This window comes from Piliocolobus tephrosceles, chromosome 4, assembly GCF_002776525.5.
Source record: "Piliocolobus tephrosceles isolate RC106 chromosome 4, ASM277652v3, whole genome shotgun sequence".
Classification (NCBI taxonomy): domain Eukaryota; kingdom Metazoa; phylum Chordata; class Mammalia; order Primates; family Cercopithecidae; genus Piliocolobus; species Piliocolobus tephrosceles.
In genome coordinates this window covers 127,168,102-127,312,280 of record NC_045437.1, presented here as the reverse complement: position 1 = coordinate 127,312,280, position 144,179 = coordinate 127,168,102, and the positions used below count along the sequence as shown (strand labels likewise).

At 38.6% G+C, this 144,179-nt stretch overlaps 4 protein-coding genes and 1 pseudogene across 10 annotated transcripts; 4 read left to right on the top strand and 1 right to left on the bottom strand.

Moving 5' to 3' along the window:
* Positions 1-46,445: 46,445 nt before the first annotated feature.
* On the top strand, positions 46,446-53,521 carry CCNG1 (cyclin G1). The gene is made up of 8 exons (XM_026454420.1): positions 46,446-46,680; positions 48,104-48,367; positions 49,928-50,181; positions 50,731-50,809; positions 50,889-50,987; positions 51,213-51,337; positions 51,387-51,407; positions 52,178-53,521. Exons 2-8 carry the CDS (start codon positions 48,104-48,106, stop codon positions 52,335-52,337), a joined length of 1,002 nt encoding a protein of 333 aa, XP_026310205.1. The 5' UTR covers positions 46,446-46,680; the 3' UTR covers positions 52,338-53,521.
* An 8,210-nt stretch (positions 53,522-61,731) lies between these two features.
* Positions 61,732-68,350, bottom strand: NUDCD2 (NudC domain containing 2). Its single transcript, XM_023218885.1, has 4 exons — positions 68,063-68,350; positions 65,790-65,838; positions 65,113-65,264; positions 61,732-62,209 (listed from the first exon to the last, which is right to left on the bottom strand). The coding sequence occupies exons 1-4, from the start codon at positions 68,249-68,251 to the stop codon at positions 62,126-62,128; spliced, it is 474 nt and encodes a 157-aa protein (XP_023074653.1). The 5' UTR covers positions 68,252-68,350; the 3' UTR covers positions 61,732-62,125.
* A 372-nt stretch (positions 68,351-68,722) lies between these two features.
* HMMR (hyaluronan mediated motility receptor) lies at positions 68,723-102,309 on the top strand. 3 transcript variants are annotated; one of them, XM_023218883.1, is made up of 18 exons: positions 68,723-68,948; positions 73,400-73,498; positions 74,245-74,324; positions 77,216-77,260; positions 79,453-79,641; positions 80,952-81,038; positions 81,130-81,230; positions 82,925-82,999; positions 83,126-83,304; positions 83,799-83,947; positions 85,201-85,415; positions 88,695-88,811; positions 92,967-93,113; positions 93,349-93,501; positions 93,595-93,694; positions 94,400-94,576; positions 100,743-100,905; positions 101,478-102,309. In XM_023218883.1, the coding sequence occupies exons 1-18, from the start codon at positions 68,903-68,905 to the stop codon at positions 101,495-101,497; spliced, it is 2,142 nt and encodes a 713-aa protein (XP_023074651.1). In that variant the 5' UTR covers positions 68,723-68,902; the 3' UTR covers positions 101,498-102,309. The 3 variants fall into 3 exon arrangements, with proteins under 3 accessions (XP_023074651.1, XP_023074650.1, XP_023074652.1); XM_023218882.1 differs by having other exon boundaries at positions 77,213-77,260; XM_023218884.1 differs by lacking the exon at positions 94,400-94,576 and having other exon boundaries at positions 77,213-77,260.
* A 13,808-nt stretch (positions 102,310-116,117) lies between these two features.
* On the top strand, positions 116,118-132,672 carry MAT2B (methionine adenosyltransferase 2B). 4 transcript variants are annotated; one of them, XM_023218888.1, is made up of 8 exons: positions 116,334-116,470; positions 124,207-124,335; positions 125,349-125,543; positions 126,909-127,023; positions 127,197-127,349; positions 129,858-130,051; positions 130,896-131,009; positions 131,529-132,047. In XM_023218888.1, exons 2-8 carry the CDS (start codon positions 124,276-124,278, stop codon positions 131,697-131,699), a joined length of 1,002 nt encoding a protein of 333 aa, XP_023074656.1. In that variant the 5' UTR covers positions 116,334-116,470; positions 124,207-124,275; the 3' UTR covers positions 131,700-132,047. The 4 variants fall into 4 exon arrangements, with proteins under 4 accessions (XP_023074657.1, XP_023074656.1, XP_023074654.1 ...); XM_023218887.2 differs by lacking the exon at positions 116,334-116,470 and adding an exon at positions 118,662-118,811; XM_023218889.1 differs by lacking the exon at positions 124,207-124,335 and having other exon boundaries at positions 116,118-116,470; positions 131,529-132,672.
* Positions 132,673-135,645: 2,973 nt separating this feature from the next.
* Positions 135,646-137,056, top strand: LOC111547197 (annotated as a pseudogene). The gene has a single exon (XR_002733053.2). The product of XR_002733053.2 is annotated as a WD repeat domain phosphoinositide-interacting protein 4 pseudogene (transcript).
* The last annotated feature ends 7,123 nt before the right edge of the window (positions 137,057-144,179 follow it).

The following is a 144,179-nucleotide window of genomic DNA, read 5'->3' as shown; positions in this document are numbered from 1 at the left end:
TAGATTTATTGTCTGCCCTAATCCTCCTGCTCAGTTCTATGTAGGTTCATGTTGCTTCTTACACAAGTGGTGGGGTGTAGGGAAGGGAAGATGGTGTTGGAAGTGCAAGAGTAGCAATCCTTACTATCTGTAGTAGTAATATATCAGGTAGGGTTGGGATCCAGTATCTGCCTAGGAGACTAAAGTTTTTCAACTTTTCTGTTTCAGATGCATTAGCCTCCCACCTAGTCAAGAAAATAAATCAGAACTTTAGTGAAGAGTTATAACTGTGATATCCCTGACACTGATTCCAATCAGTTTTTTCCATAGGTCAGTGTACAGTTTTGACAGAATTATAAGGTCCCTAGCTACTTATTCATTGGCCAATCTGATCATGAAATTCACTTGTTTCTCCAACAGGTAGCAAGAAAGTAGGATGCAGTGAAGGCAGTTATCAATTGGCCCTCAGCCTGGAAAGTCTGGACTTTGTTGCCATTCCAACCTCCTTTGGAGTCACTAACAGGCACAGAAATAAAACTGGGTTCAGGATAATTGCATCATTCAAAAAACAAGGGCTCTAGGAGAAGCCTATGGTCCTGTTCTTGTCTCTGTTATCTTTTTGTTACAAAATGTGGCTGTTTGTCAATTGCAGAAGCTCCCTGAAGAATGTAAAGAACATGGTAGATGTGCCAACCTATGCATTCAAAATGGCAAATGCCAAATTGTACTGTATAGGTAGATGGTATGGAGAGCATTTGGAAAAGGCATTGAGGTGCATGTGTTCTCAGCAGAAACAAAAGTTCAAAGCTTCCAGGAATCTTTTAAATTTCAGCCCCTCTACTCTCCCAAATTTGCCCAATCCATCTGGCTGACATTCCTTTCACTTCAGGTTTCACTATTGACTCTCTGCATGCCTCATTCCTTTGGGATTTGACCCTCCACACATTGACTTTTTTTTTTTTGGTTTGGTTTGTTCTTGGGTCCAATACTTTTATTTTATATGTAGAAGCTGAGACCAAAAACAAACTGTGGGTACTCTGCTCCAGGTCAAACATCCATGTCAGGAATTCTGATTCCCATGACAATGACCCATCAACAACATTATACCTCCGAGCCACTGGAATTTTATTTAACTCATTGTGCTGCATTTAATCATGTTTGCTACTTAAGGCATTCATAGTTGTATTAGTTTAGATGTCAGTTTGAACTCAACAATTGTAGACACACTTTAATACTCTATATATGCTAAAACAAATGAACACTTGAGCTAACAGCAAAATAGTGTCCAGTGGAAATTATATGAACTTTAAGGAGTCAAGTATCCTCCTTGCATTAAGGAGTAAAGTTTCATTTATAACTAAAAATATATTGGATCAAATGATATTACATTTAAACATCACAGGAGAGCCAAGCACCGTGGCATGCACGGTGAGCTACTCAGGAGGGTGAGGCAGGAGTATCAGTGGAGCCCAGGAGTACAAGTACAGCTTGGGCAACAAAGGGAGACCCTGTCTCAAAGAAAAATGGCAGTCATCCAACATTTTTAATTTTTTTATTTTCCTTTATATTCCTGAGAATAACATTAAAGTAATACATTCTGAAATAATTTGCTTTATAGTGCTGAGTGTCACATAGAAGTAACACATTCTTACCTATTGATTTTGAAATCACTTCCACTAAATTTCTCTACTAATACTACCTGCCCACTCCTACCTCAGCTCTACTCCTGAAGCTGAGAATCTTCTGTCTCATTCCTACAGCACAACACCAGGTCACCAGCCAGGTCAGTCAAAGCCTTGATTTATTGTTTTTGAGGAGTAGGGGTGGGGGGACTTAAAACAACAGGAATTTATTCTCTCACAATTCTGGAGGCTAGAAATCCAAATTCAAGGTCAACAGGGACCATAAGCTCTAGGAAAGAACGTTTCCATGATTTGTTCAGCTTTTAAATCCCCAAGTTTTCCTTGGCTTACAGTATCTTAACTCCAATTTCTGCCTTTATCTTCACATGGTGTATTAGTCCATTCTCATGCTGCTAATAAAGACATACCCAAGACTGGGCAATTTATGAAGGAAGGCAGTTTAATTGGCTCACAGTTCAGCATGGCTGGGGGAGGCCTCGGGAGACTTAAGGAGACTTACAATCATGGTGGAAGGGGAAGCAAACATATCCTTCTTCACTTGGTGGCAGCAAGGAGAAGTACCCAGCAAAAAAGGGGAAAAGCTACTTACGAAACCATCAGATCTTGTAAGAATTCACTCACTGTCACCAGCACAGCATGAAGGTAACCACCCCTATGATTCAATTACCTTGCACTGGGTCTCTCCCACAACATGTGGAGATTATGGGAACTACTATTCAAGATGGGATTTGAGTGGGGACACAGCCAAACCATATCTTTCTACCCTTGACCCCTCCCAAATCTCATGTCCTCACATTTCAAAACATAACCATGCCTTTCCAACAGTCCCCCAAAGCCTTAACTCATTCCAGAATTAACTCAAAAGTCCAAGTCCAAAGGCTCATCTGAGACAAGGCAAGTCTCTTCTGCCTATGAGCCTGCAAAATCGAAAGCAAGTTACTTACTTTCTACATACAATGGGGGTACAGGCATTGGCTAAATGCTCCCATTCCAAATGGGAGAAATTGGCCAAAACAAAGGGGTTACAGGCCCCATGCAAGTCCAAAATACCATAGGGCAGTCATTAAACCTTAAAGTTCTTCTTTGACGCCATGTCTCACATCCAGGTCATGCTCGCTGATGCCAGAAGTGGGTTTCTACAGCCTTGACCACAAAGCCTTTTCCCTCCTTATGTGTCTGTGTCCTCTACCTCATTGTCTTCTTTTTTTTCTAATTATTACATAATGAGTGTAAATAATTCTGCTACTCGTGATATTTTGATAAGTATATAAAATGTTTAATAATCACAGGATATTTAGGATATCCTTCAACTCCAACATTTATCATTTATTTGTGTTGGTAACATTTCAAATCTTTTCTCGCTATTTTGAAATTCAAAAAACTATTGTTAAAACTATAGTCATCCTACTGAGCTATTAAATACTAGATTCCTTCTAGTATTTAATACTAGATTCCTTCTAGTATTTAATACTAGATTCCTTCTAGTATTTAATAATAGATACTAGTATTCCTTCTATCTAACTGTAAATTTATACCTATTAACCAACCTCTCTGTGTCTTTCCACCATGCTTTTCAGCCTCTGGTAATTACGATTCTATTCTCTGCTCCACGAGAGTCACTTTTATAGCTTCCACACATGAGTGAGAACATAAAATATTTGTCTTCCTGTGCCTGGCTTATTTCACTTAGCATAATGACCTCTAGTTCCATCCATGTGACTGCAAATGAGATGACTTTATTACTTTTGATGACCAAATAGTATTACATTTTGTATATATAACACATTTTCTTTATCTATTGAATTGCTGATGGAACTGTTGAATCCATATCTTGGCTACTATGAATACTGCTGAAATAAATATAGGAATACATGGGTCCCTTTAATATACTGACTTCTTCTCCTTTGAATAAATTCTCAATAGTGGGATTGCTAGATCCTGTGGTGGTTCCATTTTTAGTTTTTTAAGAAATCACCATACTGTTTTCCATAATTACTGTACTAATTTACATTCCTACCAACAGTGTGTAAGCATTTCCTTTTCTTTACATCTTGGCCAGCATTTGGTAATTTTTGTCTTTTTGATAATAGCCAATCTGACTGGGGTAAGATGGTTTCTCCGTGTGGTTTTGATTTGCATGTCTCTGATAATTAGTGATGCTGAGCAATATTTTTATATATTGTTGGTCATTTATATGTCTTCTTTGGAGAAGTGTCTATTTAGATTTTTTGCCCACTTTGTAATGGGATTATCTGTATTTTTGCTGTTTAGTTGTTTGAGTTCCTCATACATTCTGGATATGATTCTTTTGTTGATAAATAGTTTGCAAGTATTTCATCTCATTCTGTAAGTTGTCTCTTTACTCTGTTGATTGATTCCTTTGCTATGTAGAAGCTTTATAATTTAATATAGTCCCATTTGTCTATTTTTTGTTTTGCTGTCTGTGCTTCTGAGGTCTTAGCCTCAAAATCTTTATCTAGACCAACATCCTGGAGTGTTTTCCTGTTTTCTTCTAGTAATTTTGTAAATTTAGGTTTTATGTTTAGTTCTTTCATACATTTTGAGGATTTTTTAATACCGTGAGATATAGAAGTCTAGTTTTTTTATACTCTACATATTTTTACATATATACTATATATACACATATACTTTATATATACTTTTAAATATATATAATATAAAAGTATTTTATACTTTTACTTTAAATTCAGGTGTACATGTGCAGATTTGTTACTTAAGTAGGCATGTTTCACGGGGGTTTATTGTATAGATTATTTCATCACCCAGGTATTAAACCTAGTACTCATTAGTTATTTTTCCTGATCCTCTCCCTCCTCATACCCTCCACACTGATAGGAAGTTATTTCATTCTTCTGTAAATGGATACCCAATTTTCCTGGCACTACTTAAAGAAGAGAGTGTCCTTTTCCTGTAGTATGCCCTTGGTGCCTTTGTTGAAAATCATTTGGCTGTAAATATTGTGGATTTATTTCTGGGTTCTCTGTTTTTGTTCCATTGGCCTATGTGTCTGTTTTTACATCAATACCATGCAGTTTTGGTTATGACACCTTTGTAGTATATTTTGAAGTCAGATAGGGTGATGCCTTCAGCTTTGTTCTTTTTTCTCAGTATTTTTTTGGGGGGGGGTTTTAACATATACACATTTTATTGTAGTTTTCTTTTAAAATTCAAAAATAAGAACATCATTTTTTCAAAACCAACTAACAGAAGAGTATATGAAAAAGTCAGTTTTGTGCATATATTTTTACATTTCTTTCTATGCTCATATAAAACACACATGGCAGCTGGGCACGGTGGCTCATGCCTGTAATCCCAGCACTTTGGGAGGCCGACGCGGGTGGATCACAAGGTCAGGAGATCGAGACCACAGTGAAACCCCGTCTCTACTAAAAATACAAAAAATTAGCCGGGTGCGGTGGCGGGCGCCTGTAGTCCCAGCTACTTGGGAGGCTGAGGCAGGAGAATGGCAGGAACCCAGGAGGCGGAGCTTGCAGTGAGCCAAGATCACACCACTGCACTCCAGCCAGGGGGACAGAGCGAGACTCCATCTCAAAAAAAAAAAAAAAAAAAGTTAAAAAAAAAAATAAAAAACACACATGGCTTATGTAATTATACACATATGCTCCTGATCTCATCTGTATCAATTTTTTTATTGTACTTTAAGTTCTAGGACACATGAAAAACATACAGGTTTATTACATAGGTATACACGTGCCATGGTGGTTTGCTGCAACCATCAACATTTACATTAGATATTTCTCCTAATGCTATTCCTCCCTAGTCCCCTACCCTTCGACAGGCCCCAGTGTGTGATGTTCCCCTCCCTGTGTCCTTGTGTTCTTATTGTTCAGCTCCGACTTATGAGTGAGAGCATGTAATGTTTGGTTTTCTGTTCCTGTGTTAGTTTGCTGAGAATGATGGTTTCCAGCTTCATCCATGTCCCTGCAAAGGACATGAACTCATCCTTTTGTATGGCTGCATAGTATTCCATTGTGCATATGTGCCACATTTTCTTTATCCAGTCTATCATTGGTGGACATTTGGGTTGGTTCCAAGACTTTGCTATTGTGAACAGTGCTGCAATAAACATACATGTGCATGTGTCTTTATTTATTCATTTTTCATTTATTTTATTTGGTGAGACAGATTTACTCTTGTTGCCCAGGCTGAAGTGCAATGGCACAATCTCGGCTCACTGCATCCTCTGCCTCCCAAGTTCAAGCGATTCTCCTGCCTCAGCCTCCCGACTAGATGGGATTACAAGCATGTGCCACCATGACCAGCTAATTTTGTATTTTTAGTAGAGACGGGGTTTCACCATGTTGCCCAGGCTAATCTCGAACTCCTGACTTCAGGTGATCCGCCCGCCTCAGCCTTCCAAAGTGCTAGGATTACAGATGTGAGCCACTGCACCCGGCCATGCATGTGTCTTTACAGTAGAATGATTTATAACCCTTTGGGTATATACCCAGTAATGTGATTGCTGGGTCAAATTGTATTTCTAGTTCTAGATCCTTGAGGAATCACCACATTGTCTTCCACAATGGTTGAACTAATTTACACTCCAACCCACAGTGTAAAAGCATTTCTGTTTCTCCACATCCTCTCCAGCATCTGTTGTTTCCTGACTTTTTAATGATATCCATTCTAAGTGGCATGAGATAGTATCTCATTCCTTTGATAAACCTGACAAAAACAAGCAATGGGGAAAAGATTCCCTATTTAATAAATGGTATTGAGAAAACTGGCTAGCCATATGCAGAAAACTGAAACTGGACCCCTTCCTTACACCTTATACAAAAATTAATTCAAGATGGATTAAAGACTTAATGTAAGACCTAAAACCATAAAAACCCTAGAAGAAAACCTAGGCAATACCATTCAGGACAAAGGCATGGGTAAAGACTTCATTACTAAAACACCAAAAGCAACGGCAACAAAAGCCAAAATTGACAAATGGGATCTAATTAAACTAAAGAACTTCCGCATAGCAAAGGAAACTATCATCAGAGTGAACAGGCAAGCTACAGAATGGGAGAAAATATTTGCAATCTATCTATCTGACAAAGGGATAATATCGAGAATCTACAAAGAACTTGAACAAATTTACAAGAAAAAAAACAACAACTCCATCAAAAAGTGAGCAAAGGATATGAACAGATACTTCTCAAAAGAAGACATTTATGTTGCCAACAAACATATGAAAAAGTCCTCATCATCACTGGTCATTAGAGAAATGCAAATCACTCAGTATTGTTTTGGCTATTCGTTTTTTTTCTGTGATTTCATAAAAATTGAAGGACTTTTTTCTATTTCTGTATTTTAAAAAGGGCATTGGTATTCTGACAGGAACTGCATTGAATCTATAGATGGTGTTGGGTAGTGTGGTCATTTTAACTATATTAATTCTGATCCAAAAGCATGAGAGGTTTTTCCATTTGTGTCCTCAATTTCTTTCATCAGCGTTTTGTAAGTTTTCCTTGTAGAAGTCTTTCACCTCCTTAGTTAAATTTATTCCTAGGTTTATTTTGTTTTCTTTTGTTTTGTTGTTTGTTTGTTTGTTTTGGTATCAATTGTCAATGGGATTGCTTTCTTGGTTTCTTTTTCAGCTAATTCATTATCGATGCATAGACATGCTACTGATCATTTCTATATACCAATAACATTGCAGGTGAAAGCCAAATCAAGAACACTATCCCATGTACAATAGCCACAGACACACATGAAAAAAGTACCTAGGAAATACATCTAATCAAAGAGATGAAATATCTCTACAAGGAGAGTTACAAAACACTGCTAAAAGAAATCAGACATGACCCAATCAAATGGAAAAATATTCCATGCCCATAGATTAGAAGAATTAATATTGTAAAAATGACCATCCTGCCCAAACCAATCTATAGATTCAGTGCTATTCCTATCAAACTGCCAACATCATCTTTTACAGAATTAGAAAAAAGTCTTCTAAAATTCATATGGAACCAAAAATGGACCTGAGTAGCCAAAGCAATCATAAACAAAACACACACACACACACACACACACACAAAGATGGAGACATCACATTACCCAATTTAAAAACTATACTCTACGGCTACAATAACCAAAACAGCATTGCACTTGTACAAAAACAGACACATAGACAGAAGAGAGAACCCAGAAATGAAGCTGCACACCTGCAACCATCTAATCTTTGACAAAGTTGACAAGAATAAAGAATGGAAAAAGGACTTCCTACTAAATAAAAGGAAAAACTGAATATCTATATGCAGAAGAATAAAACTAAACCTCTACCTTTCACTGCATACCAAAATTAACTCAAGATGGATTAAAGATTTAAATGTAAGACCTCAAACTATAAAAATCCTAGAATAAAATCTAGAAAATGCCATTCTAGACATTGGCCTCAGCAAATAATTAATTACTAAGTCCTGAAAAACAATTGCAGCAAAAACAAAAATTGCCAAGTGGGATCTAATTAAATAATAGAGCTTTTGAAAATAAAATACTTAGGAATATACTTAAGCAAGGAGGTGAAAGACCACCACAAGAAAAACTGCAAAACACTACTGAAATAACTCATAGGCAACACAAACAAATGGAAACACATCCCATGCTCATGGATAGGTAGAATCAATATTGTCAAAATGGCCATACCACCAAGAGTCATCTACAAATTTAATGCAATTCCCATAAAAATACCATCATCATTTTTCACAGAACTAGAAAAAACAATCCTAAAATTCATATGAAACCAAAAAAGACCCTGCATAGCCAAAGCAAGACTAAGCAAAAAGAACAAATTTGGAGGCATCACCTTATCTGACTTCAAACTATAGTATAAGGCTATAGTTACTAAAACAGCATGGTATTGGTATAAAAAATAGGCACATAAACAAATGGAACAGAATAGAGAACCCAGAAATAAAGCCAAATACTTACAGCCAACTGATCTTCAACAAAGCAAACAAAAAGATACAAAAGGAAAAGGACACCCTATTCAACAAATGCTGGTGGGATAATTGGCAAGCCACGTGTAGAAGAATGAAACTGGATGCTCATCTCTCACCTTACACAAAAATCAACTCAAGATGGATCAAAGACTTAAATCTCAGACCTGAAGCCGTAAAAAATCTAGAAGATAACATCAGGAAAACCCTCTAGACATTGGCTTAGGCAAAGACTTCATGACCAAGAACCCAAAAGCAAATGTAACCAAGACAAAGATAAATAGATGGGACTTAATTATACTAAAAGGCTTCTGCACTGCAAAAGAAATAATCAGCAGAGTTAACAGACAACCCACATAGTGGGAAAAATTTTTTGCAAACTATGCATCCAACAAAGAACTAATATCCAGAATCTATGAGGAACTCAAACAAATCAGCAAGAAAAAAACAAATAATCCTATTAAAAAGTGGGCTAAGGACATGAATAGACAATTCTCAAAAGATATATAAATGTCCAAGAAACATATGAAAAATGCTCAACATCACTAATTATCAGGGAAATGCAAATCAAAACCACAATGTGAAACCACCTTACTCCTGCAAGAATAGCCATAATTTAACAATAAAAAAAAATAGATGTTGGTGTGGATGTGGTGAAAAGGGAACACTTTTACACTGTTGGTGGGAATGTAAACTAGTGCAACAACTATGGAAAACAGTATGGAGATTCCTTAAAAAAATACAAGTAGATCTACCATATGATGCAGCAATCCCATTACTGTGGATCTACCCAAAGGAAAATAAGTCACAGTATGAAAAAGACACTTGACCTACATGTTCATAGCAGCACAATTCACAATGGCAAAATATAGAAACAGCCCAAATGCCCATCCAGCAACGAGTGGATAAAGAAAATGTGATTGATATATATACATATATATGCACACACACACACACACACACACACACACACACACACCATGGAATACTACTTAGCCATAAAAAGAAACAAAATAATGGCATTTGCAGCAACCTGGATGGAGTTGCAGGCCATTTTTCTAAGTTAAGTAATCCAGGAATGGGAAAACCAAACATCGTATTTCTCACTTTTAAGTGGGAGCTAAGCTATGAAGACACAAAGGAATAAGAATGATACAATGAACTTTGGGAACTGGAGGGAAGGAGTGGGAGGAGGGTAAAGGATAAACGATTACACAGTGGGTACAGTGTACACTGCTCAGGTGATGAGTGCACCAACATCTCCGAAATCACCACTAAGGAACTTATCCATGTAACCAGACACCACCTGTTCCCAAAAACCTATTGAAGTAAAAAATAAACAAATAAAGGACTTTTGTACAGCAAAAAAAACTATCAAGAGAGTAAACAGACAACCTACAGAATGAAAGAAAATACTTGCAAACTATGCATCTTACAAAGGTCTAATATCTAGAAACTTTAAGGAACTTAAACAACTGAATGAACAAAAAACAAGTAACCCCATCAAAAGTGGGCAAAATACATGAACAGATGCCTGTCAAAAGAAAACATACAAGCAGTCAACAAACATATGAAAAAATACTCAACATTACTAATAATCAGAGAAATACAAATGAAAACCACAATGCCATACCATCTCACACCAGTCAGAATGACTATTATGAAAAAGACAAAAAATAGCAGATCCTGACAAGACTACAGAGAAAAGGGAACACTGAAATGTTGTTGGTGGGAATATAAATTAGTTCAGCACTGTGGAAAGCAGTTTGGAAACCTCTCAAAGAACTAAATACAGAGCTACCACTCAACCCAGCAATCCCATTACTAGGTATATATGTGAAGGAAAAGTAAATCATTCTACCAAAAAGAACATGCACACGTATGTACAGCGCAGCAGTATTTGCAATAGAAAACACATGAAATCAGCCCAGGTGCCCATAAATAGTGGATTCAATAAAGAAAATGTGGTACACATACACTATGGAATAGCATGCAGCCATAACAAAGAATAAAATTAAGACTTTTGCAGAAACATTGATGGAGCCAAAGGACATCATTCTAAGCAAATTAATGCAGGAACAGAAAATCAAATGCTGCATGTTCTCACTTATAAGTGGGAGTTAAGCACTGGGCCCTTGTAGATGTAAAGGTGGGAACTATGGAAAATGGGGGCTACTAGAGGGTAGACAAGGGGCAAACGGCAAGGGTTAAAAAAGTACCTTTTGGGTACTGTGCTCACTACCTGGGTGACAAGAGCATTCATAACCCAAATCACAGCATCATACAATATGCCCATATAACAAATCTGCACATGTACCCCCCAAATCTAAAATAAAAATTGAAACTATTTCTTTAAAAAGAAGAAAAAAATGCTACTAATTACTCCCAGTCCAACTAATTTCTCCCGAGGAAGCTACTGATGCTTTTGTATGTTGATTTTATATGCTACGACTTTACTGAATTTGTTTATCAGTTCTAAGAGTTTTTTGGTGAAGTCTTTGGTAGAAATCTTTTATTTTGTTCCTTTCTTTTTGTTTTGTTTTGTTTGTTTGTTGTTTTTGAGATGGAGTCTCAATCTGTTGCCCAGGCTGGAGTGCAGTGGCGCGATCTTGGCTCACCACAACTTCCGCCTCCCTCTAATTTTTGTATTTTTAGTAGGGACGGGGTTTCACTATGTTGGCCAGGCTGGTCTGAAACGCTTGACCTCTGATCCGCCCGCCTCGGACTCCCAAAGCGCTGGGATTACAGCCGTGAGCCACCGTGCCCAGCTGGTAGAAATCTTTAGGTTTTTCTATATATTAAGATCATGTCATCTGAAAAGAGGAACAATTGGACTTCCTTTTTTCCAGTTTGTATGCCTTTTATTTCTTCCTTTTGCCTGATTGATCTTGCTATGGCTAGGACTTCCAATACTATGTTGAATAAGAGTGGCGAAAGTAAGCATCCTTGTTTTATTCCAGTGTTGTTGTTGTTTTAAGCTTGTTCTATATTAAGAAGAATATGTGATTTTGTCCCCATTGCCATTCATTATTAACTGATAGATGCTGCTCAGGTCCTATGTTAGTAAGTATTCTGAGATGTTAGTGGAAAAGGGTATACAGCAATCTCAGCCATAGTCACTGAAAAGACGAATGGAAAAACAACTGATATATATTTGCCAACCCTCCTCTATATTACTAAACCCTATGCTTTGTTTTAATTATTTCCTCAAATACACACATACACCTCCTTTTAAAAGAGTTATTACAGTCATGTGTTCCTATATCTGATAGTTGCCATGTGATCCAGGCAATTCTATCCAGGTGGTAGCCACCTGGTGTTGCAAGCTCAGACATTCGAAAATGGGGTTTGCAAATGTAACTTGTAAAAAGAAAATGGTAACCTGAAAAATTATAAATATTAACATACACACACATACACACACTTGTTTATTAATCATATTGCTTCAAAAGATTCTGAATAAAGACAGCGCCAACTAAATCATCTTGATAAACCAGAAGTGGGGAGAGATAAGGTCTAAAACATGAGGGTAGGGTCTGGAACTTTAAGAATGGAAGGTCTTTGACAGACCAGGCTTTAGAACATGGAAGAGACACTGAAAACAATAGAAAAGGAAAAAACACCAAAATCAAGCCTCTTTATTTCAGAATTTCTGAAGGTAGAAGCTGACTCTAAGGAACATCTTGTGAATGAGATGGTGTTAGACTCTGTCCCAAAATGGATAACCCTGAAACTGAAATCCACAAAGAGAAAAATCACATGAATTAGAGCTTCCGTAGTCTATCTTTAAACAGAATTTTTGGGGGAAAATCTATTTAAAACAAGCATTTAGAAAAACATCCTTTTCCTGGCATGATTATTATGTGCTTCATGTTGGCAGGAAGACTTCATTTCCAGTGATATTTTCCAATTGTTAAAATAAAAAAGTCCCTGCTGCTTTCTTTGCAATCCATAATTTTGTATTTTTAATTTAGATAACTCAAGTGTCTCAAAGCAGAAATAAGCTGCATATTCATGAGCCGTGATTTGCTGTAATCATTATGTCTGAAGCTCTGCATCAGTGAAGACTCCAAGTATTTGAGTCCTTGTTCTTAAGCAATTATAACAGATTGGCCTGGAACTGAGGGAGTTGGGAGACCCCACTTTTTCGTTTTTCTCTTCGATGGGCTCTATTGGTCTATCTGAGGTCAACTTTCTCTGCTCCCAAACAGGGCTGATTAATTAGTTGCTTCAACGTTGGCAGAAGGGATAAAAGTCTATTAAATATGTTAATTAGAGAATTGTTAACCTTTCATCAATCAGCCTTTGGTCATAAACAGCAAAGGGAAAAATCAGAGGAAAAGACGGGTGTATTAAAATGATCTAAGCAAAAAGTAAGGGAAATTTGGAAATATTCACCGATATGCAGATAGGCAAACAATGTATGATCTCAGTTAAAAACCGAGAGTAGAATGTTGGTCATCAGAGTCTGCTGGAAAAAGGCAGAAATGGGGAAAGGGAAGATGTTGATCAAAGAGGACAAAGTTTCAGCTAGACAGGAGGAATACGTTTTAGTGATCTATTGCACTGCGCAGCTTAAAATGATGTATTGTGTATTTCAAAATTGCTAAAAAATAGATTTTTAACATTCTCACCAACAAGTGATAAGTTGGTAGGTTGATGGATATGTTAACTAACTTGATTGAACATTTGCATAATGTATACATAGATCAAAGCATCACATTATATCCCATAAACATACACAGTTATTATTTGTCAATTAAAAATAAAAGAGGCCAGGTGCGGTGGCTCATGCCTGTAATCCCAGTACTTTGGGAGGCCAAGGCAGGTGGATCACCTGAGGTCAGGAGTTCAAGACCAGACTGGCCAACATGGCGAAACTCTGTCTCTACTAAAAAATACAAAAATGAGCCAGGCATGGTGATGCACACCTGTAATCCCAGCTACTTGGGAGGCTTCGGCAGGGAGAATTGCTTGAACCCAGAAGGCAGAGGTTGCAGTGAGCCAAGATCATGCCACTGCACTACAGCCTGGGTGACAGAGTGAGACTCCATCTCAAAAAATAAGAAGAAGAAGAACAAATAAAAATAAATGAAAAAATTAAAAGGATTTTTAACTTCAAAAGAAGGAAACACACCAATAACACTTTGTATATGTGAAAAATGTGGATGTAGGAATCAAAAAATTATAACATGGCCAAAGAGTAAAGCCAAAAATAGTAGGAATTACAAAAACATCTAGAAATCATCTATCTTCCCATCTAAAACTTGGTTTCTCTTCATGGAAATAGCCCACATTTGTGCTTCTAAGAAATGGGAGTTTCAATGTCACCTGTGCTATTTACCAGCTATCTGCCTAAGGACAAGTTCCTTAACCTCCTTATGTTTTGCTTTCTTTATCAGAACTGATACCTTCATCTGCGAAAGGAAATGATCACACTTTCCTCTTAAAGCTTGTTGGGAAAATTGAATGAGATGTAAGTAAAGAATACAGTATTGGGTCAGGCACAGTGGCTCACACCTGTAATTCCAGCAATTTGGGAGGCTAAGGCAGGCAGATTACTTGAGCCCAGGAGTTCAAGACCAGCCTGGGCAACATGGCAAAACTCCATTTCTACAAAAAATACAAAAATTAGCTGGGCATGGTGGTGTGCGCCTGTAGTCCCAGCTACGTGGGAGGCTGAGGCACAAGAATCGCTTGAACCCGGGAGGCGGAGGTTGCAGTGAGCCGAGATCATGCCACTGCACTCCAGCCTGAGGGACAGAGCAAGACGTTACCTCAAAAACTAAAACAAAAACAAAAACAAAGAATATAGTGTTGAATCAGCACAAAGTACACACTCAATAAATGTTAGTATCTTGCCTTGCTTGATTTCTCCTTTTTACCCTCTGGCTAAATAGCTTTTGTGTTTTAAAGGTCTCAGAGCTCCCCTTAGCAACAATTCCAGACTACAAGTATCCCGCTTAAGTTTTTCTTTGAAAAGATAGTACCAGAAGAAATCTCTAGTAAATCGTATAAAGCACTTACCCCAGTAGCTGGACAAAGTAGCAGATCAACAAATTTTTATTATTGTATGTCTATTCTAACCTTTCCATTTTCCCCAAGAAAATGTCAGCAAGAAGAAACAAAGTACATTTGGAAACTACCTTTTTTTTTTTTGTAATTATTTGGCAACAGTTTTGTGGACATATCATTCAGTCCCCAAATCAGTCTGAATCAACAGCTAGGTTCCACACAAAACCTTCATTTTTCAGATGATGTATTTGAAACACAGAAAGGTAAATCTGAGATTTTTAAGACCATGAGATCAAAAATAATTATGGATTTTGGGGCAACGGCTCAGCTTCTTCCTATGGCTATATCTTTATATTTAAAAATCTATATCTTTAAAAATCTAATCATTTCTGTATTTAAAAAAAGATTTTTTTTTTCTGTTTGTTAGGCAAATTTAATTTGAGATATATGGCCAGGCACAGTGGCTCACACCTGTAATCCTACCACTTTGGGAAGCCAAGATGGGTGGATCACCTGAGGTCAAAAGTTCCAGACTAGCCTGGCCAACATGGCAAAACCCCGTCTCTACTAAAAATACAATAATTAGCCAGGCCTTGTTGCTCATGCCTGTAATCCCAGCTACTTGGGAAGCTGAGGCAGGAGAATCGCATGAACCCAGGAGGCAGAGGTTGCATGAGCTGAGATCCCACCACTGCACTCCAGCCTGGGTGACTCCATCTCAAAAAAAAAAAATTGAGATATATATTATCCGCATACATAAAGTTACAGTATATCCATTGATTTATAGAATTAATCTATACTAATGAAATAATAATATTTTTCTATTGTTGAGGTTAAGGATTACATCTTAATCTTTCTTTCTATCCCTAAAAGTGCTTAGTAAAATGCCTCGTAACAAGTATTTACAAAATAAATAAATAGAGAATTGTCTTTTTTGTTTGTTTCCCTACTCTTACTGACTCTTTCCTTACTGTGCCATTCACCAAAGACAGAGCTGCTCTTTCCTACTTCTGAATCTTTGCACCTGCTGTTCCCCTCCCTGGAACGCTCTTCCTCATCTCTTCAATTGACTGGCTTATTCTCATCCTTCAGTTATTAGCTTATGAGTCACTTCCTCAGCAGGGGCATCCTGGATCACGCATCATGAACCCAAGCAACTTATTATCTTACACCCTGGTGGCTCGTTTACTTGTGCCCATCACAGTGTGAATGACCAGTGCTGTGTTCTACATAAGCTAAATAAGACAAGGAAGCTTAACTGGTTCACTGCTATATGCCAAGCATTGTGCCAGCAATTTAAAAAGGCTCACCAGATATTTATTGAAAAAATGAGCAAAAGAAGCTAAAGCAGAGACCCAGGATGATTTTTTTTTTTACCTAGTATTAGGAATAAAAGAGCTGACTCCTACTTGTCTTATGTTAGAATTAGAAAATATGGACTCAGTGCACTTGATTTGCTTTCTTCATTAATACAAAACTATTATCAATTAATTAAATTCACTGCAGTGTGCAAGTTTAGTACATTGGTGGTTCTAAAATCTTCACTCCCCAATCTGAAGCACTGGCTTGATTCTAGGCAACTATTACACCCTCTATAATTAAAACTGGTTATTACATTGGGGATTTTATGTTTCTTTTGATAATTGAACTCTACTGGCTATTCAAGAAATCAGCACTTATGCTTCAGTTTTTTCTGGTTTGGTTACAGAGAAACAGCATGTCGATTCTCAGGACAATGATTAAAACGGCACTTCCCCCTTACCTCTACTTTCTTTCTATGTAAGTGGATCAGAGCTGACAGGCCAATATAGCAGTACAGTACCCAGCTGACATTATTGACTGAAAAGCAACTACCTTCCTTATTTTCTGTTGACGTAATGATGGGACAGGCACAAATAGAGCTTGCTGTCTTTGCTTTTAGCCCTTAATCCCGTCATGGTGCTCAACTACCACCATATTGATCATGTAGAGAGAAATATCCAGCTAAACTAAAAACCAGGCCACGGATCTTTTGAGATGATCACAATCACTCTTACATCTACAATTTTTCCCCTTACATCATATCAATCATAGGAAAATGCATCTCAAATCCCTCATTAAAAATAATTCTTGCTGGAATAACATCCTTAAACACTTCATAAATTTTATTTGTTAAATTGTCGGACTCTAAGTAACATATTATACTTTGCTTATACAAGCAATCATCCCAAATACTTAGAAATGCTTACAAGGACAGAAACTTAATCTAAAAAAAAGATTTTAAATTGAACAGAATTCTTATGACTAATATATTAAAGAATCGTTAAAATTGACAAAATATGTTTTACAAGTATTTGATTTAATATTCATTCTTTTTTCTTGTATTTTTGAGCCACTTAAAACAATTTTTTTTCAGGTCTCACACACAATTCTTACAAAGCTTCTAAAACCCTAATCCTGTCTGCCAGTAGTGCCTAAGCAGAAAAATCAGCCTTATACTTGACTAATTCCTGCAAAAGTCAGAGTTAGACCTGATCACTGTCAATAGATAATCATTCTCTATATGAAAACTGCTGGTGGATTATCTTGAAACTGTGCAGTAAAGTAAAATAAATAAATAACTTTCATCAAATAGAGAAATGAATAGGCTCTTGATCTCTTTCAGAAATATTTTTGACCGCTGTAAATACAAGGTTTATCAAATAGTAAGCCCTCAAATATTTTTACTCATATGAGTTTCTTTAGAATGGGCTCAGAAATATCCAGCTTTTTTATCATCAGTGTTTTCCCCCTAAATCTAATACCCATGCGTCTTTACCTGGTGGTAGAAGTGATTACATTGAAATATTTTACCCTGAACTTGTATTTCTTTGTGTTTAACTGTTTGGAAACTTCTGATACGCTTGAATCTCTTTGCAAAAATTGTTGCAATCAGTTTCAAAGAGACAGTTTACATACAAAACATTCTTTCCCATATCACGGCAAGAACTTCTAGTCACCAATATTTTTTAAGAAAGTGTATGTGGGGTGCAAATGAGAAGATAAAATAATCCAGACCATGACATATTCATATTCTTATTCCCTAACCATTCAGTTTAGCATTTGGTGTAATTTGAAGCAATCTTTTCAAATTGCATTGTTGATTAGGATTTTCCTTTGCAGCTATCCAGTTTTTCTGAAGCTCATCTAGAATTGAGTGCATTAATATTAAAGTTTGCAAAATAGCAACCTTGGAAAAAACGTGCACTCTGACTTTTCCCCTTACAGAAGTGACTTCATCAGTGGCTCCAGCTCTCTGATGCCCAATCAGCTGCCTAATGATGATGATAATTATTATTTATTAAGCATTTGCACTATGCCAATGCTGCCAAGGACTCTACATGCATTACTTCATTTAATTGCTACAACAACAATATGAGACAGATATTATTATCTCCATTCTATAGAGGAGGGAGCTGAGGCTCAGAAAATTTAAATAGACTACAAAATCTCACCAATGAGAGACCGTATAATCGGAATTCAAAGCCATGCAGTGTGACCCAGAAGTTCACACTCCTAACTAGTTTTTTCTTAAGTGGATGGTTTAATCCAACTAGCTGTTTAATAAGGACAAGCAAAATGCTAAAAGATGATCATATTTTTTTAAAGTCTGACAATTTTGATATTGTGGTGACAAAAACACTACGGCCTGGTCTCCCCAAAACTGAGCTGATTATTTCTTATTGTCAATTATTCAAAACAATTTAACTGGCAGTAAATACAGATAAAAGATTTCTGAATGTGGGGTGGAGGGCTCAGATATTCTCACTTCAGCGACATCAGCTTAAAATATGTGCTCTAAGAAAGTTAGAGCTTTTTGTCTTCAAAGTAAATATTGATTGACCTGTTGTTGTTTTTTTTTTTTTTTTTTTCTTGAACTTTTGAGAAAGATGTGGAAAGAGAATTAAAGGATAAGCTCAGCTAAGAACATGATCAAGGAGAGGATCAAAAAATATAACTCCAATGTTCTGTGCTCATTGGCTTTAAATTTTTCCAATGAACTAATAATCTATTCTGATATCTATTTGAATAACTCCACCGGACTTGGGTGATTTGTCGGAGAAATTGATAGCCATAGAACTGAGAATATTCTTTTCCACTTGTGAAAATCTGCATTATCTCTTTGAAGCTTCCTTCTGTGTGATCTTTATTAAACATAAGAAAGGGAAGCCCAAAAACACCAGAATTCAATGGAGCTTCTCATTTACTTTCTTATATGTTATCCCTCTTTCTCTCCCACCCTACTCTCTCCCTCCTCCTTCCCTCCCCTACTTACACACAGACACACACGCACACACACACACAATGAAAATGACCTTTATTTACTTCACCGCTGCATGCACACCTCAGCTACTTATGGGCTTTTATGACTCTAACATTATTTATTTCTATATGCTTTCATCAAAGATTTCTTGAGTACTGTTATGTCCCAGGCACTATGAACAACATCAAGTACAGAAGATGAATGATCTATAACTGCCATTGAATTTTGAAGGATCTTTAGTTAAAAAGAGTCATTTTTTAAGAAAAGAGCTAACATTTTTCCAAGCATTTATATGCCAAGCCTAGTGATCCTCATTTATTCTCTGCATTAGTCATCACAAGAGCCTCAGGACGTAGATACAATTATTTCCTTTCATTTGTCAATTGAGATAACTGAAGCTTACATAAGCCAAGTAATTTACAGGGGATCACAGAGTTAGTGACAGAACTACTGCTGCTGTTACTACAATAGTAGAAGCTCACTTACATTAGGCATCTACTATGTACCATGAATTGTTCTAAGCACCTGATATAGTTTAGCTTACTACTCTTATTACCCACCATTTACTGATGAAACAGTAGCAGAGATATTAAATAAGTTTTTTTTGACAGAGTCTTCCTCTGTCACCCAGGCTGGAGTGCAGTGCAGTGGCACGATCTCGGCTCACTGCAACCTCCGCCCCCCAGGTTCAAGGGATTCTCCTGCCTCAGCCTCCCAAGTAGCTGGGATTACAGGCACATGCCACCATGCTCAGCTAATTATTTTTGGATTTTTAGTAGAGACAGGGTTTCACTGTTAGCCAGGATAGTCTTGATCTCCTGACCTCATGATCCACCTGCCTTGGCCTCCCAAAGTGCTGGGATTACAGGCATGAGCCACCATGCCTGGCCCCAGTTGTTCTTAATAAGTCACAGAATCAAGTCTGGCTGTGCCAAAACTCATGCTTGTAATCACTATGAAGTTGAAAAATAATGTATGGTCTCCATGATTAGGACAATATTCCAATCTGCCTGGTCAGAGAATACTAATGAAAGAGGAGATACTGCAGAACATGGTTTATTCAACAGATCAAACATAATACTTTGTGATCTCAACCTACAAATTGTTTTCTGAAGTTACAAAATTCAGCAGAGACCATAGGGGCCATGAAAGTCAAATTCCGTGGTTCAAGTTTGCCAAATTTTCCTTACCTACAACAAAGGAGTAAGTGACTAAGTCATCTATCACCTAATAACACTTTCCAGCTAAGAGTCATCTATTATATACTAATACTTTCCAGCTTTGAGCAGGGTGTTCCACAAGTATAAGGAAAGCAGAAATCAGGTACACTTTAACTTAATGTTTTCTTTCAAAACCCAGTCATAGTGACTGGTGCACAGTAGCCACTCAATAAATTGTTACTAGATAAATGTTGGAAAAAAGCTTTCTGAAGAGGCACTTTGTAGTATTTGCAGTGCTGGGCCTGAAGCAAATGAGGCTCCTGTCTTGGCACAGAATTTAAGGGACATCAAAAAACTCCTTTGGCTTCGGGCTCCACTGTTCTTACGAAAAATGTAGATGTTTCACTCATCATAAATTATTTTGCACCAATTTTGCCCCAGCCCTGATTACATACACTCTTCCTGATAACTTCCTGCCACTTACTAGCTGCTTTATCACATGTAAGTTACTGAAAGTTTTCTGAGACTCAGTTTCCTCATCAGTAAAATGGGAATAAGCATTTTTAATTTATCATACTGTTGTAAGGAGCTAATCAGGTAACATGTGTGTGCAGTCTCTGACTCAGTGCAGAGCATAAAATTGGTGCTAAATAAACATTACTTCCCTTGCCTGACAAGAGAAGTGTCTGTTAAGTCTTTTCTTTATATGGTTAATTATTTTACTTAATTTTTCTTCCCAAGAAGATCAACCAATCCTTATAGGATCTATCATTCAAACTAGTTATTTCTCCCAACAAGTTGCCTCTCGGGCAGATTGTCTGAGCTCAGGGGTTCGAGACCAGCCTGGGCAATGTGGCAAAACCCTGTCTCTACTAAAAACACAAAAAATTAGCCGGGCGTGGTGACACACTCCTGTAATCCCAGCTACTCCGGAGGCTGAGGCAGGAGAATCACTTAAGCCTGGGAGGCAGAGGTTGCAGTGAGTCGAGTTTGTGCTACTGCACTCCAGCCTGGGCAACAGAGCAAAACTCTGTCTCAAAATCAAACAAACAAACAAACAAAAACGAAGCTGCCTCTGTATGATGCTGAGATAGTAGTTGACACAGAAAAGTCAGACAGACAAAATGGCAGCCAAATGTTGCTTTATTATTGAGATGGACTAATACCATTCATGGTTTCCACCTTGTGGTTTTGTCAGCCTATCTGATAGACACAATTCAGATACAGTAGAAACTCTCTAACCAAACTCAGTAGATTAACAGAAATTCTTGATCTCCTCTGCAAAACCTACTGACTAGTGGCCAGGGCAAACTGAATGTTTGAGGCTTGTACATGACCTCCTGGAATGCCCACACAATTCTGCTGCCTCCACCTGTGCTGCATGCTTACTAAGAATGTGTAATTAGATACATAAATTTTAAAATTTAATACATAAGGCAAATTTAATACATAAGGCAAAGAAAAATTAGTGCAAAAAGGGAGAAAGGTTGCTATTTCTATGAGAACTAAGTTGAATGCTTTCAAAACAATCGATAAAGGCAACGTAAGCCAAGAATATTAAAAAATGACTCAGGCAAGGAGCCTGTCTTCCTGGATTCACCAGGAAGTAGAGGATTTTAGGTACAGATGCAATTTTAATACAAAGTAGAAAGTGGTGCCTGCTATAAGAAAATCACACCTAAATTTCTAGGCAAATAGATTACAGTTTGGAGCTCAGGGGTTACAATTCTAACACTCAGTTAGAATCAGAGATTTAATTTCTAAATCCTAATCAAAACTGATTTATTTCCAGCCAGGCACTGTGGCTCACACCTGTAATCCCACCACTCTGGGAGACCAAGGCAGGAGGATCACTTGAGGTCAGGAGTTCAAGACCTGCCTAGCTAACATGACAAAACCCTGTCTCTACTAAACATACAAAAATTAGCCGGGCGTGATGGTGGGCGCCTGTAATCCCAGCTATTCAGGAGGCTGAGGCAGGAGAAAAGTTTGAATCCGGAGGCGGAAGTTGCTGTGAGCCGAGATCGCGCCTCTGCACCACTCCAGCCTGGGCAACATAGCAAGACTCTGTCTCAAAAAACATAAAAATAAACTGATTTATATTCTATAATAAATCTAGAAAAGGCTAACATGCCATCCTGCAAATAAAACCTGTGGAACTTATAATGTTGCAATACTGATAATATATTTTTTAAAAACTTGTGTATGATTCTTATTTCATCATAAAACCTGGGGTTGAATCTAGCTGTACTTTCCTAAGATGCAATAAATCTACTAATCGCAATGACTATTCCTCAAGAATTTAATGAGCATGGTTTACTGGCAAATTCATTTCCACCTTTCAGCTGGGTGGTCTTGGGCTCTTGCTGAGCCTCTCTGACCGTCAGTTTTCTCCTATGTAAAACTGTGGATAACAACACTTATTTCATGAGGATGCTGTGAGAATGAAATGAAACAATTTATGTAAGCGCTGCCACATGGTAGTTACCCTTCTCTGCCTCAAGGCAGTGCCCCCACGGGTTTAATTAAAGCTTTGGCTCTTTGCCTCTCAGTGAACAAAAAACTTTGTCATAATTAATGGATGAAGTCCAAAAAAATAGAATGTCAAAACCACGCGCAGGATAAAAACGAATGAGCTGGCATTCTTTTCAAAGTCAGGCTCATTTCCCCCCCTAAATTTAGACAGGGCTGGCTGCTTGAAAAATGGCGTGAGACTGCCATCTAGTGGCTACCTGGAGGAAAACCAAATCCCTTGTGTTCAGGAACCAGGGCTAGAGAATCTTTCCAAAAGGCACCTCTAATTTTAAAAACACCCCCTCAACACAAGACTTGATTGGCAGCAACGTGCCAACTTCCTTAATCACAGCAATGAAACTACTAACACATTCTTCGAGTTCTCCTCCACCGTGTGCCCCACATTCCCAGCCAAGGCCCTGCTGTTCTGTGGTCTCACAGGCTTCCACCCTGTCAAAACCAGCTGTCAGCCAGCTGTTACGTTAAAAAGAATCTGACTCATTTACATTGTAATCTTATTAAAAATAATTCCTACTGCAAAGTAACCCCATGGGGATTTGCATTTTAATTTGATTACATTTAGATACTATTTGACTTTGTTTTGGGTTTTACTATGTAATTCCTACTATGTAATTCTTGGCTATGCAATTATTTAAGGCAGTGTCTCTCCAACTGCATCAAAGTGCATCCGAATATTCTGGAGGGCTTTTTAAAGCTCAGAATATGGGGCCCCATCACTACGCTTTCTGAAAATGTGACTTTCTAATGAGTTCCCAGATACGATTGAAGGAAATAAAAATATTTTACCCCAAAGTATATTTACTTGACATATTTTGAGATGGTTGTCAAAGAGCCAGCAAACAGAAGTAGCCCTGCAAGGCTGTCTTTTGTGGGGAAGATTTGCATCTGTAGAGAATCTGCATTAATGCAGCTAGGTCCTCCCTTGTCCAGATCTAGGAAAGATTACCTGAGAATCTGACACCTTTAAACATCTGAAACATTTACCAGCTATCCTCTCTGAAGGCTACACTTTGTTACCTAACAAGACCACCTTTGCTAATCAAGCCGCTTCTTCTCCCCCTCCCATAACCTGTTTTGCCACTAGAACCCGATTGACCACCATAACCTGGTTTCAGCCATGCAGTGGGCCTTCATTATTTCTGTAAGCTCGAGATGCACACTCCATTACGGGGCTGGGCAGTCAGGCTGTAGTCCTTCCCATGTACACGTTAATAAATTTTGTATACCTTTTCTCTAATTAATCTGCCTTTTGTGAGTTCATTTTTCAGCAAACCTTCAGAAGGCAAAGGGGAAGTTTTTTCCTTGACCCCTAGAATATGATATTGTTTATCTAGGGACCATGATTTGGGAATGATGGACCAACTTCTAATGACAGAATTTCATAATGAGACAAAGCTGATGAGCAAGACCATTTTTAAAAGGCATTTCTGCAGACTGAGACAAGAAAATAACAGGTGAACAATACAAATTATTTTAAATTACCAGGCCCAAAGAGACACTAAAATGAGACCAGAATCATGCCCTTTGAACTATGTATTCATGTCTTGAAACTGATTACTGTTGCTATAAGTAAGTATAAATTAACTAACAATGCAACAATGGACAACATAATCCACACTCTATAACTTAACAATGTGTAGCCAATCATTAATCAATGTTATTTCTATAAACCAATGAGAATTCCTGACAATTTTATATCAGCCGCTCCCTGTCCCCCTTTTTTTGCCTTTAAAAACCTCCCTGCAGCCGGATGTGGTGGGTTATGCCTATAATCCCAGCACTTTGAGAGGCTGAGGCAGTGGATCACCTGAGGTCAGGAGTTCAAGACCAGCCTGATCAACATGATGAAACCCTGCTTCTACTAAAAATGCAAAAATTAGCCGGGCGTGATGGCACACGCCTATAGTCCCAACTACTTGGGAGGCTGAGGCAGGAGGATTGCTTGAACCCAGGAGGCAGATGGTGCAGTGAGCCAAGATCATACCACTGCACTCCAGCCTGGGTAAAGAGCAAGACTCTGTCTCAAACCAAAAAAAAAAAAAAAAAAGGTCGGTGCGGTGGCTCACACCTGTAATCCCAGCACTTTGGGAGGCTGAGGTGGGCGGATCACGAGGTCAGGAGATCGAGACCATCCTGGCTAACGCAGTGAAATCCCGTCTGTATTAAAAATACAAAAATTTAGCCAGGCGTGGTGGCGGGCACCTGTAGTCCCAGCTACTAGGGAGGCTGAGGCAGGAGAATGGTGTAAACCCGGGAAGCGGAGTTTGCAGTGAGCCAAGATCACGCCACTGCACTCCAGCCTGGGCAATAGAGCAAGACTGTATCAAAAAAAAAAAAAAAAAAAAAAAACCTTTCCTATGTTACCACCTACATTTCTTAAATTCTCCACTGCCACCACAGCACTTGAGGTGACCACCATCTCTCTCCAAGTCCCAGCATTTATGTCACTTCCTCCAGGATAATCTCCCTGACCACCAGTCTAGGTTCAGGGCCTGTCTGAGGACTTTCACAGCACCTACACTTCCTTCCACACTCAGACCATGACCACAATAAATGTAAATTGAGGGTTCACTTGTTCCAATCCCAGGCCAGATGCTGAGGGTTATACCACAAACACATTGTATCTCAAATGCCTGGGGCAGGGCCTGGCTCAGAATAGGTGTTCAGTGTTTCTTAAATGGATGAACAAACGAATGAATAAAAATGAGCACATGAGTAGCTGCCCTCTCCACTTGGCCCCTCCTATAAGACATAAAAAAGATGAGTAACTCTGAGTAAACTGTTTTCCAGTTCAGAGATGTCTGGACTTGGTAGGAGCGTGCTGTCTTCCCAGAGCATCGTGAGTGGCCGTGATCCGAGTAACATCACTGCTGTGAGTCAGGCTGACACTCAGGACGTGATGCAAGCGATGCTTTGCTTACGTTCAACAGACACATTGAAGCCTTATGGTACATCAGGCATTGTGCTAGAGACACCACGTATCAAGATCTCCTAATCGCTCCTGTGATCACACAAACAGAACAGTACTGCAGGACCCCAGAGGAGGGAGAAGCAGTGTGGGCCAATCATGAAAAATGAATTAGGCCTTTGTAATGAGTTGCACAGTGGCCCCTGAAAGATGTATCCAGGCCCCAGCATCAGTATCTGCGAACATGATGTTATTTGGAGAAAAGGGCTTTGCAGATGTAATTAAGTAAAGAATCTTGTGATGAGATTATCTGGATTGAGGAAGGTCCTGTGTTCAATGGCTCGCATCCTTCTAAGAGAAAAGAGAGGGAGATTTGAGAAAAGGAGAAATACGGAGATGGCTATGGAAAGCTGGAGGTAAAGATTGGAGTGACAGGCCAAGGAATGCCAAGGATTGTCTCATAGGTATTTATTATTTCCCACTCACTACAGGATTTTTTTCCTTTATTTTTCCCTTTTACCTAAACTCAGCCACTTTATAACTAGAACATACTGTGTATCCATATGGTTGAATTCCAGGCGCTGGAACGCCTTTTGTTGTTGGTAAGAGACTCCCTGCCTTCTTCCACAGATCCTGTAAACTACCTAACTGTGCAACGCTGTTTGCTCATAGCAATTTTGTTTTTTTTTTTTTAAAGGAGTTTCACTCTTGTCACCCAGTCTGGAGTGCAATGGCGCGATCTTGGCTCACTGCAACCTCCGCCTCCCAGATTCAAGCAATTCTCCTGCCTTAGCCTCCTGAGTAGCTGGGATTACAGGCATGCACCACCACACCCAGCTAATTTTTATATTTTTAGTAGACAGGGATTCACCATGTTGGTCAGGCTGCTCTCAAACTCCTGACCTCAGGCAATCCACCCGCCTCGGCCTCCCAAAGTGCTGGGATTACGGGCAGGAGCCACCACACCTGGCAATTCATAACATCTCTTAATAGAGAACCCTGTAAAATAAGATTTTGAAAATAAAAATAAGATAAATACGTATTTTTAACCCAAACAAGATCTTGTCAGGCTACTTACTTTGAAACACATGATCTTCTTCAGTACTTGCCCCTAATGGCAGTAGTCTTTAATTTTGTAGGAAAAATGTTCCTTCTCAGCCCCCAAGTCAAATGTCCTCATCATCTTACCCTCAGAAACTCTACTCACACTTTGCCCAAGCCCCCAGAACTCACCAGTCTGGATCTGATCCATCTCCAAGACCAAGCGGGGTGGTGCTCACACACCCCTGATCCTTTACCTGTGAGAGCAGCCAGCGGACCAGAGAAGCACTTGATCTGCCTAAGATGTCAGAGGCGAGTTCAGTGGGCGCTTTCTGAGCCAGCTCCTAAAAGTAGAGCCTGGGCTTCCGGTCCAATCTAGGGAGACAGCACATGGTCCTCCAGACTTTGCTGACCTTATACTGGTCTATATGATCTAGGTTCATCAAAGTGTTGCTTTTGCGCCCTCTTCAAATTGTGCTGTTTAAACTTGTATTTCTCCATCTTCATCACTATCATGTCTCCTTCGGGTTGGAATCTCAAGGAGCCAACACAATGAAATGTTCATAGCAATAAATGGTCTCCATAATCTTTGCAGTGAATAAATCAACTCCATGTTGCTGTCCCAATAAGCTTTTAAATTTCCTAGTTTCATATGAATTTACATCAGGCCATAATGAGGCAATGGGACAACATTTAAACCACACATAGACTACGTGGCGTTTAACTCACCAACTCAAGTGTGTAAGAAATTCCACATTTATTTATTTCCTTTAAACCTACTTTTCTCATGATGTCCTTCTGTAGAGTTCCGTGGGAATCTGGGGAGCTTATAAATACTTGAAAAAATCAACAAAAGTGATTTAATCTTCAGCCCATTGTGATTGCTGCCGCTGTCCTCACTGTCTGATTCTGCAGGGCCCCTTGAAGTGGGTGGCTCCCCCGCAGCCATGACACTGGGGTGCAAGGCACTTTGCCAGGCCACCCTAGGTTTCAGGCTCCTGGAGTTGAGCACTCCATTGGCAGTTTCTTCTGCAGCTTTGTCATTCTCTAGGTAAGGGCTAGGGCTGCTGCCAAGATTCCATCACGTCATATTGCTATTGTATCATGGCCTCTTACCACTCTAGGAGAGGGGCCGGAGTGTCCCTAATTATGCAGCTGAAAGTCCCTCTCGGGCAATCTGAAGTCTGGCTTTGCTAGAACTCTGCACTGGCCTAGAATAAACAGGCCAAAGGTGCCCACGTGCCTGCTACCCCTACAGTCTGAATTTTCTCCAGTCAAGACTGCTGTTTCAGGCCTGATAATGTGTGCCCCCTGGTCATTTGCCCTTATTTGCACATCAGATGCCCTATCCCAGAAAAGGAGATGATGAATCTCTGTAATATGAATCACTTCATTATTTTATATCATTTTTAAAAATTATCTGATACTCTAAAGCCACGCAAAAAGATTAAGGGCATATTTGAACTGCCTTTTAACAAGGCATGCTGAATATATGGTTGATTGTCACTCCAGTTCAATAAAAACTCACTAAAGCAATGAGAAATAAATGTAAAAAGTCTAAATTCAACATGTAAAGAGAATGGGAGAGGAGACAATGAAGAAGAAATTAACATTTTTTTTGAGATTGAGAGTTGATAAAGGAATGGTAACTGATTTACCAGAGCTGAGAAAGCTTAAAACATGACTTCAGGAAAGAGGTTTCCAAAAAAGAAATCCTATTCAGGAAAGAAAGGAAAAAAGGAAGGGAGGAAGGAAGGCAGGAAGGGAGGGAGGGAGGGCGGGCTTTGGGTTTCCCTAACCTTTAACCTACAACTCATGGGAGTAAACAGGGAGTGAAGACAACAGACCACTGTAACAGCTGTCAAAACCCCACCTCTACTAAATATACAAAACTTAGCTGGGCGTTGTGGTGCCTGCCTGTAATCCCAGCTACTTGGGAGGCTGAGGCAGGAGAATCACTTGAACCAGGGAGTCGGAGGTTGCAGTGAGCCAAGATCCTGCCACTGCACTCCAGCCTGGAGACAGAAGGAGACTCTGTCTTAAAACAAACAAAAAAAAGAGTATGAAGCAACAATCTCTTTCTTCTCAAATCAGAATCATAACTAACTCTCACAACCCAATATTCACTTAATGTTCTATCCAGTAATTTTCAGCATTTGGTGCCAGTAATCAGACTGGTATTTGCATAAAAGTGTAAAACGTGTCCATTTCTAGAACTTTCTGATTGGCAAAGGGACAAACAAAAAAATTTTGGAGTAGTTCTTTTCCCTGCCATCTGTGGAACTTTCTCAATGGGCACATATTGACCATGGAAATTATCAGGCCTGGTTATAGAAATGTCAATCACTTTTAGCTTTTAAGTTCAAAAACAACATGAAGAAGGCACTGTTGATATTCTTGGCACTCAGTTGCAACAGAATCATTCTTTCTTTATAGAATTTTATATGACTTCCAAGTCCATTTCCTTTTCTGACTTTCCTTGATATATTCCCTTTTTTGACATTCATCTTACAAACTGTCTAATCTTTACTAATTTTATAATTAGGTGGTTTCAGAGTTTTAAAAGAGAACCCACACTGATAATATTTTGATCATTTTGGATGGCAATATTTCTGTACAAGTTGAAGCAGCAGTGACAACAGGCTTCTTAGAACACTCTCTTCATATTTTGAGATTAGTAAATTTACAAAAATAAATTCTACTTTGCAAGGAAAGCGGAACTCACTTGGTCCTTAGAAAAGTTGATTGTTTCGGCCCGGTGTGGTGGCTCACGCCTATAATCCCAGCACTTTGTGAGGCCAAGGTGGGCGGATCATGAGGTCAGGAGATCAAGACCATCCTGGCCAACACGGTGAAACACTGTCTCTACTAAAACTACAAAAAACTAGCCGGGCATGGTGGCGGGCACCTGTAGTCCCAGTTACTTGGGAGGCTGAGGCAGGAGAATGGCATGAACCCGGGAGGCGGAACTTGCAGTGAGCCGAGATCGTGCCACTGCACTCCAGCCTGGGCGACAGAGCAAGATTCTGTCTCAAAAAAAAAAAAAGAAAAGAAAAAGAAAACAAAAGAAAAGTTGATTGTTTCTTTACAGAACTGGCCCATGTATTGTAGAATATGTGGTTGCCTCCATAGTATTTGAAAGTTATTGAACATGCTGCCTAAATATCTCCCTGAGAGGTATGCTTTATTATCTAAAATTTCCACTTTGACATTCATTCCTTTAGATCCCAATGTTGCCTAATTAAAATTTGTATACTACCATTGGGAAATGTGGCAGATTGTATTTTCCAAAAATAGCCACAGCAATATTTCTGCTTTCACACACTCCATCAGATCGTTACCACTCCCCATCAGGACTCAGAGCCTCTTTTCATTTTCCTTGAATTGAGGTAGGCTGTTTGGACTGCCTTGACCAGTGAGAAAACAGAAGAGATGCTGCATGACTTTTGTGACTAGTTCATAAAAGACAATAAAGCTTCTGCATGGCATGCACTCTCTCTCTGTCTCTCTTTCTCTGTCTCTATCTCTCTATCTCTGTGATCATCCTTGGAACCCGGACACCATGCAAGGAAGCCAAGTACCCACATTGAAAGGCCACATGTAAGTATTCTGGCCATACCAAAGTTGAAGCTCCAGCTCACAGCCAGCATTAAAGCCACATATGTAAGCAAGTGAAGCCTTCAGAAGATTCCAGTTACCAGCCTCCAAGCCACTTGAGCTGCCTCTAGCCAAGTGTAGTAGAAATGAGCTGTCCGCATGTCTGCCCAAATTACAGAATTGTTGGTAAAGCAAATGACATCGTATCCTTAAGTCACTTCATTTTGGGGCTTTTTTCTTTTTCTATTTTTGGTGTTTTGTTTTGTTTTTATGTAGCCATAGATAATCAAAACAGGACTAACACATTAATATTGGTACAAGTTAGTTTTTTAGATTAGCAATTTCATCGCAGATATAAGAACCACGGGGATGACAGCATGGTAAAGATAAGATTTAATGAAGAGAAAAGGGAAGAAGGGAACTACTGTATCTAAAGCAAGACTTTTTCTACTTATGGTGAGTGGACCTGTCAGGGATGGGAAGGGGAGGAGAGAAGAGAGATGGTAGGATGGCAGGAGAAGAATATAAGTAAGAATTTCCAAAAACAAATTCTTTGGATGGGGAGTATAGATTAGCATTCCATATTTTAGAGCAATAAGACTTTTAAAAAATAAACATGCAATGCCTAGTTTTACTTACCATTATCAGTAATTTTCAAGACCAATTTTTCATTCCATGTTTTATGAGGTAGCCAAGACTCCAAACTATCAACAGCAGAGTTTTCCATACCACTTCCACATATAACAAGCATTTCAGAGGAAAACAACCTTCTACAACCCCTTTCCTCTAGACCAGGGAAGCTCAAGCTATCCACAGACTTTGATGCATATGACTTACTGTTCTCAGGAAACTGTTGTGACTTCTTTCTATGTAATATACACACACACACACACCCCTAGGTGTATATAACTATATATATAAAAAGAATCCCAAACACACATATTTTTAACCTCAATGATGACAGAATACAACAAAGTGTCGCAAAATAATAAACCAATGGATATAGCAAATGATTTACCTTACTAATTGCTATTTAGTTTAATATTGTCATTATGGCATAATTTCCCTGGAGAGAAATCAATTATAAAATGCAGGAGTTTCTAAATCCATCCAAAAAAATCATAACAAGAAAAAAAACTGCATGAAAAGTTACTATAGAGAAACTTAAAATGATCTAAAAAGTACGTGAAGCAAAAACTCACAGAATTGAAAGGTAAAATAGACAATTCCAAAATAAAAGTTGGATACTTTATACTCTGCTTTCAATGATGAATAAAACAATTATGCAAAAGATTTAATAGGAAACCAAAGACTTGAACAACACTATAAGTTAACTAGACCTAACATACATCTATAGAATACTCCACCCAACAACAGTAAAATACACATTCTTCTTCTTATTATTATATTTTTTTAATAGAGATGTGGTCTTGCTATGCTGCCCAGGCTGGTCTCGAACTCTTGAGTTCAAGTGATTCTCTGCCATGGCCTCCCAAAATGCTGGGATTATAAGTGTGACCCACTGTACCCGGCCAGTACACATTCTTCTAAGGCACAAATAGAACATTTTTCAGAATAAACCATAGACTAGATCATAAGCCAGGTCTCAATAAATGTAAAGGAATTAAAATCATATAAAATATATTCTCCAACTACAATGAAACAAAATTAGAAAATAACAATGAAAGTTTGAGATATCTACAGAATAATTGAAAATTAAACAAGAGACTCTCAAACAACCAATGGGACAGAGAAAAAATTTAAATTTGAAAATACCATGTGATGAATGAAAATAAAAACAACATACCAAAGCTTATAGATGCAACTAAAGAAGTACTCAGAGGAAAATTTATAGCTTTAAATGCTTTTTTAAAAAAAAATCTCCACTCAACAATGTCACCTTCCACCTTAAAAAACTAGAAAAAGAAGGGCAAACTAAAATCAAAGCGAGACCAAGGATGGAAATAATAAGATTAAAATGAAAATAAATAAAATAGAGAAGAGAAAAACACAGAGAAAATTTTTTTAAATCAAAAAAATTTGTTTGCAAAGATGAACTAAAATGACAACCTTAGCTGGGAACAGTGGCTCACACCTGTAATCCTAGCACTTTGGGAAGCCAAGGCGGTTGGATCACCTGAGGTCAGGAGTTTGAGGCCAGTCTGCCCAACACGGTGAAACCCCATCTCTACTAAAAAATACAAAAATTAGCCTGTCATAGTGGTGCGCACCTATAATCCCAGCTACTCGGGAGGCTGAGGCACAAGAATCGCTTGAATCTGGGAGGTGGAGGTTGGAATGAGCCGAGATCATGCCACTGCACTCCAGCATGGGCAACAGAGTGAGACTCCATTAAAAAAGAAGAAAAAGAAAACAACCTGGGGCGCAGTGGCTCACGCCTATGATCCCAGCACTTTGGGAGGCCGAGGCGGGCGGATCACTTGAGGTTAGGAGTTTGAGACCACCCTCAACATGGAGAAACTCCGTCTCTACTAAAAATAAAAAATTAGCCAGGCGTGGTGGTTCATGCCTGTAATCCCAGCTACTGGGGAGGCTGAGGCAGGACAATTGCTTGAACCTGAGAGGCGGAGGTGGCGGTGAGCCGAGATCGCGCCACTGCACTCCAGCCTGGGCAACAAGAGCAAAACTCCGTCTCAAAAAACAACCCCACAAACTTTTAACTAAATTGACCAGAAAAAAATAAAATTCAAATTACAAAAATCAGGAATGAAAGAGGGATATCACAACCAACCTCAATAAAATAAAAAGAATTACAAAGAAATAATATTCATAACTATATGCTAACAAGTTAGATAACTTGGATGAAACAGAAAAATTTCTAGAAACATACAAACTTTCAAAACTAACTCAAAAAGAAATATAAAATCTGAATGACCTTACAATAATTAAATATAATCAGTTTAGTAATTTTAAAACTTTTCACAAGAAAAGTCCATGTCAAGATGGTATCACTGGTGAATTCTATCAAGCATTTAAAAAAGAATCAATACCAAGTTGGTTCATTATGTAAAAATCAATGTAATACACCATATTAACAGAATGAACAGGAAAAAATTGTATGATGGCAGAAAGAGCATTTGACAAAACTCAACACTAATGATAAAATCACTCAACAAACTAGGAATTAAAAAAATTACTTTCCCAGAACAAACCATAAATGAAAAGCCTACAACTGATATCATATTCAGTGGTTGAAAGACTAAAAGTTTATCCTCTAATATCAAGAAAAATTGCCTGCTTTCAATATTCCACATAGTCCCAGCAAGAACGATTAGACAAGAAAAATAAATAAAAAGCACTTGTGATGGTCAATTTAATGTGTCAACTTGACTGAGCTAAGGAATACAAAGATAGCTGATAAAATATTATTTCTGGTGTGTCTGTGAGGGTGTTTCTGGAAGAGATTAGCATTTGAATCAGCAGACTGAGTAAAGAAGATCTGCCCTTACCAGTGTAGGTAGGCATCATCTAATCTGTTGAGGGACTGAAGAGAACAACAAGGCAGAAGGGACAATTCTCTCTTTCTTCCTGAGGTGGGACATCCATTTTTCTCTTGCCCTCAAATATCAAAGTTCCTGGTTCTCAGGTCTTTGGACTGTAGCCTTACACCAGTTTTCCTCCCATCTTTGTTTCTCAGGCCTTCAGACTCAGATTGGGAGATACATCATCAGCTTTCCTGTTTCTCAGACCTTCAGATATGAAGTGAATAACAACACTGGCTTTCTTGGCTCTCCAGCTTGCAGACAGCAGATCATGGAACTTTTCAGCCTCCATAATCATATGAACCAATTCTCATTTTATATATATATATATATATATAAATTAGTACTGTTTCTCTAAAGAACCCTGATTAATACAGCATTCAAATTAGAAATAAAGGCCAGGCGCAGTGGCTCATGCCTACAGTCCCAGCACTTTGGGAGGCCAAGGTGGGCGGGTCACCTGAGGTCGGGAGTTTGAGACCAGCCTGGCCAACATGGCAAAACCCCATCTCTACTGAAAATACAAAAATTAGTCAGGCGTGGTGGTGCACGTTGGTAATCCCAGCTACTCAGGAGGCTGAGGCAGAGGTTGCAGTGAGTCGAAATCGCACCACTGCACTCCAGCCTGGGTAATACTGTGTCTCAAAAACAAACAAACAACAACAACAAAAAAAAAAACTGGAAATTAAAAAGTAAAAGTATCTTAGTTTTATGATTTTATATGTGGAAAACTCTAAAGATGCCATGAAAATATTATAATTAAGGGGCTTGGCACGCTGGCTCACGCCTGTAATCCCAGCAGTTTGGGTGAGGCAGGCAGATCACTTGAGGACAGGAATTAAGATCAGCCTGGCCAACATGGTGAAACCCCATCTCTACTAAAAATACAAAAAAATAGGTGGGCATGGTGGCACATACCTGTAGTCCCAGCTACTTGGGAGGCTGAGGCAGGAGAATCACTTGAGCCCAAGAGGCAGAGGTTGCAGTGAGCCGATATTACATCACTGTACTCCAGCCTGGGTGACAGAGTGAGACCCTATCTCAAATAAATAAATAAATAAATAAATAAATAAATAAATAAATAAGATAAAAAGAACATATGCATGCCAATAAATGTGATACACCACATAAACAGTATTAAAAACAAAAAGTACATGATCATCTCAATAGATGCAGAAAAAGCATTTGACAAAATCCAGCATCCCTTTATGATTAAAACTCTCAGCAAAATCAGCATACAAGGGACATACTTTAACATAATAAAAGCCATTTGTGACAAACCCATAGCTAACATAATACTGAATGGGGAGAAGTTGAAAGCATTCCCTGTGAGACTGGAAACAAGACAAGGATGCACACTCTCACCACTCCTCTTCAACATAGTCCTGGAAATCCTAGCTAGGACATTCAGACAATAGAAAGAAATAAAGGGCATCCAAATCAGTAAAGAGGAAGTCAAACTCTCACTGTTTACTGACGATATGGCCGTTTACTTTGAAAACCCTAAAGACTACTCCAGAAAGCTCCTAGAACTGATAAAAGAATTCAGCAAAGTTTCCAGATACAAGATTAATGTACACAAATTAGCAGCTCTTCTATACACCAACAGCGACCAAGCAGAAAAACACATCAAGAACTCAACCCCTTTTATAATAGCTGCCAAAAAAAAAAAAAAAAAAAAGGAATATACCTAACCAAGGAGTCAAAAAACCTCTACATGGAAAACTACACAACACTGCTGAAAGAAATCATAGATGACACAAACAAATGGAAATACATCCCATGCTCATGGATTGGTAGAATCAATATTATAAAAATGACCATACTGCCAAAAGCAATCTACAATGAAATCCCCATCAAAATACCATCATCATTCTTCACAGAATTAGAAAAAACAATTCTAAAATTCATATGGAACCAAAAAAGAATATGCATAGCCAAAGCAAGACTGAGTAAAAAGAACAAATCTGTAGGCATCACACTACCTGATTTCAAACTACATCATAAGGCTGAACTCACCAAAACAGCATGCTACTGTTATAAAATAGGCACATATACCAATGGAACAGAATAGAGAACCCAGAAACCCAAATACAGCCAACCGATCTTTGACAAAGCAAACAAAAACATAAAGTGGGGAAAGGACACCCTTTTCAACAAATGGTGCTGGGATAATTGGCAAGCCACATGTAAGAGAATGAAACTGGATCCTCATCGCTCACCTTATACAAAAATCAACTCAAGATGGATCAAAGACTTAAACCTAAGACCTGAAGCTATAAAAATTCTAGAAGATAACATTGGAAAAATTCTTCTAGACTTTGGCTTAGGCACAGATTTCATGACCAAGAACCCAAAAGCAAATGCAATAAAAACACAGAGAAATAGCTGGGACCTAATTAAACTAAAGAGCTTTTGCGGCCGGACACAGTGGCTCATGCCTGTAATCCCAGCACTTTGGGAGGCCAAGGTGGGCTGATCATGAGGTCAGGAGATCGAGACCATCCTGGCTAACAGGGTGAAATCCCGTCTCCAGTAAAAATACAAAAAACTAGCCAGGCGTGGTGGCGGGTTCCTGTTGTCCCAGCTACTCGGGAGGCTGAGGCAGAAGAATGGCGTGAACCTGGGAGGTGGAGCTTGCAGTGAGCCGAGATGGTGCCACTGCACACCAGCCTGGACAAAGAGTGAAACTGCGTCTCAAAAAAAAAAAAAAAAAGAGCTGTTGCATGGCAAAAGGAATAGTGAGCAGAATAAACACACAACCCACAGAGTAGGAGAAAATCTTCACAATCCATACATCTGACAAAGGACTAATATCCAAAATCTACAACTAACTCAAACAAATCAGTAAGAAAAAAAAAATCTCATCAAAAAGTGGGCTAAGGACATGAATAGACAATTCTCAAAAGAAGATATACAAATGGCCAACAAACATATGAAAAAATGCTTAACATCACTAATGATCAGGGAAATGCAAATCAGAACCACAATGTGATACCACCTTACTCCTGCAAGAATGACCATAATCAAAAAATCAAAATACAGTAGATGTTGGCATGGATGCGGTGATCAGGGAACACTTCTACACCGCTGGTGGGAATGTGAACTAGTACAGTCACTATGGAAAACAGTGTGGAGATTCCTTAAAGAACTAAAGGTAGAACTACCATTTGATCCAGCAATCCCACTACTGGGTATCTGCCCAGAGGAAAAGAAGTCAATATTCGAAAAAGATACTTGCACACACATGTTTATAGCAGCACAACTCACAACTGCAAAACCATGGAACCAACCCAAATGCCCAATAATCATTGAGTGGATAAAGAAACTGTGATTTTATACATATATATACACACACATATATATGCACACACTCTATATATACACACACATATATATACACTATATATATACACATATATGTATGTATATGTATTTACACAATGGAATACTACTCAGCCATAAAAAGGAATGAATTAACAGCATTTGCAGTGACCTGGATGAGACTAGAGATTATATTCTAAGTGAAGTAACTCAGAAATGGAAAACCAAATATTGTATGTTCTCACTGATATGTGGGAGCTAAGCTATGAGGACACAAAGGCATAAGAATGATACAATGTATTTTGGGGACCTGGGGGGAAGAGTTTGAGGCGGGTGAGGGATAAAAGACTACAAATATGGTGCAGTGTATACTGCTCATGTGATGGGCGCACCAAAATCTCGCAAATTACCACAAAAGAACGAAAGAACTTACTCATGTAACCAAATACCACCTGTACCCCAATAACTTATGGAAAAATGAAAAAAAATAAAATAAAATTTTGATTTTGTTTTTGGACAAAGAAAAAAATTTTGCATGAGTTTTACTGACAGAGACTTCATATTATCTGCTCATTTTAACTGTCACTACCATGCTGTATATTAGATCCCCTGAATAGTAGAAAGGTGATTGTTAGGTGGGAGTGGGGGAAATGGAGAGATATTAATCAAAGCATACAAACTTTCAGTGATAAGATGAATAATGCAACATTTTTGAACCTTGTGGGAGAGAGATGAATTAGAGGGCTGTTCCTTACAAAGTGAGGGTTGGTGGAGGGCAGAGGAACTGAGACTTTCTATTCCACAGTGGACATTTTATTTGTTTTGATATTCACAAGATGTCCTTAGGAGTTCACCTGTTTTGTTTTTGTTTTTTTTTTTTTAAAGAAAGAACATTTGAAACTGCAGCAATAATTAATTATTGGCCCAAGAGGGCTTTTTAATATCTTATCCTTCACCAGCAACTTCATAATAGGCCCTTTTCCTTTCTAAAATGCTTACTGTTAAGGGACTTATGCGCTAGTGAGTATTTGAACAAGTTAGCCCTTAATTACTCAAGATAGTTCAAAATTTATTGTGAAATGTTTGTCTAAAAAGTAATAGTTGTCAGGCACAATGGCTCATACCTGTAATCCCAGTGCTTTGAGAGGCCGAAGTAGGAGGATCGCTTGAGCCCAGGAGTTCAAGACCAGCCTGGGTAACGTATTGAGATCCCGCATCTACAAAATAAAATAAAACAAAAATTAGCCAGGCATGACAGTGCATGCCTGTAGTACTAGCTACTGGGGAGGCTGAGGCAGAAGGATCACAAGGAGTTTGAGGTTATAGTGAGTTATGATTGTTTCACTGCACTCCAGCCTGGATGACAGAGCAAGACCCTGTCTCAAAAAGAATATATATATATATATAATACATATACTATATATATAAATACATGTATATATTATATATACATATATATCAATAGTGAAGTCTAAGACAGTGAATTCAGTTGAACAAAGTATAACTAAGCAATAAAATTCTGAGCTTAGTTTTCACAGGTACATAAGATAGCATTTCTTTGTTCATGAACTTCAAATCATTTCATAAACACACACCATTAAGAAAACATTTCTGGAGATGTAATTCCAGAAGGGAAAGTGAGATGTGCAATGGGAAACAACAGGAGAATGAAAAGTCTTGAGCTGAGTCCTAACTCATGAACCACAAGCCAAGTGACTTTGAGTAAATTATTGAACCTCTCTGGCTTTATTGTTCTCTCCCAAAAAAATATGGATCACAATCTATTATAGACTGAATTCTATCTCCCTAAAATTCATGTTGAAGCCCTGACCTCCAGTGTGACTCTATTCGAAACTAGCACCTTTAAACACATAACTGAGATAAATCCCATATGATTGGCATCCTTATAAGAAGAGACACCCACAGACCATGTGAAGACAAAGTAAGAAGGTGGCCACCTGCAAGCCAAGAAGAGACCTCAGAAGACATCACACTTAATGACACCTTGGTCTCGGTCTTCCCAGCTCCAGATCTGCAACAAAATAAATGTCTGTTGTTTAAGCCACTCAGTCTATGGAATTTTGTTTGGCATCCCTAGCAAACTAATACATAATCGCTGTCCTGAAAATCTGGCAAGGATTCTGGAAAGAGTGTATGGTAAAATAAACGTGAAAGTCCTTCGTAAACTATGAAATTTACAAAAAAGAGAAGGTACCATTATATCTCATGGGATCATCATTTGCCTTCACGTATAAGGGACAATCCACTTAAGGAAAACAGAAGACCAAAGAAAAAACAAAAATATTGGTTTATGTTTATTAGCTGATTTGTCTTAGGTCAACTTCTCCCAGTTTATGTGGTCTTAGGAGATGAATCCACTTTATGGTCAGAACAACGGGAAGACTAATGTTACTGTAAGGACAAAGACCCTGATAAGATTGCCCAGTTATTGATGTCAGCAGTGTCATGGGTTGTAATTTATTCCTCTCTCAGAAGGTGATTTGTTTCTACAGATAATAATAATATCTAACATTTATTGAACACTTACATGTACTATTTTCCATCTATTAGCTCAATTAATCCTCACAACAACTTTTTGGGTAGTACTGTTATTCAAAATATGAACATCTTGAGGCTGAAAGCTGGTAAGTAGAGAAACTGGGACCCAAACTGTAGTCGGTCCCTTAGTGCCTCAGCCAAATCACTGCTATTAGTTATTAAAAGTTCTTCTGTAAGGCCAGGAATTACAGAAAATTTCATACAAAAATCTGCACCAATGTGATTTGGCACTATTATTTATCATCTCCAAGTATTTTCACACCCACACGTACTGTGTTTACCATTACATGACGTAAATATATATTTCCATTAAAAATAGAAACATCCATAATATACCTAAAGATTTTATTCTATTTGACCTAAATCTATGCATGGGTAACTTCCAACAAAAGCTGGGTATTTTAAGAAGGCTTGAACAAACTGATGTGCTGTTCTATCATATTTTCACTACATAAGGGTACATAAAATCCATGTTTTTAGTTATTACTCTTACTTCAACACTGATGTAAAGCTCCTAAATTTGACAACTGAGACTATTTTAAACAGGAAGAGACCTTTGAATAATTTGAAATGAAAAATCAGGCATATAAAATAGCTACAGAAAACACAAACATTTATAAAATATTTTGTGATCATTCTTAACATCTACCCAGAGAATTGTAAGCATGCTAAATACATAGAATTTCTACTCTTTTGTGTTGTTTGCTTCCATTGTAGTCTGTATTTGAATAGAAGCTTCTATAACAATACAGCTGACTGAGTGTAAATTGACTAGTGTCAATTAAATTGACCAGTGTCATATGAGGCTTCAGACTGTTCCAGCAGTCAGATACATCTTTACCCTGCTGGTTCCTTCCTCATATCATTTAAACAGGCACATATCTATCTAATGTTTGAAAAGCAAACTCTCTTTCTCATCATCACGTCCACCCTCTGGCCATTGCCTCTACCCCTTACAGTCAAGTTCCTTGTAAGAATGGTTTATATACTCATTGGTTTCATATTCTCTCTTTCTTGTTCATACTATGTTTTATCCTCTCTGCAGCATCAGATACTGGTGCTCACTCTCTTCTTGAAACACTTTCTCCTGATTCCTGTAACATCCTCTCTTCTTATTTCCCTCTTCCCTCTCTCTCTTCTCCTAGATTCCCGTTGGAGACTCCTTTTCCCTAGATTCTTCAACTCTCCTGAACTGATCTATTTCCATGACTCAAATCACCCCCTATTTCTGATGAGTCCCACAGCTATCTGCAGCAATAAATGTTTCTCTAGCTGCCTTTTCAACACCTCCACCTGGAAGTCCCTCAGACATCTTGAACTTAAAGGTTTTCCTCCAGCAAACCTGGTCTTTTTTCTGTATTCCCTGATGAACACATAAATAGAATCCCAATTCAAACTTTTGCTAAAGCTCAGTGCAACCTTCTGTTTTTTCCTAGGTTAAGACAATGACCTTTAAACTGTTCTTCCTGCCTCCAGTCTTGGCCCATCTCTCCAGTCTTCACCCTGATGCCAAGTGGTCATCCCAAATCACATACCCAGTTGTGGTGTTCTTTTTTAAGTCCATGGTTGGTTCCCCAAAGTCTGCAAAGTCCTACATTCGAGAATGGTATACATGGTGTACATGGCCCCTCAACATGAACAACTGCTTCTCTCCCCAGTGTCACTGCTAAAGCACCTCCCTCAACAGCCTCTGTACTTTAGCCAGAGTCATCTCTATTTCATTTGTAGAAATCAGTTTATTCTCTCTTTCTATTGTGCCTTTGCACATACCATTGATTTTGTTTGCAGTGTCCTTTGTACCAGCCTCTTCACTTGGCTAAATCCCTAAAAAACTCACATCAGGAGTCACAGTATCTTGGAAGACTTCTACAAAGACCCCCTTCCCTTCACTCCTTTCCTGACCCCCCTAATTTTGTTTAAGTCTTCTTGTGTGTTCCCCTGGTACCCTACACATGGCTCTGTCATAGCACTTATTTTATGGTTACTCATCCATTTCCCTGGAAAGTTTTTCATTTGTTTTGTTTTGTTTTGTTTTGAAGACAAACTATAATGTGGAATACATTACCCTAACTTGGGTGTTTTTCCTCCACACTCACCCACCAACCCTTGGAATGACAAGGGAGGACTCCTCACTGCCCTCTACCAGCCACAGAACCTGACAGCCACAGAGAGGCTTCGACCCTACCAACAGTAGAGGCAGTGAAAAACAACCTTGGGATGTACTAACTATTAGAAAACTGAGGTTTGGGGAGAGAAAAGAGAAAAGGGTTGGTGAAATCATAGAGGGGGATAAAAGAGTTAAAAGGCTAGAAAGATAAGGTAAGTAGTAACCTGAAACAAGGAAGGCCTTAAGTGCAGTATTTCATTTTCCAATTCTCAACTCTGCCAAAACGTTTTGTGTACATGGGGTGTGTGGGTGTCTGTGTGCGTGCACGTGCGTGTGTGTGTGTGCGCGCGCGTGTGTGTTTGCTTCTGGGGGAGGAAGGTTAGCAACCTAGGCAGAAACCTGGATAAGAAAGGAAATTGTTCTCCCATTCCTATCCCTTCTCCTTCCAAAGCAGGAGACAACAGAGATATCTGTAGTACTGGCTTCTGACTGGAGGACATTGACCCAGCTGATCCTTCTGACCTCTTACCTTCACAGAGAACAGTAGCCAACATACCCTGTGGCTCAAAAGCTGTAGCAGCAATTTTTTAAATCTAGGATTACAAAATACAATGGTCTGGCACTTACAAAGTTCTCAAGAAATACTTGTTGATGGACACACAAAGTAAACAGTCAACATGGGCAAAATGTTGATTATTGAAGCTGGGTAATGAGTCTGAAATGTTCTGAAATAGAAACTTTTTTTAAAAACTGCAGAAAAATCCAAATTCAAGTTTTGTATAAAGTATATTTAGTAAATAGTAAACAGTTACTAAACAGAAGATATATAAAATATCCCACATTTCTGAAGATAATAATATCAGAGTTGTCAAAAGCATGTGTGTTTAAGTTCAGCACAATGACGTGGCACATGGGAAATACATAACAAAAGCAAACCCTATATATTACATTTTTGGCTGGTCTTGGCTTTGAGCTTTGTACTCAACAGAGTCTAAAGTCATTAGAGAACAGAGGCTCCCCCTCTAATGTGACCCAGTGCCTTTATATAGCAGTGGTTACTTGATGAGTCAAAAATTTAGTTTTTCACAAAATATAAAGTAAAACCTCAAATAATTGGAAGGGTTAACTTTTTCTGAGTATAGAAGTGGTAACTAGAACCTCTGAGTAGAAGCATATACATGAAATTGTTAATCTATGTTTTTTATGTATCCTTTCTCTCTCTCCTCCCAACCATATTTAATTTCACTGGTGTCCCAGGAACTAATAAAGAATGAAAGAAGCCACTGCCAAGCATGTTATCTTCAAATGAGTAAGATAGACTAGATGCACTAGAGAACAGCTAGAGAAGTGGAGGAGGCTGTAATGCATAGTTACAGGAAGGACCAGAAAGCAGAAGGGGACTCAGCTGAGATCTTTTTGACCCTTACTTCCTTGGCCCTTATAGCTGGACAAGGCTACACACAAAAGTACTGGACATTTCCCAGGGAGCCTGAAAAGAGGGTAAGGTGATTGGACATTGTGTGCAGGAGGGAAGGCACAGACTGCCACATCTCCAAGATGGGAACAAACAAAGCCAACTGGGAATTTCCCTGTGAGGGCAGTATTTGACACACCGCCACTGTTTTATATCTGCTTGTTATAATCTTTGTTGTTCAAAGGCACGTCTACAGCCTACCATGCGGAGAATATGATTAAATCTTCCAGTTACTGCCTGGATTCTTGCCCAGCCTCAAGGCCATTATTCTGACCATTAGTTCTTGTTGTACTTAACTGTTAATGGAGAAGAAAGTATGAGGATAGGAATTGAATACATCATTGAGCCTAGAATATACCCCCAGAAGTCAGTCATTTAACAAATTTTTAATAGGAAGTCATGATTAAATCCACACTTCTTTAAAAATAAATTCATAGTTAATGAAGGGCTCATTATCTTTATTTTACAAGAGTGGATAATTGAGTATTACATTTCCACATTTTGCTAATTAGGTCTTTTCAATTATTTAAATGATGCTATATATTCTAACATTTTGAAATGAAAATGGCAGAGGGGGTTAAGGGAGGAAGAAAAGTAAAGAATATCAATTTGACTTGATTTGTATTTAATTAATGTCTCTCCAATACTAGTGAAATAATTTTTTATGTTAGAGATTTTAATAAAAAGTAAAAATATTCTAATGTAAGAGAAAATATTTTATTACATAAAAAAATATTACCTAAAAGCCCTCAAGTGAAAATTTCAAGTATAAAAATGTATAGAAATTAATACATGCAATTTAGATACTTTTACCTGTGTTAAATAAACAATTCTAACACACTGATTATCCTTCTAGGCTGAAAACAGATGACTAAGTCTGACAACAGAGAAAACACAACCAAAGTGTGTTTGAGCAAGATATTTAAAAAGAAATAGTAATTTAATAATAAGGGCTACCACTTATCAAGAAATCCACTGTGATCTGGGAATAGTGACTACCTCTTTATGCACTTTCTATTATTTAATCCTCTTCATAATCCCATGAATAATGTATTTTTTACTTCCTATTGTTGAGAAAAGAAAATGTGATTAACTTGTTGAAAGTCACATGACTAGTTATGAGCTATTCCTGGATATGAATATAAGTTCATTTTATTCTAAAGTCCATGTGTTTATATTACCCACAGGTTACATGTTCTACAAGGACAGGTAACAGTCTAATTTGTTCTCCACTGGCCTATGCTATGTGTTCAATAAATATTAGTTAATTTATTCATGCTTTCCATTGCTATAAAGAATTTTTTTTTTCTTTTATTTAGACCAAGTCTTGCTCTGTTTCCCAGGTTGGAGTACAGTGGCACAATCTCAGCTCATTGCAACCTCGGCCTCCCAGGTTCAAGTGATTCTCCTGCCTCAGCCTCCCAAGTAGCTGGGATTATAGGCACGTGCCACCATGCCCAGCTAATTTTTATATTTTCAGTAGAGACAGGGTTTCACCATCTCGGCCAGGTTGGTCTCAAACTCCTGACCTCAGGTGATCCACCCGCCTCGGCCTCCCAAAGTGCTGGGATTATAGGTGTGCGCCACCGTGCCCAGTCTGCCATAAAGATTTTATGATGCTTTAGCCATTTTTTTTTTTTTTTTTTTTGAGACAGAGTCTGGCTCTGTCGCCCAGGCTGGAGTGCAGTGGCCAGATCTCAGCTCACTGCAAGCTCCGCCTCCCGGGCTTACGCCATTCTCCTGCCTCAGCCTCCGGAGTAGCTGGGACTACAGGCGCCCGCCACCTCGCCCGGCTAGTTTTTTGTATTTTTTAGTAGAGACGGGGTTTCACCGTGTTAGCCAGGATGGTCTCGATCTCCTGACCTCGTGATCCGCCCGTCTCGGCCTCCCAAAGTGCTGGGATTACAGGCTTGAGCCACCGCGCCCGGCCTAGCCATTTTTTAAAAATTGTGCATACACATTCCTAATTTTAGGAATTAATACTAGGAACTAAAAGGCAAAAGGAAAAACCACATTTATAAACTTACACATTAGAGCAAAAAGTATTTTTAAATAAAATTACTTGTTAAAGGTTATAAATTGCCAATTCATATTCACTAGGTAAGCTTTTATTTCCAAGAGGAAGAAAGGCCTCTTCCCCATTTGAGTCCCAGTTTTTTAAACTGACCTGATTACGTGGCTAAGGTATTATTGTGAGGTATTAATGTTTTCTTTTGTTTTTCCTTCCCCTTCCTCCCCACCCCTTTTCCCCCTTTCCAGAGTTTTGTTCTGTGGCATTGCCTTAGGTAAGTACACGGCAGGGCAAACAGCAGAGGTGACAGCCAATCTTCCAGATTTTCACTTTGTCACAGTAAGAGAGACTGAACTGGGGCCATGAGAATAGAGACATCCAACTACTGTGTAATTCATAAGAGTTTAGAACTGACTCCTTGTGCGCCCTTTTTCAGGCCCTTTTACTAATGGACTTTTCTCACTTGTGATGATCTGGGAAAGCAAGAGTGAGGAGAGTCTAAGAAGAGTTCAGGCTAATTATTTTCCCACTAATCTGGCATAGAAGAGGCTCATAGAGATTAAGTTATTTACAGTAAATAAAAAGAGTAATATTGCTTTACATTCTGCTCTGTAGACTGGGATTCACACTCACCACAATTATTCCTGATAACAGTCTGCCACACACCTTTCATTTTAAGCAATTGAAAAATTGTACCAACTTTTCTCTTTAAATTTGCTTTAAAAGCAAATTCAGAAAATTGCTAGCGGGTCAAGAAATTACACAGTCCAACTCCATTATTTGATAAATTGTACAAAAAGCAAACTAAGGCAAGAATCAACTGACTTTCAAAGTTCACGAAGAGGGCACTCTGGAAGTTGATAAACCACCACACCATATAAATTCCACCACCTCTTTATCTGTAATGAAAAAATCAAAGGTTGACTTTTTTTTTTTTAAACTACTCACTGTATTTTTAGAAAGATGGGGCAGAACCACTGTAGAACTCCTAAACCCCACAGAACAAACAGTACATTCTGGAATGATACGCTGGCCAATCCGGCTGGCAGCCGATTGACCTGACCCATGCAAGGGTTGGTGCATAGTGTATTTAGTTCGGCCCCCTACTGAATGAAGACACTTTGTTAAATTCTCCAATGAGAGACGCTTAGAGGTAGGGGCGTGGAAGAGGGCTGGGGAATTTGACGCCAGATAACGGGAAGTGTGAGCTGATTGGCCGGGCTTCTCACTCCACGGCCCAGCCATTTACGGATAGCGGAGGCCATCCATCAAAAGAATTACACCAATCAGAGGCGAAAATGCCCCCTTCTCTCGAGAAAGCCCCACCCTCCAATATATTCCTCCGCAGGGCAGGCGCGGCCCCTTCGGCTCCGAGCTGACCCTGATCAGGGCCAAGTCGTCTCGGCTGCGCTGCCGAGACCTCCACCCAGGACAGCGCCCCCTCCCCGGGTCTCTCTCCTCTTGCCTACGAGTCCCCTCTCCTCGTAGGCCTCTTGGATCTAATATCGTGGGGTGAGGGGAGCAGGCCCGGGGAGGGTGGTTACCGCTGAGGAGCTGCAGTCGCTGTCAAGGTGAGTGGGACTGCGCGGGGCTTGACCGCCCGGTGCGGGTGGGGAGCGGGGTTGGGGGCGTGGAGCGAGGAGTAGGTCTGGCCCGCGCCCTTTGCCGCAGTTAACTCTACCGCTGCTGTGAGCACAAGCCCAGGCTAGTCCCGGGCTGGAGGGGCGGAGCCGGATCCGGCCTCCTGGGGTGCCTTAGTGTCTGCCGGCCCAGTCCCAGGGACTAGCCAGGGGAGGAAGAATGGAACCCCTGCAGTTAGAGGTTCCTCACATGACCAGCTCTGAAGATCTCCGCCTTCCTGTCTTTAGGTTGGTGTGGGGAGGGACCTTCCGTTTATCTAGGGCTTAGCTTGTGCCCGGGACACGGTTGTGCTATGCACACTTAAATCAATGGAATTCCCAGGTTCATCTTTCAGACTAGGTTAGCAACACCCACCCACCCCCCCGCCCCAATGCGTGCTCCTAATGTCACCTTTTAAGTTTCCTTTCCTAACAACAATAAAAGTTGACTAATATTGAGTATTGTGTGCCAAGAACTGTGCTATACTCTATAAGTGGTGAATCTTGTTCAGTCTTCACATTCAGCGACAGATATTGTTACCCTCATTTTATAAATCTAGAAATAAGCTCAAGCTCATTATTGTTCAGTGTTTTTTAGGCACCTACTATATGTGCTAAGCTCTTTACGTGATTTCATTTAACTCACACAAATCTGTGAGGTAGGTCATAAACCTTATCCCTACTTTATAAATGAGGAACTAAGTACAATTAAGTAACTTGAACCGTTCATGTTGTTAAAATGTGGCAGAATACTTAACTACCATCTGCTTTTCACTTTCGGTATCCTGTCTTACGGTGTTTATTCGTGGTTATCTATTGACAAGGTATAAGTTGAACAAGTATTTCTTGAAGATTTGCATTTTGTTTTTCTAAAAAGCATGGTTCCGGCCGGGCGCGGTGGCTCACGCCTGTAATCCCAGCACTTTGGAAGGCCGAGGCGGGCGGATCACGAGGCCAGGAGATCCAGACCATCCTGGCCAACATGATGAAACCCCATCTCTACTAAAAATATAAAAATTAGCTGGGCGTGGTGGCGCACCCCTGTAATCCCAGCTACTTGGGAGGCTGAGGCAGGAGAATTGCTTGAACCGGGGAGTCGGAGGTTGCAGTGAGCCAAGATCGTGCCACTGCACTCCAGCCTGGCAACAGAGCAAGACTCCGTCTCAAAAAAAAAACAAAACAAAACACATTTAGGATGTGACCAACTTGTAGAAGGGAAATAAATAACAGATGGCACTTTGCAATGACTTAGATGCACTAGCCGCATTGGGGGATGGGAGACTTATAAATCATTTCTTGGCCCAGTGCAAAGATGGCCAAGGAAAGCAGGAAAGACTACTTACACTCCTTTCTGGTCTTTTTTTTCTATATATAGATGATAGAGGTACTGACAACAACTGACTCTCAGAAACTGCTACACCAGCTGAATGCCCTGTTGGAACAGGAGTCTAGATGTCAGCCAAAGGTCTGTGGCTTGAGACTAATTGAGTCTGCACATGATAATGGCCTCAGAATGACTGCAAGACTAAGGGACTTTGAAGTAAAAGATCTTCTAAGTCTAACTCAGTTCTTTGGCTTCGACACAGAGACATTTTCTCTAGCTGTGAATTTACTGGACAGATTCCTGTCTAAAATGAAGGTATGTTTGAAGCAACACTTTTGTGATTTTGCTCAGTGTGTTTTGGAGATGGAATTGTTACCTTTTGGCTGATACTCATAAACTTGACCTTTTTTATTTTCAGCACGTAGCCAAAACATTAATTTTGTCTACTAGAGCATTAATATGATTTCTTATCATAAGAGTACATCAGATATTAGACTTAAATTCTGAAATGAAAAATAGTCTAATATCAAGTAACTAATTGTAGTTTCCTAGTAAGAAAATTGGCTGTTTTTAAAAAACCCTTCTTGATAGGTTGGATTGGTCCATTTATTTACTATTTTTAGATATAAACAAATGTATTGTCAGAAAGTTATTAGAGGCTACATTGTGGCTAAGATTATAAGATATATTTCTTAATCACTACCCATATATAAAATTGTAAATGTTATGGCCTTAGACCTAGTCAAGACTTGCTTATGCTTGGCATTTCCAGCTTCAGTGTACACGCAGTAGGGAGGAGAGTGTATCTGAAGGAGGAGCAACTATTTTCCTATACTAGATAAACAAGACTATGTCACTTTCAGAGCTTAACTGTTACAAATGCATCTGCCTTTCCCGTACACCCATGGTCACTGGAGGAAAATAAGATGATGTGGCAATTAGAGGGAAACTCATTTTAGTCCTTGGTATCTAATACAGTGTATCATAAGAAAGGACTTCAATATTTGTTGAAGATTCAAGAAATTTGCTTCAACAGACTAATTAACCTCTTTTGACATTTCACATGTGTAGTCACTACCTTTGAATCTATAAATGTTACATAAATGAATAATATACAGCTGTCCCTCAGGTATAATTCAGTCTAATGTGAGAATAAGATCATTGCTCTTATGTACAAGTCAAGGTAAGAAGAGTAACTACCTTATTCTTTTAAAGAGGTATAAGTGCACTGCTGAAGAGGTTACAAGAAGAAAGAGAGCACAGAGATATTAATACTGGTAACAGCTTAGTTTCATGTGAGCTGGAAGTAAACAACTGGATAAAGTTTTGACTGTGCCTCATACTGCAGACATTCAGAAAATTAAATGATAAAGATTACTAGTGGATAGAACCCTTAGAGGCAGAGTAAACAGTATATGCCATAGTATTTTAAAACTGTTTTATATGTGTTCCCACAAAGACAAGAGCCTGGAAAAAATACAACATCCTGGAAAGAAATGGCTTATTTTGTAAATAAGCCATTAAGTATTTCAGTCGTCGTATATCTTTGACTAGTTAACTTACTTGATCAAACTAGAACAATGTTTACGTATACTTCTACAGTGATTAAAAAAAAAAACACAATTTTTCTATGCTGAGCCAAACGTTATACTGAAACTCAGTCCAGTTACTCAAAAATTGGTTCTAAGTGGGGTCCATAGTGTTGATAGGCTATAGTTTAGGTATGAGTGGATTGTGTTAAGTCCATCACAGCTGAGAAATAAACCTCAGATATACATTTTCAAAATATTGGGTCTGAGTTCTAGATTATCCTTTATGTTTTAATTGAAATAAGGTAGAGTCATGGGCTTACTGGTTTTGTTTTTGTTTTTTTAGGTACAGCCAAAGCACCTTGGTTGTGTTGGACTGAGCTGCTTCTATCTGGCTGTAAAATCAATAGAAGAGGAAAGGAATGTCCCATTGGCAACTGACTTGATCCGAATAAGTCAATATAGGTTTACGGTTTCAGACTTGATGAGAATGGAAAAGATTGTATTGGAGAAGGTGTGTTGGAAAGTCAAAGGTACTACTGCCTTTCAATTTCTTCAACTGTATTATTCACTCCTTCAAGAGAACTTGCCACTTGAAAGGTAAGTGACCTTTGTTTTGAACAAGAGAGATCTGGAAATCAGAATGGTATTGTACGGATATTGCATAAAATCAGTATCCTCATAGAATTCTAATAAAAATAAGTAAAATGACAGCTGTGGCTCCTTGAACTTTAATGTCCATCATAAGTGAGAAAATGTTCCATCGTCAATAGCTTCATTAAAGCGAATTATTGGGATTAAAGTATATTTCGACGTTTATAGAACCTAGTAGGAAAGCATCTAGCACAAATTTATGGAAAAAAGGACCTTCAGTAGATGTTGAAATATTTATTAAAACTAAAAGATAATAAATCTTGATATCTGTGGCATAGCACTATTCATTTTAATTTTTTGGCCCAAATCATTTAAAACTCCCATGTGGTGCCTTAAGAAGTTAGTATCCCTGATGGAAGGGGAATTCCTTTAAATAGTTCACTTGCTATGATAAATGTGCGTAAGCTTCACTTTAAAACCTGACTTCAGTGTTTTTCTAAAAACATCTTTTGACTAGATGTAATATTACCTAATAAAAGTATTTTCTTTTTAAAGGAGAAATAGCATTAATTTTGAAAGACTAGAAGCTCAACTTAAGGCATGTCATTGCAGGATCATATTTTCTAAAGCAAAGGTAAATATTTTATAAAGATTACGCCTATTTTATGACCTGTTTTTATATTTGGCATTTACTTTAAATTTCTCTCTTTTAGCCTTCTGTGTTGGCACTGTCTATCATTGCATTAGAGATCCAAGCACAGAAGTGTATAGAGTTAACAGAAGGAGTAGAATGTCTTCAGAAACATTCCAAGGTATGTCGAGGACGTAGCCTAAATCCTATTAACAGCTGTAAAAGAAACTAAACCCCTTGTATCTCCTGAAGTAAAATGAGATGTCATATGTTTATTTGAAACTTAAGAAGCTATCCTTAAATTTTTTTAATGAGCAAAGACACATGTTCATAGGATTCCTTTTATTAATGTAGTTAAATAAGGTGGGACTGACTTTGAGTAATAATTTTTTAAATTTATGTACAGATAAATGGCAGAGATTTGACCTTCTGGCAAGAGCTTGTATCCAAGTGTTTAACTGAATATTCATCAAACAAGTGTTCCAAACCAAATGTTCAGAAGTTGAAATGGATTGTTTCTGGGCGTACTGCACGACAATTGAAGCATAGTTACTACAGAATAACTCACCTTCCAACAATTCCTGAAATGGTCCCTTAACTGGTAAATTTGGTCCATTATTATTCTCCATATACAGAAAATTTTCAATGCCATAATTTTCAACTGAAAAAGAGTATCTTCAAAATAAACAAAACAGAGTTGGAATAGTAAAGGGGGAGATGACATCACTGATCTAGTCAACTAATATTTGAACGCCTTTACTATATACAAGGTACAACACCTTAGGAGTAAGGAATTATCCAACCTCTGATACATACGTTAGCCATTTCATTAAATCTTCAGCTTAGAGAACAGCATCCTCCTTGTAGCACTAAAATCATGCCTTTTTTTAATTACACATGATCTTGCTGTATGTAGACCCAAACTCTGACTTATTTAAAATTACATAAGCTGAGCACCAGAAATCTGAACCATGTATAAACTAATTTGAGACTGTTCACTTATAAGCAAAATCAATATGAACTTGGATATTGTACTTAAAAGAAAAAGTAGGATATGATAGTCAGTCTCTACATTGGGTATCTGGAAACTGTCAGAGTGTGTCAACACTATAGTAACCTGTCATTGCTGGACTACTAAAAAGTAGTTATATGCATAAAAAATGTAAACTTGCTTTCTGCATATGTGATATACATTCTTGCCATCTAAATTTCCTAACTCAGTGGTGATTTCTTTACTCTAAACTAAATGTTAACATTTAATACATCTACATATGATTATGACTATTAGATATGAAAATCTCATATCTAATATTTAGTATTTAGGCAGACTGGCTTCTGTTAAGTTGGATTTTGTTTTCTTTATTTAAATAGGATTATTACAGCACCAAAAAACTTCGCTGAAGCCTTTCTCCACAACCTTGTTCTATGGATTCCATATGTTACAATGGATTTAAGCTATGAAGCCTCAAAACATCACGAGATAAGCATGATGGTCTCAGACTTGGGAAAACTGCCTAATATTACGCTGTAGTAGAATTATGTTTAGATTTGAATTCATCTGTGAAGCATTCAAATCAAAGCTAAAAGCCTAAATGTGAAATGCTAATGACAAGCCTGAGAAGGTAAACTGTGAATCTTCATTTCTATCATTGATCTAACTTTAGATATTGGATCAGTATATTTAGGTGGTATTAAAAATGGTATTGGAGGAGTCACACTAATACTATCAACTATCAGTCTTCCCACAGCTTCAATCACTCTCATTATTCTAATCCTACTCCTACTTAATTTAAATATTAAATTTTAAGTTATGAGGTTTATGTCAAAAGGAACATTTCACAAATGCACTTTTAAGGCATAATAAGGGTTAACATTGTAGGCAGTATAAACACACCCCATAATGCAAGTAATAGATAATCTAGAGATGTGGACTTTATTGCTATATGGGAATTACATTTAAATTTGAGGGCATTTTATATAAAGAAAAATACAGACCTATAAAGTTTGGCATATTCATTAAGTTATCTTTTAATATTTTTTTCTAGAAAACAGGTGACATTTGTATCTACAATAAAAAATTTTTATACAGATCGTACTGTCGCAAACTGAATCCCATCAAGCAAATCAGTTTCTATTGTATTAGTAACTCAAATTACCACTTCGAAAACTTGCTTTCCCACACTAAGGTAAGTTCAGGCTAGATTCTACACTCCAGAAGTTTTTTTACTAAAGACTTTTTTAAGTTAGAAGTGATGGCAGTTTTATAAAAAGAGAATATACTTCCACTGATGCCCTTACTGTGCAAAAAAAAAGTCTTAAGAAAAGCAAGTAGACATCTTCATAACTATGAATGAAGCTGCTGAGGTAGTGTTTAGGATTCTCCATGTCAGTGAGTGTAAGAAGTACTGTGTTAAAGTGTTGTAAACAGTTACTCAGTGCAATGTATAGCCTGAGTCTATCCAGAATGGCTGTAACCAATTTGACATCATGTTATGGATCAATACACAATGAAAAACCAAAGAACCACGTATATCTTATTCTTAACTTTTGTAAACCATGTTTTATGGGTAACTTTTCAGTTTTCTCAAAAGGCTGATAAATTTCAGTATTTTGAATACATCATTGTTAATTTTGAGTTGGCAGAGGTAAACTAACCAACTACCATTATGTTTTAGTACTAAGGGATATACCTTTCAATAAAGTTACTGAAATTCAGTCCTTTGCTGGGTGGCTTTTTTCTCCTCTGATTTAATTAACTGTTTTAGCAATGTGGTAACAGAACTTTAAAGCTATCTCTACTCAGTATATTTAAATTTAGTACTAAATTTAGATGCATAGTACCAGAAACAATAAAATCCCTATTAATAGTATGACTATTAGCTGACACTTTACTTTTTGTTTTTTCTGAGACAGGGTCACTCTTGTCATGCAGGCTGGATTTTAGTGGCGCGATCTCAGCTCATTGCAGCCTCGGCAGCCCAAGCTCAGGAGATCCTCCCACCTTAGCTTCCGAAATAGCTAGTATTACAGGCACGTGCCACCGCACTCAGCTAAAATTTTTTTTTTTTTTTTTTCTGTAGAGACGGTGTTGTCACTGTGTTGCCCAGGCTGATCTCAAACTCAAACTCTTGGGCTCAAGTGATCTGCCCACCTCGTTCTTCCATAGTGCTGAGATTACAGGCATGAGCCACTGTGCCTAGCCTCTAATGTTTTTTTAATAGACATAGAATGATGATAAATAATTGTTTAATGTGCATTAAAAGTTGGTGTTTATGCATTATTAATCCCGTTTATCACTCAGATTCATCACTGCTATGGATGCTATCCTTAATACATATTTACTCTTAGTTTCAGCCCACTTGAAGTTTTGTGCAAGCCCTCTTACCTAATTAAACAGCATTTCAGCAGCGTGGTTGCTAATGCCAGGTAACCACCATGTGTTATGTTAGCCTGCTTGGATCAATTGTAATTATTATTCGAATTGAAGCAATTAATATGATTTTGAACTGTTCATGTTCAAACTAACATCCTGTAAAGTCGACACTACAAGGAGTTACTGATGAAAGAAAAATTGTTCATAAAAGAAGCCTCCTTTTATAACTGACTTGCCTTAGACTTATTTAATTTTTCATAGTATTTTTTAAAAAGGTATCTGAACCTTGTACGTAACAATTATGAGACACCTTATCTAAAAATATATATTTTCAATTTAACATTTGTGGCTGGCAGTGATAATTTTTACTGTCTGGTACTATGAATCATCTCATTAAAATCCTCTCAACTGAATGAGGTTATCCCAATTTGCAAATGAAATAGACAGACCCTAATGATTTGCCCCTAGTCTATACCTGGTACTTGGAGGTAGGATTCAAAGCCAGGCAGTTCTGACTTCAGAGGCTGTGCTCTTAACCACTGTGTACATTACCTCTCAAAATAGAAGATTAATTGGACTCAAGTGAAATTGCTTGTATAATTTTTAATCAAAACTATATTCTGGCCACATTAACTTCTCTGCTGTCATCATGATCATAGAATAATAACACTCAGAATTTCTCTATACTAATAGAATAACTTTGATAAAATATGTTATTATTTATTAAACCTTTTTTTCAGAAACCAAAAAACAGTAAACATGAGTCAAATAAGATGAATTAAAAGATAAGCCAATTTTTAAGGCCAAGTGCAGTGGCTCATGCCTGTAATCCCAGCACTTTGGGAGGCCGAGGTGGACGGATCACTTGAGGCCAGGAGTTCAAGACCAGCCTGGCCAACATGGTGAAACCCCATCTCTACTAAAAATACAAAAAGCAGCTAGGTTAGGTGGCACATACCTGTAGTTCCAGTTACTCTGAAGGCTGAGGCAGAAGAATTGCTTGAACCTGTGAGGCAGATGTTGCAGTGAGACAAGATCACACCACTGCACCCCAGCCTGGGCAACAGAGTAAGGCTCTTGTCTCAAAAAATAAATAAAAAAGCCATTTTTATATTCATCAAAGTAGAGTTAGGAACAACCAAAATTGCCAAAGATAATTAGGGACATTATGTAATGGTAAAATTCACCAAGACAGTGCTAAAAGTAAGCATGTATTATCAGATCTTAAAAATACACGAAGAGACTAGGTGCAGAGGCTCATTCATGCCTGTAATTCCAATGCTTTGGGAAACCAAGGTAGGAGGATTGCTTGAGGCCAAGAGTTAAAGACCAGCCTGCTTAACTTAGGGAGACCCTATCTCTCCAAAAAAAAAATTAAAAATTAGCTGGACATAGTGATGAACATCTGTAGTCCTAGGTACTGAGGAGCCTGAGGTGGGAAGACTGTCTGAGCCCAGGAGTTTGAGGCTGCAGTGAAGCATGACAGAGCCACTATGTTCCAGCCTGAGTTATAAGGTAAGACTCAAAAAAAAAAAAAAAAAAAAAAGAAGCAAAAATTGGTAGCATTAAAAGGAGGACTGGACAAATTTTCATTTACAGTTGGAGACTTAAACATTCCTCTCTCAGTAATCTATAGAATTAATAGGAAATTAGCAAAGATATAGAAAAATAGAATAATCCTAATAACCAGCTAGATTTAATTGACATAAAACCCTTCTACCTAAAACAACAGAGTAAGCATTCTTTTCAAGTACACATGTAACACTAACCAAGATAAACCACATCATGGGTCTTAAACCTTAACAATTTAAAAGAGATGAAATCATACAAAGTATGTTTTTTCACCATAATCTGGAAATCAGTAACAGCAAGAAAATCTCCAAACACTTGGAAATTAAACAATACACTTCTAAATAATTCATGATTCTACAGAGAAGTCTCAAAAAATATTTTAAAATATATGAAAATATCATTGTGCTTGGAATGCAGCCATGCTGGTGCTGCAATTTATAACAATCAACTGCTTTTTACTAAACAAGAAAAAGGTCTTGATTTAATACTCTAAGCTCCCACTTTAAGAAACTAGGAAACTCTAACTGGGTATGGTGGCATACCACTATAGTCCCAACCATTCAGAAGGCTGAGGTAGGAGGATCATGACCTTACGAGTTTGAGGCTGCAGTGAGCTATGATCATAACACTACTCCAGCCTAGGTGATGAAGTGAGACCAGTCTATTAAAAAAAAGAAAAAAGTCCAAACTAAACCTAAAGCAAGCAGAAGGAAGAAAAAAAAAAAGAAGAAAATCAATGCAATTGTAAACAAGTTAATAGAGAACAATCAAAACAAAAAACTAATTTTTGAAAAAAGTAGTAAAATTGATAAACTTCTGGCAAGATTGACAAAAAAAGAGAAGCTGCCAATCTTAGGAATCCAAGAAAACAGTATAGATCCTCATTAGAACGACACAAAGAAAATACCATGAACAACTCTATGCACATAGGATTAGATGAACCAATTCCTTGAAAGGCATACAGTACTAAAACTTAACTAAAGTAAACCTCAATAAATTCTCTATTTTTAAAAATTGAACTATTGTTTAAAACCTTACTAGTAAATTCATAAAACATTTAAAGAAGACTTAACACAAATTCTACAAATCTCTTCCGGAAAGAATAATCACTTTTCAATTCATTTTACAATTCATTTTGTAAGACCAGAATTAACATGATACCATGCCAAGATAAAGCTAAAATACAAGAAAAAAAAAAACAATTGCACAATATCCAAAATGAACACAGACATAAAAATCCTCAAAAAATAAAAATCTAGATACATAAGCTGAATAATGTACCAGACCAAGTTTGGGGTTGGAAGGAAATATAAGCTGTCTCAAAATTCTGAAATCAATCAATAAAATCCATGATTTTACCAGTCTAAAGAAAAAATGACCAAACTGATACAGAAAGAGCATAGAAAATTCAACATCCACTCATGAAACTCTGCTAACAACAAATTAATAGATGGGAACTTGCTCACCATGACAAAAGGGAATTTATGAAAGGCCTACAGGTTGCATACATAATGGTCAAAGACAATGCTTTCAAAATCCTAAGATCCAGAACAAGACTGGGATGGCCACTTTCTCCACTGTATTGTTCTGGCCACTGCAATCAGGCAAGAAAAAAGGCCCATAGAATAAAAAAGGATAAAATAAAATTGTTCCTATTCGTAGTTTATGTGAAACCTTAACAAGTTAACAACAAAATAACTCCCAAAACTAATAAAGTTTAAGCAAGGTCACAGGATACAAAGTCGACAAAAATCAAACACATCTGTATATACTAGCAATGTGCAATTGGAAACCCATGTTTCAAAAATAATACAACTTAACAATAGTTCCCCCAAAATGAACACTGGAATATAGGCTGAAAAATGACATAAAATGCTGATAACTGAAATCAAAGAGGTCCTAAGTAGATATACCTCATGTTCATGGATTGGAAGACAAAATCGTATTCAAAACCCCAGTAGGATTTTTTGTAGATACAGAGTAGCTAATTCTAAACTTCATATGAAAGGCAAAGAAACTAAATTAGCCAAAACAATTTTGAAAAAGAATAAAGTTGAAGGAATCATGATGCGTAGTTTTAAGACTTACTATAAAGATATGATAATCAAGGCAATGCAGTATTTATGAAAGGATAAACACATAGATCAATGGAATAAAGTCCAAAGCCAGACTCATAAATAGCAATTGATTTTTGACAAAGGTGAAATGACAACTCAATGGGGAATAGACAATTTTTCAACAGATGATTTTAAAACAACTGAACATCCATATGCCAAAAAATAAACCTAAATTTCACAGCTTATACAAAAATTAACCTAAAATGGGTCACAGATCTAAATGTAAAACTTAAAATTAGAAGAAAACATCCGTAGGCTGGGCACGGTGGCTCATGCCTGTAATCCCAGTGCTCTGGAGGCCGAGGTGGGCAGATCACTTGAGGTCAGAAGTTCAAGACCAACCTAGCCTATATGGTGAAATCCCATCTCTACTAAAAATACATTAAAAAAAAAAAAAAAAAAAAGGAGGGGGGCTGGGAGTGGTGGTGCACACCTGTAGTCCCAGATACTTGGGAGGCTGAGGCACAAGAATCACTTGAACCCAGCAGATAGAGGTTGCAATGAGTGGAGATTGTGCCACTGCACTCCAGCCTGGGCGACAGCGAGAGTCTGTCTCAAAAAAAGAAAAGAAAAGAAAAAAAGAAAAATTCCTCATGACCTGGGGTTAAGGTTCCTAAACATGACACCAAAAACATGATCCACCAACAGCATGATGGATAAGACTTCATCAAAATTAAGTCTGTGCTTCAAAAGACACTATCAACAAAGTAAAAGGAGAACAGGAGAAATTATAAATCATATACCCGATAAGGGACTTGTACCCAGAATATATAAAGACTCTTACTACTCAATAAGACAACAACCAAAAAATGGGTAAAGAATTTGAATAAACACTGCTTTAAGGAAGATACCCAAATAGCAAATAAGCACAAGAAAGAACGCTCAACATAGTCATCGAGATACCATTTCATATCCACTAGAATGACTAAAATCAAAATGTCAAGTAAACAACTGTTGGCAAGGATGCAGAAAAATTGAAACCTGTGTACACTGCTGGTGGGAAAGTAAAAAGATGTAGCTGCTTTGGGAAAAAATGACACCTCCTCAAATGATTAACATAGTTATCATATAACCTAAAAATTCTACTCCTAGGTAAGAAATGAAAACACATATGCACATAAAAACTTGTACACGTTTATAGCAGCTTTAGTCAGGACAGCCAAAAGGTGGAATTACCCAAAATGTCCAACTTACAAATGTATAAACAAAGTGATACAGCCATACAATGAAGTATTATTCAGACATACTAATGAATGTGCTGATACATGCTAGAATATAGATGAACCTCTTAAGACATGTTAAGTGAAAGAAGCCAGTAACCAAAGACCACATACTATGATTCCATGTACATGAAATGTCCAGAATAGGGAAATCCATGAGATGAAAAGTGGTGGACGGCAGGGGATGACGGGAGGATAAAAGCTAAACTATACGAGGTTTCTATCTGAGATGATGAAAACATTCTGAAATTGATTTTGGAATGGTTGCATTTATCTGTGTATATACTAAAAGCTACTGAATTATACACTTCAAATGGGTGAAATGTATGTTGTTACAATAAAGCTGTTTTTCTTAATTACATATGATCCCACTTATGACGCTTGAAGACAAAAATATGGAGACAGGGATTAGATCAGTGGTTTCCAAGGTTTAGGGGCTGGGAGTAGGGTGTGACTCCAAAGAGAGCATAAGAGTTCTTATGGTGATTGAATGCTTCAGTATCCTGATTGTGGAGGTGTTTACACATATCCGTACTTAAAATTCATCAAACTATACACCAAAAATGTTAATTTTACTTTGTTTACTCAAAATAAAAAATTTTGTTAGATATCAAAGAGAATAAAATTAAAAGAAAAATAGCCTCTTCCCTGACAATTCATTCTTAAAATGAGCAAGACAGGAATCATAGGGTGAATGGACTGCCACGGCCTGGAGTGAAGTGTTAGGGTCCAGGCAGGGTGAGGAGGAGGATATCCCTGCTCAGCACAGGATGCGAAGCCTAAGCAGGGTGAGGAAGACATTCATGTGGGGAGATGACCTACAACAGAGAATCAAGCCAGGCGCAGCGGCTCATACCTGTAATCCCAGCAATTTGGGAGGCCGAGGCAGGCGGATCACCTGATGTCGGCAGTTCAAGACCAGCCTGACCAACATGGAGAAATCCCGTCTCTACAAAAAATTAAAAATTAGCCAAATGTGGCGGCGCATGCTTGTAATCCCAGCTACTCAGGAGACTGAGGCAGGAGAATTGCTTGAACCCAGGAGGCAGAGGTTGCAGTGAGCTGAGATCATGCCACTGCACTCCAGTCTGGGCGACAAGAGTGAAACTCCAACTCAAAAAAGAAAAAAAAGAAAACACAAATAGAGAATCAAATAGGAATCAGGTTTCTCACTGGTACTGAAAGGGGTTATAAATATGGAAAGGGAAAAAATGAAAATGAAGCCCATGGAATTAGACTTTACATGTGAACTCATGGTTTTCAATATACACAGATGCAGAAATATAGACGTAAAGACATGCATTATATATACACACCAATAGCAATTGCACACTAGCACAGATCTTGGCTTTTAAATATTACCCACTAAAGAGAACGCAGGCTCTACGGAAAAATGGCTGATTCTTGGGTTAGGTCAAGGAGAGTATGAGAAGCCTGGTATATCTTATGCCAGAGAGTAACAAATTGATTGAATTATCATGGGAACATGTCAGAAGGACACAGAGGCCACCCAAAATGGACTTCTACTAGCCAAATGTACAATAATTTTGAGCATCAATGTAATGAGAATAGGTTTTTAACCCACTGAATAAAATAGAAAATAATGAGATTATAGAGATATGATAAATTTAAAGTCTGATGAGAAACAAGATAGTATTTTGCAACTATCTTCTCAAAAAATAATTATAAAAATAACTACAGTGGAGAAGTCTGGCAGACACTACCTTAATCAGTCATCTAAGAAACACCATCAGAAATGAGACAAATTGAAATTAGTAAACTATGACAAGATATACTTCTATCACATTCCTGCCAAAGATGAATAACCTCAATCTAATCATGAAGTATCAGACAGAACGCAAAATAAGGGATGTTCTACAAAACTAGCCCATAATTGTCAAAAGGAACGAGTTGTAAAAGGAACGAAATGAGAACTTGTTCCAGAATGAAGTAAACTAAAGACAGCTGACATTTAAATGGAAGGCATGATTCTGACTGGATCCTCTTGCTATAAGGACATTACTAGGACAATCGGTTCAATGTGAATGAAGTGAAGGTCTGAGGATTAGAGGGTGGTAATGTGTTAACGTAAATTTCCTGATTTTAATGGTTGCATTCTAGTCATGTAAGATAATTTGAAGCAAACAGTAATCAGTAATGAGGAATCATGTATTCAAGTAATTCACAAATGGTTCAGAAAGAAAAGAATTATCTGTAACTTTTCTATGCATGAGATTTAAATTTTTTTCAAGAGTTAAAAAGGGCAAAAAATAAATAAAAAGGACATAAATAGGATATTGAATGTCTATAGACAATTCCTACCTATATGCCTAAATCACTTAAGATCAAAACAATGCCACTGATATAAATTAGTGACCTTACTTCACTTTCTGCCACAAAGGACTCACCTAATTACCATGTTCACACTTCTCTTTTGTGTTAATCCACTTCTACTGTTAGGCTTTTAACTATTTTTAAACTTCTTGACATAAAGTAATCCCTCAAGTAATAATATTCTAATTAAGAAATTTTCATTAACTCTTAATTACTTAAAATACATTTATGGACTTTTTCCTTTCTTAACACTGTTTTCAGCACTATAATTTTGTGTGAATTATTATACTTAGACAAAGGGGTACACAATTCCTATTTAGAAAACTTTATTGAATATCATACTTATCAAAAGAAAAAGTTAATTTTCCCCAAAGGCACCCTTCATTTCACATGATCTATACTCTAATGTTCTTTTGTATTAAAAATACGGTTAAATATGGAATTAGCAAAATGCAGCATATAAAACTTCATGCTGAGCAAAAACAAGTCCAAAACAACTTTACCATATATCCATAGAATAGTTCCCACAGTACATTTCCTACGTAAATCATGTTTGAATGCAATTTTTAGAACCATTTTAAAATATATTTTGCAATCTGTTAACTGTAGGCATCCACATTTTTCTTCCATTACATAATCTGTTTCTCTGATTAAGTTGGCAATATCTGCTAGGATCCACAGAATGTAGGAAAAAAAAAAGCAGTTATTTCTCAAGGTTTGAGAAATCTGGTCCACCTTTAGTGTAGTTTCCTGAGATTTCTGCTCCACTGAAGTCAAAACCAGGATTCTAAAAGATAAAAAAATATATAATGAAATAAAACTTAAAAGGAAAAATACAAGTACAAACTGGCAATTGATAAAAAAGATATATAAATGACCAATAAATACATGAAAATAGAACAGACTTCACTGTTGTCACCAAAATAATATTTAAAACTATGAGGCATTTTTCAATTCTCCTAGTTACAAATATTTAGAGATCATATGTATACTACAATGTTGGCAAGTGTATGGGGAAACATATACTTCAATAAAAGTCCGTAGATAGATTTAATAGCTAGCATTTTAATTTTTTAAATTTTTTTATTTTTTTGAGACAGAGTTTCGCTCTTGTTGCCTAGGTGGGAGTGCAATGGTGCAATCCCAGCTCACCGTAACCTCCGCCTCCCAGGTTCAAGAGATTCTCCTGCCTCAGCCTCCCGAGTAGCTGGGATTACAGGCATGCACCACCACACCCAGCTAATTTTATATTTTTAGTAGAGACGGGGTTTCTCCATGTTGGTCAGGCTGGTCTTGAATTCCCAACCTCAGGTGATCCACCTGCCTCAGCCTCCCAAAGTGCTGGGATTACAGGCATGAGCCACAGCACCCAGCCTATAGCTAGAATTTTTTGAGAGCTTTCTATGTGCCACACAAAATTTCTAAGAGCTATACATATGTAAGATATTTAACCCTCACAACAATCCTGTAAAGTAGTATGTCAGGCCTTAGTCTTTTTGGTAGGCTATTTCATTTATCCAACAAACATTTGTTGAGCTCCTACTGTTTGGAAGACCATTACAGGTATGTAGAATTCAAGAGTGAAAAAAAAAAACAAAAATCCCTGCTCTAGCGGAACTTAACAGGAGAGACAAACCATAAATCAACCAGTACAGGGGCTGGCAGGCTTTTTAAAGAACTAGGTAGTAAATATTTCAGGTTTTGCAGGCCACATAGTCTCTATCACAAATACTCAACTGTCTGAAAGATAATATACAAACAAATGACCATATATGTGCTCTAGAAAAGCTATAAAACAGGTAGTGGGCCAAATTTGGCCCAAGGGCTGTAGTTTGCCAACCCCTGATCTAGTGTTAAAAGCTGGTAAGTGATAATAGAAAAAAACAGGATAAGGAAAATAAAATTATAATATTTAAATGGGATAATCAAAGTATGCTTCATTGAGCAATGATATGAAAACATAAAAGCCAAACTGTGGGAGAAGAGCATTGCAGTCAGAAGGATAGCAAAGGGATGGGATGACATGTTCTTTAAGGAATAGCAAACAGGCCAGTATGGCAAAAGCAGAATCACTAAGAGGGATAGCAGTAGGGGAGGAGGTAGTCAAGGAGCTAATGGAATAACTGAACAGATATGGCCTTGTAAGAGATAGAGAAATGACTTGCAGAGTTCTGAGAAGTGGCATGATATGACTTGGATTTGAAAAGAACAGCTCTAACTGGCCGGGCACGGTGGCTCACGCCTGTAATCCCAGCACTTTGGGAGGCTGAGGTGGGCGGATCACGAGGTCAGGAGATTGAGACCATCGTGGCCACCGCAGTGAAACCCCGTCTTTACTAAAAATACAAAAAAATTAGCTGTGCCTGGTGGCGGGAGCCTATAGTCCCAGCTACACGTGAGGCTGACGCAGGAGAATGGCGGGAACCCGGGAAGCGGAGCTTGCAGTGAGCAGAGATCACACCACTGCACTCCAGCCTGGGTGACAGAGCGAGACTCCATCTCAAAAAACAAAAAACAAACAAAAAAAAAACCCTGCTATTTTGAGAAGACTACGGCAAGAGTAAAATGAGAAGACCAATTAGAACGTTATTAGAGTAATCCGGGCAAGACATTAGAGGTGGTACAGATCTGAATGGTAGTAGAGCTGGTGGTGAGAAGTGGTCAAATTCTAAATATATTTGGAAGATAGCATCAATAAGATTTCCTAATACATTGGATAGAGTATGAGAATGATGTAAGAATCAAAGATGAGTCCCAAATTTTTTTTGACCTGAACTACTAGTTTTCATCAACTGAGATGAGAAGGCTACGGGTAAAAACAAATATAGAAGGACGTTAGGGTATTCAACTTGGACATGTTGAGCTTAATACACATTAGATAGCCAGGTGGAGATGATGAATAGGCAACTGGGTATGCAGGTCCTAAATTCAGGAAAAAAGTCTAGGCTAGAGATATACATTTGTTAATTATTATCATAAAGACATACATTATCAAGTGCTATGATCTAGTAATTCCTCTCCCAGATATTTATCTTAAACATATCTTAGAACACTTGAGTAGTTTCACAGAGATGAAAGCACAGCTTTGTTTAAAATACAGAAAAATGAAGAAATCTAAATCATATCAAAGGCAAACAGCTAAATAATGATGACACATCCAAACTACAGAATACTCTGAAGCAGTTAAAAAGAATGAGTTTTATACCTATGTACGAGTAGGGAAAGAGACCCACAGCATATTATTAAATAAAAAAGCAACAAGAAGAACAATACACACAGTGTGATCCTCCATTTATGCTAAAAAACAAAACAAACAATAGCCAACATATGAGATGAAAATGAGATAGATGCATGGAATGGGGAGAATGGTGGTGAAGGGGCCTTTCACTTTTTACACTATGTAAGTCTATATTGATTCAACTATAGTAAGAGTTTATTCATGCATTACTGATGTACATAAAAGTAAGCTTAAACTCACAAATCACAGCAATACAAATAAATTCCTCTCAAGAAAATCTTTTGAAAAATCAAAGCCATACAAAGCCATTATTCTAACCATTCACTTAAAAATTCTTCTAGAAAATGTTTGTAACTCTTCATAATGACATTTGAGTTTTAACTGCAAATAGTATTTATTCGATGATTTTTATATATTTAATTACACATACTCATATACTTCATCTGACTTACTTCTTTTTGGAATCTCTCTAATGTAAGCTTTCTCTGCATTTGGTCTTGCACCCAAGGATCCGCTGCATATTCAGATTCTAGTAGAGAAGTCCAACAATTTGCTGCATCTCTCTTTGTCTTTGTGAGAACAATACGAACCATTTTTCTATCCTCTAAAAAAAACACACACACACACACACAAAGAAATCACAGACACACACAAAGAAATCAGAGTTCTTCATCAAGTTGGGTTCTTTTTTGTTTTTTTTTTTTTGAGACAGTCTCACTCTGTCGCCCAGGCTGGAGTGCAGTGGCGCGATCTTGGCTCACTGCAACCTCCGCCCCCACCCCAGGGTTCAAGTGATTCTCCTGCCTCAGTCTCCCTTAGTAGCTGGGATTACAGGCATGCGCCACCATGACCGGCTAACTTTTGTATTTTTAGTAGAAACAGGCTTTCACCATGTTGGCCAGGCTGGTCTCAAGAAGTTCTTCATTAAATTTTATATTTTCAAAAACCACTAAGTAATCTTTTCTCCCCCCACTAGGTAATTTTGACATACAACGGTTTTCAACACATTTCTATTGCTTTATCTTTCAAAGCTGCAAAGACAAAAAAGACCTAATACAAAAGGGGAAAAGATACCAACACAAAATTAATTTTAAAAAAAGATTTGATGAATTATAGTAATTACCCTTACCCAAAGTCCATGTTCCCTCATCAGCTATTGTAGAATCAAAGAGTTTGCCCTGAAAAACAAACATACAAGGTGCTAAAAATACAGAATTTAATTTTTATAAAGTTTTCATGATTAAGATTTACCTACTTTCCTACCTAATCCACATCTTATACCACCACTTCACCATGACATTTATAGGTGCACAACCCTAAATTTTCTTCCAGCAGGTAAAATGGAAACTAGTTTACACTGCAAGGGATATTTACTATGTATGGCAAAGAACACAGAGCTCTCAAAAGAAAGATCAGGGCTCCTTAATTTTTAGAAGATACAGTAATACCACTAGCCAGTATTAATGTGAAATTAGTATCTGAAATGCTTTAATTCTACCAATTAAAATTAACCACAAGAAGGGATCTCCTGCTAAAACTAAAAAATGTCTTTTTTTTTGAGACAGAGTTTCGCTCTGTCACTCAGGCTGGAGTGCAGTGGCGCGATCTAGCTCACTGCAACCTCCACCTCCAGGGTTCAAGCGATTCTCCTGCCTCAGCCTCCCAAGTAGCTAGGACTACAGGCGCCTGTGACCACGCCCGGCTAATTTTTGTATTTTTAGTAGAGATGGGGTTTCACCATGTTAGCCAGCTAGTCTGGAACTCCTGACCTCATGATCCACCCGCCTAGGCCTCCCAAAGTGCCAGGATTACAGACATGAGCTACCGCACCCAGCAAAATGTTGTTTCTAAAGTAAATTTTTAAAACCGTTTTAATCTTTTTGTTGGGCAATCGGCATTAAAAAAAAACTTTACATATTCCAGATTTGAAAGATTAGTTGTGACTGACTGTTCACAAACTCAGGTTTAAAAAAAATAAACAAAATATAAATGTAAAAGAGACATTCTCAGCACCAGGCCCGGTGGCTCAGGCCTGTAATCCCAGCACTTTGGAGGCCAATGTGGACTGCTTGACCCCAAGGGTTCAAAGCTGCTGTGAGCTACAATCTCAGCCCTGCACTCCAGCATGGGAGACAGGGACCCTGTCTCTATAAATAAATAAATAAATATATTTTAAAAAAGAGAGAGAATGCATAAGCTCAAATCCATTTTAATTTGTTGCCAAATTTAAGTTACAGAAAGTGAAATTAAAATGTCACTCGAAAAAGCCCACATTTTAAAATATGTCAAAATTAGTGGGAAAAAAATCCCACTAGTCTATATATGTACATCAAAAATCCCAGAGTTACTGCTAAATTCCGAAAGTTACTGGATTTACTAAATTTAAATCATAATCTAAAACCATTGTTGAGGAAACTATGAATTGTACAATTCAGAAAAGTCACTGCGATCCAAGCTGACATAAATTAACGTCTTTCACAGGAATCTTGAGGCACTCAAAGCACCTCCATAGCTAACATATAGAATGAACTTATTACATACCAGTGAATACTCCAAGCTCTTCATACACATGAATACCATGTTATGCTCAAAACAATCCTATGAGAAGGGTACTATAACTACCGTATCTTGTGGATAAGGAAGGTACACAGACACTGAACAATCTCTTGCCCAAGTTTACAAAACTAGGAAACAAGTAGTCTCCCTTCACCACATTACACTGCCATCAAACATCTTGGGCATCTAATCTGAGAACAAAATCTAATTTCAACCTGTTCATTTATACGCTTAACAAAGAAAAAGCGAGTCCAGATCCAACGAGTATTGGTGAAAAGAAATAAAAGGGGCACTACTTATTTTATACACACACCTCTTCACCACGTGCGTGACCACTCCACAAACATGCAGGATTTTTAAACTTTTAGATGACAAAACTGATCACCTGACATCATCTCTAAATTCTCTGCCCGTTATTCTATCGCTATTTTCTTTGTCGTCCTTTCCTATATTTATCTGTTTATTAATTACGCTCCACTGCAGGGATGTTATCTGTCTGGCTGTCTTCCTGCCACCTTCCTGTCTTCAGTGCAAGGAAGAAATATTTGTTCCTTTAGCAACCTAGTTAATCTGTTCCCAGCTGAAGCCCTTCAGAGAAGCAGAAGCAGCAGTCTGACTTGGTTTGAAAACTAAATAGGAAAATGGGCTCCTCAAATTTCCACAACTCAGCATCTGCCCTGAGGAGGGGGCCTCTGACCAGACCCAAACCTGGTCAGTGTTATCCTCTTTCTCTTTCTGCCAGCCATGGGAGCCGTGGGGACACCCAACAGTCGTTCAGGGAAACCATGAACTTTTAGGGGGCAGCTGGGAAGAGGAAACTGAACAGAAGCCCCAAGTTGCTGCTACCTTGAGGATCTCACGGCCGCCCACCGACAGCGCCACATGCCGGCTCTGCAGGCCGCACTGGATATCCTGGGCGCGCGTGCCTGGAGGCACCTGAACTTCAATGAACACCTCCTCCAAGGTCTGGTACCACTGGCCCCACGGGGTCCCGCACGGAACCACCCCACTCCGCTCCTCAAATGGGGCCGACATAGTCCAGTCGCTTCCCGGCCGCAGCCGCACCAGGCGGACCCGAGCGCACGCGCGGAATCCCACGCTCAGGCTACGCCTCGGCCCCTCTGCTCCGGTCACTGCACATGCGCAGGAACGCAAGCTGGAGTCTCCGTGTTCGTTTTCCCTTTTGAATGGCCATTTACGGCACCAGCAGAACCCGGATGAAAGAACTGAAACCCAGAAAAGTTCACAAGCAACGAACAATGGGACAGAACTGGAACCAGTGAAGCCGGAACTCACTACACAGTCACCTAAGTGACGCCAAAATGCACTTTCAAACGCCTCCGGAGTGAAGTGCGCTTGCGCAAATGCTAGCGGTGCGTAGGTTACAATTGAGTAACGCCGGGAATGACTGGGTAGGTGGGTGGGGCGGGGAACAGTAACGGTTTCCTATTGGCTGGCAGCCAGAACTCACAGACCAGCTAATTGGACGCAGTCAGAACCCAGCAGTCTTTCTTTGTATTTCTCTGCGGGATTGGTGTGCCCAGGGGTTTGACTTTCCAATTGGCTAACACCCGTGTGGGAGGGGAATGTGTGGAGTTTTGAATTTGAAGCCGGTAGGCAGTGATAATCCGCATTCAGTTGCCGAGGAGTGCCAATGACCTTCAGTTTCTGGAGCTGGCCGTCAACATGTCCTTTCCTAAGGCGCCCCTGAAAAGATTCAATGACCCTTCTGGTGCGTAAGGGGAAAGGAGCTGGGGGACGGGAGACGCCCTAACGCCCGTTGCCTCTTTCGGCTCCCTTCTTGGGAGGCAAGCAGAAGGCGATTTTAGGATCGGGTTGGGGCTCATTCAATTGATTGATTTTTCTCAGATATGCTCTAAGCATCTGTTACATGCCAAGCACTAATCAGGATGCTAAAGATACCGCAGGGAGTGAAACAGTCCCCGCCCCTTGGGGCTTACATTCAGGCGGGGAATACTGTCAATAAACAGCGGTAATGGAGAAACTACAGCAGAGCGAAGGGAATGGAGGCGAGGCGTTGGTAGCTATTTGATTTTCAAGTCCGAGAGGGCCTCACTGATAAGAACATTGGAGTATTACTTTTAGTCTGAACTTGTGGATTTCTTTTGTATATTCCATTTGGGCATAAAAGTAGGAAGATCCGTAAAGGCAGTTTCTGGGTGTAAAATTACAGCAGTAGCACTTACTGAAAATATAAACAATGAAGTTATCATGGCTGATATTGACCACTTATACCTCAAGCACCATACTAAGGCTATACATCGATTATTGTTAATTTCCCACCAACTCTAAGGGGTAATCCTATTATTCATTGTTTTATTGATAAAAAGACTGAGACTTAAATTTGCTCAGTGCTACACTACCAAAGTGGCCGGACTGGAATATGAACCCAGCCTCCATCATGTGCTCTTAACACCGCAATGCATAAGCACAGTAACCAGGAAGCCTTAGATGTGTTTGATAGGCACTCATCATTTAAGATGCTGTATGCTGGGACTGTGCTACTAGATCTTGTTTATTCCTTCCAAAAGCCAAGTGAGGAAGGTACTGATATTGACCCCGTTTTACAGATGAGAAAACAGAGGTTTTGTGACTTGCACAACCAGTGAGTGGTAGAGCTAAATATCAAAGCTCGTGATTTATCCACTATCATACGCTATTTCGTGGTTACTCATTACATCTCTAATTTCTGTCAGCCAACGTATGGATGAAAATGTTCACAACTACTCACCAAGGAAGGCCAAATGAGCAAGTGAATCAACACAAACTTATTTTCTTAGTTAAACGACTCAAGGACCATATGATTTCCCAAGTAATCAAAGGACCTACTCTTAAGTTTTGTCAACAGTGTGGCTTTAAGGTTTTTGGTTTTTGTTGTTGTTGTTTGCATTATAGTAGGTTAAACTGGCTTTACCAAAGATACAGTATTTCAGGCTCACAGTTACAGGAATAATACCAATTATTCATTTGATGTTAATGTGTATGAGGCAGTGTGGTGATTTTTCTTATTCGAGTAACCCTCACAACCACACTGTAAGGTAGGTCCTGTTCTTTATCCTTGGTTTGTGAATGAAGAATCTGAGCTTCTTGAAGTCACTTTCCAGGGGCTTAAAGCTACACCGGAAAAAGAGAGAGTTTTTATTCACCCTCTTCTCCATACATCTACAAAGCATCTGGCCCATAGTAATGTCTGATTGGCAGGCCCAGCTGGATTTGAACCCTGATCTGGCTGATTACAAAAGCCTATTCCATTCCCACATCCCCAACATACTTTCTGTCTTCTTTTCCATGCTGCTGAACTCAACCCTGAGTTAAATACTGGGGATACAAACATGTTTAAGATACCCCCTAACTTCAAGCAGGCTTTTGGCTAATGTGGAAAATGGATAGTACATAAGCCATAAGAAAACCAAGAAGTTCTATGATAAGAACAATACGCACAGGTTTCTATGAAGGGAGTTTTCTATCCTGATTTGGGCATTCAGAAAAAACTAGAAGAGGCAACATCCAGGCTCTTCTGGCAAAACGGAAGGTGGGCTGTTCATTCTAGGTGGAAGAAATAGAAAACACAGAGGTCTGGAAGTTTGAAGAATTTGTTTAATGTAACACATAAAATGTTTTGTTTGCATACAAGTATGGACTGCCTGGCTTAGCTTTTGTTCATTGTTGATGAAGATGTAAGCTGTTCCAGACAGCTTATGATCTCTCCCAAGATATCCCATTCCTCTTGTCTGATGTTCCCTCTCCCCAGATTTCTAACAAGTCATACCTATGTTCTAATGCATTTAAGAGTTGTTAAGAAAAATATATAGAACATGAAAATGGCGTGTGCCACAGTCTCACAAAGTATTGGTAAGTGTACAGGCTCCGTTTCAGCCTAGTTGCTCTTGAAGCCAAATCCCTTTAACTATCAAACCTGACTCTGTAGAGTCTCTAGGGAAGAAGTTTTGTTAAATATGGCCTTAATTGTTCGCAACTTGCACATGCTGCTTAGTCACATCCACTGTCCCATGTTTTGCTGGCCCTTATCTCCTTGAGAGTGGACCCAGTGAGGGATTAGAATACTAGAACTCATCCTAGGTACATTGTTGAGTTTTTTCAGTGTACCTAGGATGAATTCAGCCTGATTTAATTTTTGTTTTCCGTTTCTCTTCTGGCTGCTTGCCAAATCTAGAACAGTGCTTCTCATGCTTTTCCACAGCAGCATTTCTAAGAGCAGAGAGCAAAAGAGAAAAACCACCAGCTCTGAATCCCTCCCAACTTACCCCCAAAGGGCATAGCTACCAGTAGTGGTGGCAGTTTTCTCTGAAGTCTTCTGTTTGCTTCAAAATACACTATATTCTTCATTACTTCCCCACCCCTACCCCAAATGAATAAAATAGATGCTCTAAGATGTACCACACTCTGTAATCCCAGCACTTTGGGAGGCCGGTACTGGCGGATCGCGAGGTCAGGAGATCGAGACCATCCTGGCTAACACGGTGAAACCCCGTCTCTACTAAAAAATACAAAAAAACTAGCCGGGCGAGGTGGCGGGCACCTGTGGTCCCAGCTACTCGGGAGGCTGAGGCAGGAGAATCACTCAGACCTGGGAGGCAGAGATTGCAGTGAGTGGAGATTGTGCCACTGCACTCACTCCAGCCTGGGCAACAGAGTGAGACTCTGTCTCAAAAAAAAAAAGCAAAAAAAAACCCAAAATTTATTTCAACCTAAGATGTATTTTTATATCTCTACACATATATATGAAAGGAAAGTTTCACAAAATAGTGTTTAACTTTGCAGCGTATGAGTCATGCTGACTTTTTCTATTGTTTTTACTTTTTAAAAAATGCTAATCAAAATCTCCTCATGGGGCTGGGTATGGTGGTTCACACTTGTAATCCCAGCACTTTGGGAGGCTGAGGCAGACAGATCAACTGACGTCAGGAGTTTGAGACCAGCCTGGCCAACATGGTGAAACCCTGTCTCTACTAAAAATAAAAAAAAAATAGCTGGGCATGGTGGCGGGAGCTTGTAATCCCAGCTACGCGGGAGGCTGAGGCAGGAGAATCACTTGAACCCAGGAGGCAAAGGTTGCAGTGAGCCAAGATGGTGCCACTACACTCCAACCTAGGCAACAGAGCAAGACAACATCTCAAAAGAATAATAATAATAATAATGAGTTTCTGTCTACCATTTGACAAACATTTAGGGGACCGCCTAATTGCCTGAGAATGGTCCAAGCTCCTTGCTCTTCCTATTTATTTGGTTGAGACTCTAGACTGAAGTAAATAGCTTTTCAGAGAATAGTATTAATCTATTTGTTCCCAATCAGCTAAAGCTTTAGGCTAATAGTATTTTAATTATTTCAAGTCCTAAGGGCCCCATCTCAAATCTGCTATGTTTATTTACTCAGAAATGCCTTCAAATCTGGGACTTTAGTTAAGTGAAATTATGCAGTATAAACTTCTGGGACATACAAATATAGTCTAGTACAATTTTTACTTTGAATAACATTGGCTTTTTGAATTTCCTAAGCCTCACATTCTTTATCTATAAATTATCACATAGGGTTCTTGTGAGGATTAAATAAAATAACATCTATAAAATGCTTAGCATAACGTCTGGCATTTAGTAAGTGCTCAAAAAATTCTAGTTGCTCTAGTGTGGCTGCTTTTCTTCCGTGCGTTTGAATTGCAGTTGACATCTTCAATAGGTCTGATGTATTGACATTAGCCAGAGATGGATTATCACTATAAATTTTTATTCTAGGCTAAACATTGAGGGATAGACAGTTTTAATTACTTTATTTCTAGAAACCAACAGTTACCTTTGTGATTCTCTTTGAGTAGAGTTGACACCAAGTATTTTATTTGCTATATTCAGTCCTTAGTAAGAAAGCCATATATTGCCTGTAATACATATGTTCATCTCAAAACTGTCGTTTGCTCAGTTGCCTGTGTTCCTTTGACCCAGTTGATTGATATAAAGGGCAAGATGATATTGTTCTTCATAGAGAGGACTTCTTTATAATATCAAATGGATGCAATTTTTTACATTTAAAATAATAGAAGCAGTTTGTTAATGACATTTTTACATTTATATTCGCTTTATTATGACATGTTTTAACTTAAGATCATAAATAACATTAGATGATATATTAATGTTTTCTATTTCCTCTAGGTTGCGCACCATCTCCTGGTGCTTATGATGTTAAAACTTCAGAAGTATTGAAAGGACCAGTATCGTTTCAGAAATCACAAAGATTTAAACAACAGAAAGGTAATAGATCACCAGAGAACAGTGGTTATGTGATCTTGTAAGTTTAAAGTTATGAATAACAATATTTAAAGATGTTATAGCATTTTTTAAAATGTGAAGCTAGAACTATATTTAAATTGTATTTGATGGATTTATGAAAGGGTCAAGTACGGAATAATGCTGTCATGATTACGTTGTCATATAACCAGGAAAATTAAGCAAGACACTCATATTGATATGTAGCTTGCCCTTTAGTAATTACCTTGACCTGTCAGGGAATATTAGGAAAATCAGAAGCATGTTTGATGTGTAAAAATATTGTGTAATTATTTGAAAATGTGCAACTAAGAGAAGAATATATTGTTTCATCAAAAGTTGCAATTAGAAATCTGGGGCCGGAAAGGTGGCTCATGCTTGTAATCCCGGCACTCTGTGACGCCAAGGTGGGTGGATCACTTGAGTTCAGGTGTTCGAGACCAGCCTGGCCAACATGGCGAAACCTCATCTCTACTAATAATACAGAAATTAGCTGGGAGTGGTGGGGTGCACCTGTGGTCCCAGCTACTAGGGAGAGAAGTGGGAGAATTGCTCGAATCTGGGAGGCAGAGGTTGCCGTGGGCCGAGATCACACCATTGCAGTCCAGGATGGGTGACAGTGACACTGTCTCAAAAAACAAAAAGAAAAAAAAAAAACTGGAAACTGTGTTTTGTGTGTAGTTAAAACATGTTAACACCAACCATGATCTGTACAATTCATTTTTCTGCAGAATCTAAACAAAATCTTAATGTTGACAAAGATACTACTTTGCCTGCTTCAGCTAGAAAAGTTAAGTCTTCGGAATCAAAGGTGACGAGCTTTTATATGCCAACTGGTTTATCAACTGTATCATCAAAAACATCTGAAAGTATTGTATTTGATTAGAATGGGTTAAGTGTCTGAATCAAGGTTATAACTAAATCTATGAATTAATGAAATGAGTTATCATTAGAACTCTAGCAAGTGTTACATTTCTGCCTAGGTCATTATGTTTAAATGTGCCCTTAGTTCACAATTACAATGACCTTCAATTCTCAGTCACTTCCATGCTTAAATTTTTATTACCTAGTAAAGATTTCAAAATTATGTGATGCTTTAATTTATTGAGTACCACCATTTGAGTTTTTTTGTTTTTGTGTATTTGTTTGTAGGGAAGGGTGGGTATTTTTGAAGAGAAGGGGGAAAAAATGCCAATATCTAAGAAAGGTTTGCTACTGAGAAACTGTTAAGGAGTGGTGAGAAATTAAATTCTTAATAGTCTTGTGGCTTGTGCAAGAGCTACTATTACTATTTTCCTAAGTTTATAATCAGGCAAGCTACATAATACTTTTTTTTTTTTTTGAAATGGAGTCTTACTCTGTCACCCAGGCTGGAGTGCAGTGGTACCATCTCAGCTTACTGCAGCCTCTGTCCCCACAGGCTCAAGCGATTCTCCTGCCTCAGCCTCCCCAGTAGCTGGGATTACAGACACATCCCACTACGCCTGGCTAATTTTTGTATTTTTACTAAAGACGAGGTTTAATCATGTTGGCCTGTTAGCCAGGCTGGTCTCGAATTCCTGACCTCGGATGATCCATCCACCTTGGCCTCCCAAAGAGCTGGGATTACAGGCGTGGCCCACCATACCCGGCCGCCCTATAATACTTTTTAAAAGACAGCTGGAGGGGTGTGGTGGTTCACACCTGTAATCCCAGCACTTTGGGAGGCGAGGCGGGTGGATAACTTGAGGTCAGAGGTTCAAGAACAGCCTGGCCAACATATAGTGAAACCCTGTCTCTACTAAAAAATACAAAAATTAGCTGGACGTGGTAGCACACGCCTGTAGTCCCAGCTACTTGGGAAGCTGAGGCAGGAGAATTGCTTGAACCCGGGAGGCAGAGGTTGTAATGAGCTGAGATGGCACCACTGTACTCCAGCCTGGGCAACAGAACAAGACTCAGTCTCTCCAAAAATAAGAAAAAAAAAAAAAAAGACAGCCGGGCACAGTAGCTCACGCCTGTAATCCCAGCACTTTGGGAGGCCGAAGCAGGTGGATTGTTTGAGGTCAGGAGTTTGACACCAGCCTGACCCACATGGTGAAACCCCGTCTCTACTAAAAATACAAGAAAATTAGCCCTGTGTGGTGGCACGTGCCTTAATCCCAGCTACTCGGGAAGCTGAGGCAGGAGAATCGCTTGAACCTAGGGAGGCAGAGGTTGCAGTGACCCAAGATGGTGCCACTGCACTCCAACCTGGGCAGCAGAGCGAGACCTATCTCAAAAATAAAAATAAAGTTAGAAAGTTGTACAAATTACCAGGTTTTTTGATGTGAAAAATATTCAGAGTTGGGAAAAGTTAGGCTTAGGTTCTTCATTCATTTGGCAGTTGTCTAAGCTTCATATTCTGTAATATAGAGCTGTGTTGTTCAGCCTGGAAGCATAGCCACATGTGTCTGTTGAGCAATTGAAATGTGGCTAGTGCTATTAAAGAACTAAATTTTTAATATTATTTAATTTTAATTAATGTATATTTAAAGATATACTCAATTTTGTTAGTGGAACACTTTTAAATATTTTTGGAACAACTTGAGTATGTGAATTTACTTTCTCCTCCCTGTGTTTTATGAAACTAAACATACATAAATGTTTCTGATGAAAATTTAGCATTGAATTGAAATGTGCTGTAAGTGTAGAATACAAAGAAAACTTTAAAGACTTAGTACAAAAATATAAAACATCTCATTGATAATTTTATACTAGTGACATGCTGAAATAATATATTTGATATATTGGCTTAAGTAAAATATATTAAGATTTTTACTTTTTAAACACACTACTAGAAAAATTTAGATTTATACGTGGTTTGCATTATTTTTATTGGGCAGGACTATTATAGACACTCTTCTTAGAAATTGATGTAAGTGGTTTGACTTAAATTTCTTGAAGAAATTGTCCTGAAATTTTGTAATTCATAAAGCCCCTTAGAAAACTAAATTACATACAAGTTTGTATGGAGCCCCAAAATAATAGTCCTTCCCCATAAAAAATTTCATGGAGTGTAAAATTAATAAACATGACACTGATGTCACTCCCACCTCCTGCCCCACTTAGAAACATCTAAAACAGATTTCATTCAAGATGTTGATGACTTTCTTCCATTTTTAGATGGAAAAGATAGTCTTTTTCTAGCCATTGTGTCAGAAAGTCTGTTGGATATAAAAAGATACAGTGTGAAAATTATATGTCTTATTTAGAATAAAGCCAATGAGAAAATTAGAATCAGAGCTTATGCTATTTCAGTTTTTATTTCTTTGCATCTGTATATTTTCCTCTTTGGGTATCAAACTTTGAGTTGATTTCTCTTTGTAAGATTCTTTCTGAGATAGCATAATGAAATATTCAAGATGTGTTGCTGTTTAACATTAGAGGGAGGCAGTCAGTAGCTTTATTCATAAAGTTCCACCTGTTCTTTTCACTGGGCTGATTAGGAAAATCCTGATTTATTGGGTTGAAAACTTTTAAACCTAAAATATCTTGAGATTTTTAGAATCTTTTATTTATCAGATGAGTGACCCGCAAAATTTTTACCAGACTCAGTGTAATGTTTGAAATAGAAACTGTTTGGATCCCTTAGTCTTTTCTGGTAACTAAGAAACAAATTTGGCTGTGATAGTTGTGACATCTAAATTTGCTTATAAGTTTTCTTTGGCTTTTAAACAGAAGGAATCTCAAAAGAATGATAAAGATTTGAAGATATTAGAGAAAGAGGTAAGCAGTGCTTTCAACTTATTGAAAAGTACATATGATAGAAACAGAGTTACATAGATTTAAGAGATAAGGATTCTGCTGCAGTGTGAGGAGTCCTGCAGTGAGGCAAACATGCCATCCAGAACAGTGCGTACGGGAAAACAGTTCTTACAATATTTCGCTATCTATCCAGGCTATGTTAATGTGGTATGCTGGCAAGGCCAAGATTCAAGATAGCCCACTTAATGAAAAACTGATAACTGAAAATCATTATGTCAGTTGATTACAATTAGATATGTGGATCAGATATTTATATCTATCCATCGTTCACACTCTTCCTGTATGCTAACTTACGTTAAGACAACATAGCTAGAGGATTTCTTAGTGAGCATGCAATCCTAGCTGGTCAGACTGTGATGAAGGTAGGCTAACTCCATGCATTGCTCTGCACAATAGATATAGGCCTTTCTCATGGGTGAAATAACACAGAGCTATACTGTTCAATGTGGTAGCTACTCACCACATGTGACTTATCTAAATTAAATAAGATAAAATTAAGAAGTCAGTTCGGCCGGGCACGGTGGCTCAAGCCTGTAATCCCAGCACTTTGGGAGGCCGAGATGGGTGGATCATGAGGTCAGGAGATCCGGACCATCCTGGCTAACATGGTGAAACCCCGTCTTTACTAAAAAATACAAAAAACTAGCCGGGCGAGGTGGTGGGCGCCTGGGTCCCAGCTACTCGGGAGGCTGAGGCAGGAGAATGGCCTAAACCCGGGAGGCGGAGCTTGCAGTGAGCTGGGATCTGGCCACTGCACTCCAGCCTGGGAGACAGAGCGAAGACTCCGTCTCAAAAAAAAAAAAAAAAAAAAAAAAGAACTCAATTCCTCAGTTGCACTAATCACATTTCAAGTGCTCAATAGCCACATGTGATTAGCAGCTACCATACTGGACAGGGCATTTCCACCATGACAGAAATTTCTATTGAACAGTACTGATCTAAAGAACCGATTTACTTTCCTAGCAATGCTAAACAGCTCACTGTGAACTTTGCTTCTCTGCCATCTTTTTTTTCTGTTTCTGTTGCTAACCAACTCTTTTTCTCATGGATATATTCTTTCGATATATTAAAATCTTTCATTTGATTACAGTCGAATGTTGGCTTTTGACCAAGAGTATGTCAGAGTAACTGTAGACGTCTGCTCAGTTGCTCTGATTCTTTTGTATTTATTCTAATAATGTTAGCTATCATTTTATTGAGGATACATGTCGGGGTTGATATTTAATCACTGAGGAGTAATCACTGAGTCTCAGTGAGATAGCTGGTAAGTGAGTGGTAGAGCCAGGATTAGAACTAATAATTTCTATCAGTGACTTCATTGAGTATAGAATTTTAGGGTGGCAGGTTTCCCCCCATTACATTAAAAATATCGTTTCATTTCATTGTCTTTTGGCTTCCACATTTTCTGTGGACAAATACTGGTTTGGGGGGAGTTTTGTTGTTTGGTTTTGCTTTTTAAATCTGGTAATAGCAGCAGGAATGATGCCTTGCCAGTGCCTAGTACATTCTCCTCAGAAGCCCAGCTCTGCCTTCTTGAAATAAAAAAAATTTAGCATTTTAAGCTAATTTGAATTTATGTAATTTAAGCTAAAGAAAATTACTATTATAGGTGGAAATACCTTAAACGTGAATAAATAGCGGCCAGGTGTGGTGGCTGACACCTGTAATCCCAGCACTTTGGGAGGCCAAGGCCTGTGGATCACGAGGTCAGGAGATCGAGGCCATCCCAGTTAACACAGTGAAACCCCATCTCTACTAAAAATACAAAAAATTAGCTGGGCGTGGTGGGGGGTGCCTGTAGTCCTAGCTACTTGGGAGGCTGAGGCAGGAGAATCGCTTGAACCCAGGAGGCGGAGTTTGCAGTGAGCCGAGATCACGCCACTGCACTCCAGCCTGGGCAACAGAGCAAGACTCCATCTCAAAAAAAAAAAAAGGAATAAATAGCTTAATTGTACTTGGAATTTATGGCAGCTAAAGTTCTTCTGTTCTTAAAATGCATTAAGACTTCTAAGATGTATCATAGGTAAATATGATTATTCAGATAGCTAGTAACATTAGAATATCTACAAGCATAATGTCAAAATCAGAGATTTTTCCAGAAACTTTAGGGGTGATTATTCATAATCATTTATTATTACCTTGTTTTTGTCCAGATTCGTGTTCTTCTACAGGAACGTGGTGCCCAGGACAGGCGGATCCAGGATCTGGAAACTGAGTTGGAAAAGATGGAAGCAAGGCTAAATGCTGCACTCAGGGAAAAAACGTCTCTCTCTGCAAATAATGCTACACTGGAGAAACAACTTATTGAATTGACCAGGACTAATGAACTACTAAAATCTAAGGTATCTGAGCCTCATGATAACATTTACAGTTGAATAAATATAAACATGTTTTTCGGGCCGGGCGCAGTGGCTCATGCCTGTAATCCCAGCATTTTGGGAGGCCAAGGCAGGTAGATCACCTGAGGTTGGGAGTTCGAGATCACCCTGACCAACATGGAGAAACCCCATCTCCACTAAAAATACAAAAATTAGCGAGGCACATTGGCAGGCACCTGTAATCTCAGCTACTCTGGAGGCTGAGGCAGAAGATCACTTGAACCCAGGAGGTGGAGGTTGCAGTGAGCTGAGATGGCGCCATTGCACTCCAGCCTAGGCAAGAGAGTGAGACTCCGTCTCAAAAAAACAAAACAAAACAAAGTATACCAGGCAATTCAGATTCATTTTGTTAAGCAAGCATGTTTCAAGAAATCCTGTCTCAGGGACTTGCTTTAGAATCTTGCAATGTACTCTCCAGCACATAGAGGTAAGTGACCACCCAAACAACCTTTCAAAACTAAACCAGCAGGCCAGGCTTAATGGCTCACACCTGTAATCCCAGCACTTTGGGAAGCTGAGACGGATGGATCACTTGAGGTCAGGAGTTCGAGACTAGCCTAGCCTAACATGGCGAAACCCCATCTTTACCAAAAATACAAAAATTAGCCAGGTATGGTGGCACACACCTGTAATTCCAGCTACTCAGGAGGCTGAGGCATGAGAATCACTTGAACCCGGGAGGTGGAAGTTGCAGTGAGCAACACGGCACTCCAGCCTGGGTGACAGAGTGAGACTCTGTCTCATAAAAATAAAATCAAAATAAACCAGCAAGTCACATTAAGGAAAAGAGGGATAAGAACAGTAGATCGGTGCAGTGGCTCATGCCTGTATTTCCAGCATTTTGGAAGGCTGAGGGCTGGAGAATTGCTTGAGGCCAGGAATTTGAGACCAGCCTGGGCAAAATATCAAGACCCCATCTCTATAAACAACTTGAAAAATTAGCTAGGGCTGGTGGTGGTGCACACCAGTAATCCCAGCTACTCAGGAAGTTGAGGCAGGAGGATTGAGCCCAGGAGTTTGAGATTATAGTGAGTTATCATCATGCCACTCCACTCTAACCTGGACAGCGAAGTGAGACTTGATCTCTTAAAAAGAAAAGAAAAAAATGAAATCAATCAGTAATTATGGTGTAGGTCAAAGACTGTTCTCTCTACCAAAGCATATTACAGTCAAAAACATAACCCCAGTGATAGGTAGACAAATCATTATTTGTGTATTTCAAATATATCTTAGCAGAAAATATTTCTGAATTTTTTACTGTTTGTTGTACTTAGTTTTCTGAAAATGGTAACCAGAAGAATTTGAGAATTCTAAGCTTGGAGTTGATGAAACTTAGAAACAAAAGAGAAACAAAGATGAAGGTGAGTGCTGCCTTTGGCAGGTTTGCTGTGTCTGGATCTGGGGATCGGTACAATTTTCTCATTTCCTAAAACATGTATCTTTGTTGTATAGAGTATGATGGCCAAGCAAGAAGGCATGGAGATGAAGCTGCAGGTCACCCAAAGGAGTCTCGAAGAGTCTCAGGGGAAAATAGCCCAACTGGAGGGAAAACTGTAAGTGACTGAATGTGAAGAGAACTTGTTAAGTGGAAGCAATTCTTGATTTGACTCTCTTCACAAATTATTGTTTACTGAGACTTCAGCCTTCTCTTAGTACTTATCTCATTGCCTCCCTCCAGTTGCCCTATTTCTCTTTTTGAACGAGAATGAGCCCTAATCATCCTCAAACATGTTGTGCCAGAAAGTTGTATGAGTGCATTACTTTTGTACATCTTCTGTATTAATGCTGAGGAAAGGTTTCATGATCTTATGAAAGTGGTCATTAGATTGAAATGGAAAAACACTGGTATAGCAAGTTGTGATCTATGCACAATCGTAGCCTTTGATTTTTGAGCTTTAATTTACATATAATAAAATGTGTGGATAGTAAGTGTTCAGTTTGGTGACTTTAGCAGTTGTATACACCTATGTAACCATTACCAAACAAGATAGAGAACATTTTCATCCCTTCAGAAAGTTCCTTCACACCTCTTGTCTCCCTGCTACTGCCTGTGCATGTCCCCATCCCCACAACTACTTTCTCACTTACATCATCATAAATTAGCTTTGCCTTTTTTTATTTATTATCATTATTATTATTATTTTAGAGATGGGGCATTGCTGTGTTACTCAGGCTGGTCTCAAACTCCTGGACTCAAGTGATACCACCCTGACCTTCCAGAGTGCTGGAGTTAGAGACATGGCTGCTATACCTGTCCAGTTTTGCCTTTTTTTAGGACATGCAAGAGAGAAAGAGCATGTGTGTGTGTGTAGCTTCTTTTGTTTGATGTAATTTTTCAAGATTCATCCAATCTGTTCTGTGTACTATAATTTTTCACATTTTATTTCTGGGTAGTGGTTCACCCTATGAATATACCTCCATCTCTTTACTCTTCTCCTTTTGATCATTATTTGGGCTGTTGCCAGTTTCTGCCATTAAAAAGACTGCTGTGAACATGTTTTATGTTTTTTTATGGACATGTTTTTATTTCTCAGAGAAATTTCTAGGAGTAGAATTCTTGGGTAATAGGGTAGTGTATATATAATGTTTTTTAAAACTCAAAAGTGGTTTTGCCATTTTTATATACCCCCTGGCAATGTATGACAGTTTCAGTTGTTCCAGATTCTCACCAACATTTAATGTTGTCAGTCTGTTTGATTTTAGCCTTTCTACGAGGTAGGAAGTGGTATCTCCTTTGTGATTTTAATTTGTTGCTATGAATGTTGACCATATTTTTATGTGCTTATTGCCCATTTTATGTGCATATCACCTTTTGCAAGGTGTCTGTTGAAGTCTTTTGTCCATTTCTTGCATTGGACGATTTCATGGAGGTAAATAGATAAGTAATCGAATACCAGGTAGTCTGGGACAAAAGCACACAAAATGCTATTAAGTATGTTGGGTGGGTGGGAAAACCAGGAAGACCACAAAAAAAATTATTTCTAACACTTGGGATACTGTAATGATGGTTCTTGTCATCATAGGTTTTTTGTCAGTGTATATGCCAAAAACTGGATCACTTAAATAAAAATTTTAGTCTTCTATTTGGATATAAATTGTGAATTTGAGAAATCACATAAAATAATTGTTAAGAGTTAGGACTCTGGAGTCAGCCTGCCTGATACAGCAGTATCTGGTACATAAGCATTATGTATGATTATTAAATAATGAAACTAGAATGTATTAACATATGCAATTTTTGTTTTAGTGTTTCAATAGAGAAAGAAAAGATTGATGAAAAATCTGAAACAGAAAAACTCTTAGAATACATCGAAGAAATTAGGTAATATGAGCAGTAGCTTTAAATTGAACCTTATTTTTTTAATACTGAATCATTTTTATCATTTATCTGTTATTTTTCCCTGTGCCTAAATAGATGTGCTTTTTAAGATAATTTGTTTTAATGCAGTTGTGCTTCAGATCAAGTGGAAAAATACAAGCTAGATGTTGCCCAGTTAGAAGAAAATTTGAAAGAGAAGAATGATGAAATTTTAAGCCTTAAGCAGTCTCTTGAGGAGAATATTGTTATATTATCTAAACAAGTAGAAGATCTAAATGCAAAATGTCAGCTGCTTGAAAAAGAAAAAGGTATTACAGTGTTTTATAGTTACTTTCTTTAGATAAGTGTTACATACAACATTTAGGAAAAATGCTGCTATGCTAAAACAGCTTTTTAAATATAATTAGCTATACTAACATTTTAAATATAATTAACTATATAGCTATACAACAGCAAAAACCTGTACTGCATTTTAGAATATTTTACTCTTATAATGTTTGTTTTCTGTTTGTTTCAATGCAGCATATTACCTGTCTTGATTGAAATATATACAGTTGTATAATTCTTGACTTTTCCACTAGGTGGCTATTTAAAAATCAGTAGATACATAGAACAAGATTTGTGGGTTTTATTATGTAGCACATAATATATATTATATGTAATGATACAAAGTTCACAGTTTTGTTTTTTTCTTTGGAAATACCATGCTAAAAGCAGTATAAAGGAATATTATGGGAGTCCAGTTTCTCAATGTTAATGTTCCCATCTAATTCCAGTATTTTTCATGTTTTGCACTTTCTAGAAGAACATGTCAACAGGAATAGAGAACACAATGAAAATCTAAATGCTGAGATGCAAAACTTAAAACAGAAGCTTATTCTTGAACAACAGGAACGTGAAAAGCTTCAACAAAAACAATTGCAAGTTGATTCACTTCTGCAACAAGAGAAAGTAATTTACTACCATATTTTTTTAAACTGTTTATTTTGTGTCATACACTTCCCTATGTCTCTGAACACCTTTACATTGTGTATATTCTTTGATCTAATAGTTCAGTCTTTAGAGTCTTATCCTGAGGACATAATCATGGATATGCTGAGGATTTAGCTACATATTTTCACTACATGTTTACCACAGGGTTATGAATAATGTGGGAAAATGACAACAGATACAGCAAAACAGGGAAATAATTTTTTTAAAAATTTTCTGGTTCATGCTTGTGTGATTTAGGCTATATAAACATTTACACTTACCTTGTAAAAGAGTGTCTAATTACAGAAGAAACAAAGCAATTTTTAAAATCCAGATTATTTATAGAACATTTTACATATCAGTGAGAAGAAAGAAAGTCCACTGAAAAATTATGGGCATAGGATAGAAAAAAAGAAGGTGAAGTTCTGATGGCCTATAAATGTAGAAAGATGCTCCACCTTAGTAGTAACCAAGGAAATAGAAATAATTTTTTTTTCACTTACAAAATTGGCACAAATTAAAACATTTGATAATGTAAAATACTGGTGAGAATTAAGCCAACAGGTTCTTACATGCACTGATGTGAAATATTATAGTGTTAGACAACCTACAACAGCTAAAGGAATTGAGGAATATACACTGACCTGGAAAGATTTCAACAACAGAGTATATATCATTTATATCCCTCCCCAAATGTGTATGTATAGAAAAGTGTATAGAAAAATACCAGAAGGCATATATATTCCAAACTCGTAGCTATCTCTGCAATGGGAAAAGTAAAATTAGGGGAGGAAGTCGTCAAAGATAATATTAACATCATTTGTAATATTTGAATTATTTCACAATGGTGATTTATTTGTATATTGTATAGCTTAAAAAATAATTATATAATATGGAAATCACCACATACTTTTTATATAATATGTGAAACATTATATTAATATCAAAGCCAGTTGGAAAGCAGATATATATATATATAATGTAATTTTAGTTTAAGAAGTTTCTGCATGTGCGTTGCATAGAAAAAAGCCTAAGATGATATTTGCTGCAATGTTAACAAGGTATAGGAAATAATCTATGAAAACAAATATGCTATTTCTATATTGTTTTAAGTTTCCTTGAATCTCTTGCATTTAGGTTTCATCCTTCTTTATCTGTACTTTTTTTTGTCTTCTAGTACAACCTCACAATGCCATTCCAATTTATTTTGGTGATTTTCTGTTTGGATATAGGAATTATCTTCTAGTCTTCATCAGAAGCTCTGTTCTTTTCAAGAGGAAATGGTTAAAGAGAAGAATCTCTTTGAGGAAGAATTAAAGCAAGCACTGGATGAGCTTGATAAATTACAGCAAAAGGAGGAACAGGCTGAAAGGCTAGTCAAGCAATTGGAAGAGGAAGCAAAATCTAGAGCTGAAGAATTAAAACTCCTAGAAGGAAAGCTGAAAGGGTTTGTATTAATAGGATCTCATGTTTATATATGACTACATATGTCACAAATTATTTTGAGTACTTTTTTTTAGTATTCTCTTATCAATCATGTGAGCGTGTGAGGTTGGAATTATTTTACAATTAAGTAGTAATTATTATTTTACAATTAAGTAGTAGACACAGAATGTGTACACAAAACGTACATGCAAACGTGTAAGACAGCCCCCTTTTTTAAGTTAAAAGTTAAACGTGGCCGGGCACGGTGGCTCAAGCCTGTAATCCCAAGCACTTTGGGAGGCCGAGACGGGCGGATCACTAGGTCAGGAGATCGAGACCATCCTGGCTAACACGGTGAAACCCCGTCTTTACTAAAAATACAAAAACTAGCTGGGCGAGGTGGCGGGCGCCTCTCAGCTACTCCGGAGGCTGAGGCAGGAGAATGGCGTAAACCCGGGAGGCGGAGCTTGCAGTGAGCTGAGATCCGGCCACTGCACTCCAGTCCGGGCGACAGAGCAAGACTCAGCCTCAAAAAAAAAAAAAAAAAAAAAAAAAGTTAAACGTATTGCCCCCTTTTTTTTTAAGTCCAAAGAGAGTTTTAATAAACAAATGACAAAAGTTTTGCACTTCTTTACTACTCTGATAATTTCTGAAATTTATTGGACATCAGCATTAGAACAATAATGGACTCAGGGCTGCAATTCCTGTACTTTGGGATGCCAAGGTGGGAGGATTGCTTGAGCTCAGGAGTTTGAGACCAGCCTGTGCAATATACTGAGACCTCATCTCTACTAAAAATTAAAAAAAAAAACTAGCTGAGCACGTTGGCGTGTGCCTGTAGTCCCAGCTACTTAGAAAGTTGTGGGAGGAGAGTCACTTGAGCCCAGGAGATCAAGGCTGCAGTGAGCCATGATCATGTCACTGCACTCCAGCCTGAGCAACAGAGCGAGACTCTGTCTCAAAAACAAAAAACAATAGTGAACTTGGGGGAAAAAAATAAAGAATCCCTCCCGTTAATAAATAGCATTCCCATTTTTTGTCTATGCATTTACATAGTATAAGTTACACCTTTAATTATATTTTTCAGGGAGCACAAACATTTCAGAAATGCAAAGCAGGCTGGCACAATGGCACATGCCTAAAGTCCCAGCTACTCAGGAGGCTGAGATGGGAGGATCTTTAGATCAGGAGTTTGAGGCTGTAGTGCTCAATGATTGTGCCTGTTAATAGCCATGGCACTCTTGCCTGGGCAACATAGCAAGATGCCCTCTGAATCAATAACTGATAAAAAGCAAATGAGAAAAATAATTAGAACTAGGAGACATTCAAAAATAAGAAATCTATTATTTATAGTAGAAAGACTTTAAAATCTCAGCCAGACACGGTGGCGCACACCTGTAATCCCACCACTTTGGAAGGCTGAGACAGGCGGATCACAAGGTCAGGAGTTTGAGACCAGCCTGGCCAATACGGTGAAACCCTGTCTCTACTAAAAATACAAAATAAATTAGCCCTGTGTGGTGGCGCATGCCTGTAATCCCAGCTACTCAGGAGGCTAAGGCAGGAGAATTGCTTTAATCCAGGAGGCAAAGGTTGTGGTGAGCTGACGTTGCACTACTGCACTCCAGCCTAGGCGACAGAGGGAGACTCTGTCTCAAAAAAAAAAAAAAAAGACTGAAATCTCACTTTTTTCCCTAATTCTAGTTCCTTATAATTTCTGCCACATTATGTTTCCTTTTCCCACACACTTATTTATTTCATTTTGTTTTGTCCATAGTATTTGCTAATTTTTTATTTATTAAGAGAAACTATTCCTTAGCCTACATATTCCTATTTCATAGTTCAGGAACACAGGTCAGTGACAAACTACTACATTTAAGTTACAAAGTCTGGTTTGATTCTTGAGTTCAAATTGCAAATATTATTTAAATCCTTGGGATCTCATCATTAAAACATTTTTTGGCCAACGACTATGGGCTAGATAGGAGTTTGTGTTATTGTAATATATCTCACACCTGTGAATCTGTCTTGGTAGATACTTTTGTTATCAATCTTTTCTGTTTTCTTGTGATTAGTAATGAGAATGAACAGCAAGGTTTTTCATATCCCTGCTTTTGGGGAAACAATACAAAATTATAATTAGGGGTGTTCTATATTACAACCAATCTCAGGGAACAGGAATCTTGAGAAAATAAGATAATGTCATTTTCAGAGAGGAAAGTTGAGATAATTATTTATTCTAACCCAAAAAACTGTGGTCCAATAGTCAAGAGATAACGATTTTTATTACTAATTCTGTTAGCTAGCTGGTTGATTCTGAGCAAGACAATCTTAGTTTCTTTCATTTTCTACTTCATTAGATATAAAAAAGTTTTATGAGGTGATCTCTAAGATCCCTTCTAGCCTGGAAATTTCAAGCTTAAGAGAAAAACCAACTAAGTATTGAAAATAATTCTTCTAGGGGACAGGGAAGAAAATATTTTTATTATATACTCTTTAGTAATATTCGATTGCTATTGCTGTGGTGTGTATATTTTTGAAATCCCACACTTGTTACAGAATGAATTTGATCAGCTGTTTTTCTTATCTCACTGTCCAACTTAGTCTATAAGTACACAATGCTTATTTACAATGTTTAGTTCTATATGTTTTTTAAAAGATGTCTCATAAAGCTCATATGCATATCTAAAGATTTTATCACCACTTTGGAAATATGTTATTTCCAAAATATCTCTGAGATTTAATAGCATATGTTTATAAAGATGACTTAAAACCCATTCTGTCTATGCAAAATAATCCATTAAAGAAGTTATTGAATCTTTCAGTAATAGTGTATTATGTGGGTAATTCATATAATCAGAATAAATCCACAGAGTCTTATAACTGTTTCTGTAATTTAAAATGAAATGTCTTTAATTGTTCATAGTCTTTCTCAAGTATCTAAATGGAGAGAATGAAACTTCATTCAATCTAGATGTTTTTTAACTGCTAATCTTTTGCAGTCTTTAGTCCTGGCTAATATCTTAAGATTTTGTTTTATAGTCTTTTATCTTCTACTACCTTCTTCCCCCAAATTTTTAAAGCAAAAAAGCAGAAAAGATAAGTTGAAGCTAGTAGAAAAATGTGTAAAAAACATGTCTTTCGAGGTAAGTCATAAATTAGGATCTGAGCTATTTAGCAGGTAATGCAATGGTGAAGATATGAGCTGTATGATTCACAGTTTCAAAGGTAAATACCATTTTCTTTCTTAGGGTAATAATTGTAGGTGGCATTTTATCTTTTAATTATTTCTTTTTCTTAGGAAGGAGGCTGAACTGGAGAAAAGTAGTGCTGCGCATACCCAGGCCACCCTGCTTTTTCAGGAAAAGTATAACAGTACAGTGCAAAGCCTTGAAGATGTTACTGCTCAATTTGAAAGGTATTTTTCTTTTGAGACTGCACTCTTAAATATAACATAAGCAGAAAGGGGCGTTTACCCAGGGAAATCTGTGAACTGTGAACAAAGCAGTCACACAAAGGACGATTCGTATTAGTTTAAATTCCATAATCACCAACCATAAGTGGGCATTTAGCATTATCTGGTAAGCTTATTATATTTATATAATTCCCCTTTATAATTTATAGAAATTCCCCTTTCTCACTATCCACTTTAACTTTTATGCACTGAGCCAGGTGCAGTGGCACATGCCTGTAGTCCTAGCCACTCCATACGCTGAGGTGGGAGGATCAAGTCATGCACTTAGAAGCATTTGGTGCTTCTGCCTTACTCTTTTGATGTTATCATTTTCATAAAGAAATCAGAAATTGCTATCTCCTCATTAGACCTATACAGAGACCCACATTTGTACTCATCCTATCTTCCCACCTATTACAGATGAAATGTCCTAGTCTTTTCATCTTCAGTGACCTCACTCTATCATTTTTTTCTCTCATAATTTGAAATCTTTTTACTGGATTTTTTCCAATCAATATTAAAACCTGATAATATAAATCTATCTTTAAAATATGTTAATTAGCTGGGTGCTGTGGCTCATACCAGTAATCCCTGTGCTTTGGGAGGCCAAGGCAGGAAGATTGCTTGAGGCCAGGAGTTTGAGACCAGCCTGGGCAATAGAGTAAGACCTTGTTTCTACAGAAAAATATTAAGAATTAGCCAGGCGCCGGGCGCGGTGGCTCAAGTCTGTAATCCCAGCACTTTAGGAGGCCGAGACTGGTGGATCATGAGGTCAGGAGATCGAGACCATCCTGGCTAACACGGTGAAACCCTGTCTCTACTAAAAAATACAAAAAATTAGCCGGGCATGGTGGCGGGCGCCTATAGTCCCAGCTACTCGGGAGGCTGAGGCAGGAGAATGGTGTGAACCCAAGAGGCGGAACTTGCAGTGAGCTGAGATCCGGCCACTGCACTCCAGCCTGGGTGACAGCAAAAAAAAAAAAAAAAAGAATTAGCCAGGCATTGTGGCACACGCTACTTGGGAGACTGAGGGCGGGAGGATCACCTGAGCCCAGGAGTTCCAGGCTGCACTGAGCTAAGATCACACCACTGCACTCCAGCCTGGGTGACAGAGCAAGACTGTCTCAAAACAAACAAAAAATAAATAAAATACACAAATTGTTTTAAAAACTCCTCTGACCTTAACTTCCTTTTGCAGCTGTCTAACACCACCAGTCATTCCCTTCTTAACCCAGAATTCTACTCCTTTTCAGTCCTTTTCCTTCTCCTTTTCCTTCTCTTGACAGAGAAGATTGTCTCTATATCCACTTCCTCACCTCTCATGCCTTCTACTTATTTTCTCCTTAAATAAAAAGTTTATTTTGGGTGGAACTACAAATTACAAAGGCCAATATAATGAATACTTATATGTTAATGTTAACATTTTTATTTATCACATTTGCTTTATTTATCATTTTGGCAGAGAGGTTCCTTTCTTTTATTTAGTAAATACAAAAGAATGCATAACGTACATAAACTATAGAGCTTGAAGATAAAACTGACATGCATGAACCTATAAAAGACAACCAGTAAGCCAAAAGATTTTCAACAACTTAGTATCCATGTATAAGTTCCTCTACCATCCCATTTTCATGCCTTCCCTGAACAGATAACACTGTGCCAAAGTCTACATTATTTCCTTGCTTTTTCTCCCCTGTGTTTTATAATTTTATGACACATATATCCATATAAATAATGCATTATGTAATTTTCCTTCTCCCTGAACTTTACCAGAAAATGTCATCATAGTATATACTGTTTCCTGGGACTTATTTTTCCATTCTGCATTATGTGTGTTTTCAGGATTGAATGATGTTGTCTGAGGCTATGGTTTGTTGATAGTCACTGCTATTAGTATTTTATTGTATGAATATACCACAACTTATTTATTCATTCTTTGGACTTTGGGTTGTTTCCCATTTGTTTGGTTATTATTAGTTATTTAGTGACTATAAGTATACACGTAGGTAAGAATTTCTCTAAAGCCAAAGGTATATGAATGTTCAACTCTAAAACTTAATACCAAATCACTTTCCAATGTGGGAGTAAGAATCTGCACTGCCACTAGTGTTATATAAGTCCATTTATCTTCTTTGCCAAAGCTTATTAGACTTCTTAAATTTTGCCAGTGTACTTAGTGTAAAATGGCTTCTTATTGTGGATAATTCATCTTTCTTTTTCCATAAAAAGCTTGTTTATGACTTTTGTTTATTTGTCTATAGGGTTATCATCTTTTCCTCATTGATTTGTAGAGGTTTTCTTTATCAGCCATATGGGTTACAGGTATCTTCAGCCACTTTAGCTTATTTTTTAATTTTCTTTTTGGTTTCTTCTGATGAGTGGAAATTCTCGATTTCAATATGGTTAAAATATTTGTCTGTGTGTGGGCACTTTGGCTTCTCATTTAAGACCTTTCTATCCCAAGGTGTAAAGATATTCAACTAGTTTTCTTCTAAAAGTTTTAAAATTTCATTTTCCATTTTTCCACCTAGAACTGATTTCTATGTGTGTAGCAATATAGAGATCGAATTCATTTTTTGTTTTCCCTGTGGACAGCCAATTGCCTAGTTTAATTGTACCTTAAATTCATTAAACGGTACCTTGTTTCCCCAGTGATCTGTTCCCATATGTGATACATTATGACAGATAGATAAATAAGTTATATGTGTATATGTTTTATTTATAATTTTTATTGTATCAGAACATATAGATTGTATAAATATATACATATAAATTATACATATGTATTTATTGCTAATATCAATCCTGTAAAGGAATTTCCCTTCTCGTTAGTTTGAAGAATAGTGCTTCAGGAGGTTTTTATCTATTCTGTTATTTCACTCATCATCCATATACTCATAGTATTAAAATTTATTTCATCAAACCACACCTTTTTTTACGGCTCCATATTCACATATCCAGTTACCCACTTGACATCTTCAAGCAGATATCGTACTGTCTTTTAATATTATCCAAATTTAATAAACTATCCAAAGCAACTCTTGATCTTTCCATTGCTTTCTATCCCTAGTCTCTCATTGTTTTTTATTGTAATCAGGGACATCATCTTCCCAGCTTTTCATTCTATAAATCTTAGAGTCATCCTTCATTCTCCCTTCCTAACCCCCAATATTCAATCTATCTCTTGAATTTTTCTACTCTGCTTCCAAAAGAGATCTTGTGTCTTTCCATTGCCAGCTCTTTAGTCTGAGCCTCCTTTATCACTCACCTGAGCTGATAAATAATTGTTTGAGTTAATCCTTTAGTTTTCTATTCTTTCCCCTGCCTTAATCCATTCTTCATAGCTCTAGAGTGAGCTACACATTTAATTAAACACCTTTTTATTTTATTTATTTATTTATTTATTTTGAGATGGAGTTTTGCTCTTGTTGCCCAGGCTGGAGTGCAATGGCACTATCTCAGCTCACTGCAACCTCCACCTCACGGGTTCAAGTGATTCTCCTGCCTCAGCCTCCCGAGTAGCTGAGATTACAGGCGTCCGCCACCACGCTTGGCTAATTTTTTGTGTTTTTAGTAGTGAAGAGGTTTCACCATGTTGGTCATGCTAGTCTCGAACTCCTGACCTCAGGTGATCCACCCATCTCGGCCTCCCAGAGTGCTGGGATTACAGGCATGAGCCACTACAGCTGACCCTACTTGGACACCTTTAATGGTTCCTCTCTATCCCCCAGGTAAGCCCACTGTGTCCTGCTCTGATGACCCTCATGCCACCAGCTTCTGCTCCAGCCTTTCTTACTCATTAGGCTCTAGTCTCACTTCTTATTTTTTGATTGTGAGTAATTTTCATGTTTGGTAGTTGATTTCTTTTCCATTTCTTGTATGCATACTTCCTGCACCTAGTAGACACTTGATTTTTTTTTCTTTGAATACACAGCAGATGCCATGTAAACTCATTAGTACTTAGCTCAGAACACTGAATTCTTACCTGTGTTAAATGCATGAATACATTAAAAACTTTTTAGTTTTACCTAAAAGTATATAAAATGTAAACTGATCAGTTATGATTGTCATATGTAATAGTTAGAAAACTACTTTGGCTTTTTTTTTCTTTTTAATAAGCTATAAAGCATTAACAGCCAGTGAGATAGAAGATCTTAAGCTGGAGAACTCATCATTACAGGAAACAGTGGCCAAGGCTGGAAAAAATGCAGAGGATGTTCAGCATCAGATATTGGCAACTGAGAGCTCAAATCAAGAATATGCACGGTATATACAGCAAATAATGGCCTTAGAACCATTAAGACAATTTAATGTTGAAAGCCAGCTGGTAACTGTCCCTTGGCTTGCTCTTGTCCATCTTATATTTGCAAATTAAGAATTTACTCAGTTAAAAAATGATGCTTCTTGAAGAGTTCCTTGGGTTTTTTTTTTTTAAAAAAAGGGAAAAATTAATGAAAATGGCTATAAAATGTTTAGTGAACTCTTCTCTCTCAAACTAAAGGATGCTTCTAGATCTGCAGACCAAGTCAGCATTAAAAGAAACAGAAATTAAAGAAATCACAGTTTCTTTTCTTCAAACAATAACTGATTTGCAGAACCAACTCAAGCAACAAGAGGAAGACTCTAGAAAACAGCTGGAAGATGAAGAAGGAAGGTATTCTGTGATTAGAGCCTGAGTGCCTTGTAACTCAGTTACGATGTTACTTTTTAAATAACTATGTTTTCTCAATTTAATTTTTCCATGCAGAAAAGCTGGAAAAGAAAATACAACAGCAGAATTAACTGAAGAAATTAACAAGTGGCGTCTCCTCTATGAAGAACTATATAATAAAACAAAACCTTTTCAGGTTTGTCAGTTAGGAGTAAACTTACTTGTGTTTATTTTAGGAATTCACTTTGTTCCCTATTATATAGTGAGGACAGTGACTTGGGTTTTTTGCCAGATCATTTTGCTGTGCAGTTACAGTGCCAATTTAACTCACTATTAAAGGTTTATTGTTAAAGTACTATGCATAATTTTTTCCCACATTTTTGAAGTATAATTAACACATTTAATTGACATAATTTTTTCAATGGAACCTTTGTGGTTTAAAAAAAAAAAACTGTAATGAGGAACTTAAAAGTTTGGCTCAGAGGGCTTGCCTGGTATGAGCTTTTGATAATTAACTTATTTTAATTGGTGATATGACTTACCTTATTGGAAATATTCATTGTTTCTCAATACACTGATCTTTTAAAAGAAAAAAGAATAAATGCTGATTTTGGAACTTAGATAGAAGTACAGTATTGGTTATAATGTGGTGATCTAACTGATACAGATAAAACTGGCCAGCTGGCTTTTTTATCTTGTGTGTTTTCCTCTGTTTTAATGATCTTTAAAATGAAAAATACAAAATTTAAAAGATTTTTGTAGAGAATCTGTGGAGAGCCCTGAGAATATGTAAACATACCCTGTTTTTATTTGTGTTTTTAATATTCTTTAGTGTTTATGGTTTACATGAAACTAGTATGATCAAACTGTTTTAAGTCTTTATTTAAAAAATCTTTTTCAGCTACAACTAGATGCTTTTGAGGCAGAAAAACAGGCATTGTTGAATGAACATGGTGCAGCTCAGGAACAGCTAAATAAAATAAGAGATTCATATGCTAAATTATTGGGTCATCAGAATTTGAAACAAAAAATCAAGCATGTTGTGAAGTTGAAAGATGAAAATAGCCAACTCAAATCGGTTTGTAAAGTGACATTTCATTTTATTAAAGATATTGGAGGGAATGGGGGTTATTCTAACTATAATACTTAAATAAAATGAAAATCTTTGGTATCAGAAAAAAAACAGTTTATAGAGGAAAATTGGGCTGCGATTTAGTGGATTTATTTTAGAGTGTTGACCAGATGGGCCTTCAATGTTCTACAGTTTTCTAGCTACCTTCTTAATATATTGAAAATTAGTAGAGTAATTGGATGAATGCATTAAGCTTTACATATCTATTTCCATTTGCAAAACTGCAAACTCCTTGATGTAAAGCTATAAAGAGAAGCAGTGTTCAAAAATAGTTGAGCATTTAAATTTTTTAACATGTATCGAGATATAATTGACATCCCATACATTTGTGTTGTACCATGGAGAGTACTTTATTTTTTTTTTATAGCCTAATAATTCATTATGTGGTTAAACCACATTTTATTTATTCATTTGTCAGTTGATAAACACTTGTTTGCACATTTTGGCTATTATGAATAATAGCCATAAACATTCATATACAAGTTTTTGTATGGACATTTGTTTTTATTTCCCTGGGAAATAATGGGAGGGAAATTGCCAGATCATTTGATAACTCTACGTGTAATCATTTCAGGAAGTATCAGACTATATTCTGATGAGATCGGGTATGTTCAGGGTGGTATGGCCATAGAAAGGTCAGACTGTATTCAAAAATGGCTCATACCAGTCTATATTCTATAGGCAGTATACGAGGGTCCCAATTTCTCCACATACTTACCAACATTTGTTATTATCTCACTTCTTTATCCTAGCCATTGTATTGGGTATGAAGTGGTATCCCATTGTGGCTTAACTTGCACTTTCTTAATTGGTAATAATGTTGGTCATCTTTTCATGTGCTTGCTGGCCATTTGTATATCTTCATAAAAGAAATGTCTATTCAGACTCTGCTCATTTTTAAACTGGATTATTTGTCTTTTTATTATTGTGAGAATTCTTCATCTATTCTGGACACAAGTCTCTTATGTATTATTTGCAAATATCTTCTCCCATTCTGTGCATTGTCTTTTCACTTTCTTGATGATGTCTTTTGACCCAAAAAACTTTTATGAAGTCCAGTGTGTCTATTTTTTTGTTTGTTCCTTGGTATCTATCTCCTCTGCCAAATTCCAGGTCAGGAAGATTTACCCCTGTGTTTTCTTCTAAGAGATCTATGGTTTTAGCTCTTACATTTAGATTATTGATTGATTTTGAGTTAATTTTTGTATGTGGTGTGAGGTAAGGGTCCAGCTTCATTCTTTAGCATGTGGACATGCAATAGTCCCCACACTATTTTTTAAAGAGAATATTCTTGCCTCCAGTTAATGGAGTTAGCATCCAATTAAAAAATCATTTGGACTGTACATGTATGGGTTTATTTCTAGACTCTCAACTGTCTTCCATTGATCTATACATCTGTGTGCCACCACACTGTCTTGATTACCGTTGTTTTGTACTAAGTTTTGAAATCAGGAAGCGTGAGTCCTCTTTGTAGTTTTCAATATGGTTTTGTCTATTCTGGACCTCTTGCAATTCTATAGTGATTTTGGAATCAGTTTTTCTTTTTTCTTTTTTTCTTTTTTTGAGATGGCATTTCACTCTGTCACTCAGGCTGGAGTACAGTGGTGCGATCTCAGCTCACCACCAGCTCCGCCTCCTGAGTTCACGCCATTCTCCTGCCTCAGCCTCCCAAGCAGCTGGGACTAGAGGTGCCCACCACCATGCCCGGCTAATTTTTTGTATTTTTAGTAGAGACAGGTTTTCACTGTGTTAGCCAGGATGGTCTCGATCTCCTGACCTCGTGATCCGCCCACCTCGGCCTCCCAAAGTGCTGGGATTACAGGCGTGAGCCACTGTGCCCAGCCTGGAATCAGTTTTTCTACAAAGAAACCAGCTAGGATTCTGATGGGAACGGCATTGAATCTATAGATCAGTTTGGGACATATTATTATCTTTACTAGGTTAAGTCTTCTAATATATGAATATGGGATTTTTTCCAAGTATTTAGATCTCATTTAATTTCTTTCAACAATGTTTTGTAGTTTTCAGAGTATAAGTTTTCCACTTCTTTTGTTAAATTTATTACTATTTTATTCTTTTTGATGCTATTGTAAATGAAATTGTTAATTTCATTTTTGGATTGTTCATTGCAAGTGTATAGAAATACAATTGATTTTAATATATTTATCTTGTACCCTGCATACTTGCTAAACTCATTTTAGTTCTAATAGTTTTTTAGTGGATTCCTTAGGATGTTCTTGTGGAAGATCATGTCTTTTGCAAATAGAGATAGTTTTACTTATTTTCCAATCTGGATGCCTTTTATTTCTTTTTCTTGTCTAATATCTCTGGCTAAAACCTGTAGTATAATACAATGTTGAATTTAGAAGTAATGAAAATGGATGGACAGCCTTGCTTTGTTCCTGATCTAGGGGGAAAGCATTCAGTCTTTCTCCATGATATATGATGTTAGCTATATGATGTATGTAGAGTGACATTATTAGATGTTGATTTGTCAGCCAGGCGCAGTGGCTGACGCCTGTAATCCCAGCACTCTGGGAGGCTAAGGCAGGTGGATCACCTCAGGTCAGGAGTTTGAGACAAGCCTGGCCAATAAGGTGAAACCTCACCTCTACTAAAAATACAAAAATTAGCTAGGTGTGGTGGCAGGCACCTGTAATCCCAGCTACTTGGGTAGGAGAATCTCTTGAACTCAGAAGACAGAGGTTGCAGTGAACCGAGATGGAGCCATTGAGCCTGGGAGACAACAGCGAAACTCCATCTCTAAAAAACAAAGATGTTGATTTGTCACAGATGCTCTTTATCAAGTTGAGGAAGTTCCCTTCTGTTTCCTAGTTTGTTGAGCATTTTTATATGAAAGGGTGATGAATTCTATCAAGTGCTGCTTCTATTTCTATTGAGATTATCATGTAATTTGTTTTTTATTCTGTTGATATGATATGTTTTATTAATTGATTTTTAGATGTTAATCTAACCTTCTGTGATAAATCCCACTTGGTTATGGCATATAATTATTTTTATATGTTGCTGAGGGGTTTTTTTGGTCCATATTCCTAGGAGATACTGGTCTGTGGGTTTTCTTTGTTTTGTTTTTGTTTTTTTAATGTCTGTCTCATTTTGGTATCAGGGTAATGGTGACATCATAAAATGAATTGAGAAATGTTCCTTCTTTTCTATGTGGAATGGTTTTTGAATAATTGGTATTAATTCTTCATTGAATATGTGGTAGAATTTATTGGTGAAGCCATCTGGACCTGGGCTTTTCTTGTGAATATTTTTTTATTACTAATTCAATATCGTTACTTGATACAGGCTTATTCAGATTATCTCTTTCTTCTTGAGTCGGTTTTCTTCTTGAGTAGTTTATGTCTTTCTATAAATGTGTCTAATTGGTTGGTATATAATTGTTCACAGTATTCCTTTATAGTATCTTTTATTTCTGTAAGGTCAGTAGTAATGGCTCCTCTTTATTTCTGATTCTAGTAATTTGAGTCTTTTTTTATTTAAGTTTCTTTCTTTTTTAAAATTTTTAGTAGAGAAAGAACTTTATTTTTGTTTGTTTGGTTGGTTTTGGGGTTTTTTTTGAGACAGGATCTCACTCTGTCACCAGGCTGGAGTGCAGTGATGCAATCACAGATCACTGCAGCCTCGACCTCCCTGGACTCAGGTGATCCTCCCACCTCAGTTTCCCAAGTAGCTGGGACTACAGGTGTGCACCACCACACCTGGCTAATTTTTCTACTTTTTGTAGAGACAGAGTTTTGCCATGTGGCCCAGGCTGGTCTGGAACTCCTGGGCTCAAGCAATCTACCTGCTTTGGCCTCTCAGAGTGCTGGGATTATAGGCTTGAGCCACTGCACCTGGCCAAGAACTTTTCTTTTTTATAATTTCATCTTTTATTTTAGATGTGGGGGTACATATGCAGATTTGTTACATAGGTGCATTGCATGATACTGAGGTTTAGGGTATGACTGGTCCCATCACCCAGGTAGTCAGGATAGTGCTCAGTAGGCGGTTTTTCAGCCCTTGTTTAATGGCTGAAAAATCCAACATCCAATTACTCTCAAAGACATTTTTTCTCCTTTAGTCCAAATGTATAGGTTATACTTTTCTGTTTACTGGCATGCCTTGTAATTTTTCAATGGAGAGTAAATTTTTAGATCATATATTGTAGCATTTCTGGATACAGCTCCCCCTCCTTTTGGGGCTTTTTATTTGCTTATTTGCTTAATGATGAGCAGCTCAATGATTTTAGTGAAGCCTATCCTACTACTTCCCCAGACCCCAACAGTGTTGTGCCTCTGATGTTGCTGTGCAGGGAGGTACAGTTTTAGGTATGTCCACAGTTACCCTGGGATGACACTTGCTTTGGTAGGGTTGCCTTCCTCTCTTTCTGTGAACATAGTGGGCTGTAAACTCCAGTAGATCCTGGCTCCTTGCTTTATTATTTTCAACAGTGCCCTAGGGCATAAATTGCTCTGTCAACTAATCCAACCAAATTCTGGCCCCTCTGTAGGGATTGCATCTGAGAGCAGTGCTGGATATTTATTCTGACTACAGAAGGGCTTGTCCCAGCTGTCTTATTCCCTAGTTTTCTCCTGCAAACTAACTAGTCTGCTGTTGAGCCTATATCTTAAATCTCCTCCCAATTCTCTATCACTATAACCACCACTGTTCTTTCATGGTCCCCAACCTTTTTGGCACCAGGGACCATTTTTGTGGAAGGCAATTTTTACACAGAACGGGTCACCCAGCTCGTGATTGGTTGGTGTGGATGGTTTTGCGATTAAACTATTCCACCTCAGATCATCAGGCATTAGATTCTCATAAGGCACATGCAACCTAGATCCCTCACACGTGCAGTTCACAATAGGGTTCACACTCCTATGAGAATCTAATGCTGAAGCTGATCTGACAGGAGGAGGAGCTCAGGGGGTAATGCTTATGCTTCCTGGCTCACCATTCACCTCCTGCTCTGCAGCCTGATTCCTAGCAGGTCATGGACGGGTATCCATCTGTAGCCCAGAGGTTGGGGACCCCTGCTTTAGAGCACCATTAGGCTTCAGCTTCTCCAAGCTCTGTTGCAGGCGAAGTCAGTTCCTTTGAAAAGAAATGAGGAGCTACCTGTTTTATGGCCTACTTGTCTTTTCCGCCCTCCTTTCCCCCTCCCCTGACGATATCTCTGAGCCAGAACTAGAATTGAAATTGGGGACAATGGCAGTTTTCTCTCTGAGAGACATCTCTGCCCTAGGAGCTGAGTTTTCAGTGGACTTGTGGGGAAGAGATGAGGAATCGCCTCAGGCCCTCTTGACTCACCTCTCCTGGTGTAGAACCATCCCCCTCATGAGCCAGAGAAAGGGTGATCAGGGGCCCAGCATTTTCAACACGCTGTGCCCAAGGTGAGCCCCTGTTCCATGAATGGGGCTGAGTGGAGGAAGGGATCCCCCACCTCACAACTGCATTTGTCCAAGATATAACCACAGCCACAGGGAGCTGGGGACAAGATGAGAAACTCTGATGTCCTGGTCCTCTTGGGAGGGAAGCTTCTGACTCATAGTTGGGGGAAAAGAGGGCCCTGTGCTTTTGACCGTAGCCGTCTGGCATGGACTTTGCCTTGCTAAGCTGGGAGTGGGAAGAGGGGAAGGAGTTTTGGCTTAAATACTGCAGACTTTCATCTTTCTCACCAAATTTTTGCAGATTTTCTTGAATAGACGTTTCTTCATTTGCTGTTTTTCCCTTAAAGGTCAATTTTCAGAGGCTTTAACTGGTTAACATTTTATAACTTTTAGTTTCACTAGGGAGCAGGTCAGCAGAACTTTCATGCTGTCATGCCAGAAGTCCATCTCAGCAATTACTTTTGAGTTGAACTTTTATCAGAAAAATAGCTTTGTAGCAAGGAGATTTGGCAAGGAGATTTAAAAGACTGTATCTCCTTTGTCACAGCTGTTTCAAGTCATTTTGTAATTCAGTCTTAAAGCGTCTGTCTAGCAGTGATTGTGATAGTACATAAACAACTTTGGAATTTGCCCACAACATTGGTAACACATTTCACTGACATAATCTTTAATAATTGTTTATTACCTATTATTATTATTATTTTTTTTTTACCTAGGAAGTATCAAAACTTCGCTGTCAGCTTGCTAAAAAAAAACAAAGTGAGACAAAACTTCAAGAGGAATTGAATAAAGTCCTAGGTATCAAACACTTTGATCCTTCAAAGGCTTTTCATCATGAAAGTAAAGAAAATTTTGCCCTGAAAACCCCATTAAAAGAAGGTAAGACATGAATAAATATATAAAAGTGTCCTCTTCCTTTGGATTTGCTTTCACAGCATTTAGTAAGACATCCATCTTATGAACTGTGAAAATTTGTTGACACCTTCTCATAAAAGCAATTCTTACTGAGATTGTTGTGTACAAATGACTGTTTTTTTTCCTCCTCCTATACTTTCTTTTCTGTATACCTGGATTCTGCCTGTTTTTCAAGGCTGGGTCAAATTATATCTTCCTTGAAGCTTTGCCTGATTATTTTGCCCCTGTCCATACTCCCCAATTTTACTCCCTCTATAATACCCTTAGCATTTTAACCTAAATGTCTCTTAGGTCCTTAATCATTTTCTAATTTGTAGTTTTGGAGAAGTAAATTTCTTATTTCTTGACTGTGAATGTTTGTCTTTCACAATAAATTAAAATTGGTTGAAATGATAAAGACATGTAAATAAAATTATCTTGCAGAATATATTGCTTCGTCTGCCTAGAGAAGATACTAGGCCTCTTTTTAGTTTATAGCGATGGATAAATTCGTTTTAATCTAGATTACTAATACTTCTTTTCAATAATTCTTCTAGGCAGTACAAACTGTTACTGAGCTCCTATGGAGTGACAAGAATCATGGAAGTAAACATCTGAAAAACCTGTTGAAGATTATTTCATTCGTATTGTTGTTATTGATGTTGTTATTATGTTTGACATGGTATTTTATAATGTTGTATTTAATTTTAACTGCCAATCCTTAAATATGTGAAAGGAACATTTTTTACCAAAGTGTCTTTTGAGATTTTATTTCTTTCTTGTAAATACCTCCTACCTAATGCTCACCTTTATCACCTCATTCTGAACCCTCTCACTGGCTTTCCAGCTTGCAATGCATCTCATCAACTTAATATTCCTTTAAAAGTCAGTATCATATTATTATTATTCTCCTGTTCTGAAACCTTAGTTTCAAGAGTCTAATCCCCAGATTTTTCAGCTTGATCCTGGAGGTCTTTTCTAGTCTGAGCTTCTTTAGCTAGGCTAAAACACCTTGGTTTATTCTTGCCTCTACTTCAATTCTGATAATACTCACCTATTATCCTTCCACTTGTCTAGCTGAAATAAGAAATTTAAGAACGAGCCTAACTTCATAGGAACCGCTCCATTTTTAATCAGTTGTTTAATAATTTACAGGTTCTTAGGCTCCATCCTATTTGTATGAAATTATAATCTGTGATTTGGCCTTAAGCCTGCATTTTTAACAAACTCTTCAGTTAATTCTTAAATACACTGAAAATCTGAGAAACTCTGCATGTAACTATTTCTTTAGAGTTTGTCATATACTGCTTGTCATCTACATGTCTAATGAGCATTTGATTAATATTTGTGTAATATGAAATAAAATTACACAGTGAGTCATTTAACCAATTAATTTTTCAACTTGTATTTTATGAAGTTACATTAATGCTTCTATATAAGAAGTATTTATTATCTCTACCCTACCCACACCACCTTGTCCCCAGAATCACAAAAGATACTGTTTAGAAAGTGGTAAATCTCTCTCTAAAATGTCTCTTTTGCACATTGGTATAATATTGATAAGCTACCTTTTTTATAATATGTCCTCATTGATCGACCAACAGGGACTATCAGTCAGAATTGCTTTTCATAATTATTTTATTAGATCTTAATACATGGTTGAATTTTAAAATGGAATTTTTTAAATTAAATTCAGAAGAAATGTAGAAATTAGAAAAATTGTCCAATAAAATGGTTTAATAAGCTGCGCACAATGGCTCACGCCTGTAATCCCAACACTTTGGGAGGCTGAGGCGGGAGGAATTCAAGACCAGCCTGAGCAACATAGTGATCCCTCATCTCTAAAAAATATATAAATAAATAATAAAATGCTTCAGGACTTCTACTTTTAGCCAAGATGGGGTAACAAGATGAACAACCAGGTGCACTGCCCAAAATTCTGCCCACTGGGAGGATTTCTCTTCACCACTGTCCTTCAGGGATGTCCCAGAGAAGGGCTGGCATACTGTAGCTATCCACTTTCAGGTAATGCCTACATATCACACAGAAACATCTATAAACTAGGCCCATGTCATTTATTCCTGTCAGTTCATCATAGGGAACTTCCCATGAGCTTAGGAGAAAAAAGGCAAGGTAGCAGGGAACAGGGACCATGGGCATTTGGGTCACTTCTTCATGTAATTTATTTTGCCTTCAGGTCCTGCCCGGGCCCAGTCACATACATAACATGTTCTTTAATGATGTACTCCTGCTGTGCACACCCAGCATTATGGCATGTGGGTCACATAACACCCAACTCATGATGGGCATCTCAGGTCGCGTGGTAACTTAATTGACCATGGTAAGCTTTCAGTCCCTACTGAAGCCCAGCAGTAGGCCAAGAGCTGTTTCTCAAGAGTAGTTTTCTGCATAGGATAGCAGGTCTTTCTTCAAAATACTAAGGGTCTGCACTGAGATTCATCTATACGGGCCTGCCAAAGGTTCCGACAGCATCTCTATCTGCCACTGACACTTCAAATACCATTGGATCTGCAAGTTCATATGTCCCAAGCAACAAAGCACCTTACACAATAGCCTGAACCTATTGCAGAACCTTTTCCTATTCTGAGTCCTACTCCAAACTAGCAGCTCTTCAAGACACTCAGTAAATGGGCCAGAGTAACAAACCCAAATGAGGAAATGTCTCCAAAATCCAAAGAGGCCTGCCACATGTCACGCCTCTACAGGTTGTAGGAGGGGGCAGATGCAAAAACTTACCTTAGGAGGGGTATCTCAATATGCCTCATACCACTGGACCCCTAGAAATTTTACTGAGACATGAAAAAGCCTTTGAATTTTTGTTGGATTTACTTCCCACTTCTGACATGCACATGTCTTACCAATAGTTCTGGAGTAGTTGCTACATCTCACTCATTAAGTCCAGTGAGCATAATGTCATCAATGTAATGGGTCAGTGTGATGTGGAAAGAAAAGGCAATAAAGATTCCTGTGAACAAAATTAGGACAGGGCTGGTGAGTTGATATACCCTGAGGTAGGACATAAAGGTGCGTTTCTAGCCTTGAGAGCTAAAAGCAAACTGCTTCTGGTTGGCCTTCTAGACAGGGATGGAGAAAAGGCATTTTGCCAGATCAGTAGATGCATATGAGGAACCAGGGTTTATGTAAATTTGCTCAAGCAATACATCTGGTACAGCAGCTGCAATTGAAGTTACCACCTAGTTAAGTTTGTGATAATCCACTGTTTTTCTCCAAGATCCATCTGTCCTCTGCTCAGGCTAAATAGGTGAGTTGAATGGAGATATGGTAGAAATCACCACCCAGCCTTCCTTCAGGTACTTACGGTGGCACTAATCTCTTCACTCCCTATAGGAATTGAACATTGCTTTTGGTTTACTATTTTCCTAAGTACAGATAGTTCTAGTGGCTTCTACTTGGGCTTTTCCACCATAATAGCCCTCACTCCATAGGTCAGGAAACCAATGCGTGGATTCTGTCAGCTGCTGACTATATTCTAATTATACATTCTAGAACTGGGGGATAACCACAGAATAGGTTCAGGAATTCACTGGGCCCATTGTGAGATGGAACTAAGCTAAAACTCTATTGATCCCCTGACCTCCATAAGCTGCTACCCTGACAGTAGCACTTTGGATCTCCTGAAATTAGTGTCACTTCAGAGCCAGTGTCCACTAGTTCACAAAAGATCTGATTATTCCCTTTTTCTAATGCACAGTTACGTTGGTAAAAGGCTGTACGTCCCTTTGGGGAGGACTAGGAGAAAGACTAACAGTATAAACATTTGGTTATGGACCAGGGTCCCCTTGAGGTCCTCCCCTTCAATCGAAGGGTTTTGCCTCTATAAAGTGGCTCAAGTCTGGGAATTAAGGGACCACGATTCTCTGTTTTTATGATTCAAGTTCAACTTTTGTCACTTGGCAGAAGTTTTCTGCTTATACAGATCAAGTAAGACTTTAGTAGGCTTCCTATCTATTTCACTTCTAGGAAAAACATGATCAACTAGCCAAAGCACAGGTCTACACAAGTCAGATTATTCTGATTGTTCCTTTGGCTCTGTCATTATGATAACCACTTCACCTTGCCTTTGGTGGTTGGGTCCCATTACTTGACCCATGCCACCCTGGGATATGTTACTTCCATTATATTTAGGTTTTCCAGTTCAGTGACTGCAGTGAGCTCTGGCCTACAGAGAAGAGCCATCACAGAGTTCTGAAAAAGATGCTGGAACGCTCCTTGCAAATTTATTTCTCATAATATTGGTGCAAGGTATACTTTCTTGACATTCCCAGTGTGGATGAGTAGTTCTTAAATGAAAAATCTACTCCAATTTCCCAATATTCCTAAACCTTTTAATCCCATCCTCTAGATTAAACCAAGGCATGTCCAGCACTTCCAATTCATCTTTTCCATGTTTCAGTAAGCCTATCAAACTGTGAGCACCCTTTCTAATTCCCCAAGCTGCAGTGTTAAATGCAGAATCTTTGCTTAGTGAGCCCATGTCAAGAAATTTGACCTGATCCAACTTTTTGTTCCTTCTATCATTTTCCGACACTTTTATTATCCATTCTCGCATATGTTCCCAGATTTTTGTCTGTATAAATTAGAGACTTTGAGTAACTCTTAGGAGTATAGCACATCTCTTCATGGGTAACACTTTGTTCCTGTCTAGTTTCAGGTCTAGAAGCAAAGAAGGGTGGTGGAAGTGGTTCTGGAGGAGAATGGGCATTGTCTTGCATATCAACTGCCTCAAAGGAGACCATTACAATTTCCTCAGGCAATGCAGTGTTAATCATCTCAGACAGGTTGGAGGGTACTATCACTGGAAATGGAGAAGCTGCTTCCACTGGGGTTGAGAAGCCTCTCCTCCAGCAAAGAAGACTGATCAGAATTTAGGGGCTTAATGTCCCCAGCTTCATCAAGGTCTTCCTACATGTCCAAATTCTAATTTATAGAATCCCATTTTTTTCAGTAAGTGCCTTCTTTTTAACAATAGTCACTGTGCAAGGCTGGAATTCTAATTTGTGTTGTAATTCAGCCAGTCACAGGATGAGATGCTGTGTTTGATTTTCAACAGTCTCGGCTTTGGGAATACAGGAGATAGGGTTTTCTTCAGGGTGTATATAGAAGCTTTCAGATTATTTATGGATCACTTGAGCTGGGAATAAAAATCCCTACACTCACCTTTTTTAGCACCACTTTATCCAGTGACATTAGGAACAACCAACTATCCTCATTATACTCATTATGAGGCAGAATATGTAGTCAAGGAAGTAAACATGCCCATGGTATGCAGCAACTGTGGCTTACTGCACCACACACTTCAACAAAATAAGCCCCAGCATTCACATTGTAGTCAAGCTAATTCAACCAAAACTATCTTCAGTAAGACATTTCCCTGTAGACAGCATGCACATTTTGATTTTACATGTCCTCAGACTGACCCTTTGCTCATTATAATAGTAAAAAACCCACCACTGGGTGGAGATTTAAGATGCTAATGAGACATGCGATGTATGAACAAGCATGTACAGCTACTGCTCTTGTGCACCCAGAGGACCAGAACATGCTTACTAGTAACACCTCTTCCCACCCCTTTATGATTAATCATGTAAGACTCCCAGAAAGGGAGTCTCCCTAGTGCCAGTCTTTGCGGTCTCATCCTTACCAGTGGCCTGTACTGAATCCCCTCTCTAAGGGTGTACTATCTATTGTGCACTTAACTTTCAAAATATTATTTCTCCTTTGCAATGAATTGCTTTATACTGCATCTTCTTCACTGTCTGTCTCTTAAGTTCTTTTAAACTAAGAAGACAAGAACAAGGTTTCATAACAGTCATCAACAATTAGTTTTCCAAAAATCTCCCCAAAAAAATCATATACACAGTTAACCAGCTCCTTGCCTCTTATAACTGGTTGATTAGGAGTAGCCAATGCAATTATTTTGTGTATTTCTATTGCTAGATCATGCTATGCACTCAGTGCTCACTTTACTAACTGGAAAGAATTGTTAACATCTTTAATAAATTCAGAGTAAGATATGTTTTAATAACATAAAAGATGTTATTAAAGATTTAATAACATCTTTAATAAGATCTTATTAACATATTTAATAAGATATTTAATAAGATCAAAATTGATTTAATAAGATCAATTCCAAAAACTCTGGAACCATCAAGAAACTCATCCTTAATATTCTGTCCCCCTAGAGCAACTCTTGGTACCAACATCTGTATTAGTCACAGTTCTCCAGAGAAACAGAACCAGTAAGAGATACACAGAAAAGTTGATTTAGTATGAGGAATTGGCTGACATGATTATGAAGGCTGAGAAGGCTTGCAACCTGCCATTTGCAGGCTGGAGACCCAGGAAAGTAGGTGATGTGCAGCACAAACTTGAAGGCCTGAGAACCATCAGAGCAGAGGGTGTAAGTCTCAGTCCAAGGTCAGCAAAAGACTGATATTCCAGCTCAGTCACGAAGAAGGGATTAATTCTCCCTTCCTCTGTTTTTTGTTCTACTCAGCCCTCAATGGACTCTCAGTCAGCTTTAGTGCATCCACTAATTCAAATATTAACCTCAGAAACATTCAGAAACACCCTCACAGACACTCCCTGAAGTAGTGCCCACAGTCAGCCCATGATCTAGTCAAGTTGATGTATAAAAATTAAACATCCCAATTAAACATCACACTGGGTTTGGGAACTGAACACCCTGTCTAGTCTAACTCATGCCCTATTCATCTACAATAGCCTTTAACCTTGAATACTTGTTCATGTATCACACTGTTGACAAAAGAGGACAGAGGTCAGGATGCCCTGCCTCCTTCCCCAGTATCATTCTTTCAGATCCTCTTCTTGCTGCTGTTCATGACTTCTATGTGAACACCTGCTAAAACAGGGTGAGAAGGACGACAGAGGTGGTGACAATATGAAACAAGGCCGCAGAACCTATTTGTGGGTGAAGCTGGACCCCAAGACACCTATCCTTAGGAAGGTTTTACTTGAGACTCTAACTGTAGCTTATTCATCAGTCCTTTAAATTAGGAGTCATCTAAGCTCCCATCACAAGGCAAATTTTGACAAATAGATTTTCCAGAAACTGTTACAACAAAGAGGGTGGGGTCAATACCTTGTCTCTTCATCTCTAGCCACAGTAACATTCATCCATTTTCCAACCTGTTGTCTCTTCTTCCATTGGGACTTTGTAGTTTTCAAGAAAAGGAGTGAAAGGCAAACTAATTATCTTTAACAAGTGAATAATTATATACATATAGCCAACTGATTTGAATTGTTTGAAATCAATTCTCTTTTCTGGGAGAAACAATTTTAAAAAGTATTATCTTCATATATTTACACACTTAAGAATTTAATGATCTGAGGATAAAATAGATTCATCTATAAGTCATGCTTTTGATTTTGATTATACTGCATTTCATTTATTCATTCATTTATATATTAAAAAATATTTATAAAATATTCCTCCTGTGCCAGGAACTGAATTTGGTGCTGATACACAGAGTAGAACACGACGTTGGCCCTTAAGTTTTTAAATGAAAGGTGACAGATGTGAAGTAAATAATGGTCACATACACTTTTTAAATGCTGTAAAATAAAGGTATACGATACTATGAGAGAGGAAAACATGAGAGTCTAATTAAGATTGGGGTGTATACTATTTGAGGAGAAGGGCAGACAAGGAAAGTGGAATCAAAGATGGGGCACAGATCCTGCAGGGCCTTGTAGATGGGAAGTTACTGAAAGGTTGTAAGCAAGTAGTAAAATAACCTGATCTGTCGTTAACGGATTATTCAGTCTGTGGCAGATGTCTGGATATGCCAAAAGTGAAAGCTGAAGTAAGTCTTTCCAGTGGCCCATAAGGCCCTAACAGATCTACAATCTCACACTTCCACTCGCTTCCCTCTCTGGCTTTTTTCCTTCTCCTTTTCCTTTTATTTATTATTTATTTATTTATTTGAGATAGGGTCTTGCTGTGTTGTCCAGACTGAAGCTCACTGCAGCCTCAACCTCCCAGGCTCAAGTGATTCTCCCAGTTCAGCCTCCCAAGCAGCTGGGACTACAGCTATGTGCCACTACGTTCAGCTAATTTTTTTGCATTTTTTTTTTTTTATAAATATGGGGTTTCATCATGTTGCCCAAGCTGGTCTCAAACTCCTGGGCTCAAGCAATCTACATGCCTCAGACTCCCAACGTGTTGGGATTACAGGTGTGAGCCACCTGGCCCAGCTTTCCCTATTTTATTCTTTTTAGCCACACTGGACTCCTTACAGAAGCTTGAGCACATCAGGCTGAGTAGGCCTATCTTCTGTGCACTTGATTCATCTGCCTGGAATGTTCTCTTACATATTTTTGAAGCCACTGAAGGGAGGAAGCTCCCTGGACCTGCTCTCTGGGAAACTGTGTGATGCAGAGATTTGGCTGACTTCTCTGATGTATAGCCTGACTGGGAAGTAAAAACTTTCTAAGGTCAGAGGTACAAGGAGGAGCTGGTACCATTCCTTCTGAAACTATTCCAATCAATAGAAAAAGAGGGAATCCTCCCTAACTCATTTTATGAGGCCAACATCATCCTGATACCAAAGCCTGGCAGAGACACAACAAAAAAAGAGAATTTTAGACCAATATCCCTGATGAACATCGATGCAAAAATCCTCAATAAAATACTGGCAAACCGGATTCAGCAGCACATCAAAAAGCTTATCCACCATGATCAAGTGGGTTTCATCCCTGGGATGCAAGGCTGGTTCAACATTCGCAAATCAATAAATGTAATCCAGCATATCAACAGAACCAAAGACAAGAACCACATGATTATCTCAATAGATGCAGAAAAGGCTTTTGACAAAATACAATGGCCCTTCATGCTAAAAACGCTCAATAAATTCGGTATTGATGGAACGTACCTCAAAATAATAAGAGCTATTTATGACAAACCCACAGCCAATATCATACTGAATGGGCAAAAACTGGAAAAATTCCCTTTGAAAACTGGCAAAAGACAGAGATGCCCTCTCTCACCACTCCTATTCAACATAGTGTTGGAAGTTCTGGCTAGGGCAATCAGGCAAGAGAAAGAAATCAAGGGTATTCAGTTAGGAAAAGAAGAAGTCAAATTGTCCCTGTTTGCAGATGACATGATTGTATATTTAGAAAACCCCATCGTCTCAGCCCAAAATCTTCTTAAGCTGATAAGCAACTTCAGCAAAGTCTCAGGATACAAAATTAATGTGCAAAAATCACAAGCATTCTTATACACCAGTAACAGACAAGCAGAGAGCCAAATCAGGAATGAACTTCCATTCACAATTGCTTCAAAGAGAATAAAATACCTAGGAATCCAACTTACAAGGGATGTAAAGGACCTCTTCAAGGAGAACTACAAACCACTGCTCAGTGAAATCAAAGAGGACACAAACAAATGGAGGAACATACCATGCTCATGGATAGGAAGAATCAATATCGTGAAAATGGCCATACTGCCCAAGGTTATTTATAGATTCAATGCTATCCCCATCAAGCTACCAATGAGTTTCTTCACAGAATTGGAAAAAACTGCTTTAAAGTTCATATGGAACCAAAAAAGAGCCCGCATTGCCAAGACAATCCTAAGTCAAAAGGACAAAGCTGGAGGCATCACGCTACCTGACTTCAAACTATACTACAAGGCTACAGTAACCAAAACAGCATGGTACTGGTACCAAAACAGAGATATAGACCAATGGAACAGAACGGAGCCTTCAGAAATAATGCCACACATCTACAACCATCTGATATTTGACAAACCTGAGAAAAACAAGAAATGGGGAAAGGATTCCCTATTTAATAAATGGTGCTGGGAAAATTGGCTAGCCATAAGTAGAAAGCTGAAACTGGATCCTTTCCTTACTCCTTATACGAAGATTAATTCAAGATGGATTAGAGACTTAAATGTTAGACCTATTACCATAAAAACCCTAGAAGAAAATCTAGGTAGTACCATTCAGGACATAGGCATGGGCAAGGACTTCATGTCTAAAACACCAAAAGCAACGGCAGCAAAAGCCAAAATTGACAAATGGGATCTCATTAAACTAAAGAGCTTCTGCACAGCAAAAGAAACTACCATCAGAGTGAACAGGCAACCTACAGAATGGGAGAAAATTTTTGCAATCTACTCATCTGACAAAGGGCTAATTTCCAGAATCTACAAAGAACTCAAACAAATATACAAGAAAAAAACAACCCCATCAAAAAGTGGGGAAAGGATATGAAGAGACACTTCTCAAAAGAAGACATTCATACAGCCAACAGACACATGAAAAAATGCTCATCATCACTGGCCATCAGAGAAATGCAAATCAAAACCACAATGAGATACCATCTCACACCAGTTAGAATGGCAATCATTAAAAAATCAGGAAACAACAGGTGTTGGAGAGGATGTGGAGAAATAGGAACACTTTTACACTGTTGGTGGGATTGTAAACTAGTTCAACCATTATGGAAAACAGTATGGCGATTCCTCAAGGATCTAGAACTAGATGTACCATATGACCCAGCCATCCCACTACTGGGTATATACCCAAAGGATTATAAATTATGCTACTACAAAGACACATGCACACGTATGTTTATTGCGGCACTATTCACAATAGCAAAGACTTGGAATCAACCCAAATGTCCATCAGTGACAGACTGGATTAAGAAAATGTGGCACATATACACCATGGAATACTATGCAGCCATAAAAAAGGATGAGTTTGCATCCTTTGTAGGGACATGGACGCAGCTGGAAATCATCATTCTTAGCAAACTATCACAAGAAGAGAAAACCAAACACCGCATGTTCTCACTCATAGGTGGGAACTGCACAATGAGTTCACTTGGACTCGGGAAGGGGAACATCACACACTGGGGCCTATCATGGGGAGGGGGGAGGGGGGAGGGATTGCATTGGGGAGTTATACCTGATATAAATGATGAATTGATGGGTGCTGACGAGTTGATGGGTGCAGCACACCAACATGGCACAAGTATACATATGTAACAAACCTGCACATTATGCACATGTACCCTAGAACTTAAAGTATAATAAAAAATAAAAAATAAAAAAATAAAATAAATAAAAAATAAAAAATAAAAACTTTCTAAGGTTAAGCACTGTGATCTTGGATTTGTTACCCTAGTGTAAAACTAGCCTATCTTGACAAATAAACACCATAGTTAACAAAGTAGACAAAAATATTACTTTTAATAAAAAGCTTTAGTCTTTAGATATTTTTCAATCTGTTAATTTAAAATATTGTCAAGTTTAATTTTCATTTTCTTGACTACTGGTAAGTTCCAGCATGTTGTCCTATGTGTTTTTTGCCTTTTGACTTTTATCAACTGTGAATTGCTTTTCACATTTGATCTTATTTTCCTTCAGTTTGTCTTTTGACTTTGTTAATTATCATTATCGTTGTTGTGCAGCTGTTTACAATAATCTATGTGGCTTAATTTATTGATATTTTCCCTTTTGGTTTCTAAAATGGCATAATATGCTTATAAAAGGTTCCCTCATATCAAGATTATTTTATATATACTCTTCTCATGCTTTTGTTCATCTTTTTTAGTTTAAATTTTTTTTAACCATGATAAATGAAACAATAGTTCAACTTTTTAAATTTGTAAATAACTTATTTTAGTATAAGTAAATTAGAATCCAGTCTTTTTTTTTCAGTTTCCACACAAAGCACTGACAGCCTGATTTTTTTAATGATCCATTTTAAATTTACTATCTTTATCCCCTAATAAATTTTCATATGCATACTTGAATCTAGCTGAGTTAATCAGTATAACAGTATATTTCAGACAAACCTGCGAGGTTAAGAGGAAGATTAGGTTTGGGAGACAAGATGACGATAAATTAATTTAATCTATTTTAGAATTTCACATAAGTAAAATCATACTTTTTTATATTTAGTTTCTTTTACTCATCATAATGACTTCGAGATTCATTTACACAGTTCATTTCTTTGTATAGCTAAGTAATATTCCACAGTATGGATACACCACAATTTGTTTACCCATTCATCTGCTGGGATGTTTATGTTGTTTCCAGTTTTAATCTGTTTTGAATTAAGCTGCTATGAATATTCTTGTGTGAGTCTTTATAAACATATATTTTATTTCTCTTGGGTAAGCACCTAGAAGTGGAATTACTGGGTCATGGAATAAGTGTATGTTTTTTGTTTGTTTTTGGTTTTTTTTTTTTGAGATGGAGTCTCTCTCTGTCACCCAGGCTGGAGTACAGTGGCACAATCGCAGCTCACTGCAACCTCCGCCTCCCGGGTTCAAGCAATTCTCCTGCCTCAGCCTCCTGAGTAGCTGGGATTACAGGCACACACCACCACACTGGGCTAATTTTTGTATTTTTTTTTTTAGTAAAAACGGGGTTTCACCATGTTGGTCACGCTGGTCTCGCACTCCTGACCTCATGATCCACCCGCCTTGGCCTCCCAAAGTGCTGGGATTACAGGCGTGAGCCACTGTACCCGGCCAGAATAGGTGTATGTTTAACTTTATTTTATTTTATTTTCTTCCTTTTTTTCTTTTTCTTATTTTTCTTATTTCTCTGAGGCATACATGTAACTTTATAAAAACTTTCAGTTTTCTAAAGTGGTTTTATCATTTTATACTCCCTCTAGCAATAAGAGCATTCTAGTTATTCAAAATGCTTGTTAGTGAAGGAGTTGAGAATATGCTATCCCAAAATATGCCACCCTGGCATTTTGACTATTTTAAGTTAAAGACACTTAAAAAACAGCAGGCACAAGAAGATCACTGTGACTTTTCTGTTTCTTAAAAGCAGGAGATGACATTCCCACATGAAAGATGCCCTCCCATACAAGAAGTAAAGTAACATTCCTATCACCAAAGACAGGAAGTTAATGCCAGATAATTCTGTACCAACCTTATTAAAATAACTGATCTTCTAGCCTCAAAAAATGTAGTTACTTTTTCACAATTTAGTACTCTGTCTAATTTGGTATTTAATTGCAACTCTAACTGCATCTTTGGGTCTTCACTTTCTTAGGAAGGACCTATGCCACATAAAGCTTGTATAAAATGGATTTGTATGCTTTTTTCCTGTTGATCTACCTTAATTGAATTCTTAAGTCTAGCTGAAAAACCCTGAAAAGACAGAAGTAAAATTTGCCTCCTTTATATTATCATTTGATGCTTTCCGTCTTTAACTTTGGCCATTCTGTTAGGTATGTAATGGTATCTTCATGTGGTTTTAATTTGCTTCTCTAATGTTGAGCATCTTTTTATGTGCTTATCGGCTATTCTTATATCTTCCTTTTTAAAGTGTTGTCCCGGTCGGGCGTGGTGGCTCATGCCTGTAATCCCAGCACCTTGGGAGGCCAAGGGAGGCGGATCGTTTGAGGTTAGGAGCTCGAGCCTGAGCAACCCGGTGAAACCCTGACTCTACTCAGAATACAAAAATTAGCTGGGTGTGGTGGTATACACCTGTAATCCCAGCTACTCGGGAGGCTGAGGCAGGAGAATTGCTTGAACCCGGGAGGCAGAGGTTGCAGTGAGCCGAAATCGTGTCACTGCAGTCCAGCCTGGCAGACAGAGTAAGACTCTGTCTCAATAATAAATAAATAAATAAATAGCGTTGTATGGCAGATCCGCCTGACAGCAGTAATTTTAAGCATACCCTGAGAATGACCCTGTGGTCTAAGAAGAATGTATGCTTGGAGCTAAAGAATTCAGGAATGGCCAAGGCGAATATTCACTCCTTATCTATGGAGGACATCTGAGCCCCTGGTTCATCCCTTGCAACACAAGCTGTACAGGTGATGGAGGCCCTTTGTTATGGGTTAAATGGAGGTTGCTAGGTGGAAAATGCTATATAAACCATACTTTTTACAAACGGCAGTGGTTCTCCTGTCCAGCCCACTGCCACTGGACTGTCCTTGTATTTAAGTTCCCTCAATAAACCCTATATCTGGTTCACTGTCTCTGGGTCTTTTCTTCAACCTCTCATACACGATGCCATTCCTGTTGGAGTCAATAGAGGTCTGACATGACAAGTGTCTGTTAAAAACTTCTGTCCATTTTAGAACTTGTTTTTTTTTTTTTTAATTATCGAGTTGTAGGAGTTAATTGCTCTGAATATTAGTCCTTTTCAGATATATATATAGAGAGAGAGAGAGGGAGAGAGAGAGATTTCCCCTCCCAATAGCAAGACCCTGTCTCTAAACACAAAAAACAATTTTTTTAATTAGCTGGTTGTGGTTGTGCACGCCTGTGATCCTAGCTGCTTGGGAGGCTGGGCTGTAGAATTACGTGTGGCCCAGGAGTTCCAGGCTGCATTGAGCTGTGATGGCACCCCTGTTCTCCAGCCTGGGTGACAGAGGGAGACCCTGTCTTGAAACAATAAAAATAAATACATTATGCCCAGTTAGCCACTTGGGATCCATCTTGAAAGACTGGCTTTTTCAGGTTCACATTTGTTCACAAATGCAAACACACAACACAACAATTCTTCATAATTTATATTAATAGATTTCTCTGAATGCCTCTTAGAGTTTACCATGTGCTGTGTGCTCTAAATGAATATAACATTAAAAGTTAGATGATTTTTTTTTGGTTCAATTCGAATGGCAATTTTTGATGTTCTTAAATTAGTACAGAGCCATAATCCAGAATAGCGATGCAAAGCTCACTGAGCACATTCATTACCCTTCAAAGTCTTTGAAAACAGATTACGGGGCTTCGCTCCTAGAGAATGATTTCATTCCTTAGGTTCTGTGGTGCAGGCAGGTTTGGAAATCACTTATCTAAAAGTCCTTAATGCTTTGTGAAACTTAAGTCCACTCCATCTACCATTTCCTCAGAGGGCAGCGTAGTATTAATGGAAATCACCCGTTGCATTTTACTTCTTGCGTGCTGTTACCACCACCGCCTTTTACCCTCCTTTGAAATAATTAAAAAGCGCTGGGAAGGGAAAGCACTGCAGAATTTTACTAAACATAATCTGTTGCAATAAGATGTAACTAAATAAAATGACAGAAAACTGTGCCTTTTAGAACAGGAATCAACTGCATGATCTGTGTGCTTTCCAAAAGCGTGGCTCACTTTTCTTCCGCAAGAGAAAACTACAACCAGTCTTGACAGGAAGTTGTTGGGTTTTTGTTTTTGTTTTTGTTAAACAGTTCTACCAAATAGTTTTGCAAATAGACCCAGGCTTGACTGGCAATTAAACATGAAACTTCTCATTGGGTATTTTCGAGACTACCACGGGGAATCAGCTACCAGCTTACTGCCATGTGGGAAAACTGCACGAGATTCCGGGATCGGAATCAAAATGCTAATTTAAAAGGTCAAGTGAAGCTGCGCCTCACGTTTTGGCGTGCCTGCGCTCTCTGCAGGCAGCAGCGAACAAAGACCCAGCAAGAGAAGGCAGAGGCTAAGACCCATCCCGTATCTGCTCTCCTGAAATAATTCTGGAGTCATGCCTGAAATGCCAGAGGACATGGAGCAGGTAAGAACTAGCAATTCAAGAAATGAAGCATTCTAGAGTAAGAGATGCTTTAAAAGCATTCCAGTGAACGCCTGCTAAAAACAATTGTTGTGTAAAGAAAATAGAAACGGGTGTCATTCATTTCCTTAAAACATAACCTCGGGACAAGGAAGAATAAGCCAACTTGAGTTACTGACCTAGAGAACCAGGTTATGAAGAACTCAGCTAAGTCTCATTAGCTGACAAGAGTAAAATGCAAGACAGAATTGCAGTTTCATTTACCATTTTAAATGCAATTATGTATATAAAGTTTCTACATAAATAAGGTTTCTATCTGTAGTTGTGTGTTCCAGATGTTCTTTGTCTTTGTATTAATTTAATCTGCTAACATAACTTTTAGTTTCAGGCTGCTCTCTTTAAATATATAGACTTCACCACCACACCAAGTTGTACATTGTCTATGTAAGAATGGCGTTTGATTCGCATAGACCCTACCATCATTAAAGAAAATTATTAAAAACCATATCCAAACATATGCCCCTAGAACTGTACCCAACTTTTACGAGGAAAGTATCAAGTCAGATTCTCAAAAGTAGCCAAGTTAAAGTCTTTCTGTTCCTCAAGGCTAGGCTGCCCTGAGAATCAGAATGCTAATTGCATATGCTTGCCCTTAAACCTTTTTCTCGTTGAAGAAGGAAGAATTAGTTTTCTTTTCTCCCATAGAGATGTAAGGTAAGATTACATCATGTGTTGCGACTAGAAACTTTAAACCGAATTCCCAGTTTTTAAGAGAGGAGTATGAAGATGATCTTGGCTGCTACCCCCGGCCCTCCTCCCGCCCTCTTCTTTGTTGTCCCCGGATTATACTTGTTTAGCAATGGGGCAGTCCTCAAGGATTCCCTAAATAATGCTAAAGTGATGAACAGTAATAGCCTGTATTTAAAAAAAAAAAAATCGGAAAATAAGAAACCTCAGGCTGTCTTCGATTACTGTTCTAGAGAAACTTACATTTACACGAATGAGGAAATGAGTTTTTGTTGGGGGTGGGGGAGAAAGGAAAGTCACGGTGTTCTGACGTGGAAAAACTTCTTTAAAAGGCTGCTTAGTCTTTAGTTTGAAAATAAACCAAAAAGGATTAGGAGACGGGGAAAGGCCCTAGGAAAATCCAAGCAGTGGTCACGTTTGTGGGCGACCTTTAGAGCTTGCTATCCTGGGCACACAAGAACCGTTGGACTATTCGGTGCAAAGTTGGCAAATCCTACACGGCCTGTGCCAGGGTTTACTTTCTGCATAAATTTCACAGGCGTCCGACCCGGGTGGGAACTTTCTGCGATTTTGAACTGGAAGGGAAATAAGTCGGCATCAGCACTTAGGGCTGATTGACTTTTAAAAGGTGGTAGAACGCCCAGCTATTACACACTGCTGCTTAAATTCTCGGTGCTTACCAAGGCTGGACTCGCGTGGCCCAATCCTGCAGTCCCCGAGGCGGTGTTTCTCAAAGGGTGGGCTTGATTCTGGTTAAACCCGTTAAGAAGCCGGACCCCGGGCTCGTTTCTCCTTATGTAATTATGGGTAAAGTCCAAGGACCTGCATTTTGAAGAGGTACCTAAGTAGTTCATCTTCCTTTCCCCCACAACTTTTTATTTTTAATTAAAAATAGTTTTACATTTTTGAAATCTCACACACAGGTTTTTTCTTTTTTTAAGCATCCAGGAAGACAAATGGCTCAGACGCCAACCTTTTTCTTTGAATTCCTTGCCTTTTTCTAAATCTTTAAAACCCACACCTAGGGCTCTAGAGATGTGTCCATTATGCTCTAACCACCTCCGCCCCCGCCCCCGCCCCCATGACTTTAAAATGCTTTTTATTCTACTTTATCTGTTGCTCAGTCGATCCTCATGCACTAAGCAGTCTGCAAACTTGAAACTCAAAGCGATCCAGTTTAATCTTTTCCCGAGTCAAGAAAAACTAGAAAAAAAGTAGACGAAAAAGCACACAAATAAAATCTCCGAAACAAAACCTGAATTCACTGCCTAAGGTCAGGGCCTTTCTTTTGTGTGTAGCTTTAACCACGGGCGCGTGGGCTGGGGGCGGACTGCGCGTGCCCTTCCTCTTTCTGGGGCGTCGGCAGAACTTGGCCAATCAACGGGCGCGGCTATGGCAGCGGAAGCCGGAAGCGGCGAGCGGGGTCGTTCTGGGCCTAGGGAAGGCGGGCCGAGGGCGTCTGAGCTGAGGCCCGCGTCGATCCTGGGTTGGAGGAGGTGGCGGCCGGTGAGGCTGCGGCGTGAAGACGGCGGGCATGGTGGGGCGGGAGAAAGAGCTCTCTATACACTTTGTTCCCGGGAGCTGCCGGCTGGTGGAGGTGAGGGAGTCGGCCTGGGCGTCTCAGGTGGGAGCGGGGGCGCCGAGGGGGACAAGCCGCCGGGGCTCGGGCGGCTTTCCAGGCATATTCCGCCCGGGTCAGAGCCTCAGGCAGGGAGTGGTCTCACCGCCACCCTCCCAGCCCCGGATCCGAGGGGGGCGCCACCGAGTTTGTTTATCTCGGCGCACACGGGTCAGTGTTTTTTTTCTTCCAGCCACTGCGGCAGGAAGCAAGTAGGTGGAGGTTTTACTCTCGAGTTCAGTCTCTGCTCCTGACGACAAAGAGGTTTTTCAGAGTTGTTTCTGTTTTGATTTTGTTTTTCCCCGTTTCTTCATCTTTGGTTCGTATTCCTCGATCTTACAAGTTCGTAGGTTTGAGAAAGAACAGGAAAAGGTGACTTCACACAAATAACAGTGCTGGAGATGACAACTTACTGAACTCTAAGTTCTCAGCACTGTTATGCGCTTGACGGGCTTTACTTTAATCATCCACTGTGAGATACTGTTACTGCCTCATTTTATAGATGAGAAAACAGGCATAGAGGGTGAGACATTGGCCCGCGTTCATTCCGTAAGGTTGGAGCCTGGAATTCAGATACAGGTTTGTGTGACTGTCTCGGGCTTTGAACCACCACGGAGTTTCCCTGAAGGAAGATTATGATGATGATTGGAAGATCCATCTCTGGTGCCCCTCGCACCCCCGCCCCATCTTGTTCCATTCCACTTAAGGGCTTCCAGCATTAATCTGACAACAGAACACATCCAACCCTGGGGATAAGAACACTGCTAATGCCCAGACCATGTCTTTTGGAGAGAAGAGAGTATATTCTATTGGAGATGGCTGTTTTTGTTAATGCAGTCTTCGTGCTTCCAAATGTACTTAGGGTTTAGGGTTTTCAAATCACGTTGGTTCTTTGAGGGTAAAGTTAAGTGGTCTGTTAAACCTCTATGTTCGTAGGTCCTCCAGACGGTGCTGAGTGCATGTTACGTTTTGTATGTTTACATTTATATGTATGCATTCGGTGTACGTGTGCATATAAAGCTTAATCTACTTTCACAAAAAGAAGTTCAGTATAAAAATGAAAATAGCTTTTCGTGTTTTCCTTCATTAAAAATGAAACAACGAAGAGCTTGGCACAGACTTACTGCTGTCAAACCCTGTAGAATTAAAGCTTACTGACTCATGAGAACGGGAACTGTCTCATAGTGAATGTTAGAGAAGCAGCCTAGAGTGGTTCCTGTTAGTAATACTGTCTGTGGAGCACAGTAGGGTCACAGTAGGAGTTAGACCAGTCCCACCTAAGTAGTTAGAGAATCTTAAAAAGTAAAGCCCAGTCATGTTTACTTAAAAGTTTTTTTCTGGGGAATTAAAAAATAAACATGAAACTGTGCCAGGTTTAAAGTTTCCAAAAACGACAAGGCATTTACCACTGAACTTTAGGGAAGCCCCCCTCCACATATTAGTAATAGTCCATTCTTTACTTTTCTAGGCATTTTTTAGTAGACATTAATGCAAGTGTGCTACAGTAGAAATCACTGTCCCAGAGAACTGTGTTGGACCATTCGGAAAGAGCCATATATCTCCCATTACCTATACAATTTGGTATCATTCGATTAGATAGAATAATAACAGTAGCTCCACATTTATTTATATGTATTTAATTTTTCAAGAAATGTTTTTTTGGTGTCCATAAATCTGGTCCCTTGGAGTGGTTGAATTCCGTACTTCAGAGTTTAGACAATGAAAGGCAGATACATTTAGAGTAACTTAAACTGATACTAGATCTACTTTCCCCCATATAATAAAAGTTGAGAAAAAGTAGACTTCAGGCAAAGTATTATCAACTCTTTATTGTGCCTTGAGTGAACTAGATAGTATTTTGTTCTTTCATTCTGAGTTTCTTAAAGTGTTCAGCCATTTCTTCCTTGTGCACAGCTAAAATAATTTATGGAGTGCAGGTCCAAAGTAGTTTTTAGAGGGATATTTCTTTTTCTAAAGAACCAACCAAAAAGCCCCAACAAAACAGTGTCAGAGGCAGAGTACTGTTTATATAGGAGCTCAAAAATAGAGATATTTGTTTGGCATATTTTAAATTTCGGAGTAATGCTTATTCAGAGGAAAAGTTACCTTGTTTAAACGAAACTATTCGGACTCCTTGTGGTAGGAATAATATGGAAACTGTTAGAAATGTAGAACTTTAAAGCTCAAAGAGCCTTAGTCATTTTGTCTAAATGCCTCCCCCATGTACCAATGAGGAATTAGATCAATAGAGATAGAATAACTTCTTAACACCAGTTTGTGGCAGAACAGATAAAACTGTAATCATTTATGAAACCAAATATTAGTTCAAAGGATTGAGACAAAATGCAGTGTATTTGACTTGACCAGAGAAGCAAGAAGACTCAGGTTCTGGTTTAGCTTTTTTACTGTAGACAAAACCTTTAACACCGGACTTCTTGTTTCTCGCTTTGGAAATACCTTTTCTAACAAGCTTTTTTTTTTTTTTCCCCCCCCTTCTTGCTCTGTCGCCCAGTTGAGTGCAGTGGCTCAATCTTTGCTCACTGCAACCTCTGCCTCCAGGGTTCAAGCGATTCTCCTGCCTCAGTCTCCCAGGTAGCTGAGATTTTAGGCGCCCACCACCATGCCAGACTAGTTTTTGTATTTTTGGTAGAGACAGGGTTTCACCATGTTGGCCAGGCTGGTTTTGAACCCCTGACCTCAGGTGATCCGCCCACCTTGGCCTCCCAAAGTACTGGGATTAAAGGTGTGAGCCATGGCACCTGGCCTCAAACTGCTGTTATTAAAAACAACTAAATATGATTATACACTCATATAACATGTTAGTTTTCTTTTTTTTGTTTTTTTGAGACGAAGTCTCGCTCTTGTTCCCCTGACTGGAGTGCGATGGTGCGATCTCAGCTCACTACAACCTCCGCCTCTCGCGTTCAAGCAATTCTCCTGCCTCAGCCTCCTGAGTAGCTGAGATTACCTACAATTACCTTAAAAAAATATGAAACAGTGTACAGTACCCAGCGGTCAGATGTCAGTGCTGAAGATTTTTATTAAGAGTGAGGATCTGAAGTGCAAGCATTTACTGAAATGGAAATGATACTCCACAGCATTCTGTTTGAAAATTAACATGAATAGGCCGGGTCGCACTGGAGGCCTTACATAGTAACCTAGGAGTATAAGGATATAAAGTTGCATTTTCTCTTGCAACTCCACTTCCTTTTTTAAGTTAAGCCTATTATATTCCCTAAAGAGCCTTATTCTTCTCTATACTTAACACTGCATCAGCTCCAAAATGCTCTTAATTATAATATCATCTGGGCTCTTATTTAAGTTGCACTAAGTTAGCAAAAAATACTGCCAAACTATGACAGTTCTTAAGATTTATTTTTTTTTTTAATTCATTTAACAGAGATGTTAAAATGAAACAAGTGTACTTCACAGAATTGGTGAAGTACCCAGATCTTAATTCACTGTTTAGTAACTTTTGTGGATTGTATAATGCTTTGGCTTCTATTTTAAGTTTTCTTTTTTTTTTTTTTTTTGAGGCGGAGTCTTGCTCTGTCGCCCAGACTAGAGTGCAGTGGCCTGATCTCAGCTCACTGCAAGCTCCGCCTCCCGGGTTTACGCCATTCTCCTGCCTCAGCCTCCCGAGTAGCTGGGACTACAGGCGCCCGCCACCGCGCCCGGCTAGTTTTTTGTATTTTTTAGTAGAGACGAGGTTTCACCATGTTAGCCAGGATGGTCTCGATCTCCTCACCTCGTGATCCGCCCGTCTCGGCCTCCCAAAGTGCTGGGATTACAGGCTTGAGCCACCGCGCCCGGCTTAAGTTTTCTTTTTTAAGGGGGAAAAGTACTGTTGTCATTTTGAGAAAGGTAGATGGCACTTTTTATTTTGCTTGTATAAGAGAAACATATTTTTATGAAAGCTTTGAACTTTCCTGGAGTTCAGAGTATCCTTGTCCTCTAAGTGCAGTCTCCAGATCACAATGATCAGCATCACTTGTTGGAACTTGTTGGGACTGCAAATTTTCAAGTCCCACCCCAGACCTTTGTGATCTAAAAGCCCTCCAGGTGATTCTGATCCACACTGAAACCTGAGAACCACTGACCTTACGAACTGTGGTTACTTGTTCCTTTGCTTCCCTACAGTGAACTAAAAAGTGAGAAACTTGGAAGAAACCAAATTATCTCTTTCATAGTATTTTTTCAGGAATCTTTACAGTATTTACCCTGTGTAAATTGTTTTGTCTGTTGTATCTGTACTAGACTTGGCATGTTTTCTCCTCTTTACAGTTCAATCTTTGTAGAGCTGTTTTCTTGCCAAATTTCAAAGAAAATATTTTGTTGGCTGAAATCCTTGTTTTCATAGATCAATTGGTTTAGAGCCAAGTTTTGCAACGCAGCCTGAATGAAATTGCTCTCAACTTTTAAAATGTCTTGAAATTCGTTGAACTAAGGAAAAATAATCCTAAGAATTTACCTTTATACTGTCTTTCCCTGTTGGTCTTTTCATTTTAGGTTTTTGATATGCTGGAAATACTTGATTTTGGTGTCCTTTTTTTATTAATGTATGTATTCGGCTAAGTAATTTAATTGAGCTAAGGGCTTTAAATGGTCTTTGGTTATTGTATATGTATTTAAAGTTTTTGATAGCTCAGAATTAGGTGACTATAACAACTCTTGAGATAAAATAACTGGTTTGTTTTTTTAATAGTGAAAGTTGACTTTATTCAAGATCCTGGTGGGAAATTTGGTGTTAGCCGTCTTGGGAAGAAGGGACATTTTTGGAACTATGCTTGGAAACATAGAATTTAAATTGTTTCCTAAATAGTGGTTCTTTTTCATTTCTGTGTGTAAGAATTTATTTGTTTCACAGTAGCAACACAGATCTGCTTAAAATATTTTTTCTTATCCTTTGTGTTTATTAATTTTAGCTTTTTTTTTTTTTGGAGATGGAGTCTCGCTCTTGTTACCCAGGCTGGAGTGCAGTGGCGCGCTCTTGGCTCATTGCAACCTCCACCTGCCGAGTTCAAGTAATTCTCCTGCCTCATCCTTCCCAGTAGCTGGGATTACAGGCACCTGCGACCACGCCTGACTAATTTTTGTATTTTTAGAAGAGGTGGGGTTTCACCATGTTGGCCAGGCTGGTCTTGAACTCCTGACCTCAGGTGATCTGCCCAGCTCGACCTCCCAAAGTACTGGGATTACAGGCATGAGCCACTGTGCCTGGCCAATTTTAACTATTCTATGTAGGTAAATTTCGGGTTAACTAAGGACCATTTACCAATTTGGTTAAACTTAGAAAGCATTTAAGTGTTGTAAGGACCAAGTTTTTTTTCCTCCTCATAAATTCCTTTGAAATGTTGATTAATTCGCTACCTAGGGTCCATCAACGTATGATAAATCATTGAGACTTGAAAGAACATTTGGGATTAAAATCTGAAGACCAGAAATGTCAGCTTGTAAATATATTGGCAGATATGACCCAAATACTAATCAGGCCTTAAAACAGGTAAACTTAAAACACATTTCTCTCTAGATACTCAAAGAGCACCTTCAGTCATATCTATAGGAGCAAGACAAATTGTAAAGTCTTATAAACTGAAAAATGTAATGTTATTTACTATTTAGGTACTTGGAGCAAAAGTATAAAAAAAGTTGCTGTTTATTCATTTGGGCATTGTCAATCATAAAACTAGGATTTTCTGTTAACATAGGAAATATAAATCTACATAATTCCTTGCATATCATCTTGTGTTCTTTTCCTTGGGAAAGATTATTATAACTTTTTTTTAATTAAAAAAAATTTTTTTTTGAGACAGGGTCTCACTCTGTCCCCCAGACTGTAGTGCATGTCATGATCTTTGCTTATTACAGCCTCGATCTCCCAGGCCCAAGTGATCCTCCTACCCCGGCCTCCCAAGTAGCTGGGACTGCAGGCATGCACCACCTGTAGCTCAGCTAATTTTTGCTTTTTTTTTTTTTTCTTTTGTAAGAATGGGGTTTCACCATGTTGCCCAGGCTGGTCTCGAACTCCTGGGCTCAGGTGATCCATCCGCCTTGGCTTTCCAAAGTGCTGGGATTAAAGGCTTGAGCCACCATGCCTGGCAAAAACTTTTTCTTAAGGGATACAGTGTTTTGTATGGTTTAATTAATCATTGTTCTAACTTTATTACATTTTTAAGTGTGTTTTCTGTTTTTTTTATTTTAAAAATTTATTTTTATAAATATAAAGTATATTTTTACTTTTTTTTTTGTATTGAGACGGGTCTCACTATGTTACCCAGGCTGGTCTCAAACTCCTGGGCCCAACGGATCTCCCTGCCTCGCATTCCCAAAGTGTTGGAATTACAGGTGTGAGCCTGGTACCCGGCTCTAACTTAACCTTAGAATTGGCTTGCAGATATGGGACACGAACCAAAATACATAGAATTAAGAAATTTAGGGAACAACGATGGTGACTAATTTATTTGAGAGAATTATTTTCAAAGTTAGTAACTCTTTCTTTCGCCCTTCACCTTGTAGGAGGAAGTTAACATCCCTAATAGGAGGGTTCTGGTTACTGGTGCCACTGGGCTTCTTGGCAGAGCTGTACACAAAGAATTTCAGCAGAATAATTGGCATGCTGTTGGCTGTGGTTTTAGAAGAGCAAGACCAAAATTTGAACAGGTTAATCTGTTGGATTCTAATGCAGTTCATCACATCATTCATGATTTTCAGGTATGATTTAGGTTATTTTAACATATACATGAACAATATTAAGAATTGTCTGGATGATATAGAAAATATCCTTGCTCTCAAGGAAATTACTATGCTTGAAAGCTCTAAAGCTATAACCTATTATGCAGTAGCATTTTTTTCATTTAGTATGACGTGGCATATGTAATCCTTAAAGTTAAATTTTGACACGTTGACAAAGACAAATATGAAGTATTTTGTAAAAAGCTTAATGTTTATAGAGTGCCTTCTAAGTAATACTTTCTCTGCAGATGGTTTTCAGATGTTACTGTAAACCTCACAACTCTGCAAAATAGTTATTTTCATTTTAGAGCTGAGGAAGCAGGGTCAGGTTTTTGGTATCACTGATACTATTCTTCCTTTGACATGGATTTATTGGATATTTAAATCATGTTAATTGCATTAATGATAGCTCTTTCCTCCTGTCCAAATTGGGGGATAAAACTTGTTTTGATTTAGAAACACTTTTGTTTTAATCTGTTTTGTTTTTGTTTTTGAGACGTAGTCTTGCTTTGTTCCCCAGACTGGAGTGCAGTGGTGGAGTTTCAGCTCACTGCAGCCTCCGCCTCCCAGGGTTCAAGCAGTTCTCCTGCCTCAGCTTCCTGAGTACCTGAGACTACAGGTCTGCGCACACCTGGCTAATTTTCGTATTTCTAGTAGAGATGGGGTTTCACCATGTTGGCCAGGCTGGTCTCGAACTCCTGACCTCAAATGATCCGCCCTCCTCGGCCTCCCAAAGTGCTGGGATGATAGGTTTGAGTCACCACGCCCAGCCTAGAAACACGGTTGTTTTATTTTCAAACAAGGTCTCACTCTGTCGCCCAGCGTGTGGGGTACAAAAGATCGATCACAGCCCACCATAGCCTTGAGTGCCTTGGTTCAAGTGATCCTTCTGCCTCAGCCTCCACATCAGTTAAAAGTACAGGCTCATGCCACCACGCCTGGCTGATTTTTAATTTTTTTTGTAGAGATCGAGTACCACTATGTTGCCCAGTCTTATCTCGAACTCCTGGCCTCAAGCAGTCTCTCACCTCAGCCTCCCAAAGCGTTGGAATTACATGCATGAGCCATCACAACAGAGTAAAAATACAGTTGTTGACAGTTTTTTTTCTGGTGTGTGTCTACATATTATGAAATACTCTTTTCAGTCCCTATAAATATTTTAAGTTTGAACCTTGCAGGGAAAAGAAGCAGCATGACAGAATTACATTAGAAATTACAATGATTTATTCTTAGTTGAAGGAATGTTGATTTAATGCACATTTTTCTCTGAATTAATTTTAAGAAGGCTGTAATACTTCTTTCATTTTATTTTGAGTTAAAAAGACGTCAATGCTTAACTTCCAGCCCCATGTTATAGTGCATTGTGCAGCAGAGAGAAGACCAGATGTTGTAGAAAATCAGCCAGATGCTGCCTCTCAACTTAATGTGGATGCTTCTGGGAATTTAGCAAAGGAAGCAGGTAATGATGACTTTATAAAATTTTCATAAAATAATAAGTGATTGCTGAGTTTTTAAAAATTAAAGTTTGGTAGATGGTTATTCGTTTTTATATATCATGAAAAACCATTCTAAATTCCATGAAAGAGTAATATCATGTAAAAATTTAATGGATTTGTCTTCTTTTTTTTGTAGCTGCTGTTGGAGCATTTCTCATCTACATTAGCTCAGATTATGTATTTGATGGAACAAATCCACCTTACAGAGAGGAAGACGTACCAGCTCCCCTAAATTTGTATGGCAAAACAAAATTAGATGGAGAAAAGGCTGTCCTGGAGAACAATTTAGGTAAGATGTAATCTCTTTAGCCCCTGATTGTTTTTGAAGACTTTAAAAATCTTTTATACCTATACATATAAATGTTTTTAAATTTAAAACATTAGTCAGTGAACATGACTCATTAGAGAAAAATTAAAATATATTTAATCAAAAAATAAAAAATTCTAAGAGATAACTACTTTGAATCCTTCAAGACAGTTTCCGCTATCAGTATTTACGTATTCATCTTTGCGCACAGAAAACAAGTCAGGTAATGCAAGCTTTTGTGTAACTTATTTTCAGAAAACAGGGCAGTATAATAGAGTGAGATATTCTGTTATCTGTATATGTATTCTTTTATATGTATGTTATTCTGTTATATGTATATGTATTTTGTTTTTATGTATTCTGTTATATGTGTTAGCATTCTGTTACATGTATGGCGTTTCTTTTTTCCTATATGTGAGTTTGTGTATAATACACATCTCCTTATATAAAAAGTGTACACTCCTTAGAAAAAATGTAAAATTACTAAGAATAAAAGTTCTCATAAATGCTGCCTTAGAGAGATAAACACCAAATGTGATTAAGTGTGGAAGCATTTTTACATATTTTCAAAAAATGTGTGCATGTAGTTTCATAACCTGTTTTTTTCTCCCTCAACATCTTTGCATTTCAGTACAAGTGGAGCGAGCTCTGGGATATCTTAATCCTATCGGTGGCTGCATAGAATTTAATTTAATGAGCCCCTGCACTAAAACTAGTGCCTTAGACTGTACTATGGCCTTGAGAAGCAGCCCTAGCATAGAATACCTTACTAACGGACATTTAGGTTTTTTTTGAAGTTTTCTTGTATTACAAATTATTCTGTTGAAATCATCCTTGAATACATTTGTCTCAGTTTATTTCGTGCTGCTAAAACAGAATACCAACAACTCCGTAATTTATAAAGAACAGAAATTTATTTCACACAGTTCTAGAGGCTGAGAAGTCCAAGATCAAGGTGTGAGGATCTTTCTGGCCCTCAAGAGGGCAGGAATGCTGTGTTCTCACATGGCAGAAGAGCAGAAAGGGATGTGCTCCTTCCTTCAAGCCCTTTTATAATGGCATTGATCCATTCATGAGAGCAGAGCGCTGATGACCACCTAAACACCTCCCAAAATGCCGCACCTCCCAACACTGTTGCTTCATGGATTAAGTTTCAACATGGATTTTTGGAGAGGACAAAAACATTCAAACCATAGCAATATCTAAGTTCTCTTGTCATATAATTTAAAAGAAAATGTTTGATTTGCAGTTAAAATGTTAACTATTGTATACCATCAGCAGGGACCGTTATATAATCTAAATATTAATGAGTGGTTGTAAAACTAATGTGAACGCTCATATACCCTTCACATAGATTCACAGATTTTAATGTTTTGTCACATTTGTTTTATACGTATGCTTTTGCCAGACCCATTGATAATTAGTTGAATTTCATCTCCAGATACTTCACCTTTTATCTTCTAACACCAAGAATGTTCTTTACATAATTACAATGCAATTATCATACATTGGAAAGTTAACATTAATATGATACTGTAATCAAATACAAATCTATTTAAGAATTTTCTCATTTATGCCAAAAATGTCCTTTATTGCTTTTGTTTTTTAATCTAGCATCCAAAGACTATTAATTGCATTTAGTTGTCATGATAGGTTTTATGTTTCATGATCATAATAATGTAGGATTTTTATATATAAAAACTAGTCCAAATGACAGAACATACTTAGCAAATGTGTTTTTGACTTTTCTTCTTTTTTTGTTTTTTTGAGACAGGGTCTCAGTTGTCTGGGCTGGAGTGCAGTGGAACACAGCTCACTGTAGCCTTGACCTCCTTGGCTGAAGCGATCCTCCCACCATGAATGGCTAATATTTTTACATTTTGTAGAGATGAGGTCTCACTATGTTGTCCAGGCTGGTCTCGAACTCCTGGGCTCAAGTAGTCCTCCTGCCTTGGCCTCCCAAGTGCTGGAACTACAGGCATGAGCCCCACCACACTCAGCCTTGGACTGTTTTTAATTTTATTTTTGAGGCAGGGTCTCACTCTGTTGCCCAGGCTAGAGTACAGTGTTGCAATCATAGCTCATTGCAGCCTCGAACTTCCAGGCTCAAGAGATCCTCTTGCCTCACCCAGCCTCCCAAGTAGTTGGGACTACAGGTGTGTGCCACCATGCCCAGCTAATTTTCATTTTAATTTTTTGTAGAGATGGATTTTTGCTATGATGCCCGAGCTGATCTTGAACTCCTGGCCTCAAGTGATCCTTCTGCCTTGGCCTCCCAAAGTGCTAGCATTATAGGCATGAGCCACTGCGCCTGGCCTTGACTATTTTTACATTACATTGTCACAAGTGAGCTGTGTCATTATGTTTTTTTTTTTTTTAATTAAAAGGCAAGGTTTCTACTTTGATATTATTTAAATCCATACCCTTGTATCTTACATCAAAATATAAGAGCCAGTCAGCTTTAAAATATTTGCTTTTATTCTTCTCTAGGAGCTGCTGTTTTGAGGATTCCTATTCTGTATGGGGAAGTTGAAAAACTCGAAGAAAGTGCTGTGACTGTTATGTTTGATAAAGTGCAGTTCAGCAACAAGTCAGCGAACATGGATCACTGGCAGCAGAGGTTCCCCACACATGTCAAAGATGTGGCCACTGTGTGCCGGCAGCTAGCAGAGAAGAGAATGCTGGTAAGAAGGATTCCCGAGACCTGTCTTAGCAAAGGTCCACTTTGTCTTTTCCATGCTTGAACTTTCATAGCTATACTTGGAGTGTTACTGAGTGAAAGCCAAAAGTGCTTTTTTAAAACTATTAGACCAAATAAAAGTGGTTTACATGTAGTACACTATAATCCTGAAGAATTAAAATATTATGCTCTTCTGTCTACATTTATTTCTTATGTACTATAGACCCCATCATTTCTTTTATTGGAAAGTGTTAGAAAACTTCAAAATAATCACCTAATGCCTGTTAAGAAGGTACTCTTTGGGGGCTGGGCATGGTGGCTCACACCTGTAATCCCAGCACATTTGAAAAAGTTAGTATTAAATATAATATCCATACAAAGACAGATGAGACTGATTTAGTTTAGAATATAAATAGGATGACCACAGTTTTTAATACATGAGAATTATATTTTGTAATATATAACATGACAATATTTAAGAAAGTTTAGCTCAACTTGAATGGTTCTATTAAGTTTTCGTTTTAGGGTAATTAAAAATACTCATTAAATTGGACTGTTTTCATAAAAATCTGTAATCACATTTTATATTCCCACCAATTAAGTAAAACTGGAGCCGTTTTTTGATATTAAAAATTCTTAAGGTTTAAATTCTAGAAATTGCTCTTTTGTGTTTTGCTGAGAGTATTAGTAAAAACTTGATTTTAGATACCTTGATGAGAGCTTTCCGGAAAAAGAGGGTTGCATTTTAGTTCCTGGACCTTGTTCTAAATAAGCTTTTTTGTCAAACCTTTTATCCTACTCAACTCAAAAAGTTGAAGCTATTGAATTCATCGTGTCATTGTTCTTAGGATCCATCAATTAAGGGAACCTTTCACTGGTCTGGCAATGAACAAATGACTAAGTATGAAATGGCATGTGCAATTGCAGATGCCTTCAACCTCCCCAGCAGTCACTTAAGACCTGTAAGTACATGGCTTTAAAAACCTTCTCTAGATCCATCGCTATGGTATATATTATTGCTGTGTTGGTTAACTTCATTTCTCAGTACTAATCAAAGTGAACTTTGCTTGTATGCTGGCTGTTCATAGTGCTGCTTTTCTTGAAATTATCATCTATGGAGAAGATCATGAGTATTGAAGTTTGTAGAAAATGTATTATTGTCTTTGATTGTGACAGGCATTTGGTTTATTTTTCTAGGGACGATCAAACCAGATTTCTTATGCTAAGAGCAAAAATGAGTAGCAAATATAAAACCTCAAAATGGCCAGGCGCAATGGCTCATGCCTGTAATCCCAACACTTTGGGAGGCTGAGGCAGGAGGATCCCTTGAGCCCAGGAGTTTGAGACTAGCCTGGGCAGTGGAGGGAGATCTCATCTCTGTTTAAGAATATATACATATTAAAAAAAAGGTCGGGGGGAACAAAGCCCTCAAATATAACCTTTCACTTACTTTTGATTTTTTTGTTTATCTTTCTTTAAAGATTACTGACAGCCCTGTCCTAGGAGCACAGCGTCCAAGAAATGCTCAGCTTGACTGCTCCAAATTGGAGACCTTGGGCATTGGCCAACGAACACCATTTCGAATTGGAATCAAAGAATCACTTTGGCCTTTCCTCATTGACAAGAGATGGAGACAAACGGTCTTTCATTAGTTTATTTGTGTTGGGTTTTTTTTTTTTTTTTAATGAGAAGTATAGTATGTGGCACTTTTTAAAGAACAAAGGAAATAGTTTTGTATGAGTACTTTAATTGTGACTCTTAGGAGCTTTCAGGTAAATGATGCTCTTGCACTAGTGAAATTGTCTAAAGAAACTAAAGGGCAATGTTGCCCTGTTTGCAGTAATTTTTCTTTTTATCATTTTGTTTGTCCTGGCTAAACTTGGAGTTCGAGTATAGTAAATTATGATCCTTAAATATTTGAGAGCCAGGATGAAGCAGATCTGCTGTAGACTTTTCAGATGAAATGCATTGTTCATTCTCATAACCTCCATGTTTTCAGGATTTTTGAAGCTGTTGACCTTTTCATGTTGATTATTTTAAATTGTGGGAAATGGTATAAAAATAATTGGTGTTCATTATTTGCTTTGCTTGAGCTCAGATCAAAATGTTTGAAGAAAGGAACTTTATTTTTGCAAGTTACGTACAGTTTTTATGCTTGAGATATTTCAACATGTTATGTATATTGGATCTTCTACAGTTTGATGCTTCCTGCTTTTATAGCAGTTTATGGGGAGCACTTGAAAGAGCGTGTGTACATGTATTTTTTTCCTAGGCAAATGTTGAATGCAAACGTGTATTTTTTTAATATAAATATATAACTGTCCTTTTCATCCCATGTCGCCGCTAAGTGATATTTCATATGTGTGGTTATACTCATAATAATGGGCCTTGTAAGTCTTTTCACTATTCGTGAATAATAATAAATATGTACTGCTGGCATGTAATGCTTAGTTTTCTTGTATTTACTTACCTTTTTAAATGTAAGGACCAAACTTCTAAACTAATTGTTCTTTTGTTGCTTTAATTTTTAAAAATTACATTCTTCTAATGTAACATCTGATACATACAAAAGAATATAGTTTAATATATATTGAAATAAAACACAGTAAAATTAACACTTGATCCCGAATGTAAACTTACCACCCCATTCTAGAATGTTACAGATATTGTATCTATTTGTGCCAACTGATTTTTTTTAACTAAAAATTAATAGCTGTATAACCTTGTTATATTATATATTTGATCCTTGAACAGTATGGGTTTAGGAGCATCAACCTTGCACAGTCTAAAATCCACTATATAATTCTTGACTCCCCAAATACTTAGTAAAAACCTGTTGACCAGAAGCCTTACTGATAAACATAGTCGATTAACATATTTCTATCTTCTGTGTATTATATTCTGTATTCTTAAAGTAACCTAGAGAAAATAAATGTTAAGAAAATCTCAGGGAAGTGAAAGTATATTTATTCATTAAGTGGAAGTAGATCATCATAAAAGTTGTTTTTTTTTTTTTTTGAGACAGGGTCTCGCTCTGTCGCCCAGGCTGGAGTACAGTGGTGCATTCTCAGCTCACTGCAACCTCTGCCTCCTGGGTTCACACAATTCTCCTCCCTCGGCCACTCAAGTAGCTGGGATTACAGGCGCTTGTCACCACGCCCAGCTGAGTTTTGTGTTTTTAGTAGAGATGAGGCTTTGCCATGTTGGCTAGGCTGGTCTCGAACTCCTGCCCTCAAGCAATCCACCCACCTCGGCCTCTCAGAAATGTTGGCACTACAGGCATGAGCCACCACACCTGGCCTGGATATCATAATAAAGTTCTTTATTCTTATCTTCATATTGAGTAGGCTGAGAAAATTAACTGGGGAAATTTTACTGATACCCAGGTCCTACCCTGGGCTTACTGACATAAATTTTGGTAATTGAGGCCTATTTATTTTTAGATGTTTTCCAGGTGGTTCTAAGGTTGACAGTCTGGCATCGCATTTGGCAACCACTAAATTAAAGCATTTTGTTTTATATTTTAAGTTACTACATTTCATATAGTGCAAAATTAAGTTTCAGAGAGTAGAAAGTATAATTCTTCTCTAGCCACCCATTTTTCATCTGTGGAAGAAATCAATAGATCAGTTCCTTGCATACGTTTCTAGAGGTACTCTACATATAGAAGAATGTAATCACAAAACACACGTGTCCATGCTCTCACTCTCCGCCCTCACAAAGAATAACATACAATTCTCTGAAGTTTTTTTCATTTGGAATTTGTTGTATATTATAAAGAATGTCCTTTTTTTTTGAGACAGAGTCTTGCTCTATAGCCAGGCTGGAGTGCAGTGGCGTGATCTCAGCTCGCTGCAACCTCTGACTCCCTGGTTCAAGCGATTCTCTCCTGTCTCAGCCTCCCGAGTAGCTAGGATTACAGGCACGCGCCACTACACCCAGCTGAGTTTTTATATGTTTAGTAGAGACGGGGTGTCACCGTGTTGGCCAGTATGGTTTCGATCTCCTGACCTCATAATCCGCCCACCTCGGTCTCCCAAAGTGCTGGGATTACAGGCATGAGCCACCATGCCCGGCCAAGAATGTCCTTTTTTTAAAACTTCATTTAAAAATTACAATATTGCAGAAAAGTTGCCACAATAGCGTAAAGAATGCTTATATTGGCTGGGGGCGGTGGCTCAAGCCTGTAATCCCAGCACTTTGGGAGGCCGAGGTGGGCGGATCACGAGGTCAGGAGATCAAGACCATCCTGGCTAACACAGTGAAGCCCCATCTGTACCAAAAAATACAAAAAACTAGCTGGGCTAGGTGGCAGGCGCCTGTAGTACCAGCTACTGGTGAGGCTGAGGCAGGAAAATGCCGTGAACCCGGGAGGCGGAGCTTGCAGTGAGCCGAGATTGCACCACTGCACTCCAGCCTGGGCCACAGAGCGAGACTCCGTCTCAAAAAAAAAAAAAAAAAAAGAATGCTTATATTTCCCTTTCCAGATGCCCCAGTTGTCAGTGTGAAGCACATCTACCCAATCATTTTCTTTCTACATGCAGACCACGTGTATACTGAACTATATAAGAATAGGTTGAAGATAATGATGCTTCATCACCCACTTAGTATGTAAACCTCAGTGTATATTTTCTAAAAATAAGGATACACATCTACATACCCCATAATGTAATCATAATCATGAAATTACCATTCAATTTTATAGGATCCCATTCAGGTTTCATCAGTTGTTCCAGTTGTCCTTGATAGGTCTATGCAGTCCAAAATTCATCGTGTGTGTCGCCATGTTGCTTTAGCTTCAAGGTGGAACATTTCCTCAGTGTTTGTCTTTCATGGTTTTGACCTTTTTCACATTTCTTTGCATAAGGAACCATAAGTTGACATCGATAGCCCCAATTCCAGTCTTGTTCCACAGCGTTTATTTTGGTTCTTCCCATGTTTGTGACACCTTTTTCTCTGACAGCAGCCTAGTTCTCAATTCTTTTTTTTTTTTTGAGACAGGGTGTCAGTCTCACCCAGGCTGGAGTGCAGTGGCACAATCTTGGCTCACTGCAGCCTCCACCTCAGTCATCCTGAGTATCTGGGACTACAGGCATGTGCCACCACACCCAGCTAATTTTTGTATTTTTAGTTTCGCAATGTTGTCCAGGCTGCTTCTCAAACTCTTGAGCTCAAACGACCCACTCACCTTGGTCTTCCAAAGTGCTGGGACTACAGACATGAGCCACGGTGCTCAGACCTCATTATTTTTTTATTTTTTTATTTTTTTGAGATGGAGTTTCGCTCTGTCACCCAGACTGGAGGCGCAGTGGCGTGATCTCGGCTCACTGCAAGCTCCACCTTCTGGGTTCATGCCATTCTCCTGCCTCAGCCTCCTGAGTAGCTGGGACCACAGGTGCCCCCGCCACCACCCCCGGCTAATTTTTTTTTTTTTTTTTGTATTTTTAGCAGAGACGGGGTTTCATCCTGTTAGCCAGGATGATCTCAATCTCCTGACCGCGTGATCTGCCCACCTCGGCCTCCCAAAGTGCTGGGACTACAGGCATGAGCCACCGCACCCGGCCTTGGCCCTCATTATTCTTATATTTATTCATTTGCTTCATTTATCCATAAGAATCATTCTGGAGGTCAGAAAGCCGGGCCGCGGGCGGCACCGACAGCTGGGGCCCGGGTCAGGGACACGCGGGGGTCAGGCCAGTGAAGGCGGCAGGAAGCTGGAGCACGATCCCAGGGGGAACAATCCTGGACCATGACTCAACAGCTACTTCGAGGAGTGACCAGCCTGCGTTTCAACCAAGACCAAAGCTGCTTTTGTTGCGCCATGGAGACAGGTGTGCGCATCTACAACGTGGAGCCCTTGATGGAGAAGGGGCATCTGGACCACGAGCAAGTGGGCAGCATGGGCTTGGTGGAGATGCTGCACCGCTCCAACCTTCTGGCCTTGGTGGGCGGTGGTAGTAGCCCTAAGTTCTCAGAGATCTCAGTGCTGATCTGGGACGATGCCCGGGAGGGCAAGGACTCCAAGGAGAAGCTGGTGCTGGAGTTCACCTTCACCAAGCCAGTGCTTTCTGTGCGCATGCGCCATGACAAGATCGTGATCGTGCTGAAGAACCGCATCTATGTGTACTCCTTCCCTGACAATCCCCGAAAGCTGTTTGAGTTTGATACCCGGGACAACCCCAAAGGGCCCTGTGACCTCTGCCCCAGCCTGGAGAAGCAACTGTTAGTGTTCCCGGGACACAAGTGTGGGAGTCTGCAACTTGTGGACCTGGCGAGCACAAAGCCTGGCACCTCGTCTGCTCCATTCACCATCAATGCACATCAGAGTGACATAGCCTGTGTGTCTCTAAACCAGCCAGGCACTGTAGTGGCCTCAGCCTCCCAGAAGGGTACCCTTATTCGCCTCTTTGACACACAATCCAAGGAGAAACTGGTGGAGCTGCGCCGAGGCACTGACCCTGCCACCCTCTACTGCATTAACTTCAGTCACGACGACTCCTTCCTCTGCGCTTCCAGTGATAAGGGCACCGTCTATATCTTTGCTCTCAAGGATACCCGCCTCAACCGCCGCTCCGCGCTGGCTCGCGTGGGCAAGGTGGGGCCTATGATTGGGCAGTACGTGGACTCTCAGTGGAGCCTGGCGAGCTTCACTGTGCCTGCTGAGTCAGCTTGCATCTGCGCCTTCGGTCGCAATACTTCCAAGAACGTCAACTCTGTCATTGCCATCTGCGTAGATGGGACCTTCCACAAATATGTCTTCACTCCTGATGGAAACTTCAACAGAGAGGCTTTCGACGTGTACCTTGACATCTGTGATGATGATGACTTTTAAGGACCCTGGGGGCTGTGCTAGGGACCTGCAGTGGCAGATTGCAGAACTGAGCCTTGGCAGTGGGGCGTGCTTGGAAGCCACCAGCCAGCAAGCATTAATGGGGCCGGTGCCCACTTTCCACTCAGCAGAGCTATGTCTAAATAAAGAGCTCACTCCCCCCCCCAAAAAATAAAAAAATAAAAATAAATACAAAAAAAAAAGAATCATTCTGATGACACTAGCCAAGTCTTCCTCTGCTCCCCACTTGACACAGGCCTCCGAGCCAGCTGAGCATTCCCAGACCCATGTGACCTGGCCCTGATGCCAGTGACTACGGGGACCACTGTACCTGGTCAAGGATCCTCCTGACCCATAGAGCACCGCACCAAGAATCACATGTGCCACTATTTACCAGCAGAGCACCAAAGAGAAGGAACTCGTTCCCTTTTTGGCTGCATGTATCCCACTGTATCAATGAGGGAATCACAATGTAATCTATTGGTGTACAGATGGTCCCTGACTTACAGTGGTTCAGCAGGATTTTTTGACTGCAATGGTGTGAAAAGTAATCACATTCAATAGAAACCATACTTCAAGTACCCATACAATCATTCTGTTTTTCACTTTCAGTTTAGTATGTAGTAAATTACATGAGATATTTAACACTTTGCTATAAGATAGGCTTTGTGTTAGATGTTGCCCAATTGTAGGCTAATCTAAGTGTTCTGAGCATATTTAAGGTAGGCTAGACTGAGCTGTGATATTCAGTAGGTTTATGTATTAAATGCATTTTTGACTTAGAATATTTTAAAGGTATGAAGGATTCATCAGGATGTAACCCCATTGTAAGCTGAGTATCTGATTGGAATATAAGTTAATTATACCCCTTTGGCAGTCAAATCATCTATCTCATCAACATTAAATATAGCAGTAGGCTTTTTTTTTGTTTTTGTTTTTTGTGTGTGTGCAGTAGGTTTTAATTCAAGGGTAGGCTACTCAAGATAATTGTTTTACTTGAAGGAAGTATTATGTATAGTGAAAAGAAACAACTCTAGATTCAAAGGTGATTTTTTTCACATGTTAGTAGCAAGTTGCTTTTCCTTTCAGAGCTTGAAGTAGTTTTTAGGGTTAAATGAAAAGAATACCACCTATTTCACATGGAAATACTTGGAACAGATAGCAAATGTAGCTGTGGACTTAACAGATGCCCAAGGGTTGGGGTATGGGGGAGAAATGGTGGTCTTGTAATATTACCTTCACTTTCAGCTGTAAGATATTAGGAGTTTTCTCTCATAAATAAGATTACTAGTGGTTTCTCTTTGTGATTTTTAAGTATTTTCTAGATTTATTTTTAGTATTTTGGAAATGCACTTAAAAATATTTCAAAGAAGATAAATTATTTTTGTAACTTGTTTTACCTAAGGACTCAAAGTTCTTTTCTGTATTTTGCTACAGAAATAGCCAGAATACTTGAATTTGTATGCATATAAATGTATCTCTGGAAATTGAATACATTCACTCCATGTATTTACTTGCAAGTGATTTACATTGAAAGATGGCCATGAAATTGCCCAGCTCTGTCTACAGTTACTTTGCTTTCTGTAGTCCCCATTTCAATTCCAATTTTTGACATATATACACACTACATACTATTGAACAATTTCAGTTTGTTGTAGATTTAAAAAATGTTGACTTTGAAATGAAAAATTGATATAGAGGCTTTAAAATGTTTTAATGTGAGACGTTAAAAAGTATTCAGGATAAGTCAAACACTTTGGCATATAGGAGGGCTGGAAATAATTTTTTATTTTCCTTATACAGTGTCACCCTCAGGCTTTATGTGCCTAGAACACATAAGGTCCTTGGAAAGTGGAAAGAGGGATGATGGTTCTGGCCTTCAGAAGTGTTTGTCTATAGTTAGAATTCACCCTGAAAGTAGAAGTCAAGAAAAGAAGAGGAAAAAATAGATGCCATATGATATGATACCAAATAAGATGACACCAATATCTTTGTAGTTGGATAAAATTTCTCTCAGCAGCATGAGGGACAGTCATCTTTCATAAAGTTAACCCCAAAACATTCTGAATGTTTCTTAATGACCCATTACAGATCTGTGATCTGTAACCCACTTAAGTCTGCCAAACCAATTTAACACAGTCTCTGCTTACAGACAGTGTTATCAGACCCAGATTATTTATTCTTTTTTAAATCTTGAAGACTTGTGAAAAAGATGTGAACTTTGGTGAATAGATTGGTTGCATCCCAAACTAAGATTTAAAAAAAAAATGTTTTTAATTGTGAAAAGAATAGTGCACACAAGAAAGTACATTAAATGTATGTACAGTTTACAGAATAATGATTAAACTCCCGTGTACCTGCCACTCAAGTTAAGAACATTGCAAGTACCTTAGAAGCTCTGCAAATGCTTTCCCCCATTGTTTCTGTATTAGGCATAATTTTTTCTCTGGAGAAAAGAAACAATAGGATGTGTGTGTGTGTGTGTGTGTGTGTCTGTGTGTCTGTGTGTCTGTGTTATTTTTTTCTTTTTTAAGAGATGGGGGTCTCAGTATGTTGCCCAGGCTCAAGTGCAGTGGCTATTCACAGGTGCAGTCATAGCACACTACATCCTGAACTCCTAGCCTCAAGCAACCTTCTCATCTCAGCCTCTTAAGTAGACAGGACTACAGGCATACACCACTGTGCTCAGCTTGTGACTGGCAGACTGAAAACTGGCAGACTGAGAGCCAATGTTCCAGTCTGAGTTGAAAGGCAGTCTGCTGCAGAACCAGGAAGAGCTGATGTTGCAGGTGAAGTCTGAAGACTGACTGCTAGAGAACTCTTTCTTGCTTGGAGAAGATTAATCTTTTTATTCTACTCAGGCATTCAACTGATTAGATGAGGCCCACTGACATTATGGAAGCTGTATTAGTCCATTCTCATGCTGCTAATAAAGACATACCCAAGACTGGGTAATTTATAAGGAAAAGAGGTTTAATTGACTCAGTTCAGCATGGCTGGGGAGGCCTCAGGAAACTTACAATCATGGCAGAAGGGGAAGCAAATATGTTCTTTTTCACATGGTGGCAGAAAGGAAAAATGGTGAGCAAAGGGGAAATGCCCCTTATAAAATCATCAGATGTCATGAGAACTCACTATCATGAGAACAGCATGAGGGTAAATACCCCCAAGATTCAATTACCTCCCACGGGGTCACTCCAGTGACACATGGGGATTATGGAAACTACAAAACGAGATGTGGGTGGGGACACAAACCATATCAGAAAGCAAGCTGCTTTACTCAAAATTCACCAGTTTAAATATTAATCATATCCAAAACACCTTCACGGACACCCAGAATAATTGACCAAATATCTTGGCAGCCCATGGCCCAGCCAAGTTAATACATAACATTAACCATCATAGTATCATTTTTTTCCCGGAGGTAATCATTATCCTGACTCTTTTTTTTACTTTAAAAAAATTGTAGTAAAATATACATACCATAAACTTTACCACCTTAACCACTTTGAAGCATACGGTTCAGTAGCATTAAGTACATTCACATTGTTATGCATCCCATTTCCAGAACTCTTCATCTTACAAAATTAAAACTTTGTAGCCATTAACAACTGCCCCTTTTCTCTCCCCCTGCATCTGCTAACTAGCATTCTTCTCTGAATCTGACTACTATAGATAACTCATTCGAGTGGAATCATACAGTATTTCATACAGTATTTGACTTGTGACTGGTTTATTTCAATTAGCAGTAACATTCTTAAGGTTCATCTATGTTGTAGCGTGCTGCAATGAACATGGGTGGCAAATCTCTCTTTGAGAGATTCTGCTTTTAGTGCTTTTGGATATATACCCAGAAGTAGAATCATTGGATCACATGGTAATTCTATTTTTGATCTATTTTTCTGATAGTAACCATCCTAATTGGTGTGATGTGGTATTCTGATGTTTTGTTGTTGTTGTTGTTGTTTTGAGAAGGAGGCTTTCCCAGGCTGGAGTGTAGTAGTACTATCTTGGCTTACTGCAACATCCGCCTCCTGGGTTCAAGCAGTTCTCCTGCCTCAGCCTCCTGAGTAGCCGGGAATACAGGTGCGCACCAGCATGCCTGGCTAATTTTTGTGTTTTTAGTAGAGAAGGGGTTTCACCATGTTGTCCAGGCTGGTCTTGAACTCCTGACCTCCGGTGATCCACCCACCTCAGCCTCCCAAAGTGCTGGGATTACAGGTGTAAGCTACTGCACCTGACTAGTATGCTGACTTTTGTATCAGATTCTGGATTATCTTTATGGTTATTTACAATCTCTGTATGTATCTCCTATACATTATTCAGTTTGAAAAATAGGTACGGGAGCGGAGCAAGATGGCCGAATAGGAACAGCTTCAGTCTCCATCTCCCAGCGCGAGCGACACAGAAGAACGGCGATTTCTGCATTTTCAACTGAGGTACTGGGGTCATCTCACTCGGGAGTGCCGGACAATCGGTGCTGGTCAGCTGCTGCAGCCCGACCAGCAAGAGCTGAAGCAGGGCGAGGCATCGCCTCACCTGGGAAGCGCGAGGGGGAAGGGAGTCCCTTTTCCTAGCCAGGGGAACTGAGACACACAACACCTGGAAAATCGGGTAACTCCCACCCCAATACTGCGCTGTAACACCGGCACACCGGAGATTATATCCCACACCTGGCCGGGAGGGTCTCACGCCCACGGAGCCTCTCTCCTTGCTAACACAGCAGTCTGCGGCAATCTAACCGCAAGGCAGCAGCGAGGCTGGGGGAGGGGCGCCCGCCATCGCTGAGGCTTAAGTAGGTAAATAAAGCCGCTGGGAAGCTCGAACTGGGTGGAGCTCACAGCAGCTCAAGGAAACCTGCCTGTCTCTGTAGACTGCGCCTCTGGGGACAGGGCTCAGCTAAAGGAGCAGAAGCCTGTGAAACGCGAACGACTCTGTCTGACAGCTTTGAAGAGAGCAGTGGATCTCCCAACACGGAGGTTGAGATCTGAGAAGGGGCAGTCTGCCTGCTCAAGTGGGTCACTGACCCCTGAGTAGCCTAACTGGGAGACATCCCCCACTAGAGGCAGTCTGACACCCCACACCTCACAGGGTGGAGTACACCCCTGAGAGGAAGCTTCCAAAGCAAGAATCAGACAGGTGCACTCGCTGTTGAGCAATATTCTATCTTCTGCAACCTCTGCTGCTGATACCCAGGCAAACAGGGTCTGGAGTGGACCTCAAGCAATCTCCAACAGACCTATAGCTGAGGGTCCTGACAGTCAGAAGGAAAACTATCAAACAGGAAGGACACCTATATCAAAACCCCATCAGTACGTCACCATCATCAAAGACCAGTGACAGATAAAACCACAAAGATGGGGAAAAAGCAGGGCAGAAAAGCTGGAAATTCAAAAAATAAGAGCGCATCTCCTCCTGCAAAGGAGCACAGCCCATCGCCAGCAACGGATCAAAGCTGCTCAGAGAATGATTTTGATGAGATGAGAGAAGAAGGCTTCAATCCATCAAACCTCTCAGAGCTAAAGGAGGAATTACGTACCCAGCGCAAAGAAACTAAAAATCTTGAAAAAAGAGTGGAAGAATTGACAGCTAGACTAATTAATGCAGAGAAGGTCATAAACGAAATGACAGAGATGAAAACCATGACACGAGAAATACGTGACAAATGCACAAGCTTCAGTAACCGACTCGATCAACTGGAAGAAAGAGTATCAGCGATTGAGGATCAAATGAATGAAATGAAGCGAGAAGAGAAACCAAAAGAAAAAAGAAGAAAAAGAAATGAACAAAGCCTGCAAGAAGTATGGGATTATGTCAAAAGACCAAATCTACGTCTGATTGGGGTGCCTGAAAGTGAGGGGGAAAATGGAACCAAATTGGAAAACACTCTACAGGATATCATCCAGGAGAACTTCCCCAACCTAGCAGGGCAGGCCAACATTCAAATTCAGGAAATACAGAGAACGCCACAAAGATACTCCTCCAGAAGAGCAACTCCAAGACACATAATTGCCAGATTCACCAAAGTTGAAATGAAGGAAAAAATCTTAAGGGCAGCCAGAGAGAAAGGTCGGGTTACCCACAAAGGGAAGCCCATCAGACTGACAGCAGATCTCTCGGCAGAAACTCTACAAGCCAGAAGAGAGTGGGGGCCAATATTCAACGTTCTTAAAGAAAAGAATTTTAAACCCAGAATTTCATATCCAGCCAAACTAAGTTTCATCAGTGAAGGAGAAATAAAATTCTTTACAGATAAGCAAATGCTTAGAGATTTTGTCACCACCAGGCCTGCCTTACAAGAGACCCTGAAGGAAGCCCTAAACATGGAAAGGAACAACCGGTACCAGCCATTGCAAAAACATGCCACAATGTAAAGACCATCGAGCCTAGGAAGAAACTGCATCAACTAATGAGCAAAATAACCAGTTAATATCATAATGGCAGGATCAAGATCACACATAACAATATTAACCTTAAATGTAAATGGACTAAATGCTCCAATTAAAGACACAGACTGGCAAACTGGATAAAGAGTCAAGACCCATCAGTCTGCTGTCTTCAGGAGACCCATCTCACATGCAGAGACATACATAGGCTCAAAATAAAAGGATGGAGGAAGATCTACCAAGCAAATGGAGAACAAAAAAAAGCAGGGGTTGCAATCCTAGTCTCTGATAAAACAGACTTTAAACCATCAAAGATCAAAAGAGACAAAGAAGGCCATTACATAATGGTAAAGGGATCAATCCAACAGGAAGAGCTAACTATCCTAAATATATATGCACCTAATACAGGAGCACCCAGATTCATAAAGCAAGTCCTTAGAGACTTACAAAGAGACTTAGACTCCCATACAATAATAATGGGAGACTTCAACACTCCACTGTCAACATTAGACAGATCAATGAGACAGAAAGTTAACAAGGATATCCAGGAATTGAACTCATCTCTGCACCAAGCGGACCTAATAGACATCTATAGAACTCTCCACCCCAAGTCAACAGAATATACATTCTTCTCAGCACCACATCACACTTATTCCAAAATTGACCACATAATTGGAAGTAAAGCACTCCTCAGCAAATGTAAAAGAACAGAAATTATAACAAACTGTCTCTCTGACCACAGTGCAATCAAACTAGAACTCAGGACTAAGAAACTCAATCAAAACCGCTCAACTACATGGAAACTGAACAACCTGCTCCTGAATGACTACTGGGTACATAACGAAATGAAAGCAGAAATAAAGATGTTCTTTGAATCCAATGAGAACAAAGATACAACATACCAGAATCTCTGGGAC

What these genes read in the sequence shown, in the direction of transcription:
- CCNG1 (XM_026454420.1), top strand. Translation starts at nt 48,104, where the DNA reads ATGATAGAGGTACTGACAACAACTGACTCTCAGAAACTGCTACACCAG. An exon ending in TCATATTTTCTAAAGCAAAG is followed by an intron (nt 50,810 to 50,888) that starts GTAAATATTTTA and finishes TCTCTCTTTTAG; the next exon opens with CCTTCTGTGTTGGCACTGTC. An exon ending in ATTGTTTCTGGGCGTACTGC is followed by an intron (nt 51,338 to 51,386) that starts ACGACAATTGAA and finishes CTTCCAACAATT; the next exon opens with CCTGAAATGGTCCCTTAACT.
- NUDCD2 (XM_023218885.1), bottom strand. Translation starts at nt 68,251, where the DNA reads ATGTCGGCCCCATTTGAGGAGCGGAGTGGGGTGGTTCCGTGCGGGACC. An exon ending in TGAGGGAACATGGACTTTGG is followed by an intron (nt 65,265 to 65,789) that starts GTAAGGGTAATT and finishes TGTTTTTTTTAG; the next exon opens with AGGATAGAAAAATGGTTCGT. An exon ending in TAGAGAGATTCCAAAAAGAA is followed by an intron (nt 62,210 to 65,112) that starts GTAAGTCAGATG and finishes TTTATCTTTTAG; the next exon opens with AATCCTGGTTTTGACTTCAG.
- HMMR (XM_023218882.1), top strand. Translation starts at nt 68,903, where the DNA reads ATGTCCTTTCCTAAGGCGCCCCTGAAAAGATTCAATGACCCTTCTG. An exon ending in AAGATTCAATGACCCTTCTG is followed by an intron (nt 68,949 to 73,399) that starts GTGCGTAAGGGG and finishes TATTTCCTCTAG; the next exon opens with GTTGCGCACCATCTCCTGGT. An exon ending in ATAAAACAAAACCTTTTCAG is followed by an intron (nt 93,695 to 94,399) that starts GTTTGTCAGTTA and finishes AATCTTTTTCAG; the next exon opens with CTACAACTAGATGCTTTTGA.
- MAT2B (XM_023218886.1), top strand. Translation starts at nt 118,749, where the DNA reads ATGGTGGGGCGGGAGAAAGAGCTCTCTATACACTTTGTTCCCGGGAGC. An exon ending in TGTCCTGGAGAACAATTTAG is followed by an intron (nt 127,350 to 129,857) that starts GTAAGATGTAAT and finishes ATTCTTCTCTAG; the next exon opens with GAGCTGCTGTTTTGAGGATT. An exon ending in CCAGCAGTCACTTAAGACCT is followed by an intron (nt 131,010 to 131,528) that starts GTAAGTACATGG and finishes CTTTCTTTAAAG; the next exon opens with ATTACTGACAGCCCTGTCCT.